This window comes from Papio anubis, chromosome 20, assembly GCF_008728515.1.
Source record: "Papio anubis isolate 15944 chromosome 20, Panubis1.0, whole genome shotgun sequence".
Classification (NCBI taxonomy): domain Eukaryota; kingdom Metazoa; phylum Chordata; class Mammalia; order Primates; family Cercopithecidae; genus Papio; species Papio anubis.
The window spans coordinates 16582784-16724523 of NC_044995.1; the positions used below are offsets into that span (position 1 = coordinate 16582784).

Genomic DNA, 141740 nt, shown 5'->3' on the forward strand with positions numbered 1-141740 from the left:
AAGCAGTCCTCCTGCCTTGGCCTCCCAAAGTGCTGGAATTACAAGCTGAGCCACTCTGCCTGACCTCACATAGAGAATTTTCACATCTTGGTTTGCAATTGCTGTTTCCTCCTAGGAATCCTGATGTCTCCTTTTCCCAGTCCTTATCTCTTTCAGGGACCCAACAGCCCCTTCCACCAACTTTTAGACCCCTCAGGGACCCCGGCATCCTTTTCCCAAAGCTTCCATTTCCTGTGGGTCCCCTGCCTCTGCTTGTTTCTTGTTATCTCTGGCTTTTAGTCTCCTATTTACTCACTTCATTTTCCTGGTTGACTGTATGTCCCAGTCAACTCTGAGCCTTTATCTTTCCCTCCGGGAATGTGCCTTGGGTGGGCCTGGGGATTGGTCGGAGCTCCAGGGAGAGAGAAGCCCCCACACCCACTCTGGCCTCCCAGAGGCCCAGGATCCTGTGATAAGAGAGGAGGAGCCCCAGAGGCAGCAGCTGCTAGGGTGTTGGTCCAAGAGGGCACCCAGGCTTTGCAGCTGTTGGTCCCAGGGGAGACTCCCCTAGCAAACAATGAGATCCTGGGTCAGGGAGAAGGCAGGCAGGGCATGGGTCAGGCCAGCTCCTCAGAGGAGCTGACTCCAGATGAGAAAGCCCAACTTTCACCTCATTCTTCTGGTCCTTGTGTGCAACCTAGACCTCCACCTCCCATCTCAGGCAAATTCTGGGGTGATGGAGCGGCACAGAGTCCCCTAAACCTGTTCAGCTAGCCCCTGCTAAGAGCAAACCCTCCCTACACACAAAGATACCCCCCCAAACCAACAGGTCCTGGCTCTTCCTTGGTCCCCACAGGCTAGGGAGTCCCTGGCCACCTATATCCTATTTCCAGGGGCAGGTGTCTGTAATCAGAAGTGGAATCTAGGTGTCTGTGTGGAACCGGGAAACAGAGGCCCTTGTCCCTTCTTCACATATCGCCTCAGCCCCAGTGCCCACCTGCATGCTGGCCTGCGCCCGCACCAGAAGAGGCTGCCCCCCAGCTCTACAGTCTTTGAAAATTTCTTTACATCTCTGGGACATAAAGATGCCCAGAAAGGCTGGTTTTGGTGTTCCCGTTTTGCAGATGAGAAACCGCAAAGGCCCCACTGGGCTGCGGTGGAGGTCTTGTGTCCCACTCCATAACCTCAGACTCCTGCCCATCCCAGACACCTGCCCCTAGTGGTGTCTGGAAGCAGGATGTGGGTGGCTAGGGACTCCCCAGCCTGTGGGGACTGAGGAGGAACCAGGACCCGGATATGGGTCCCTCATTGTTGTTCCTGGCAGGAGCCAAAGGAAGGAATCTAGCCACTAAACCAGCAGATATGATCACATGCCACCTCCCCCCTCGCTGCCCACACCCCCACCCCACCCTACCTCCACCCAGGGACCCAGGTGCTCAGCTTCCTGCTCCCCAGCTGTCTCCCTCAGAGACCCCACCCTTCCAGGACCAAACTTTCCAGAAGGCGTCCAGGGAGTGGCCAGGAGCCGTCTTCACTTCCTTCTTGGAACCCAGGCATCCAGAATCACCATCCCTCCTTCCCAGGCCTTCACGGTTTCTCATTTCATCTGCCTAAGGATGGCAGCCTCCTCCAGGAAGTTGACATCATCTGCCTGGCACGTGGCCCAGGGTGTGGCCTGAGGGGACCAGAAACTCCACTATATAGCCCTGCCACAGGGCTGGCCCTGCAGCTCCAGGGACCTGCAGGTGAGAAGGGCTGGGGTCCCCTTTGCAAGTGGAACAGCAGGTCCCCTACTCTTGCTCCTGGCTTTAGGCCTCCTCATCCTACCCCTAGACCCACAAGACAGCCAACTCCCCACCCCGTCCCTGGCTACTGCCCTCCCCACCCGACCTCCAGACCCACTGGACAGCCAGCCTCCCCTATACACACACTGGTCTTTGGATCCATACCCCCGGTCCAGTCTGCCTGACTTCTTTCCCCACCTCAGCCTTCATGGTCCCAGGTGGCCCTTGTCATGAGAGTGGGCCCTTCTGCCGAGGACAGTCTCCAACAGAGGCAGTGACTCAGCCTTCTATGATCCCTTCTCTTTTCCTACTGCAGCCATGGGTGCCCTGTGGAGCTGGTGGATACTCTGGGCTGGAGCAACCCTCCTGTGGGGTAAGTCAGACCAAGACCCTCTCCATGTCCTTGTTCCAATCTGGGGAACTCTGCCTGGGTCCACGCCTTCCATGTGTGCCTCCTCCACATGTCACCCCAGGCTAGCTGAGGCAGGAGAGAGGCCCTTAGGCTCTGCAGAGGGATGTGGTAGAATTCACCGATTCTCACCCTTTTCTGGATGGGAGCACTGGTGAAAACCTTAGTCCCCAAACTCAAGTGTGCACAAACTGTCTTGGTTTTCTGCAACTCAACTAAGGTTTTGACTCTGAACCTCATTCTGCTGAGTTGATGGAAAATTTCACGAAAGTTGTTTTTGGAGGGTGTCGTCCCCAATTCTCCCAGGGATGTGTCCGCAAGTAAAATTTTAGCCAAAGTACGCGGGGGAGGATGGGATATGAGGGCCCTCTAGTCACCAGTCAGCATCCATCTAGGCTACTTTTGAAATGTCCATTTTCCCTGATCCCCTGGCCCCCTGGGATATCTTTCAAGGTCCCCTTTATATGGAAGGTGGTCATTACATAGTCCCCGCCCCCCCACTCTCTTCAAGATTCCTTAGACCTCTCTCTCTCTCTTCTCAGCTCCAGGGATGCTCTTCCTAGTTGGGGGTGGTCAGAAGCCTTCACTACCATCTATTTCTAGGAGACAATTCATCCACCCTTCCATAATCCCCTTCTTCTCTTTATCCCCTTCTCACAAACCCCCAAGTCCCATTATTATTATTATTATTATTATTATTATTATGAGATGGAGTTTCGCTCTTGTTGCCTAGACTGGAGTGCGATGGTGCAATCTCAGCTAATTGTAACCTCCACCTCCTGGGTTGAAGTGATTCTCCTGCCTCAGCCTCCCTGGTTGCTGGGATTATAGGCGCCCCACGCCACCATGTCCGGCTCATTTTGTGTTTTTAGTAGAGATGGAAATTCACCATGTTGGTCAGTCTGGTCATGAACTCCTGACCTCAAGTGATCCACCCACCTTGGCCTCCCAAAGTGCTGGGATTACAGGCGAGAGCCACCACGTCTGGTCCCTACAAGTCCTATTAAGATAAAAATCAGTTGCAGTGGGTCACGCCTGTAATCCCAGCACTTCAGGAGGCTGAGGCAGGAGGATCACTTGAGCCCAGGAGTTCAAGACCAGCTTGGGCAACAAAGTGAGACCCTGCCTCTAGAAAAAATAAAAAAAAAAATGAGCCAGGCACATAGTGCGTGTCTGTGGTCCTAGCTCTACTGGAAGCTGAGACAGGAGGATCCCTTGAGCCCAGGAGGTTGAGGCTGCAGTGTGTTGTGTTTAAGCTGCTGCACTCTAGTTTGCAAAAAGATGAAAATCATGCATACACCAGCAGCAGAGTACATTCACCTTGAGCCCCAAAGTGCTTAAAACAATTGTGGGTTGGAGATTTCACATGAAAATTCAGATAGCCAGTTTCTCTTTAAAAACAGAAAGAACATCCAGGCGTGATGGCTCACGCCTGTAATCCCAGCACTCTGGGAGACTGAGGCAGGTGGATCACCTGAGGTCAGGAATTTGAGACCAGACTGGCCAACATGGTGAAACCGTGTCTTTACTAAAAATACAGAAATTAGCTGGGCATGGAAACCAGGAGGCGGAGGTTGCAGTGAGCCGAGATCGTGCCACTGCACTCCAGCCTGGGTGACAGAGTGAGACTCCATCTCAAAGGGGGGAAAAGAAAGAAAAAATACAAAAGTTAGCTGTGCATGGTGGTGCATGCCTGTAGTCCCAGTACTCAGGAGGCTGAGGCAGTAGAATCACTCGAACCTGAGAGGCAGAGGTTCTGGAGAGCTGAGATCACGCTACTGCACTCCAGCCTGGGTGACAGAGTGAGACTCCGTCTCAAAAGAAAAAGAAAAAAGAAAAACAGAAAGGTCTTACAATTTAAAAAAGCTCACATTCTTTCATTATAACAGTTGAAAGCTAGTCCCAACAACCCACTATATTTTTTTTTGCTAGTTTATATATTTTTAAAAGTTTTAATTTTTATGGGTACATAGTAGTTGTCTGCATTTATGGAGTACCTGTGATATTTTGATACAGGCATACAGTGTGTAATGATAAAATCAGGGTAACTAGGGCATCCATCACCTCAAGCATTTGTCATTTCTTTGTGTTAGGAATATTCCAATTCCACTCTCACTTATTTTAAAATATACCATAAATTATTCTCAATAATAGTCATCCTGTTCCGCTACCAAATATTGGATTTTATCCATTTTATCTAACTGTTTAACTGTATTTTTGTTTCCATTAACCATATCTGCTTATCCCCCACTCCCCACTATCCTTTCCAGCCTCTGGTAACCATCATTTTCACTCTCTATTTCTTTTTTCTTTTTCTTTTTTGTGAGCAACAGGGCTGTTTATTTCACCTGGGTGCAGGCGGGCTGAGTCCGAAAAGAGAGTCAACAAAGGGTGGTGGGATTATCATTGGTTCTTATAGGTTTTGGGATAGGTGGTGAAGTTAAGAGCAATGTTTTGGGGGCAGGGGGTGAAGCTCACCAAGTACATTCTCAAGGGTGGGGAGAATTACAAAGAAACTTCTTAAGGGTGGGGGAGATTATAAAGAACCTTCTTAAGGTTGGGGAAATTACAAAGTACATTGATCAGTTAGGGCAGGGCAGAAACAAATCACCATGGTGGAATGTCATGAGTTAAGCTATTTTCACTTCTGTGGATCTTCAGTTGCTTCAGGCCATCTGGATGTACACATACAGGTCGCTGGGGATATGATGGTTTAGCCTGGGCTCGGAGTCCTAACATTCTTGTCTTCTTACATTAATAAGAAAAATAAAACAAAATAGTGGTAAAGTGTTGTGGCAGCGAAAATTTTTGGGGGTGGTATGGAGAGATAATGGGCGATGTTTCTCAGGGCTGCTTCGAGCAGGATTAGGGGCAGCATGGGAACCTACAGTGGGAGAGATTCAACTGAAGAAAGATTTTGGGGTAAGGGGTGATATTGTGGGGTTGTTAGAAGGAGCATTTGTCATATAGAATTATTGGTGATGGCCTGGATGCGGTTTTGTATGAATTGAGAAACTAAATGAAAGATACAAGGTCCGAATAAAAGGAGAAAAACAGGTATTAAAGGACTAAGAATTGGGAGGACCCAGGATGTCCAATTAGAGAGTGTCCAAGGGGTTCAACGCTATTGTTTGCTTGGTTGGCGAGTTTTTGGGCTCTATCCTTGAGTTTTTTTATGTTGTCATATACCAGGTCAGATTGATTTAGGTAAAAACAACATTCTTCATTTAAAAATATACAGAGTCCCCCCGGCTTTCTTTTTAGCAATGAGTAAGTCCGGGCCTCCTCGAATTTGGAGGAAAGAGAAATGCAAAGCTAGCGATTGTTTGTTAAAGAAGGATTAGAGACGGCTAGGAGAGAGTGAGATTGATAGTGTGGTGGAGATAGCTGGGGAGAGATAGAGAGTAGCATAAGAATGGGAACGAGAATAAGAGTAAGTATAAAAGTAAAGAATAGGACTTCATCAGGGTGAAAGTATTGGAGTGTACTGAAGATCTTCTATCCACTTAAAGAGAGACTTAAGGGTGGAAGTTTGAGGTAAAACCAGGAGCCACTGAATACCAAGAGCCTGAGAAACTGCTTAGGTGATTTGACTAGTAAAGGCCGGTCCATTATCAGACTGTATAGAGGTGGGAAGGCCAAACTGAGGAATTATGTCTGACAGAAGGGAAGAAATGACCATGATGGACTTCTCAGACCCTGTGGGAAAGGGCTCTACCCATCCGGTGAAAGTGTCTACCTAGACCAAGAGGTATTTTAGTTTCCTGACTAAAATGGCATGTGAGTAAAGTCAATTTGCCAGTCCTGGGCAGGGTCAAGTCCCCGAGCTTGATGTGTAGGGAAGGGTGGGGGCCTGAACAATCCCTGAGGAGTAGTAGAATAGCAGATGGAACACTGAGAAGTGATTTCCTTAAGGATAGATTTCCACAATGGAAAGGAAATGAGAGGGTCTAAGAGGCGGGCTAGCAGCTTGTAACCTACATGGAAGAGGTTATGAAATGATGATAGAATAGAATGGGCCTGTGAGGCTGGAAGGAGATATTTTCCTTGGTCTAAGAACCATTTGCCTTGTGTGGGAAGAGATTGATAGGTGGAAGTTTCAGTCGGGGAGTAGGTAGGAGTGACGAGATGAGGAGGAGAAAAACTGGCTATGAGGGACAGAAGTTGGAAAGCTAGCTGCTTTTTTAGCTACCTTATCAGCATAAGTGTTGTCCTGAGTGACGGGATCTGATGCCTTTTGATGGCCCTTGCAGTGAATGACTCCAGCTTCCTTTGGAAGTAAAGCGGCCTTGAGAAGAGTTTTTATTAAAGAGGGATTAATGATGGAGGACCCTTGTGTAGTGAGGAAACCTTTCAGCTCATAAAACAGCATGGTGGTGCAGGATATGGGGTCAGTATAAATATTGACTCGTAGTCCCTTTACAAGAGTGAGGGCCCAAATTAAGGCAATGAGTTTGGCTTGCTGAGAGGTAGTGGAGGGGGTCAGAGCAGTAGCCTCAATGATAGATGTAGAAGATACTATAGCATAGCCTGCCTTTGCTGGTGAGTGGCGATTAGGCCTGGGGGAACTGCCATCAATAAACCAAGTGTGATCAGGGTGAGGAACAGGAAAGAAGGAACTATGGGGAAATGGAGTGAATGTCAGGTGGATCAGAGAGATACAGTCATGGGGGTCAGGTGTGGTATCCGGAATAATGTGGGAGGCCGGATTGAAGTCTGGGCCAGGAACAATGGTAATTGTGTGAGACTCAACAAAGAGTGAGTATAGCTGAAGGAGCCAGGGAGCAGAAAGTATATGCGTCAGGTGTGAGGAAGAAAATAGATTTTGGGAATTATGAGAGCTGTAGGGAATGAGTTGAGCATAGTTTGTGATTTTGAGGGCCTCTAAAACTATTAGGGCGGCGGCAGCCACTGCACAGAGACATGATGGCCAGCCTAAAACAGTAAGGTCAAGTTATTTGGACAAAAAGGCTACAGGGCGCGGTCCCAGTCCTTGTGTAAGAATTCCGACTGCACAGCCCTGCACTTCAGCTGTGTGTCATGAAAAGGGTTGGGATGAGTCAGGGAGAGCTAGTGTGGGGACAGTCTCTAAAGCTGTCTTCAAGGAACAGAAAGAGGAGTGGGGAAAGGCTTTAGGATCTATGGGGTCAGCTAGGTTTCCTTTTGTGAGTTTATATAATGGTTTCGTTAGGATTGCAAAACTAGGTATCCAAAGGCGGAAGTACCTAACCATGCCTAGGAAGGAAAGGAGTTGTTTTGTAGAAGGGGTTTGGGTTTGGGAGATTAGCCGTTCATGATCAGCAGGGAGAGCACGTGTGTTTTCATAAAGGATTATGCTGAGATAGGTAACAGATGAGGAAGAAATTTGGGCTTGACTGAAGTAATGGGGGCTGTCTGTGAAGCCTTGCGGCAGTACAGCCCAGGTAATTTGCTGAGCCTGATGGGTGTCAGAGTCAGTCTAAGTGAAAGCGAAGAGAGGCTGGGATGAAGGGTGCAAGGAATAGTAAAGAAAGCATGTTTGAGATCCAGAACAGAATAATGGGTTATGGAGGGGTTGCGGAGGGAGCTATCGAGGATAGGAGAGTATATGACTTTGGCACCATGGGGTGGATAGGTAAGACAATTTGGTTGATAAGGTACAGATCCTGAACTAACCTGTAAGCCTTGTCTGGTTTTTGGACAGGTAAAATGGGGGAATTGTAAGGAGAGTTCATAGGCTTTAAAAGGCCATGCTGTAACAGGCAAGTGATAACAGACTTTAATCCTTTTAAAGTGTGCTGTGGGATGGGATATTGGTGTTGAACAGGGTAAGGGTGATTAGCTTTTAATGGGATGGTAAGGGGTGCATCATTTGTCACCAAGGAGGGAGTAGAGGTATCCTATACTTGTGGATTAAGGTGGGGAGATACAAGGAGAGGATGTGAAGGAGGCTTTGAACTGGGGCAAAAGATGGCAATGAGGTGTGGCTGTAGCCCAGGAATAGTCAGGGAAGCAGATAATTTAGTTAAAATGTCTCAACCTAATAAGGGAACTGGGCAGGTGGGGATAACTAGAAAGGACTGAATAAAAGAACGTTGTCCTAGTTGGCACCAGAGAGGGGGAGTTTTAAGAGGTTTAGAAGCCTGGCCGTCAATACCCACAACAGTTATGGAGGCAAAGGAAACAGGCCCTTGAAAAGAAGGTAATGTGGAGTGGGTAGCCTCTGTATTAATTAAGAAGGGGACAGGCCGGGCGCGGTGGCTCAAGCCTGTAATCCCAGCACTTTGGGAGGCCGAGGCGGGTGGATCACGAGGTCAGGAGATTGAGACTATCCTGGCTAACATGGTGAAACCCCGTCTCTACTAAAAATACAAAAAATTAGCCGGGCACGGTGGCGGGCGCCTGTAGTCCCAGCTACTTGGGAGGCTGAGGCGGGAGAATGGCGTGAACCCGGGAGGCGGAGCTTGCAGTGAGCCGAGATCACGCCACTGCACTCCAGCCTGGGAGACACAGTGAGACTCCGTCTCAAAAAAAAAAAAAAAAAAAAAAAGAAGGGGACAGACTTACCCTCCACTGTAAGAGGTACCAAAAGCATCTGTGATGATCCTGTAGGCTTCCGAGGCAATCGGGCAGTGTCAGTCTTCAGCTGCTAAGCGGAGAAGATCTGAGGAGTCAGTCAGAGCCTTGGGCCAGTTGGACAGCCCAGTTTCCAATGGGGTCCTGCACAGATGGGACACGGCTTAGGAGGAATCCCGGGCTGCAGACATTCCTTGGCCCAGTGGCCAGATTTCTAGCACTTGAAGCAAGATCCTGGGGAAGGAGGTCCTGAAGGAACGCCTGACCGCTGTGGCTTAGGTGTTTTGAAGTTTTTGTGTGCTGGAGATATGGCTGGGGTTTCTCTCACAGCAGAGGCAAGTAATTGCAACTCTTCTCTACTATTGTACACCTTGAAGGCGAGGTTAATTAAGTCCTGTTGTGGGGTTTGAGGGCCAGAATTTAATTTTTGGAGCTTTTTCTAATGTCAGGAGCTGATTGGGTGATAAAATGCATATTAAGAATAAGGCAGCCTTCTGGCCCCTCTGGGTCTAGTGAGGTAAAGCTGCTAAGCGGGCCATGAACTGGGCTGGGTTCTTTACCTTGGGTAGTTTCTTTAAGTTTGTCATAATTAACAGCTTTGTAAAGCCCTTCAACTGCCTTTTTAAGCCCTTCAACTAGGCAGGAAACCACGTAATCTCGCGTAGCTATACCTGGGGAATTGGCCTGATAGTTCCACTGGGGATCTCCTCGGGGAACTGCTCTAATGCCTTCCTAGAGGTCTGGCTCATGAAGCTGGCAGTTGTCAGCATGAGACTGGGCTAGAGAAAAAGCTCTTTCCGGTTCATCTGGGGAGAGGGTAGAAGTTAGGATGACATTTAAGTCACTCCAGGTTAAACTGTAGGACAGAGTTAGATATCAGAATTCCTGTATATATTTAGTGGGGTCTGATGAGAAAGAGTCTAAACGCTAGCTGATTTGGGAAAGGTCTGATAGAGAAAAAGGCCCTGTACCCTGACTATGCCTTCAGCTCCAGCCACCTCTCTAAGAGGAAATTGTTGGGTAGGTGGAGGAGGGCTAGTCGCTGAACGAAACTGTAAACCAGACCGGGTGTGAGGAGGGGAGGTGATAGAAAGATTATAGGGTGGGGGAGCAGAGGCTGAGGAAGAATTGGGACCTGACTCGACCTGGCAAGGAGCAGCCTGGAGTAAAGGGAAGAGGTCAGATGAGTCTGTAGAAAAGAAGGATTCAAAGGACTCGGAGCTTGGGGTGGAGACTGAAGGAACAGACAGGAGAGAAAGAAGAAAGAAGAAATATTTGGGACAAGTTGCATTGGGAGCAGAGACTAGGGAGGAACCAATGTGTAAAAGAATGCCTGGACGTCAGGTACTTCAGACCATTTGCCCATTTTTCGACAAAAATTACCTAGATCTCGTAGGATGGAGAAATCAAAAGTGCCGTTTTCTGGCCATTTAAAACCATTGTTGAGTTTGTATTGGGGCAAAGCGGTGTTGTAGAAGAAAATAAGACGCTTAGATTTTAGGTCAGGCGAGAGTTGAAGAGGTTTTAAGTTCTTGAGAACACAGGCTAAGGGAGAAGAAGGAGGAATGGAGGGTGGGAGCTTGCCCATAGTGAAGGAGGCAAGTTTAAAGAGAAGGGTAGAGACACAGAGAAGGGGGTGGGGAAGCAGCCCTGGGCTGCAACGTGGGTGAGCAGCCAAAGCAGGTGTCCCCGCAGTTGACTTGCCACCAAGGGAACGTGGGTAAATGATCAAGGCAGGCATCCCCACGGAGATCAGACACCAATGGAAAGTGGGTGAATAATCAGAGAGGCGTCCCCGCAATGATTAAATACAAAGGGAAGGCTGCCTTCCGGAGTCCGTGACCGGCAGCGGAGTTTTGGGGCCACGGATAAAATGTGTCTCCTTTGTCTCTACCAGAAAATGAAAGGAATTGAAATTAAGAGAAGGAAGAGATTGAAGGGTGGCGCCAAGATTGAAGGGAGAAAGAGGTTGAGGGATAGTGAGAGAGGCTGGAGAAGAGAGTAAAAAGAGGCCACTTACCCGATTTAAAATCGGTGAGATGTTCCTTGAAATGGTTGGTCTGAGGACCCGAGGTCGTAGGTGGATCTCTTCACGGAGAGAGGATGAGGACAGCGGACTAGTCTCCCGAAGGAGTCCCGCTGACCGGGGTCTTCAGCACCAAATGTTTCACGTGTCCGTGTGAAGAGACCACCAAACAGGCTTTGTGTGAGCAACAAGGCTGTTTATTTCACCTGGGTGCAGGCGGGCTGAGTCAGAAAAGAGAGTCAGCCTTCACTCTCTATTTCTATGAGTTCATCAGTTAAAATTTTTAAACTCCCATACATGAGTGAGAACATGTGAAATTTGTCTTTCTGCACTGGCTTATTTCACTTAACATAATGTCCTCCAGTTCCATCCATGTTGTTGCAAATGACAGAATCTCATTCCTTTTTTTTTTTTTTTGTTTTTTTTTTTTTTTTTTTTTTGAGACCGAGTCTCACGCTGTCACCCAGGCTGGAGTACAGTGGTGCTTTCTCGGCTCACTGCAACCTCCGCCTCCCAGGTTCAAGCGATTCTCGTGCCTTAGCCTCCCGAGTAGCTGGGATTACAGGTACATGCCACCATTCCTGGCTAATTTTTGTATTTTTAGTAGAGACAGGGTTTCACCATGCTGGCCAGACTGCTCTCGAACTCCTTACCTCAAGTGATCCACCTGCCTCGGCCTCCCAAAGTGCTGGGATTACAGATGTGAGCCACTGTGCAGGGTGATCTCATTCTTTTTTTATGGCGGAGTGATTCTCCATTGTTTGTGTGTACTAAATTTCCTTTATCCTTTCATCTGTTGATGGACACTTAGGTTGATTCCATGTCTTGGCTATTATGAATAGTGCTGCAATAAACATGGGAAAGCAGATGTCTCTTGGATATACTGACTTCCTGTCTTGGAAGGAAAGGAACTGCTGGATCATGCAGTAGTTCTGGTTTTAGTTTTCTGAGAAACCTTCATACTATTATCGATAGTGACTGTAGTGATTTACAGTCCCACCAACAGCGTAAGAGGGTTCCCTATTCTCCACATGCTTACCAGCATTCATTATTGCCTTTCTTTAGGATAAAACCCATTTTAACACGAGTGAGATGGTATCTCATTGTAGCTTTAATTTGCATTCCTCTGATGATTAGTGATGTTGAGCATTTTTTGATATACCTGCTGGCCATGTGTATGTCTTCTTTGAGAAATGTCTGTTTAGATCTTTTGCCCATTTTTAAATCAGATTAATTCGGGCGTGGTGGCTCACACCTCTAATCCCATCACTTTGGGAGGCCGAGGCAGATGGATCACTTGAGGTCAGGAGTTTGAGAGCAACCTGGCCAACATGGTGAAACCCTGTCTCTACTAAAAGTATAAAAATTAGCCAGGCATGGTGGCACATGCCTGTAATCCCACCTACTTGGGAGGCTGAGGCAAGAGAATCACTTGAACTCAGGAGGCAGAGGTTGCAGTGAGCTGAGATCGTGCCAGCCTGGGTGACAGAGCAAGACCCCATCTCAGACACACACACACAGACACACACACCACACACACACACACACACACACCCCCCCCCAGATTATTTGATTTTTTTTCCTATTGAGTTGTTTGAGCTCCTTTTATATTCTGGTTATTAATCCCTTGTCAGTTCCATATAGAAAGGCTACTGATTTTTGTATGTTGATATTGTATCCTGCAAATTTAGTGAATTTATCAGTTCTAATAGCTTTTTGATGGAGTGTTTAGGTTTTTTTTTTTTAAATATAAGATTATATCATCTGCAAACAAGGATAATTTGACTTCTTTTTTGTTTGTTTTGTTTTTCCAATTTGGATGTCTTTATTTCTTTCTCTTGTCTGATTGCTTTAGCTCGATGGGTTGTAAATATTTTCTCCCATTCTGTCCGTTGTGTCTTCACTTTGTGGATTGTTTCCTTTGCTGAACAGAAGCTTTTTAGGTTGATGTGATCCCATTTGTCCATTTTTCTTTGGTTGCCTGTGCTTTTGATGTATTACTCAATAAATTTTTGCCCAGACCAATGAACTGGAGAGTTTCCCAAATGTCTTCTTGTAGTAGTTTCATAGTCTGAGGTCTTAGATTTAAGTCTTTAATCCATTCTGATTTGATTGTTGTATATGGTGAGAGATAGGGGTCTAGTTTCACTCTTCTGCATATGGATATACAGTTTTCCCAGCACCATTTATTAAAGATAAATCCTCAGCTTCCCGAGTAGCTGGGATTACAGGTATATGCCACCTTTATTTTATTGAAGATAAATGGTGCTGGGAAAACTGGATATCCCACAGTGTATGTTCTTGGGATCTTTGTCAAAAATGAATTCACTGTAGGTGGGTAGATTTGTTTCTGTGTTCTATATTCTTTTCCACTGGTCCATGTGTTTGTTCTTATGCCAGTACCACACTGTTTTGGTTACTATAGTTTTGTAGTATAATGTGAAGTCAGGTAATGTGATTGCTCCAGTTTTGTTCTTTATGCTCAGGATGGCGTTGGCTATTCTGGGTATTTCGTGTTTCCACATAAATTTTGGGATTAGTCTTCTAGTTCTGTGAAGAATGTCACTGGTATTTTTATAGGGATTGCACTGAATGTGTAGATTGCTTTGGGTAGTCTGGACATTTTAACAATATTGTGCCTTCCAATCCATGAACGTGGAATATCTTTCCATTTTTTTGGTGTGTGTCCTCTTCCATGTCTTTCATCACTGTTGTATAGTTTTCATTGTAGAGATATTTCATTTCTTTGGTTTATTCCTAAGTGTTTTATTTTAGTTGTGGCTATCATAAATGGGATTACTTTCCTTTTTTTTTTTTTTTCCAGATTGTTTGCTGTTAGCATATAGAAATGCTACTGATTTTTGTATGTTGATTTTGTATCCTGCAAGTTTAGTGAATTTGTTTATCAGTTCTAATAGCCTCTTGATGAATGTGTTTCTCTTTTCTTTTTCTTTTTTTTTTTTTTTGATACGGAGTTTTGCTCTTGTTGCCCAGGCTGGAGTGCCAGTGGTGCAATCTCGGCTCCCTGTCCTCCGCCTCCCAGGTTCAAGTGATTCTCCTGCCTCAACCTCCTGAGTAGCTGGGATTACAGGTGTCTGCCACCATGCCAGGCTAATTTTTAATAGAGACAGGTTTCACCATGTTGGCTAGGATGGTCTCAATCTCTTAACCTCTTGATCTGCCCACCTCGGCCTCCCAAAGTGCTGGGATTATAGGCTTGAGCCACTGCACCTGGACAAGGTTGTTTTTTGTTTTGTTTTGTTTTGTTTTGAGACAGAGTCTTGCTGTGTCATCCAGGCTGGAGTGCAGTGGCGTGATCTCAGCTCGCTGCCATCTCCGCCTCCCAGGTTCAAGCGATTCTCCTGCCTCAGCCTACCGAGTAGCTGGGACAATAGGCGCGTGCAACTACACCCAGCTAATTTTTGTATTTTTTTAGTACAGACTGGGTTTCACCATGTTGGCCAGGCTGGTCTTGAACTCCTGACCTCAGGTGATCCGCCCACCTCAGCCTCCTAAAGTGCTGGGATTATAGGCGTGAGCCACCAAGCCCAGCTGTCTTTAGGTTTTTCTAAATATAAGATTATATCATCTGCAAACAAAGATAATTTGACCTCTCTTTTTCCAGTTTGGATACCCTTTATTTTTTTCTATTGTCTAAGAGGTTTAGCTAGGACTAACAATAATATGTTGAAGAATAGTGGTGAAAGTGGACATCCTTGTTGTGTTCCAGATCTTGGAGCAAAGGCTTTCGGTTTTTCCCCATTCAGTATGATACCAGCTGTCGGTCTGTTGTACATGGCTTTCACCATGTTGGGGTGTGTTTCTTCCATATCCACTTTCTTGAGAATTTTTATCATGAAAGGATGTTAAATTTTATCAAATGCTTTTCTGGCTCAATTGAAGTGATCATATAGTTCTTGTCCTTTATTCTGTTGATAAGATGTATCACACTGATTGATTTGCATAAGCAACAACCCACTTTAGATGGTGTAGGAGTGCTCCAGTTCCACAGTCGCCCCTCCGGGACTGTTCCACACATTTATATTTTTTGCCTGGCCCCATCAGCATTTGAGTTTGAGGGCCCTGTCTAAGGTGTTTAGATTTTTGAAAAACAAAAGCCAGCAAGGCTTGTAGACGAATGCTGCATGAATCGGGAGAAAGGAAAGCAAAGCGGGGAAGAAAAGCCCAAGTTAATATTTCAACATGTTTCTGGGTGTAGAGCAAAAGGTGAGGAGGATTGGATAAGTGGACCCACAACTGTATTTTCTCAACCAGGATTGACCCAGGAGGCTTCAGTGGACCTCAAGAACACTGGCAGGAACGAATTCCTCACAGCCTTCCTGCAGAACTATCAGCTGGCCTACAGCAAGGCCTACCCCCGCCTCCTTATCTCCAGTCTGTCAGAGAGCCCTGCTTCTGTCTTCATCCTCAGCCAGGCAGACAAAACCTCACACAACGTCACAGTGAGGCCCGGGGAGTCAGTCATGGTCAACATTAGTGCCAAGGCTGAGATGATAGGCAGCAAGATCTTCCAGCACGCGGTGGTGATCCACTCTGACCATGCTATCTCTGTGCAGGCACTAAATGCCAAGCCCGACACAGCGGAGCTGACACTGCTGCGGCCCATCCAGGCCCTGGGCACCGAGTACTTTGTGCTCACACCGCCCGGCACCTCAGCCAGGAATGTCAAGGAGTTTGCCGTGGTGGCCGGTGCCACAGGTGCCTCGGTCAGTGTCACGCTGAAGGGGTCAGTGACATTCAATGGCAAGTTCTATCCAGCTGGCGATGTCCTAAGTGTGACTCTAGGGCCCTACAATGTGGCCCAGCTACAGAGCTCACTGGATCTCTCGGGGTCAAAGGTCACAGCTAGTAGCCCCGTGGCTGTCCTCTCTGGCCACAGCTGTGCCCAGAAACATACGACCTGTAACCATGTGGTCGAGCAGCTGCTACCCACATCTGCCTGGGGCACCCACTATGTAGTACCCACGCTGGCCTCCCAGTCCCGCTATGATTTGGCCTTCGTCGTGGCCAGCCAGACCACAAAGCTGACCTATAACCATGGGGGTATCACTGGCTCCCGTGGGCTCCAGGCAGGTGATGTGGTAGAGTTTGAGGTTCGGCCATCCCGGCCACTCTACCTGTCTGCAAATGTGGGCATCCAGGTCCTGCTGTTTGGCACAGGTGCCATAAGGAATGAAGTGACTTATGACCCCTACCTGGTCCTGATCCCAGATGTGGCGGCCTACTGCCCTGCCTATGTGGTCAAGAGTGTACCAGGCTCTGAGGGCGTGGCCCTGGTGGTGGCACAGACAAAGGCTATCAGCGGGCTGACCATAGATGGGCATGCAGTGGGGGCCAAGCTCACCTGGGCGGCTGTGCCAGGCAGTGAGTTCTCGTATGCTGAAGTGGAGCTCGGCACGGCTGACACGATCCACACGGCCGAGGCCACCACCAACTTCGGGCTGCTCACCTTCGGGCTGGCCAAAGCTACAGGCTACGCAACAGCAGCTGATTGCGGTCGGAGTGAGTGATGGGAAATATGCCCTGGTCCTGTCCACCTGGTGACCGTTTTCCACCCACCTGCTCCTCTGTGGCTTTCGGGATCCTGGTTGTCCTCCCCTCACTTCCCTTCTCCGCAACATCCTTCCATTTTCTGTCCTTAAAAAAATCCCTTAGCTCAGCCGGGGGCGGTGGCTCAGGCCTATAATCCCAGCACTTTGGGAGGCCGAGGCGGGCAGATCACGAGGTCAGGAGATCGAGACCATCTTGGCTAACACAGTGAAACCCCTTCTCTACTAAAAATACAAAACATACAAAAAAATTTGCTGGGCGTGGTAGCGGGCTCCTGTAGTCCCAGCTACTCCGGAGGCTGAGGCAAGAGAATGGCGTGAACCCGGGAGGCGGAGCTTGCAGTGAGCCGAGATTGGGCCACTGCACTCCAGCCTGGGAGACAGAGTGAGACTCCCTCTCAAAAAATATAAATAAATAAATAAATAAATAATCCCTTAGCTCTTTTTGACCCTGGAGGGAAGGTAGGGAAGAGGGGAAAAGGGGGAGAGAAAAACACAAAATAACATTTTAGGCCGGGCGCGGTGGCTCAAGCCTGTAATCCCAGCACTTTGGGAGGCCGAGACGGGCGGATCACGAGGTCAGGAGATCAAGACCATCCTGGCTAACCCGGTGAAACCCCGTCTCTAGTAAAAAATACAAAAAAATAGCCGGGCGAGGTGGCGAGCGTCTGTAGTCCCAGCTACTCGGGAGGCTGAGCCAGGAGAATGGGGTAAAAACGCGGGAGGTGGAGCTTGCAGTGAGCCGAGATCTGGCCACTGCACTCCAGTCTCGGCGACAGGCAGACTCCGTCTCAAAAACATTTTAATGACTGTTTCTGCCTTTTCTTACTTAACTGCCGTCCCTTCTTTAGGCTGCTCTGTGTTAAACTAGAGAATCAGAAAACCTGGGACTTTCCATTTCCAGACCTTGTTTCCCACCTTCCATTCCTCCATTTCCATTTCCGTTTCCTCCCTCTGTTCCTTCCTTCTTCCTTCCTCCTCCCTCCCCTTCTCCTTCCTCCCCTTCCTCCTCCTCCTTTCCCTTCTCCTTCCTCCACCTTCTCCTCCTCCTTCCCTCCTCTCCTCTCCTCCTCCCTCCCTCCTCCCTCTCCTCCCTCTCCTCCCTCCCCCCCTCCTACCCCCCTCCTCCTCCTCCTCCTCTCCTCCTCCTTCCCTCCTCCCCTCCTCCTCCCTCCTCCTCCCCTCCTCCTCCCTCTTCCTCCTTTCCTCCTCCTCCTCATCATCTTCCTTCCTCCGCCATCATCATCTTCCACATCATCATCACATCACTTCCTCCACCTCCTTCCTCTCTTCCTCCCTCTTCCTTCCCCTCCCTCCCAGGTCTATCCTTCCATTCTTGTCCCATCCTTCCATTCCAGCCTCCCCAAGCTTCCTTTTCCCTTCCAGCTAATTTATTTTAAAGGCAGGTTTCCATATTATAGAATAATTCGATCTCCATGTCCACCATCCATTCCCAAATTCCATTCCACCAACCCCCTCCCCTCTTCCCCCTCCCCTCCCCTCTTCCCCTCCCCTCTTTTCCCCCTCCCCTTCCCCTCCTCCCTCCCTTCCTCTTCCCTCGTCCTCCTCCTCCTTCTTCTTCTTCCTCCTTCTTTCTTCTTCTTTCTTCTTCTTCTTCCTCTTCTTCTTTCTTCTTCCTTCTTCCTTTTTTTGTGAGACAGAGTCTCCCTCTGTCACCCAGGCTGGAGTGCAGTGGTGCCATCTCAGCTCACTGCAGCCTCTGCCTCCTGGGTTCAAGCGATTCTCCTGCCTCGGTCTCTCAAGTAGCTGGGATTACAGGCATGTGCCACCACACTCTGCTAATTTTTGTATTTTTTATTTTTTACCATGTTGAGCAGGCTGGTCTGGAACCCCTGACCTCAAGTGATCCACCCGCTTCGGCTTCCCAAAGTGCTGGAATTTCCAACCCTGCAGACACTTCTGATTCTCTCTTTTCACTGTTCCCTACCCTCCCCAGCTGTGGTGTCCCCAGCGAAGCCCTCCTGCGAAGGCGTGCAGTGCGCAGCTGGGCAGCACTGCCAGGTGGCAGGCGGGAAGGCCAAGTGTGTGGCGGAGTCCACCGCTGTCTGTCGCGCCCAGGGCGACCCCCATTACACCACCTTCGACGGCCGTCGCTACGACATGATGGGCACCTGTTCGTACACGATGGCAGAGCTGTGTGGCGACGACGACACCCTGCCTGCCTTCAGCGTGGAGGCCAAGAACGAGCACCGGGGCAGCCGCCGCGTCTCCTACGTGGGCCTCGTCACTGTGCACGCCTACAGCCACTCCGTGTCGCTGACCCGCGGGGAAGTTGGCTTCGTCCTAGTGAGTACCCGGAGGCTTCTGGGGGTTAACATCCATGAGCTGCGGGTCCGAAAGCGGAGGCAAAGCCCAACTGGCCGACCTCAGCCCAGGGTGCAGAGAAATGGGCCATGGGGTTGGAGGGTGGAGAGGGGGATTTGAAAATCAGTAGCAGGACCTTAGAACCCTGCCCTCCAGTCATCCCACATCTGGAAATTTTAAGGATATTCAGAGACAGGATTCGGGGGAAAAATAACACCAACATGGTTTATAATAGCATAAAACAAAAGCAAATGAAGAAAAAATTCTGTCCTAGTTAGAAAGGAAATTAAATATCCAACAATGAGGGATTTATATTGACCAAATAACTAAATTTAATGAGCACCTGCTGTGGACCAGATATGTTTCTTAGCAATTTTCTCATCTTAATGCATTTAATGTTCACAAACTCTGTGCAGCAGGCGTTATTATTATGAGCATGTTCAGACTGGGAAACAGGTTGAGATAGGCTAGTGACTTCCCAAGGCCTCAGAGCTAGTAAGAATTGGAGCTAAGGGCACAGGCATGCAGGCTCTGGAGTCCCTGTTCTTAATCCCTCAGCTGTCCTGACTCTGGTAAATGCATTTCTACTCAGTTCATATGAATAACAGCAGCCTAGCGCAATTACTTCCTTTTTTCTCGCCATGTTATTATGAAAATGTTAAAATGTCCAAAGTTGAAATTCTTATACGGTGAATGCTCACATGCCAATCACCTAGATTTTTCTTTCCTTCTTCTTTAATTTTTTCTTTTTCTTTCTTTCTTTTTTTTCTTTTTTTTTTTGAGACAGAGTCTTGCTCTGTCACCCAGGATGGAGTGCAGTGTTAGGTTCAGGTTCAAGCGATTCTCCTGCCTCAGCCTCCCAAGTAGCTGGGATGACAGGCATGTGCCACCATGCCCAGCTAATTTTTGTATTTTTGTAGAGAAGGGTTTCACCATGTTGACCAGGCTGATCTGGAACTCCTGGCCTCAACTGATCCACCTGCCTCAGCCTCCCAAAGTGCTGGGATTACAGGTGCCAATCATCTAGATTCTAAACACTGTACTCTTCTTGATTGATCACACACTGATCCATCGGTTCCTCCCTCTGTCCATTCCACAATCTCTCTTATTTTTTATGCACTTCAAAGTTCCACACATCAGTACATATCACCCAAAAGACTTCACCATGTCATTAACTAGAATACAATATTTTCACAGTTCTTTTGGCTGATTTTGGAGATGAAATTTATATATAATAAAAATCACAAATCTTAACTATATAGTTCACCTTTGGCAAATGTGTAACCAAATTGCCCATTAAGATATATAATATTTTCATCACCTGGGAAATTCCCTCATGTGCCTTACCAAACAGTCCCCAACCTATCCCTAGAGATGATCACAGTTCTGATTTTTTTTTTTTCCCCAGCATAGATTAGTTTTGCTGTTCAATAACTTCAGGGCTGGGCGCAGTGGCTCATGCCTATAATACCAGCACTTTGGGAGGCCTAGGCAGGTGGATCACTTGAGATCAGGAGTTAGAGACCAACCTTGCCAACATGGCAAAACCCTATCTCTAGTAAGAGTACAAAAATTAGCTGGGAGTGGTGGCACATGCCTGTAATTCCAGCTACTTGGGAAGCTGAGGCAGGAGAATCGCTTGAACCTAGGAGGCGGAGGTTGTAGTGAGCCAAGATTGCGCCACTGCACTCAAGCCTGGGTGACAGAGTGAGACTCTGTCTCAAAAAATATATACATAGAGAGAGAGAGAGAGAGAAAGAGAGTATATATTTTTGCGTATATATACATATATACACACAAGTATACATAAGTATACATATATATGTGTATATATATGTTGTGTTCTCTACTTTGCTTTTTGCACTTAGCAATACATTCTGGAACAGTTTCTCTATCAATGCAGAGGGAGCCTTTTTGTGGGTTGATTTTTTTTTATTATCTTTTTATTTTTATTTATTTTTTTAAAATTATACTTTAAATTCTAGGGTACATGTGTGCAACGTGCAGGTTTGTTACATATGTATACATGTGCCATGTTGGTGTGCTTTTTTTAACATCTGCACAATTCTTTATATATATATGAACACCATAGTTCATTCAACCAGTCCCCTGTGGATGGACACATTGTTCACTATTACAAACAATATGGCAATGAATATTTTTTTGATATATATATATCAAAAAAAAAAAAAAAGAAAGTAGGTGTTCTTCAGTCCTGGAAGCGTTGAATGCAAGTTCAAGTGGACTTCAGATCCCTTGAAATTATATACAGAATTTTGTACCTCTCTCTGAAAAACTACTTTATATTTTATTTTATTTTATTTTTGAGACGGAGTCTCGTTCTGTTGCCCAGGCTGGAGTGCAGTGGCATGATCTCGGCTCACTGCAACCTCCGCCTCCCGGGTTCAAGTGATTCTCCTGCCTCAGCTTCCCGAGTAGCTGGGACTACAGGCACATGCCACCAAGCCCGGCTGATTTTTTTGTATTTTTAGTAGAGCCGGGGTTTCATTGTGTTAGCCAGGATGGTCTTGATCTCCTGACCTTGTGATCCGCCCACCTCGGCCTCCCAAAGTGTTGGGATTACAGGCAGGAGCCACCGCACCCGGCCTTACTTTTTTCTTTGTCAGATCCTCACAGACGTCACTGACTTGACAAAGCCGTCAGGTGTAGAGCTACTGTCAGAATCACGGTAGGATACTCACAAGACATTGTTAGGAGAGGGGTTAATGAAATAGTGACTTCAGCATGGTCCTTTTTTTTAAAGTGTAAATATATCTAAAGGTAGGAAAAAACTCAACAGGATCTATACATTTGTATGTGTGTGCCTACAGGGTGATTTTCCTTTTCTCATTTTTGCTCATGTGCATTTTCTGTTTTCTGTAATGAACGAATATTATTTGTTCATTTAAAAATGGGAGACCCTATCTCTACCAAAAAAAAAAATAATAATAATAACTGGATGTGGTGGCGCCTGTCTGTGGTCCCAGCTACTTGGGAGGCTGAGGCAGGAAGATGGCTTGAGCCCGGGAGGTCGAGGCTGCAGTGAGCTGTGATGTTGCTACTACACTCCAGGCTGGGTGACAGAGCAAAACTGTCTAAAAAAAATACATAAATAAAAAAATAGAAAAATTAAAATAGAGATCACTGGACTTAGGGGAGAGACAGATTTGAGCAGCCATTCTGGACTGAGAGCTCTGAGCATGGGTCCATGGCTGTCTCCATCACTGCAGTGTCTAAAGCACCAGCTGGCACAGAGCGGGCCATGCAGTGGGACTCACAGAGGCTTTGCTGGGAACCGGAATGAGTGAATGCTCTGTCTTCCCTCTGGGCCATTGCTCGTGCTGTCCTCTCTCCTGTGGCTCCTTTTTTCATATTCCATCCTCTTGGCTAAGACTTTCTCCACTTCAAGTCTCAGCTCTGGCACAGCTCAGAGAATGTGTAAGGAAAGAGTAAGATAGCGATGCCCAGGCTGGGTGCGGTGGCTCACACCTATAATCCCAGCACTTTGGGAGGCTGAGGTGGGAGGATTGCTTGAGCCGGGAGCTCCAGACCAGCCTGGACAACATAGTGAGACCCCATCTCTAATTTAAATTTTTAAAAATTAATTTAAAAAATTAAAGGCTGGGTACAGTGGCTCATGCCTGTAATCCCGCAGCACTTTGGAGAAGCTGGCGAGGGTGGGGGGTGCAGGGAACTGAATCCCTTGAGTCAGGAGTTCAAGACTAGTCTGGCCAACATGGTGAAACCCCACATCTCTACTAAAGAAATACAAAAGTGGCTAGCAAGTGGTGGCAGGCATCTATGACCAGGTGGGAGAATCCATGAACTTGGGAGGCAGAGTTGCAGTGAAACCAGATTACGTGCCACTGCAAGCCCAGTATGAAGTGACAGAGCAGATTCCATCTCAAAAAAAGATGCCCCAGGGCACAGAGAGACATAGTTCTTATCTCCTGGTTCTTAGTCAGACTTCAGGCTTCTATAACACCAGAGCCTGGGAGGCTTACAAACAGTACAACCTTGTCTCTCACAGTTCTGGAGGCTAGAAGTCCAAGATGAGGTCACCAGCACTGCCAGGTGAGGGTGAGGGTGCTCCTCCAGACTGCAAATGGCCTACTTCTCCCTGTATCCTCACACAGTGGAAAGAGGACCCGAGAGCTCTCTGAGGCCTCTGTCATAAGGGCACTAATCCCATTCGCGAGGGTGCCACCCTCATGACCTAATCACCTCCCAAAGGCCTCCCCCAACTCTTAATACCATCATGTTGGGTGTTAAGATTTCAACATATGGGCTTTGCAGGAGACACAGATACTGAGTCCATAACACCAAGCCAGATGGACTGGCCAGGATCTCTGTCCACTCAGGACATTTGAATGGGAATATCCTACTCCCTCCCGGTTTTCCTGGCACTCTCTCTCTTACTGGTCCTTTAAGACTCAGCACAATTATTCTTTCCTCTGGGAAGCCTTCCCTGACCAGCAAGGTTAAATCTGGCCATTTATCTAGGTTTTCACAGTCTCCTATCTCCCCACTATCACAGCTCTGAACCCTCAGCCTGTACCTTCCCTATCCCATCCCTGACCTGTCCGCCTGGGCCTTTCTGATCCTGGCCTTGACTTTTCTGCCTGTGCTTCTCCCACCTCTGCCCTGACCCCTCTGAGCTCCCACTGTCTGGTGATGAGTCTCTTTCTCCCAGTGGACTGGGAGACCCATGAGGGTAGGGCCTGGGGCTATCGCTGTTAACTTCGTATTCCCAGGATCTCCCAGCCCAAGGCCAGGCACAGAGTGAGTTCCCAGTTAATGTTTATTAAATGCAGCAGTGACTTAATTCACTTAGTGAGTGCCTGTGATTCCACCAGGCCCTGTTCTATGCATTGGGGATAAAGCAGTGATCAAAGCAGACCCAAACCCCTGTCTTTGTGGAGCTGCCATTCTGATGGAGTGAGACAGATGATAAACATGGTCAATTTGTGAAGTATATTTTAGAAGGCCAGATGCTATAGAAAAAAAAAGGAAAGCAGGGAAGGAGGTTATGGAGTAGGGAGAGGCTGCCATTTTTTTTTTTTTTTTTTGACAGAGTCTCACTCTGTTTGGCATGATCTTGGCTCATTGCAGCCTCCACCTCCTGAGTTAAATCAATTCTCTTGCCTCAGCCACCTGAGTAGCTGGGATTACAGGCATGCCCCACCACACCCAGCTAATTTTTGTACTTTTAGTAGAGACAGGGTTTCGCCATGTTGACCAGGCTGGTCTCGAACTCCTGACATCAAGTGATCCACCCACCTCAGCCTTCCAAAGTGCTGGGATTACAGACGTGAGTCACTGCACCTAGCCCAAGACTGCCATTTAAAATGGATTGTAGGCTGGGTCCCGTGGGTCATGCCTGTAATTCCAGCACTTTGGAAGGCTGAGGCAGGAGGATTGTTTGAGGCCAGGAGTTGACACCAGCCTGGGCAACATAGCAACATCTCATCTCTATAACTAACTAACTAACTAACTAACTAACTAAATAAATAAAATAAAATAAAATAAAATAAAATAAAATAATAAAATAGGGCAGTCAGGGAAGGCTTGAGTCAGTGACATTCGAGCAAATACATTTAAAATATATTCTCGAATTTAAAACTGTTAATTAAAAAGTAGACTTTAATGTTGAAAATGCAAACTTGGGGAGGGTAGAAAGATCACACACAAGGTTGTCACTTCACACTTGGAGGGTCACACAGCAGCCGGGCAGAGGCACACCTCACTTCCCAGACGGTGGGGCGACCAGGAAAAGGCGCTCCTCACTTCCCAGAGAGTGGGGCGGCTGGACAGAGGCACTCCCCACTTCCCAGATGAGGGGGGAGTGGCAGGGGCCAGGCAGAGGCCCTCCTCACCTCCCAGATGGTTCAGTGACCGGGCAGAGGTGCTGCTTACTTCCCAGACAGTGCAGTGACTGGGCAGAGGGGCACCTCACTGAGCAAATATTTTGTAGGAGGTACAGGAGTGAGTCACATGCACGGCTGCAGAAAGAACATTTCAGGCCACAGGTACTGCAAGAGGCAAGGTCTCTGATGGTGGCAGTAGGAGAAAGAATGAGTCCCAGTGCAGCCAGAGCAGGGGAGCAGGTGGGAGGCCCAGAGATGAGGGCTGGAGGCCAGATGGCACAGGGGCCTGACCACCGCCTCCTCACCCACTCTGCAGGTTGACAAACAGCGCTCGCGCCTGCCAGTCTCCCTGAGCGAGGGCCGCCTGCGTGTGTACCAGAGCGGACCACGGGCCGTGGTGGAGCTGGTCTTTGGGCTGGTGGTCACTTATGACTGGGACTGTCAGCTGGCACTCAGCCTGCCCGCGCGCTTCCAAGACCAGGTGTGCGGGCTGTGTGGCAACTATAATGGTGACCCAGCAGACGACTTCCTCCTACCTGAGGGGGATCTGGCTCCTGACGCCGTGGAGTTCGCAAGTAGCTGGAAGCTGGATGATGGGGACTACCTGTGTGAGGATGGCTGCCAGAACAACTGTCCCGCCTGCACCCCAGGCCAGGCCCAACACTATGAGGGCGACAGACTCTGTGGCATGCTGACCAAGCTTGATGGCCCCTTCACTGTCTGCCATGGCACCCTGGACCCCAGGTCCTTCCTGGAGCAGTGTGTATATGACCTGTGTGTGGTCGGTGGAGAGCGGCTCAGCCTGTGCCGTGGCCTCAGCGCCTATGCCCAGGCCTGTCTGGAGCTTGGCATCTCAGTTGGGAACTGGAGACCTCTAGCCAACTGCCGTAAGTGATGCCCTGGGGAGAGCTGGGAGCATACAGTGAGGGGCAGGAGATCCCTAGCATCTGCTCAATATCTGAGAAGTTATTGTGGTTCAGCCTGGTGCTGGGCAATGCCAGGGGCCTAGTGATGGCCAAGACAGCCAGCCACAATGAGCCTAAGGTTGGAGGAGATGTTTCACTAGACATTCATGGTATGGAGGGGTCCAGGCAGGATGGGGAGGCCCACTCGGAGGGGTTGGGGCCAGGATGAGAGAGAGACAGGCGGATGAGTCAGGGCTGGGATGGGGGGGACACAGGCAGAGGGGTCAGGGCCGGGATGGAGGAAGTCAGTGGGGGCGATGGGAAACCAGAGGAGGTTCCCGGCCCAGCCTGGGGAGCAGGGGTGGTCAGGGAGGGTTTTCTAGAGAAAGGGATGTCCAATTTGAAACCCATAAGAAAGTTGCCAAGAGAAAGAGGAGGAAGTGGGCTGGGCGCAGTGGCTCAAGCCTGTAATCCCAGCACTTTGGGAGGCTGAGATGGGCGGATCACGAGGTCAGGAGATCGAGACCATCCTGGCTAACATGGTGAAACCCAGTCTCTACTAAAAAATACAAAAAACTAGCCGGGCGAGGTGGCGGGCGCCTGTAGTCCCAGCTACTCGGGAGGCTAAGGCAGGAGAATGGCGTAAACCCAGGAGGCAGAGCTTGCAGTGAGCTGAGATCGCGCCACTGTCCTCCAGCCTGGGCGACAGAGCGAGACTCCGTCTCAAAAAAATAAAAATAAAAAAATAAAAGAAAGAGGAGGAAGTGAGCTGCAGGCCCAGAGAACAGCACGCTCAAAGGCTTGGCAGGGCAGGAATTCGTGTCTGCAGAATCCCAACACAGACATGTGATGTTTCTTCCTTTGCCTATAGTCCTCCCATGACTCCCATTGCCCTCTAGATGAGGCTCAGGCTCTTTAGCCGGGTGTCCATCTGCTTTATCATTCACTCATTCATTCCACAAGCATTCCTTGAACCCCTGCCTGCCCCCCTGTGCGTGCTGATGATATCGAAGGCACAGTGAGGACCAGCATAGATCTGTTCCTGCCCTTGTGAGTGAGGCTCCCAGAGACATGTCCCAGAGGCAGAAAGGACAGGTGGGAGGGAGGAAGAGGCATCCAGGCCCAGGCCCAGAGGGAGGGGAGTAAGCACAGGGGAGACATAGAGGCCACGAGGTGTTTGTCTTGGCTAGTGCTGTCTGTGTCCCCACTGCCCAGTAAGCACCGCCCGTCACCCAACTCCATGGCTGGCACAAAATGGGAACCAGAGAGTTCATTTATTCTCCCATTCATTTCTGCAGTATTTCCTGAGCACCTGCTGTGCACCAGGCCCTGTCCTTGGTGCTGGGGACTCAGCAGTGATTGAGACAGATCAGGTCCCCATTCCTGTAGAACTTATCTCTTAGAGGGAGGGGAGGGACACAGACAGTGAGCAGATAAACTAGGAAGTATCTTCAGAGAACCAAAGAAACAAGTTCATGCAATGACAGTGACTGTGAGGCTGGTGAAGAGGGTGACCAGGGAAGGCGTTTCTGGACAGGTAACATTGGAGCTGAGACCATGGTCAGGCAATGGAGTCAGCTAAGTCCTAACAGTGATGTCCACAGGACGTTTCCCCATAGATCAACTCATTTAATCCCCACAACAACCATGTGAGGTCTGGACTACATTATCCCATCTTACTGACGGGGAAACTGAGGCACGGGGAGATTGGAGTCAGTGGCTGAGAAGGAGAGATCTGGGATTTGAACCCAGGCCACCTGGGCCCCAGTGGCTTTCTGTGGAAAGGGAAGGCAGAGGGCACAGGCAGTGCAAAGGCCCTGAGGTGGAAGCATGAGGACCCGGGAGGAGAAGGCAGCTGGGGCTGGGACAGAGTGAGCCCGAGGGAAAGGGAGAGGAGCAGATGGCACAGGTCCTCCTGGGGCATGGGAAGGACTCTGGCGTTTACCCTGAGTGAGAGGAAGCCACGGGAGTGCTCTGAGACAGGGAGGGACCTGATCTGACCCAGACGTTCCCAGATCCCTCTGGCTGGTGTGAGGAACAGGCTGGCGGGGCAGGAGGGAGCCCAGGCAGGAGGCTGCTGCGGTGGATAGGACCAGAGGCAGATTCTGTAACTGGGTGGAATTTTTTTTTTTTTTTTTTTTTTGGAGACAAAGTCTTGCTCTGAGCCCAGGCTGGAGTGCAATGGTACGGTCTTGGCTCACTGCAACCTCCGCTTTCCTGGTACAAGCGATTATCCTGCCTCAGCCTCTCGAGTAGCTCGGATTACAGGCGTGCGCCACCACTTCTGGCCAGTCTGGGTAGATTTTGAATACGGAGCTCACAGGACTTGCTGACAGATTGGTTGTCCAGTAAGCGTTAGGGGGTTGGCGGGGTGGAGATTAACTGCATCGCTAGGGTGTGGCGCAGGAGCACCCAGAAGGATGGCAGTGCCATTATCTGAGATGGCGAGCTCTGAGAGAAAAGAAGGGTTTGGGGAGGGAATTCCTGGGCGCTGTCCCCGACAGGGCGCCCTTCCACGGCCCCTGCTGCGCGGGCCTGATCCACCCTCTCTGATCTCCCCACAGCCCTGTCCTGCCCAGCCAACAGCCGCTATGAGCTCTGCGGCCCTGCCTGCCCGGCCTCCTGCAACGAGGCTGCGGCGCCGTCCAACTGCTCTGGGCGCCCCTGCGTAGAGGGCTGCGTGTGCCTCCCGGGCTTCGTGGCCAGCGGCGGCGCCTGCGTGCCGGCCTCATCGTGTGGCTGCACCTTCCAGGGTCTCCAGCTCGCTCCAGGCCAGGAGGTGTGGGCGGACGAGTCGTGCCGAAGGCGCTGCACCTGCAACGGCGCCACCCATCAGGTGACCTGCCGCGACACACAGGGCTGCCCGGCGGGTGAGATCTGCAGCGACCAGAACGGCCTCCTGGGCTGCTACCCCAATCGCTTCGGGACCTGTCAGGGGTCCGGGGACCCACACTATGTGAGCTTCGACGGCCGGCGCTTCGACTTCATGGGCACCTGCACGTACCTGCTGGTCGGCTCATGCGGCCAGAACGCAGCGCTGCCCGCCTTCCGGGTGCTGGTGGAAAACGAGCATCGGGGCAGCCAGACTGTGAGCTACACGCGCGCCGTGCGGGTGGAGGCCCGCGGGGTGAAGGTGGTGGTGCGCCGGGAGTACCCCGGGCAAGTGCTGGTGAGCGACGCAGCGCCCAGGGCTGGGTGGCTGGGCAGGAAATACCCTGTGAAGACTTGGAGCTCTGGGTGGGTCTGGGGGTGGGGGAGGCCCGTTAGAAGATCTTATTTTTTTTCATTTTCCTTTTTCCTTTTTGTGGAGAACAGAGTCTCACTAAGTTGCCCAGGCTGGTCTCCAACTCCTGGGCTCAAGTGACACTCCCTGCCTCAGCTTCCCGAAGTGCTAGGAAGTGAGCAATGATCGCGCCATTGCACTCTGGCCTGGGTGACAGAGTGAGACCCCCGTCTCTATTTTTAAAAGGAAGCTAGTGACCGGGCACGGTGGCTCAAGCCTGTAATCCCAGCACTTTGGGAGGCCAAGGAGGGTGGATCATCTGAGGTTTGAGACCAGCCTGACCAACATGGTGAAACCCTCTCTCTACTAAAAATACAAAAAAAAGAAAAAAAAAATTATCCAGGCGCAGTGGTTCATACCTGTAATCCCAGCTACTAGGGAGACTGAGGGAGAATGACTTGAACCCAGGAGGCAGAGGTTGCAGTGAGCCAAGATTGCACCACTGCACTCCAGCCTGGGCAACAGAGTGAGACCCTGTCAAAAAAAAAAGGAAGCTAGTATGGTCGCAGCAGCCTGAGTGAGAGGGACAGTGAGAAGAGGTGAGGTAAGGGAGGTAATGGGGAGATAGACAGGTCATGTAGGTTTTGAAGGCCATGGGTGAGGGATTTAAATTTAAGCTGGTGCTTTAGGAATGAAGAGGGGTGAATGGTGAGCCAGGCAGAGGGAACAGCGAGTGCAAAGGCCTTGAGGTGGGACTGAGCATAGTATGTCCAAGAGAATAGCAAGGAGGTCAGGGTAGCTGGAGGTGAGTGAGTTGAAGGTTGGGCCACAGAGCCGTGAATACCCTGACCAGGTGGCCCTCTTGCATCTCCACCCAGGTGGATGACGTCCTTCAGTACCTGCCCTTCCAAGCAGCAGATGGGCAGGTGCAGGTGTTCCGCCAGGGCAGGGACGCCGTCGTGCGCACGGACTTTGGTCTGACTGTCACCTACAACTGGGATGCACGAGTGACTGCCAAGGTGCCCAGCAGCTATGCTGAGGCCCTGTGTGGACTCTGTGGGAACTTCAACGGGGACCCAGCTGACGACCTGGCTCTGCGGGGTGGGGGTCAAGCTGCCAATGCACTGGCTTTTGGGAACAGCTGGCAAGAAGAGACGAGGTCCGGCTGTGGAGCAACTGAACCGGGTGATTGTCCCAAGCTGGACTCCCTGGTGGCCCAGCAGCTGCAGAGCAAGAATGAGTGTGGAATCCTTGCAGACCCCCAGGGGCCCTTCCGAGAGTGCCACAGCAAGCTGGACCCTCAGGGTGCCGTGCGTGACTGTGTGTATGACCGCTGCCTGCTGCCAGGCCAGTCTGGGCCACTATGTGACGCATTGGCCACCTATGCTGCTGCATGCCAGGCTGCTGGAGCCACAGTGCACCCCTGGAGGAGTGAAAAACTTTGCCGTGAGTACCGGAAGTGGCAACTGGGGGACTCAGCCTTATATATATAGTCATTAATGTATAAATATCATTAATTCATTTAATCCTTGTAATAGCCCTCTGAGGTAGGGATTGTGGTTATACCCATTTAACAGACAAAGAAATTGAGGTTCAGAAAGGTTCAGTTACACACCTGGGATCATGATAGCTAGAAAGTCACAGATGGTGGGCATGCAATTGCTATTAGTTTTTTTTTTTAGATGGAGTCTTGCTCTGTCACCAGGCTGGAGTGCAGTGGCGTGATCTCAGCTCACTGCAACCTCTGACTCCCTGGTTTAAGCTATTCTCCTGCCTCAGCCTCCAGAGTAGCTGGGATTACAGGCACGCGCCACCACGCCCAGCTAATTTTTGTATATTTACTAGAGATGGGGTTTCACCATGTTGGCCAGGATGGTCTCAATCTCCTGACCTCGTGATCCGCCCACCTCAGCCCCCCGAAGTGCTGGGATTACAGGCGTGAGCCACCATGCCCGGTGGCAGTTGGTATTTGTAAAATGACTGAGTACACCTGGTGGCCCGGGGTCTGATTCCCGCATAACAGCTGTCATTGAGATATGAGCAACAGTATTGTCATTAGGAGTCTCATCCCCTGTCTGGTTCTTTTTGGTCCCCATCTATCCTACCTCACTTATTTACATCTACCTGACCCGTTGGACAGTCAGTTTGAGAGCCTTGTTTCACAGGTGGGTGCATGAATGGTTTTCCAGTGCCTTTGCTTGCCTATGAAAGAAGTTTGAAAAGCCATGTATCCTCTCACCTGATTTTTTTTTTTTTTTTTAAGATGGGGTCTTGCTCTGTTGCCTAGGCTGGAATGCAGTGGTGCAATCATAGCTTACTGCAGCCTGGAACTCCTGGGCTCAAGTGATTTTCCTGCCTTAGCCTCCTGAGTAGCTAAAATGGCAGGCATGTACCACCCCAGCTAATTTTTAAAATATTTTTTATAGAGGCGGGGTTTTGATTTTTTGCCCAGGCTGATCTCGAGCTCTTGGGCTCAAGCAATCCTCCTGCCTCGACCTCTCAAAATCCTGGGATTACAGGTGTGAGCCATCGTACCAGTTTCCTCTCACCTGATTTTTAATTTCTAAAATTCATTATTGAAATATAATACAGATATTTAAAAATACGTACATATCATAAGCTAACAGCTTGATCAGTTTTCACCAAGATAACAAAGCTGTGTGAACAGTCCCAAATTCAAGAAAAAAAACCCCAGGTTCCCAACCCCAAGAGGTAACCACTATTCTGACTTCTAAAGTTTTTGAATTTTGGAATTAATGCAAGCATACATGTCTAGTTTTTCACCTGAAATAATTATAAAATGTATAATTTCCAACAGATGGTAACTTTTGACTTTTAAGAACTTTTTTTTTTGAGATGGAGTCTCACTCTGTCATTCAGGCTAGAGTGCAGTGGCGTGAACTCAGCTCACTGCAACCTCCGCCTCCTGGGTTCAAGCAATTCTCCTGCCTCAGCCTCTCAAGCAGCTGGGACTACAGATGCCCGCCACCACGCTTGGCTAATTTTTTTGTATTTTTAGTAGAGACGGGGTTTCACCATGTTGGCCAGGCTGGTTTTGAACTCCTGACATCAAGTGATCCACCCAACTCGGTCTCCCAAAGTGCTAGAATTACAGGCGTGAGCCACTGCACCCAGCCTTAAGAAACTTTTTATTAGGAAAAAATTTAAACATACGCAAAGTAAACTAGGATAGTGAGCCCGAATATATCCATCATTTAGTTTTCACAATTATCAACATAGTATTGATATTTCAAAATGAAACTATTACTTGACTTATGCTCCTCTTTTAAATGTATTCACCAGATACATAGTCCTCATACATTACATAGTCCTCATAGTCATACATTACAGGCATGAGTCACCACGCCTGGCCAAGTATTTATTCTTTCTCATGATTCTGGGGGCTGCTGAGCTGTTCTCCCAGCCTAGGCCACCTTGGTTGACCTCTGCAGGCTGTTAGAGGCTCAGCCGAGGCTGGATAATCGAGGGTGATTTTACACATTGGCAGTTGTCAAGCTGGTTGGTTTGGAGGGCCCTCAGCTGGAACTTCTTGTCTCTGCTCTACTTGGTCTCATCTTCCAGCAGGTGAGCCCAGGCTTCTTCCCAAGGTGCCCGCCCTCAAGATTCCTAAGAGCAACAAGAGCACACAAGCCCCAGTGTGCAAGCACTTTCCAAGGCTCTACTTGGTATCATGGTTGCCAGTGTCCCATTGGCCAAAGCAAGCACCATGGTCATGCTCAGAGTCAAGACGTGACCCTTGGAAGCCTGTGTCACGATCCCCGTCACACTTCTCTACCACAAGCATACACATATATGACTAAGATTTCAGAATTTTTATCATCCTAGCTACTCAGCATGCTGAGGTGGGAGGATCCCTAGAGGCCTGGAGTTAGAGACCAGCCTGGGCAGCATAGCAAGAGCCTGTTTCTGAAAAACAGTGCAAGCTGGGTGCTGTGGCTCACGCCTGTAATCCCAGCAGTCTGGTAGGCTGAGGTGGCTGGATCATCTGAGGCCAGGAGTTTGAGACCAGGCTGGCCAACATGGTGAAACCCCGTCTCTACTAAAAATACTAAAAATTAGCAGGGTGTGGTGGTGGTTGCCTGTAATCCCAGCTACTCGGGAGGCTTAGGCAGAAGAATCGCTTGAACCAGGGAGGCGGAGGTTGCAGTGAGCCAAGATCACGCCACTGCACTCCAGCCTGGGCAACAGAGCAAGACTCTGTCTCAAAAAATTAAATTAAATTAAATTAAATAAATAAAGTAAAATAAAATAAGCAGTGCAGTCTCCACCCATCCCAAATCTTAACATGTGGCGTGTTGCCCTGGGGTGTGAAACTCCCTGGGACAAAACAGCCTTCTTATAAAAGATATAAGAAGTTTTAGAAATTCCTGAGACTATAAGACTCTAAGTGGTTTTTTTAATGGAGTAAGATATCATTGCAAGCATTGTTTGTGCACAATTGATAAAAATATTAAACAGAAGTAAATTGTAATGGCCATTGTAATGGCATCGTTCAGTGAGATGCATGGAGCTTACCCCCACCCAGTATTTCACATATATTATTAGAATGAGACAGGGTTCAGCATCAGTTCTAATCCTACCTTTTATTTTTGTATATATGATATTTATTTATTTTTGAGATAAGATATTATCCTGTCACCAAGGCTGGAGTCCAGTGACATGATCGCAGCTCACTGTAGCCTCAATCTTTGGGCTCGAGTGGTCCTCCTGTGTCAGCCTCCTGAGTAGCTGGGACTACAGGTGCACACTACCATGCCTGGCTATTTTTTAATTTTTTTGTAGACACAAGATCTCGCTATGTTGTCTAGGCTGGTCTCAAACTCCTGGGCTCAAGCCATCCTCCCGCCTTGGCCTCCCAAAGTGCTGAGATTACAGACTTGAGCCACAGCTCCTGGCTTACATGATATTGATAAGTGGGTGGGAATGGACGGAGTGCAGGTAGAGTAACATCACTCCGTACTCTGAACCCCTGCTGAGTCATAGGGAAGGTACACAGTGAGACAGCACAAAATTTATTTTTTATTATCTGTGAGCCGCCAATTCTATTAGGCCCTCCTTTTGATTTATTACTCAATAATGAGTGAGCATTTGTTATGTTCACAGTGATAGCAATATTTGAAATTGTCTATTTATGTCCTCAGAGGTTTCACACCCCAGGGCAGTGTGCCATGTGTTAAGATTCAGGATGGGGCCGGGCGCTGTGGCTCACACCTATAACCCCAGCACTTTGGGAGGCCGAGGCGGGTGGATCACTTGAGGTGAGGAGTTCAAGACCAGCCTGGCCAATATGGCAAAACCCTGTCTCTACAGAAAATACAAAAATTAGCTAGGCATGGTGGTGAGCGCCTGTAATCCCAGTAACTTGGGAGGTTGAGGCAGGACAATCTTTGCTTAAACCTGGAAGGCAGAGATTGCGGTGAGCCGAGATCGCACCACTGCATTCCAGCCTGGCCCATAGATCGAGACTCTGTCTCAAAAAAAAAAAAAAAAAAGATTCAGGATGGGTTGGGGACTACACTGTTCTCTTCTGTAAAGTGGAGAAAACACGCTTGTGAAGGGGACAGGTGGACAATGGGAAGAGGGAATGCTCCTCTAACAGAGCATTCTTGAGCTCTCCTTTTAGGGAGGACACGTATAATTCCAGCTGGCAGTTGTGTGACACGCATCCCACTGGGCAGGTCCTGTTCTAAGGGTTTCTCGTTGAATCCTCACAACCACCCCGTGAAGTGGAATTGCTCTTATTCCTATTTTACAAGATGAAGAAAGAGAACCACAGAGATGTTAAGGAACTAGCCTGAGGTCACACAGCTGGTGGGGTGATTTGAACAGGCTGGCTCCTGATTTTGTGCTGTTAATTATTAGACTCTGTGGCCTCTGTGAAAATTGAGAATCTCTTGTTTCCTCAAAATTCCTCTTGTCCTTCTACCCCTTGGAAGTTCTAGAAGACTGGATCATGAGGGCTTAGACATGCAGATGGAGGCCTGACCCAGCTTCAACAATTATTGGTATTTTGCCATTCTTAGTTCTTCTACATCTCACTCCACCCCCTCTTTTTTTTTTTATAGAATATTTTAGATCAAATTCTAGGCAGATGAGTTCTCCTCTAACTACTTCAGTAAGCATCTGTATTCAGCAACAAAAATGGACTTTTAAGGAACAGGACTTCCCTTTTCATGCCTGTAATCCCAGCACTTTGGGAGGCCTAGGTGGAAGGATCGCTGGAGGCCAGGAGTTCAAGACCAGCCTGGGCAACATAACAAAACCCTGTCTCTACAAAAATAAAAATAAAGAATAAGCTGGGTGTGGTGACTAGTGCCTATCATTTCAGCTACTCAGGAGGCTAAGGTGGGAGAATATCTTCAGCCCAGGAGGTGGAGGCGGCAGTGAGCCGAGACTGTGCCACTGCACTCCAGTGAGACCCTGTCTCTAAAAAAAAAAAAAAAAAAAAAAAAAAAGGAAGAAAGAGACATGAGGGCATGTGGTAATTAATTACCAGTAACAAAAATAATATCAATTCCCTAACATCATGTAAAGCCCAATCTGGGTTCAAATTTTCCCAATTGTCTAAAAAAAAAAAAAAAAAAAAGGTTTTTTTCTATTTTGTTTGGCTCTAGAACCAAACCAAATACACATACTGCATTGGATTGATCTACCTTGTTGCTTTTACTCTGTCAGAATTTCCTTCCTTTGTTCCTCCCAACATAGTATTATGAAAATTGTCAAATATACAAAAAAGTTGAAAGAATTTTACAGTGAAGACCCATAAACCTGCCACCTGGACTCTACACTCTAATTCTGTTTCTTTTCTTTTTCTTTCTTTTTTTTTTTTTTGAGACGGAGTCTCGCTCTGTCGCCCAATCTGGAGTGCAGTGGCGCGATCTCGGCTCACTGCAACCTCCGCCTCCCAGGTTCAAGCGATTCTCCCACCTCAGCCTCCCACGTAGCTGGGATTACAGATGTGCGCCACCATGCCCAGCTAATTTTTGTATTTTTGGTAGAAATGGGTTTTACCATGTTGGCTAGGCTGGTTTCAAACTCCTGACCTCAAGTGATCCTCCCGCCTCGGCTTCCCAAAGTGCCGTGATTACACGTGTGAGCTACCGCGCCCGGCCTCTACACTCTAATTCTAATTCACTCACTTGCCTTATCACGTATCTATCCCTCCATCCAGCTCTTCCTTTTGTTTATGTCACTTCATTATTGGGAAAGATAGGTCATTTATCCTGCAGAATTTTCTATTTTCAGGATCTGGCTAGTTGCTATTTTGGAGTGTTATTGAACTTGTCCCTATGTCCCCATGATTCTCCTGTAAACTGGATGTTAGCTTCAGAACAGCACCACCCAGCATAACTTCAATGATGACAGCTCCATATTTGAGCTGTTCAAATACATACCAGGTTGCCACAGGTCACACGTGGCTGCTGAGCGCTTGCAGTGAGGATGTTGTGACTGAAGGGTTAAAGCTTCAATTTTGTTACATTTTAATTAATTTACATCTAAATGGTCCCAAGTGGCTAGTGGCTACTGTATTAGACAGCACAGATAGAGATTTAATGTGGTTTAGTTTTAGCCACTTAGATTTGCTTTTTATAGACTGGAGTGACTGGAGTGACTGGAGTTTGGGGAGGGGAGAAGGGAGGTTTTTTTTTATAACACTGGCTAAATAATTTAATTACTGCTATAGAAGGAAGAAGCTAAAAGTATGGCATTCACAAATACACTGCATAGATTATACACACACAAATATATGCATATGCATGTTTAAAATATATACCACATATCAACACCATGTATCCAACTTGAATAAGGTCATTAAAGACATAATAGAAGGCTGGGTGTGGTGGCTTATTCCTGTAATCCCAGCACTTCGGGAGGCTGACGCAGGGGTACTGCTTGAGCCCAGCAGTTTGAGGCCAGCCTAGGCAACATAGCGAGACCCCATCTCTACACAAAATTTAAAAAGTTAGCCAGGCATGGTGGTGCACGTCTATAGTTCCGGCTACTCAGGAGGCCGAAGTGGGAGGATTGCTTGAGCCCAGGAGGTCAAAGCTGCAGTGAGCTGTGATAGCAAGCACCACCGAGCTCCATCCAGCCTGAGTAACAGAGTGACCCATTTCTCAAAAAAAAAAAAAAAAAGAAAAAAACCATAATAGACAACTCCAAAGTACAGTTAAATTGGGAAAGAATCTTAATTATCAGGATCAGATTAACTGCGATGTAATGTGTTCCCCAAGCTCCCTGCAATGGGACCGCTTGTGTGTGAGTGTCTTTGAGCATCTGTGTGTGCATACGAATGTGTTGGGGGACCGCTTGTGTGTGAGTGTGTTTGAGTGTGTGTGTGCATATGAATGTATTGGGGGCTGGGGGGTATCGAGTCCTGCTCCTGGGAGCAGGAATTCTTGATCTTGATGTCTCCTCTCCCTGCAGCACTGAGCTGTCCACCCAACAGCCACTATGAGGCGTGTTCCTACGGCTGCCCGCTGTCCTGTGGAGACCTCCCAGTGCACGGAGGCTGTGGCTCAGAATGCCATGAGGGCTGCGTGTGCGATGAGGGCTTTGCGCTCAGTGGTGAGTCCTGCCTGCCTCTGGCCTCCTGTGGCTGCGTACACCAGGGCACCTACTACCCACCAGGCCAGACCTTCTACCCTGGCCCCGGGTGTGATTCCCTTTGCCACTGCCAGGAGGGCTGACTAGTATCCTGTGAGCCCTCCAGCTGCGGCCCGCCGCGAGCCTGCCGACTATCCGGTGCTGTGGGCTGTGTGGCCCGTGGGCTCTGCCACCTGCCAGGCGTCGGGGAGACCCCACCACCACCTTCCGATGGCCGCGCTTAAAACCATGAGCACCTGGGTGTGTGCTGGCTCAGACCTGCGGCACCCGGCCTGGCCTGCATCGGTTTGCGTCCTGCAGGAGAACGTGGCTGGGGTAATGGGCGAGTCAGTGTGACCAGAGTGATCACGGTCCCAGGTGAGGAAGCTTCACCCTGAAGCTGGAGCAGGAGCAGTGGAAGAGTCGCAGTGAGAGCAGATGGGGAGCAGGGGTGAGGAGTCCTGTGGTGAGTGGGGAGCACAGGCGGTGCTCCAGCCCAGGAGTTGGGGGCACGAGATGAGAGTGCATGTGCAGGCCTGGGGTCCCTGAGGACGAAGCTGCCAATAAGAACCCAGCATGGGAAGTAATGAAGGAGGTATCATCAAGGGGACTTGGGGCTGCTCACAATCCTCTGTCCCTCAGTCTCCACCTCTCTTCACCTCATGCATATTGACTTTTCTTTTTCTTTCTTTCTTTCTTTCTTTTTTTTTTTTTCGGATGGAGTATCATTCTGTCACCCAGGCTACAATGCAATGGTGCAACCTGGGCTTACTACAACCTCCGCCTCCTGGGTTCAATCAATTCTCCTGCCTCAACTGCCTCAGCCTCCCAAGTAGCTGGGATTACAGGTGCCCACCACTACGACTGGCTAATTTTTGTATTTAGTAGAGACAGGATTTCGTCATGTTGTCCAGGCTGGTCTCAAATGTCTGACCTTGTGATCCTCCTGCCTCAGCCTCCCAAAGTGCTGGGATTACAGGGGTGAACTACTGTGCCTGGCCGCATGGACTTTTCCCTCCACATCTCTCCCACCCTCTCCTCCCTCCCACTCCATCCTCTCCCCACCTCAATCCTGGATTCTGTCCTACTCACCTCCCTATTCTGCCACTCATTGGCAGGACGTGGTGCCATCAGAGGTTGAGAAAGCCCAAAGCTTGAGAAGCTTCATGGGCAGGGGACAATCTGTGGGTGACATTATCACCCCCTTAACAATAACAACAGCAGCTACAGTTTCTATACAGCTGACTGCAGACCTTTTGGCTGCCAGGCACTTCATGTCCATGGTGTCTGTATGTGTGCACCAGGAGCTGCGGGTACTATGACTTGCTTTAGTTTTCAGAGTGGGGTGGCCCATCACTGGCCCATAGTCCCCCAGCAAAGGTGGAGCTTGTGCTGCTCTGCAGAGCTTTTCTTACCAAGAAGATCTGGTCTCCTATGGAGACTGGCATCTCAGTTACAGTGGAGGGGTTTCCCCTGAGATCCCACTGAAACACACACACGCAGCTGTTTCTTTGGTAGCAGTATTGGCGAAGGTGCTAATAAATTGCTGACTTAATCTGGTGAACTGGACAACCGCGACTTTTTTTTTTTTTTTTTGAGACAGAAACTCACTTTGTCACCCAGGCTAGAGTGCAGGACGCAATCTTGACTCGCTGCAACTTCTTCCTCTTGGTTTCAAGTGATTCTCCTGTCTCCTTCTGGCCTTGACCCTGCAGCCCAGCTACTTTTTTGTATTTTTAGTAGAGATGGGGGTTTTACCATGTTGCCCACGATGGTCTCAATCTCCTGACCTCGGGATCCACCCACCTTGGCCTCCCAAAATGCTGGCAGTACAGGTGTGAATCACCATGCCTGGCCAAATTATTTTTGTATAGAGAGGGGTCTTGCTATGCTGCCGAGGCTGGTCTTGAACTCCTGGGCTCAGGAGACCCTCCCACCTTGGCCTCCCAAAGTGCTGGAATTACAGCTGTGAACCACTGCTCCTGACCAATTTTTTTTTTTTTTTTTTATTTTGTAGGGACAGTATCTCCATATTTTGCTCAGGCTGCCCTTGAACTCCTGGGCTCCAGTGATCTTCCCACCTTGACCTCTCAAAGTGCTGAGATTATAGACACGAGCCACTATGCCCCATCCAGGGGTGGATTTATGAGGCTTTGTTGGTGCCTAGTAATCTTAAACTGAAACCACTGGTCCTCAGCTCGTAGGTTTGAGTTCATTTCCCCAAGAATTTAGTCTAACTTTTCCACCCAGCTGATGCTTTATTTTTTTTTTTTTTGTTTTTATTTTTTTGAGGCGGGTCACCATCTATGCAGGCTAGAGTGCAGTGGCAGATCTCAGCTCTGCAAGCTCAGATCTCCTGGAGTTCACGCCATTCTCCTCCTCAGCCTCGGTAGCTGGGACTACAGAGAGCCTGCCACCTGCGCCCGGCTAGTTTTTGTATTTTTAGTAGGGGTTTCGTGTTAGCTGGGATAGTCTCGATCTCGGCCTCGTGATCCGCCCGTCTCCGGCCTCCCAAAAGTGCTGGGATTACAGGCAGGCCACAGCCCGGCTAAGCTGATGCTTTAAAGCATAAACCTGTGGTGTCCGTTTACTCTGCAAAAGGAAAACCTCCATTCATAGCTGCTAGTGACAGCAGATGCTCCTGAAGCATGCATGCTATGCCAGCCTGTTTCTCAACACTTTACAGACATTAATTTATCAGATCCTGACAACAGTTCCATGGGGCAAACACCTTATTCCCACCTGAGAGATGAGGAAACAGAAACAGGGAGAGGTGACTCACTTGCCCAAGGTCACAAAGAGGGTAAGGGGGAAACTGTTTGAACTCGGGCAAGTGGCTCTGGGGGCGATCATTGCTTATTAATGCCTGCATCGAGTGATACATAAAGGATAGCTGGAGGCTTATTACTTCAGTGAGACCTGTGTTCATTTCCCATGGTGCCATAACAAATTACCACAAGCTTGGTGGCTTAAAACAGTACAATGTACTTTCACAGTCCTGGATGCTAGAAGTTCAACATCAGGGTGTCGGCAGAGCTGCACCGCCTCCAAAGGCACTGGTTGGGGGATCTTGCTTTCCGTTTCCAGCTCTGGAGGCTCCAGGTTCTCTGGGCTTGTGACAACACCATTCTAATCTGTGCCTTCATCTTCATGTGACCCTTTCTGTGTGTCTCTGTGTCTTTTTCTCTCTGGCTCTTATAAGGACACTTGTCATTGGATTTAGGGCCCAGCTTAATCCAGGACAATCTCATGTTGACGTTATTTCTCTGAATCCATCCGCAAAGAACTTTATTCCAAGTAAGCTCACATTATGGGATTCTGGGTGAATATGCATTATATGGACCACCATTCAATCCACTATGAGGCCCTATTATTCTACCAGTTTTAGAGATACAAAAAGTGAAGACCTAAGAGGTGAGGACACACAGATCTTCAGCATCAGGCATGGGCTTGAACTAGCGTCCGACCTCCACTCAAAGTTTATTTTCTGAAGCATGGCCTGCCTCTCTCGCCTCCCAGGTGAACGGTGTGGACATGAAGCTGCCCGTGGTGCTGGCCAACGGCCAGATCAAACCTCCAACTGGTTCGGGCAGTTGTGATTGGAGACCGACTTAGGCCTCGTGTAGCCTCTGACCTTGTGTGTGTACTATGTGCGGTCCTGTCGGAAACTACTACCAGCAGATGTGTGGCCTGTGTGGGAGCTACAACGGCGACCCCAAGGATGACTTCCAGAAGCCAGCTGGCTCACAGGCTGAGCAGCATGTGACCGGCAACTCCTGGGAGGCCCGGTGCCGGCTCTCCTGCCACGCCCATGCCGCCAGGGAGCGAGGGCTGCGACACCAGCAAGTGTCCTCCCGAGCAGGAGAAGAAGTATCAGAAGGAGGAGTTCTGTGGGCTCCTCTCCAGCGCCACAGGGCCGCTGGCCTCCTGCCACAAGCTGGTGGATCCCCAGGGTCCCTTGCAAGAGTGCGTCTTTGATCTCTGCCTGGGTGGTGGGAACCTGAGCATTCTCTGCAGCAACATCCATGCCTATGTGAGTGCTTGGCAGGCGGCTGGAGGCCACGTGAAGCCCTGGAGGACGGAAACTTTCTGTCGTGAGTGAGGGAGAGCCAGAGGGGCAGGGAGGGGAGAGGTTGAAGCACAGAAGGGTAGACCCTGGGCCTTGCAGCCCCTTCCTCCCCAGGGCTCTGACGGGCACCCCCTCCTTGCAGCCATAAAGGTACTTGTGAACCCAGTCTCCCCGAGCTCTCTTGGACACCTGCTCCCTAGACTCTTGCTTGGCTCTCCAGTGCCCCTCTGCAGTGCCCAGATGAGTGTGCTGAAGGCTGCCAGTGTGACGCCGGCTTCCTCTACAGTGGTGAAGCCTGCGTGCCCATCCAGCAGTGCGGCTGCTACCACAGTGGTGTCTACTATGAGGTAGGAACCTAGTCATCTGGGGCAGAATATGGGGCCTCACCCCTCCCACTCCTCATCAGCCCCACAGCCTACTTGGTCTACTTGGTCTCTTATTTATTTCTTTTAGAGTCAGGGTCTCACTCTGTCACCCAGGCTGGAGTGCAGTGGTACGGTCATAGCTTACTGCAGCCCTGCAGTAAGGCTCAAGCAATCCTTCACCTCACCTCCCAAGTATTTGGGACTACAGGCATGCACCACCAAGCCCAGCAAGTTTTTAATTTTCTTGTGGAGACATAGATATGGGGGCATCTCACTATGTTGCTCAGGCTGGTCTTGAACTCCAGGCCTCAAGCCATCTTCCCACCTTGCCCTCCCCAAGTGTTGGGATTAATGGCATGAGCCACCATGCCTGGGTGACTCAGCCTCTCTCTCTGTTTTTTGGGTTTTTTTGAGACTGAGTCTTACTCTGTCATCCAGGCTGGAGTGCAACCTCCGCCTCCTGGGTTCAAGCTCACTGCAACCTCAGCCTCCCAGGTTCAAGTAATTCTCCTGCCTCAGCCTCCTGAGAAGCTGGGACTACAGGCACGGGCCACCACACACAGTTAATTTGGTAGAGATGGGATTCTGCCATATTGGCCAGGCTGGTCTTGAACTCCTGACTTCAAGTGATCCTCCCGCCTTGGCCTCCCAAACTGCAGGAATTACAGGTGTGAGCCACTGCAGCTAGTCTACTCAGCCTCTTGAATGTCTCTTGTACCCACTCCTTTCCCCGTCCCCATGGTCCTCCTGTGGTCCAGCTGGTCCTCTCCCACCTGGGTCCCTCCCAGCTCCTACTTTTGCTCCCTCTGGTCCACCCTCCACATGGCAGTGGTAAAGATCTTCCTAAATATGACCATAGGCTCCAAAGCTTTAAACCCTTCCCTGACTCCCCAGGTCAAGTTGTGGCTTTGCCTTCCAGGTCTGGATGAAGGGAGCCTTTCTGACCACAAAGACCAGATTTCCATCTGTTATACCAGCTGCTAACACCCTCTGCTTCCCTCTCCCACTGTCTCCCTGTTGGTCCTTTTTCTTTGACTGGAGCACGTATTTGTCTAATGTCCGTCTCCCTTGCAGGACTGTGAGCTGCCCGAGGGGTGGGACCCTCTCTCTGTTGTTCTCTTCACATGAGTAATAGTACTAATAACAGAAAATATGTAGATAGTGCTTACTATGTATCTGGTAATGTTTTAAGTGCTATGTGTGCCTATTTTACATACACATTACATATCTAAAAACTTTTTATTCTGAAAATTTTCAAACATGCAAAAAGTAAGAGAACAGTGGAATGACTGTCCATGTACTTACCCATCACTTAGCTTAAAAATAAGCCACATCCTCCCAATCTTGTTTCATGTCTACCCCACTTATCTCTCCTATCTGAATGATTTAAGGGAAGCCTTTTTCCTTCCATCTGCACTTTACATGTGTTATTAACTGGGTTATAGTTCCATAGGCAAGTGCTACTATTATCTGCAATTTGCAAATCAGGAAACTGAGCCATAAAGAGGCGAAGTAACTTGCTCAGAGTCACACAGTTGGGAAACAGAAGAAACGGGCTTCAAGCCCAGGTGATCTGCCCTTAGTTACTATGTCACACTGTTTCTCCTACAGCAGATATTGAGCGGATATTTTGGAATGAATGAGTTAATGAATAAAAGTGAATGAACAAATATACTAATGAAGGACAGCCCCAAAGTCATGCTGTGCCTCAGCTTCACAGACAGGGGGCCATCCTGCTGAGAGATGTCCCTTGTCTGTGATGTCTGCAAACCCCTCTGTGCCCAGAATGCCAGAGATATGAGAGTCGGCTCCCACCCGTGATGTCTGACGGCCATGCCCTCTCTCCCCACAGCCGGAGCAGACACTCCTCATTGACGACTGTCGGCAGCAGTGTACATGCCATGCGGGTAAAGGCGTGGTGTGCCAGGAACACAGCTGCAAGCCGGGACAGGTGTGCCAGCCCTCCGGAGGCGTCCTGAGCTGCATCACCAAAGGTGCTGGGCTGGGCTGGGACTGGGGCTGATGTGACTACGGATGGAGTACAGGGACTCTGGGGCCGAGGGTGATGGGACTGGGCTGTCCATGGCGGGAGGTGCACAGGACTAATGATGGAGGTTGCAGTGACCTGGAGACCCCTGGGCTGGGATTCACAGGGCCAGGGCCACCTACTGGGGGAGGCAGGGACCCTTAGGGAAAATCCAGGCTGTGGGGACCCTCAGAGGTTTCTCAGGGTTGATGTCAGAGACCCTCGGTATAAGGCAGGACAGGCGCACCTTGCTGATACGGGCTACATGGTAAATGTTTCAGCTTGCAGGCTGTATGGTCTCGTTCCAACTACTCACTCTGCCATTGTGGCATGAAAGCAGCTGTAGACTATATAAGTGAAGAGGTGAGACTCCTACAATACTTTAGAATACAAGAGCAGCAGCCTAGGGGGCCATGGTGAGCTGACCGCTGGTGCGTGGAATTAGGCTTGGGGTTCAGACACTAGCACCAAAGGGCAAGGGAGAGACTGGGATCCCAGGGACAGGGACAGAGAGCAGAGTTCTGAGTTTGAGGCACAGAGACCCCACCCAAGGCAGGACGTTGGCTATGGGGACCCCTCTCAAGTGGGAGATCAGGATTTCTAGCGGTATAGTCTCTGATGTGGGAACCCCCCCAGACTAAATCTAGGACACAGAGCCACCCCCCAGGGCTCATTTCTTAGGTGAAGAGCAGAGAACCCTCCTCCCCGTATGGATAAGATAATAGGAGCTCCAGCACCAAGGGGTAGGGCTAAGACTCTCAGGGTGACGAGCAGGACAATGGGACTCCCAGGAACGGGAGGTATATCGCTCAGCATCCAGTGGAGAGACAGAAAGCACTCAGCCATTTGAATGAGGAAAGTTCAATTAAAGAATCATTTACTTATTAATAGGAGATTAACTCTTAAAAGGCAAAGAGGGCCTGGTGCGGTGGCTCACACCTGGTGCGTGACCCAGCACTTTGGGAAGATCGCTTGAGGCCAGGAGTTCGAAACCAGCCTGGACAACATAGGGAGACACCCGACTCCACAAAAAATTTAAACTCAGCCAGGCGTGGTGATATACGCCTGTGGTCCCAGCTATTCAGGAGGCTGAGTTGGGAAGATCACTTGAGCCCAGGAGTTCGAGGCTGCAGTGAGCTATGATTGTACCACTGCCCTCCAGCCTGGGCAAGGCAGCAAGACCTTTTCTCTTTACAAACATACAAACAAATAAATAGAAATAAGAAACGGTAAAGAGAACACTAAAGAATACCACCAAAGCAGACAGAGGACGTAGCCCCCACTTCTAGGGCTCAGGTAGAGGCCTCATGGAAGGGGAGAAATTGGCCCCTCCTCTTCAAGGAGGGGTGAATCAGCCCCACGGCTGAGTCCAGTCCCACTGCAGCTGTAGCCCACTGGGTGGCACAGAGGTTTCAGCAGGCTGGAGTTGGCAAGAAGAAAACCCCTCACTGGGAAGCCAGCTGGGATCAGTGGCACTTGCTGAGTGTGGCCACACACCCTGGCCAGAGCTGGAAGGGCCAAACCAGCTGGAAGCCAGACTAGGAGCCCCTCCCTGCTGCAGTGACTCCCCAGCGCCCTCTGTTGACAAAGCTTAACTCCGCGGGTGTATTTGAAGCTGAGAGGCGGTACACTGGTAACAGGCACAGGAGGAAGGAGACATTAGAAGACTGGCCTCTCCCACACAGGGGTTCCACAAGCTGGGGTCACAGATGTACTAACCGTGGGAACAGGGTCTTGGACACAGAAGCCCTCCAGGACAGGGCCTCAGGGCCTCAGCAGTCTTTAATAAAGCAACCCTCAGGGATGGAGTCTTGCACTGAGGGAGGCAGTTGGGGACTGCTTTGAGACTTCACTAGTTAGGGTCTCAAAACATTTCAAATCATGCTGAGACCCCTGGCACTGGGCTTTTGCCAGAAGATCATCCAGGGCCCTAGTCTAGGGCACAGAGACCGCCAGGACCTGGAGAAGTCCAGGGGGCTGAGATCTCAGGCATGGGGGACCTTAAGGCCAAGATCCTTTTTTTTTTTTTTTTTTTTTGAGATAAGGTCTCACTCTGTCGCCTAGGCTGGAGTGTAGTGATGCAGTGCGATCATAACTCACTGAAGCCTCCATCTCCTGGGCACAAGCAATCTTCCCGCCTCAGTCTCCCAAGTAGCTGGGGACTGCAGGCACACACCACCATGCCTGCCTAATTTATTAATTTCTTTTTTGTAGAAATGGGGTCTTCCTATGCTGCCCAGGCTGGTCTCCAACTCCAGGGCTCAAGCGATCCTCCCACCTCAGCCTCTTGAAGTGCTGGGATTACAGGCCTGAGCCACCACACCTGGCCTGAGGCCCAGGTCTTGAACACAGAGAACTGTGGTGCTGGGATCTCAGACATGAATGCTCTCAGGGCAGGCATCGCAGACACAAGGACCCCTGGGGCACAGATCTCAACTTGGGTCAAGTGCACCTTTTCTCTAAAGGGCTAGATGGTAAATGTTTAAGCTTGCAGGCTATACCTTCTCGATCACAGCTACTCACTCTGCCATGGTGGCGTGAAAGCAGCCGTAGACTATGTAAGTGAAGAGGGTGAGGTTCCTATAAAACTTAAAATAGAAGAACAGGCTGAAATCTCAAGCAAGGAACCCATGGAAACTGCATCTTAAACACAGACCCAGAGCCTTGGTCTTAGGTGCATGGACTCCACAACCTCAGTCTCACACAGCAAATGGCAGGCCCCGTCCTCAGAGGTAGGGACCTCTAGGCCGGGTCTTGGCTGTCAGGGACCTCTGGGACCCCGGTCTCAGGTATGGGATCTTTGACACCCGACACTTAGACACAGTCCGCCATGGGGCCTCAGTGTCAGACGTGCGGGACTCTCAGGGGCTGGTCTTGAAAACAGCAGGCTGGGCGTGGTGGCTCATGCCTGTCATCCCAGCACTCTGGGAGGCCAAGGTTGGCTGATTACTTGATGTCAGGAGCTTGAGACCAGCCTGGACAACATGGTCAAACTCTGTCTCTACTAAATACAAAAATCAGCCAAGCATGGTGGCAGGCACCTGTAATGCCAGCTACTCAGGAGGCTGAGTCAGGAGAATCACTTGAGCCCGGGAGGCAGAGGTTGCAGTGAGCCGAGATTGCACCACTGCACTCCAGCCTGGGTGAGCAGAAAGACTCCATCTCAAAAAACCAACAAAACAAAACCAAATACAAAAGCAAACTATAGGACCTGGGTCCTAGACATGAGGACTCTGGAATCTGGTCTTGCCTGGGTAACCCTCAGATCCCTGGCACAGACTGGGGTAGATGTGGAGGCAGCGGCCATCCTTTACAATGGGCAGCCTCTCAAGGTCCTCCCTCTTCTGTCCCCAGACCCGTGCGACGGTGTGACATGCCGGCCACAGGAGACGTGCAAGGAGCAGGGTGGCCAGGGCGTGTGCGTGCCCAACTATGAGGCCACGTGCTGGCTGTGGGCGACCCACACTACCACTCCTTCGACGGCCGGGCGTTTGACTTCCAGGGCACCTGTAACTATGCCGGGCAACTGGCTGCCCGGGGGTCAACACCCAGGGCCTGACGCCCTTCACCGTCACCACCAAGAACGAGAACCGGGGCAACCCTGCTGTGTCCTACGTGAGAGTCGTCACTGTGGCTGCCCTGGGCACCAACATCTCCATCCACAAGGGCGAGATCGGCAAAGTCCGGGTATGTGTGGCAGGATGGTCCCCTGAGGTCCCCGTGAGGACAGGAGGGATCCTGACGACCACAGTTAGCAGCTCAAGGCTCCTTGTCTTCACCTGGGCCTGAAATAAACTGTCAACAAAAAAGAATAATTCCAGCAAAAATATCACCCTGCCCCTGGAATTAAACAGTTTGGCCTCCTTTGTAAGGGCTTTAACCTAGGACCTCAGCATTTGCCTTTTTTAGAGATCTGGGTTTGAATCCAGCCTCTCCTCCTTATGAGCTAGGTGATGCTGGGCTGTTCACTGGTAGGCCTCAGTTTCCTCATCTGTGAAGTGGGCATCATATCAGGGCCTGTCCCACAGCAAGGTGGTGCATGTCACATGCTGAGGTCAGAGTCTAGTCCAGGTGAACACTCGTTTGAGTGTCTGTGAGGGAACAAGTGAGTGGCCCAGAGACCAGGACATGGAGAGAAATATAGGGAGATTGGGATGGGCACGGGGGCTCACACCTGTAATCCCAGTACTCAGGAGGCCGAGGTAGGTGGACCTGAGGTCAGTAAGTAGTTCAAGACCAGCCTGGCCAATATGGTGAAACCCTCATCTCTACTAAAAATACAAAAATTAGCTGAGTGTAGTGGCGCTACTGTAATTCAGCTACTCTGGAGGCCGAGGCAGGAGAATCATTTGAACCCTGGAGGCGGAGGTTGCAAGAGCCAAGATTTTGACACTGTACTTCAGCCTGGATGACAGAGCGAGTATCCATGCCGCCCCGAAAAAAAAAAAATATATATATATATATATAGTGAGATCAGGGTAGAGAGATGTAATAACCTTTCTGCCCAGGGAAATGGAGACAGAGTTTACTGTGGTAGCTCGCCAGACAGACAGGGAGGGAGGGAACAGAGTAGGCGGTAAATGAATGATGGTGAGTGAGTGGAAGAGACACACAGAGAATGAGGGAGGGAGGGAGGAAGGGAAGAGGAGGGAGAGACAGACAAATAGAGAGAGAGAGAGACTAATTACGTGATAGAGAGACTTAGGTGGAGCACAGGAGGGAGAGAGACAGAGACAGGGGAGGGAGAGATCAAGGGAGAAGATTAGAAAGAGTAAAGTCAGCCATTCCCCAAGACCTGGGCCAGAACAAATGTCCCCACTGTGTCCGACGACAATCCAACTATCAGAGGAAGGCCTTGGCCTCTCCCAGACCCCGGTAGGATGAGAGAGAGGGAGGCAGAGGGCCAGAGCTGGGGCCGTAACACCTCCAGTGACTCGTTTGACTTCTTCCTCCTTCCCCAAGGTGAACGGTGTGCTGACAGCGTTGCCTGTCTCCGAGGCCAACGGGCGGATTTCAGTGACCCACGGTGCATCCAAGGCACTGCTGGTGGCTGACTTTGGACTGCAAGTCAGCTATGACTGGAATTGGCGGGTTGACGTGATGCTGCCCAGTAGCTATCATGGCGCAGCGGGCTCTGTGGTAACATGGACCGTAACCCCAGCAATGACCAGGCCTTCCCTAATGGCACCCTGGCTCCCTCCATACCCACCTGGGGCCGCAGCTGGCGAGTCCCAGGCTGGGACCCACTGTGTTGGGACATATGTCCGGGGTCCTGCCCAACGTGCCCTGAGGACAAGTTGGAACAGTACGAGGGCCCTGGCTTTTGCGGACCCTGGTCCCTGGCGCAGGGGGCCCCTTCGACACCTGCCATGCTCATGTGCCACCTGAGAGCTTCTTCAAGGGCTGTGTTCTGGACGTCTGCATGGGTGGTGGGGCCCACGACATTCTTTGGCAAGGCGCTTGCTTCCTACGTGGACGCCTGCCAGGCCGCTGGGGTTGTCATCGAAGACTGGCGGGCACAGGTCGGCTGTGGTGAGTGTCGGGTAGCAGAGGCGGGGCTGGGGTCACGCCCCGTCTCAGCTGGGTTTGGTTTCACTCTGGTCCTCCTGGGTCTCTTTGTTTGATGTTCTTTGTTATCTTTAGTTTCGCGAGCGAGCTTTATTCTTCCCTTGCTTTGGTCTCTGTCTTTGTTCATTTGTTTCTGTTCTGTCTTGTTCAGTTTGTCTTCCTTTGTTCCTCCCACCTGTCCCAGGGATCTCTTAATCTTCTGTTTCTTCCTTCCTGTTCATCTGCCTGCCAGATCACCTGCCCAGGAAAACAGCCACTACTGTCTGCGCCCACCCTGTCTCGCCAGCTGTTGTCCGTCTCCCTGCCCTGGCACTCTTAGGCCGTATGGTCCCTGTAGGGCTGCCAGTGCGACGCGGGTTTCGTGCTAAGTGCTGACCGCTGTGTTCCCCTAAACAATGGCTGTGGCTGCTGGGCCAACGGCACCTACCACGAGGCGGGCAGTGAGTTTTGAGCTGATGGCACCTGCTCCCACAGGTGCCGCTGCGGGCCTGGGGGCGGCTCGCTGGTCTGCACACCTGCCAGCTGTGGGTTGGGTGAAGTGTGTGGCCTCCCTGCCATCCGGCCAGTACGGCTGCTGCCCCAGCACAGCTGAGTGCCAGGCCTGGGGTGACCCCCATTATGTCACTCTGGATGGGCACCGATTCGATTTCCAAGGCAACTGCGAGTGCCTGCTGAGTGCACCCTGCCACGGACCACCCTCCGGGGCTGCGAACTTCACTGTCACTGTAGCCAATGAGCACCGGGGCAGCCAGGCTGTCAGCTACACCCGCAGTGTCACCCTGCAAATCTACAACCACAGCCTGACACTGAGTGCCCGCTGGCCCCGGCAGCTACAGGTGAGGAGGGCTGTGGGCCAGACAGGAGCGGGTGCCAGCTCTGGGGTTGCCTGAGATGGTAAGGGCTTCACCATTCCCCTGGGCACCTTTCACAGCTTAGCTGGGGCATGATGGAAGGGTCAGAGGATAGGCCTGGGAGCCTGATGGCTTGGCACCGCGGCTTCTTCCTCTCTGAGCCTACTGTATTCCTCCGAAAACTGGTCTAAGAAAAGTACCTGTTTTAGAGAAGGATGGGGAGTCAGTGACATGTGCCTATAGAGGCTCTTTGATTTTCTTTTCTTTTTCTTTCTTTTTTTTCTTAGCCTGACTCTGTTGCCCAGGCTGGAGTGTAGTGACAGGATTAGGGCTCACTGCAGCCTGGAACTCCTGGGTTCAATCGATCCTCCCACCTTGGCCCCTGCCTCCCGAGTGGCCGGAACTAAAGGCGCAGGCAACCACCTGGCTAATTTTTCATTTTTTTTTGTAGAGATGCAGGTCTCACTATGTTGCCCAAGCTGGTCTGAACTTCTGGCCTCAAGCCATCCTCCCATCTGGGCCTTCCAAAGTACTGGGATTGTAGGCTGCGCCACCAGGCCCGGCCTATAGATGCTCATTATTATTTTCAGAGGGGAGGTGATATGCTCAGGGTCCCACAGCTAGTAGGTGGTGGGGCCAGGATTCAAACCCGTGTTCGCTCTGCTTACCGCTCCCCAACCCCCGCCCACAGGTGGACGGTGTGTTCGTGGCTCTGCCCTTCCAGCTGGATTCCCTGCTGCACGCACACCTGAGCGGCGCCGACGTGGTGGTGACCACAACCTCAGGGCTCTCCCTGACTTTCGATGGGGACAGCTTCGTGCGCCTGCGCGTGCCGGCGGCGTACGCGGGCGCTCTCTGTGGCTTATGCGGGAACTACAACCAGGACCCCGCAGACGACCTGAAGGCTGTGGACGGGAAGCCTGCTGGATGGCAGGTGGGCGGCGCCCCGGGCTGCGGAGAATGTGGGCCGCCCGTCGCAGTGCACCCCAGAGCAGCAGAAGTCCTTCGCCGGCCCGGACGCCTGCGGCGTGATCTCCGCCACCGACGGCCCGCTGGCGCCCTGCCACGGCCTCGTGCCGCCCGCGCAGTACTTCCAGGGCTGCTTGCTGGACGCCTGCCAGGTTCAGGGTCATCCTGGAGGCCTCTGTCCTGCAGTGGCCGCCTACGTGGCAGCTTGTCAGGCCGCTGGGGCCCAGCTCGGCGAGTGGAGGCGGCCGGACTTCTGTCGTAAGTACTGCTCCATGCATGGTCCCCATAGTAGGGTCTCTCCCTGCCCTTCCTTTCCAGGACTGTAAGACAGCAGCCCCTTCCTCCTCCATGGGGCTCAGGGACCACCTTCCTTCCTCTGAACTGGGTATCTCCTGTCAGGAAACACCTTGGCTCTCACACACTGAAATGCCCCCAAGTCAGGTACTGCAGTGAGAGAGAGTCAGTTAGAAACAGGTATTGAGAGTCTGGCCGCGGTGGCTCACGCCTATAATCCCAGCACTTTGGGAGGCCGAGGCAGGCAGATCACCTGAGGTCAGCAATTCGAGACTAGCCCAGTCAACATAGTGATACCGGCATCCCTACTAAAAGTACAAAATTCATCCAGGTGTGGTGGTGGGCACCTGTAATCCCAGCTAATAGGGAAGCTGAGGCAGGAGAATCACTGGAACCCAGGAGGCAGAGGTTGCAGTGAGCCGAGATCGTGCCAGTGCACTCCAGCCTGGGTAACAGAGACGCCATCTCAAAAAAAAAAAAAAAAAAAACCAGAAAGAAACAAACACCTAGTCAGAAACCCGGGGTCTAGGATACTCTTGGGGATTGGTGATCCATGTTCTCAGACATCCAAGGCATGTAGATTGGGATGACTGACCCTGCCTCAATCACATAGCAGGGTACCCTTGGTTAGGAAGACCTAGTGAGTTACAACTGGTCACAGGGCCCTGGTCTGTTGCACACACTGAAATACACCTAGCCACACAGAATTAGTCGCATGCCTTCAGTGGTATCTGCTTAGATTTTATACTAACTGGTCAGATACACTCAGAAAGAATCAGGATCCTGACATAGCCCTGGGCAGATCCACACAGATGCATAGTTGGATAGTCCTAGGCGGTTCCCTTCAAGCAGGTCTCCTGGTCACAGGTATCCTGCCAACTTCACCCAGGCACAGCCTTAGACAGACCATGTCACACGGACTCTGGGAGATGCTCCAGGTCAGACACCCACAGCTGGGTGCCCTCGGGCAGAGTCATACCTTGAGATACATGTGGCCCCATACCCCAGTCACATTCACATCCTGAGATACCCATAGTCGGTTCTGATCTTGCATAACCCGAATAGATAAGAGTGATCCATTTAACCCAGGTAATCCTGGCTGACATAGTGAGACCCCATCTCTACAAAAAATCATAATAAATAGCCGGATGTGGTGGCTCACCCCTGTAGTCCCAGCCAATCGGGAGGCTGAGGCCAGAGGATGGCTTGAGGCGGAGGTGGAGGCTGCAGCAAGCTGTGACTGGGGCTCTGCACTCCAGCCTGGGTGAGATAGAGTGAGAGCCTGTCTCAAAAAAAAATCAGGCAAGCAGAGTCATTTGATCTTTAGAAATATTTGGTCAGAGAGACGTGGGCATGTCCCCTCCCATTGCAGGTCCCACACTGAGTCCCCTAGTTAGATGTCCTGGATCACATGTGCATACCCAGAGACAGCCAGGTTGACCTGAGGAGTTTTCCCACTCAGGGCCTCCCCAGACCCCGACTCGAATGCCTACATGGCTCATGCCCACCTTGTCTCCACAGCCTTCCAGTGTCCTGCCCACAGCCACTACGAGCTCTGTGGTGACTCCTGCCCCGTGAGCTGCCCGAGCGTCTCGGCCCCCGAGGGCTGTGAGTCGGCCTGCCGTGAAGGCTGTGTCTGCGATGCTGGCTTCGTGCTCAGTGGTGACACCTGTGTACCTGTGGGCCAGTGTGGCTGCCTCCACGATGACCGCTACTACCCGCTGGGCCAGACCTTCTACCCTGGCCCCGGGTGTGATTCCCTTTGCCACTGCCGGGAGGGCGGCCTGGTTTCCTGTCAACCCTCCAGCTGCGGCCCGCACGAGGCCTGCCGGCCATCTGGTGGCACCTTGGGCTGTGTGGCCGTGGGCTCTGCCACCTGCCAGGCGTCGGGAGACCCCCACTACACCACCTTCGATGGCCGCCGCTTCGACTTCATGGGCACCTGCGTGTATGTGCTGGCTCAGACCTGCGGCACCCGGCCTGGCCTGCATCGGTTTGCCGTCCTGCAGGAGAACGTGGCCTGGGGTAATGGGCGAGTCAGTGTGACCAGGGTGATCACGGTCCAGGTGGGAAACTTCACCCTGCGGCTGGAGCAGAGACAGTGGAAGGTCACGGTGAGAGCAGATGGGGAGCAGGGGGTGAGGGTCCTGTGGGTGGGTGGGGCACAGGCAGTGCTCAGCCCAGAAGTTGGGGGCACAGAGATGAGAGTGCATGTGTGAGGCCTGGGGTCCCTGAGGACAGAAGCTGCCAATCAGAACCCAGAGTGGGAAGCCAATGAGGGAGGTGTCCTCAGGGACTTGGGAGCTGCTTCCCGATCTCTGTCCCTCAGTCTCCACCCTCTCTTCACCTCCATGCATTGACTTTTCTCTCCAAATCTCTCCCACCCTCTCCTCCCTTCCTCCCCATCCTCTCCCCACCTCAATCCTGAATTCTGTCCTACTCACCTCCCTGTTCTGCCACTCATTGGCAGGACGTGGTGCCATCAGAGGTTGAGAAAGCCCCAGGCTGGAGAAGCTTCATGGACAGGGACAATCTGTGGGTGACACTATCACCCCCTTAACAATAACAACAGCAGCTACAGTTTCTATACAGCTGACTGCAGACCTTTTGGCCGCCAGGCACTTCATGTCCATGGTGTCTGTATGTGTGCACCAGGAGCTGCAGGCACTGTGACTTGCTTTATTTTTCAGAGTGGGGTGGCCCATCACTGGCCATAGTCCCCCAGCAAAGGTGGAGCTTGAACCCCGGTGCTGCTCTGCAGAACTTTTCTTACCAAGAAGATCTGGTCTCCTATGGAGACTGGCATCTCAGTTACGGTGGAGGGGTTTCCCCCGATATCCCACTGGAAACACACACGCAGCTGTTTCTCTGGTAGCAGTATTGGCGAAGGTGCTGATACATTACTGACTCAATCTGGTGAACTGGATAGGCGACTTTTCTCTTCTTCTTTCTTCTTTCTCCTGACACCACGATGTTCAGATCACACGGAGCGCTGGGATCACACGTGTGCAACACTACACTCAGCAAATTTTTGTATTTTTAGTGGAGACGGGGTTTCGCCGTGTTGGCCAGACTGGTCTCAAACTCCTGACCTCAGTGGTCTTCGGCCCAGCTCTGCAAAGCAAGCGCTGGGATTAGTGGCATAAGCCACTGTGCCCAGCCGACACGCATGACTTAATTGAGTATATTGCCTAATGTTTTCCAAACTCCTAGAATAGCCCCTGACATACAGTGCCTAAACACATAAGAATTGTTGGTGTTCTTGTTAGCTGCTTCTTACTGAATTCCCCAGCTTCCCTACACATGTGGGAGCTCTTATTACCCCCAGTTTACAGCTGAGGAAACTGAGGCAAGGGTAAGTCAGTAGCCCTTACCCGCCCCCCAGCCCTGCTTGGGAAGTGTGGCAGTTGACCATCTTTTTAGGAGACTGAGCCAGGAGCATATCTTTCTCCTGCCTTCTCCTCTGATTCTTTGCATTTCCAAAAGAATCCAGTGTGCACTGTCTGTGATAAGGAAGGGTGAGCAAATGTGTTAATCAGCTGGGGTTGATTTATTTATTTATATTTTTAGAGACAGGGTCTTGCTCTCTCATCGAGGCTGGAGTGCAGTGGTGTGATCCTAGCTCCCTATAGCCTCGAACTCCTGATCTCAAGCAATCCTACCACTTCTGCCTCCTGAGTGGCTGGGACTACAGGCATGCACCACCATGCCCAGTTAATTTGTTTTATTTTGTGGAGACAGGATCTCGATATGTTGCCCAGACTGACCTTGAACTCCTGGGCTCCAGTGATCTTCCCGCCTTAGAGTCTCAAAGTGCTGGGATCATAGACATGAGCCACTGTGCCCCGTCCAGGGGTGCATTTACGAGGCTTTGTTGGTGCCTAGTAATCTTAAACTGAAAACACTGGTCCTCAGCTCATAGGTTTGAGTTCATTTCCCCAAGAATTTAGCCTAACTTTCCACCCACTGATGCTTTAAAGCAAAAACCTGTGGTGTCCGTTTACTCTTCAGAAGAAAAACCTCCATTCATAGCTGCTAGTAACGGCAGATGCTCCTGAAGCGTGCATGCTATGCCAGCCATGTTTCTCAGCACTTTACAGACATTAATTTATCTGAGGCTGACAATTCCGTGGGGCAAACACCTCATTTTCGCCTGAAAGATGAGGAAAGAGAAACAGGGAGAGGTGACTCTCTTGCCCAAGGTCACAAAGAGGGTAAGGGAGAAACTGTTTGAACTCGGGCAAGTGGCTCTGGGGGCCATTATTGCTTATTAATGCCTGCATCGAGTGATAGATAAAGGATAGCTGGAGGCTCGTTACTTCATTGAGACACATGTATTCGTTTCCCGTGGCTGCCATGACAACTATCACAAGCTTCGTGGCTTAAAACAGTACAATGTACTTTCCCACAGTCCTGGATGCCAGAAGTTCAACATCAGGGTGTCGGCAGAGCTGCACCGCCTCCAAAGGCACTGGTTGGGGGATCTTGCTTTCCGTTTCCAGCTCTGGAGGCTCCAGGTTCTCTGGGCTTGTGACAACACCATTCTAATCTGTGCCTTCATCTTCATGTGACCCTTTCTGTGTGTCTCTGTGTCTTTTTCTCTCTGGCTCTTATAAGGACACTTGTCATTGGATTTAGGGCCCAGCTTAATCCAGGACAATCTCATGTTGAGATTATTATCCTATTACATCTGCAAGAACTTTATTCCAAGTAAGCTCACATTATGGGATTCTGGGTGAATATGTCTTTTGGGGACCACCATTCAATGCAATATCAGACCCTATTGTTATATCCATTTCATAAATACGAAACTGAGGGCCTAAGTGGTGAGGACACACAGATCTTCAGCATCAGGCATGGGCTTGAACTAGGGTCCGACCCCCACTCAAAGTTTATTTTCTGAAGCGTGGCCTGCCTCTCTAGCCTCCCAGGTGAACGGCGTGGACATGAAGCTGCCCGTGGTGCTGGCCAACGGCCAGATCCGAGCCTCCCAGCATGGTTCAGACGTTGTGGATTGAGACCGACTTCGGCCTGCGTGTGGCCTACGACCTTGTGTACTATGTGCGGGTCACCATCCCCGGAAACTACTACCAGCAGATGTGTGGCCTGTGTGGGAACTACAACGGCGACCCCAAGATGACTTCCAGAAGCCCAACGGCTCACAGGCAGGCAACGCCAATGACTTCGGCAACTCCTGGGAGGAGGCGGTGCCCGCTCTCCTGCCTGTCACACTCCACCCAGTTCAGCCAGGGGAGCCAGGGCTGCTGGCCACCAGCCGGCCGCGTCCTCCCCGGTGCAGGAGAAGAAGTATCAGAAGGAGGAGTTCTGTGGGCTCCTCTCCAGCGCCACAGGGCCGCTGGCCTCCTGCCACAAGCTGGTGGATCCCCAGGGTCCCTCGCAAGATTGCGTCTTTGATCTCTGCCTGGGTGGTGGGAACCTGAGCATTCTCTGCAGCAACATCCATGCCTATGTGAGTGCTTGCCAGGCTGCCGCAGCCCTGAGGACGGAAACTTTCTGTCGTGAGTGAGGGAGAGCCAGAGGGGCAGGGAGGGGAGAGGTTGAAGCACAGAAGGGTAGACCCTGGGCCTTGCAGCCCCTCCCTCCCCAGGCTCTGGACGGCACCCCTCCTGTTTCATGAAGTGCCCTCCAGCAAACAGTCACCACGGTGCCTGCTGACACCTGCTCCCTGGGCTGCGCGGCTCTCAGTGCCCCTCTGCAGTGCCCAGATGAGTGTGCTGAAGGCTGCCAGTGTGACGCCGGCTTCCTCTACAATGGTGAAGCCTGCGTGCCCATCCAGCAGTGCGGCTGCTACCACAGTGGTGTCTACTATGAGGTAGGAACCTAGTCATCTGGGGCAGAATATGGGGCCTCACCCCTCCCACTCCTCATCAGCCCCACAGCCTACTTGGTCTACTTGGTCTCTTATTTATTCTTTTAGAGTCAGGGTCTTGCTTTGTCACCCAGTATAGAGTGTAGTGGTACCGTCATAGCTCACTGCAGCCCCGAGTTCCTTGGCTCAAGCAATCCTTCACCTGGCCTTCCAACTACCTGGACTATAGGCGTGCACCACCAAGCCCAGCAAGTTTTTAATTTTCTTGTGGAGACACAGACATGGGGGTGTCTCATTATGTTGCTCAGGCTGGTTGAGAACTCCAGGCCTCAAGCCATACTCCCGCCTTGGACACCCAAAGTGCTGGGATTAATGGCATGAGCCACCATGCCCGACCCATTCAGCCAACTTTTTTTTTTTTTTTTAAGACATAGTCTTGCTCTGTTGCCCAGGCTGGAGTGCAACCTCCAACTCTTGGGTTCAAGCTCACTGCAACCTCGGCATCCCAAGTTGAAGCAATTTTCTTGTCTCAGCCTCCTGAGTAGCTAGGAGTGCAGGCGTGTGCCACCACACCCGGCTAATTTTTTGCTTTTTTGGTAGAGATGGGGTTTCTCCATATTGGCCAGGCTGCTCTCAAACTCCTGACTTCAAGTGATCCTCCTGCCTTGGCCTCCCAAAGTGCAAGCATTACAGGCTAGTCCATTCAGTCTCTTGAATGTCTCTTGTACCTACTCATTTCCCTGTCCCCATGGCCCTCCCTTGGTCCAGCTGGTCCTCTCCCACCTGGGTCCCTCCAGGCTCCTACCTTTACTCCCTCTGGTCCACCCTCCACATGGCAGTGGTAGCATCTTTCAAATATGACCATGGACTCTGAAGTTTAAACCTCCCCTGACTTCCAGGTGGAGTTAGGCTTTGCCTTCCAGGTCTGGAAAGGGGAGCCCTCTGACCACAAAGACCATGATTTCCATCTGTTATACCAGCTGCTAACACCCTCTGCTCTGCTCCCACTGTCCCCCTGTTGGTCCTTTTTTCTCTTTGACTGAAGATGTATTTGTCTAATGTCCGTCTCCCTCGCAGGACTGTGAGCTCTCCGCGGGGTGGGACCCTCTCTCTGTTGTTCTCCTCACGTAAATAATAGTAATAATAATAGAAAATATGTAGATAGTGCTTTCTATGTATCTCGTAATGTTTTATGCTATGTGTGCATATTTTTATATATACATTACATATCTAAAACTTTTTATTCTGAAAATTTTCAAACATGCGAAAATTAAGAGAATAGTGAAATGACTGGTTCATGTATCTCTACCCATCACTTAGCTTCAAAACTAAGCCACATACTCCCAATCTTGTTTGATGTCTACCCCACGTATCTCTCCTGTCTGAATGTTTTAAAGGAAGCCTTTTTTTTTTCCTTGGATGGAGTTTCGCTCTGTCACTCAGGCTAGAGGCTGGTGGTGAGGTTTCAGCCACTACAAGCTCCTCGGGCCCCGAGTTCACTCCATTCTCCTGCCTCAGCTTCCTCGAGCTGCTGGGACTACAGCACACCACCACACCTGCTTAATTTTTTGTATTTTTTAGTAGAGACGTTTCACTGCAGTTAGCCAGGATGGTCTCATTCTCTGACCTCGTAATCCACCCGCCAGCTTCCCAAAGTGCTGGGATTACGAGCATGAGCCACCGCGTCCGCCTACCCTTTTCATTTTATCTGAATTTTACATTTTATCTGAATTTTACTTCCATAGCAGGTGCTACTATTTTCTGCAATGTGCCACATCAGGAAACTGAGCCATAAAGCGGTGAAGTAACTTGCTCAGAGTCACAGAGTTTGGAAACAGCAGACACTGACTTCAAGCCTGTACATCTGCCCTTAGTTACTATGTCACACCATTTCTCCTACAGCAGAGATTGAGCGGATATTTTGGAATGAATGAGTTGATGAATAAAAGTGAATGAACAAATGTACAAAGGAATGACGGCCCCAAACCCAGGCTGTGCCTCAGCTTCACAGACAGGGGCCATCCTGCTGAGACGTCCCTTGTCTGTGATGCCTGCAAACCCCCTGTGCCCAGAATGCCAGAGATGAGAGTCGGCTCCCACCCGTGATGTCTGGATGGCCATGCCCCTCTCCCCACAGCCGAGCAGACACTCCTCATTGATGACTGTCGGCAGCAGTGTACGTGCCATGCGGGTAAAGCTGTGCTGTGCCAGGAACACAGCTGTCAGCCGGACAGGTGTGCTGTAGCCTCGAGGCGTCCTGAGCTGCATCACCAAAGGTGCTGCTGGGCTGGGCTGGGACTGGGGCTGATGTGACCATGGATGGAGTACAGGGACTCTGGGGCCGAGGGTCATGTGACTGGGCTGTCCATGGCGGGAGGTGCACAGGACTAATGATGGAGGTCGCAGACCTGGAGACCCCTGGGCTGGGTTTCACAGGGCCAGGGCCACCTACTGGGGGAGGCAGGACCCTTAGGGAAAATCCAGGCTGTGGGGACCCTAGAGGTTTCTCAGGGTTGACAGTCAGAGACCTCAGTATAAGCAGTGGTGGCCAGGCTACTTTGCTGGGATAATGGCTACAGGGTAAATGTCGTTTCAGCTTGCAGGCTGTATGAGCCCTGCTCCAGCTCACCACCCCTGCCATTGTGGCATGAAAGCAGCTGTAGACTATATAAGCGAAGAGGTGAGGCTGCTATAAGACTTTAGAATACAAGAGCAGCAGCCTAGGGGGCCATGGTGAGCTGACCGCTGGTGCGTGGAATTAGGCTTGGGGTTCAGACACTAGCACTAAAGGGCAGGGGAGAGACTGGGATCCCAGGGACAGGGACAGAGAGCAGAGTTCTGAGTCTCAGGCACAGAGACCCCACCAAGGCAGGACGTTGGCTATGGGGACCCCTCTCAAGTGGGAGATCAGGATTTCTAGGGGTACAGTCTCTGATGTGGGAACCCCCCCAGACTAAATCCAGGACAGAGAGCCACCCCCAGGGCTCATTTCTTAGGGTGAAGAGCAGAGAACCCTCCTCCCCGCATGGATAAGAGAATAAGAGCTCCAGCACCAAGGGGTAGGCTAAGAATCTCAGGGTGACGAGCAGGATAATGGGACTCCCAGGAACGGGGGGTACATCGCTCAGCATCCAGTGGAGAGACAGAAAGCACCCAGCCATTTGAATGAGGGAAGTTTAATTAAAGAATCATTTACTTATTAATAGGAGATTAACTATTAAAGGGTAAAGAGGGCCTGGTGTGGTGGCTCACACACCCAGCACTTTGGGAGGATTGCTTGAGGCCAGGAGTTCGAGACCAGTCTGGACAACATAGCGAGACACCCGTCTCCACAAAAAATTTAAACTCAGCCAGGCGTGGTGATATACGCCTGTGGTCCAAGCTATTCAGGAGGCTGAGCTGGGAGGATCACTTGAGCCCAGGAGTTCGAGGCTGCAGTGAGCTATGATTGTACCACTGCCCTCCAGCCTGGGCAAGGCAGCAAGACCTTTTCTCTTTACAAACAAAAACAAACAAATAAATAGAAATAAGAAACAGCAAAGAGAAGGCTAAAGAATACCACCAAAGCAGACAGAGGAAGTAGCCCCCACTTCTAGGGCTAAGGTGAGGCCTCATGGAAGGGAGAAATTGGCCCCTCCTCTTCATGGAGGGGAGAATCAGCCCCACGGCTGAGTCCAGTCCCACTGCAGCTGTAGCCCACTGGGTGGCACAGAGGTTTCAGCAGGCTGGAGTTGGCAAGAAGGAAACCCCTCACTGGGAAGCCAGCTGGGACCAGTGGCACTCACTGACTGTGGCCACACACCCTGGCCAGAGCTGGAAGGGCCAAAGTGGCTGGAAGCCAGAACAGGAGCCCCTCCCTGCTGCAGTGACTCCCCAGCGCCCTCTGTTGACAAAGCTTAACTCCCCGGGTGCATCTGAAGCTGAGAGGCGGTACACTGGTAACAGGACAGGAGGAAGGAGACATTTGAAGACTGGCTTCTCCCACACAGGGATTCCACAAGCTGGCTCACAGATGTAGTAACTGCAGGAACAGGGTCTTGGACACAGAAGCCCTCCAGGACAGGGCCTCAGCAGTGAGACACCCTCAAGGCTACTGGCTTGAATATAGCAACCCTCCGGGATGGAGTTTTGCACTGAGGGAGGCCCAGGCCATGAGACTTAGCTAGTTAGGGCCTCAGACGTTTCAAATCATGCTGAGACCCCTGGCACTGAGCACTTGCCAGAAGATCACCCAGGGCCCTAGTCTAGGGCACAGAGGCCGCCAGGACCTAGAGAAATTGGAGACCAATTGCTATCAAATGTGGAGACGTCCAGAGGGCTGAGGTCTCAGGCATGGGGGACCCTGAGGCCTACATCTTTTTTTTTTTTTTTGAGATAAAGTCTTACTCTGTCACCCAGGCTGGAATGTAGTGTAGGTTACTGCGCCTCGATTTCCTGGGCTCACACAATCCTCCTGCCTCAGCCTCCTGGTGAGTAGCGGGGGACTACAGGCACACACCACCATGCCTGCCTAATTTTATTAATTGTTCTGTAGAAACGGGGTCTTGCTATGTTGTCCAGGCTGCTCTCAAACTCCAGGGCTCAAGCGATCCTCCCACCTCAGCCTCTTAAAGTGCTGGGATTACAGGCCTGAGCCACCACACCTGGCCTGGGGCCCAGGCCTTGAACAGAGAGAACCCCTGGACTGGGATCTCAGACATGAGTGCTCTCAGGGCAGACATTGCAGACAGAACGACCCCTGGGGCACAGATCTCAACTTGGATCAAGTGTACCTTTTCTCTAAAGGGCTAGATGGTAAATGTTTCTAAGCTTGCAGGCCATGCCTCTGGACACAGCTATCTTCTCACTCTGCCATGGTGGCGTGAAAGCAGCCGTAGACTATGTAAGTGAAGAGGGTGAGGTTCCTATAAAACTTAAAATAGAAGAACAGGCTGAAGTCTCAAGCAAGGACACCATGGAAACTGCATCTTAAACACAGACCCAAAGCCTTGGTCTTAGGTGCATGGACTCCAAGACCTCAGTCTCAAATAGCAAATGACAGGGCCTCAGTCTCAGAGGTAGGGGGACTCTAGGGCCGGGGTCTTGGCTGTAGGGACCTCTGGGACCCCGGTCTCAGGTATGGGATCTTTGACACCTGACACTTAGACATGTCCCGCCATGTAAATTTCAGTATGTCAGACGCAAGGGACTCCCAGGGGCTGGTCTTGAAAATAGCAGGCTGGGCGTGGTGGCTCATGCCTGTAATCCCAGCACTCTGGGAGGCCAAGGTTGGCTGATTACTTGATGTCAGGAGCTTGAGACCAGCCTGGACAACATGGTCAAACCCTGTTTCTACTAAAAATACAAAAATCAGCCAAGCATGGTGGCGGGCACCTGTAATCCCAACTACTTGGGAGGCTGAGTCAGGAGAATCGCTTGAGCCGGGAAGCAGAGGTTGCAGTGAGCCCAGATTGCACCATTGCTCTCCAGCCTGGGCGACAAAGACTCCATCTCAAAAAACCAACAAAACAAAACCAAATACAAAAGCAAACTATAGGACCTGGGTCCTAGACATGAGGACTCTGGAATCTGGTCTTGCCTGCGGTAACCCTCAGATCCCTGGCACAGACTGGGGTAGATGTGGAGGCAGCGGCCATCCTTTACAACGGGCAGCCTCTCAAGGTCCTCCCTCTTCTGTCCCCAGACCCGTGCGACGGTGTGACATGCCGGCCACAGGAGACGTGCAAGGAGCAGGGTGGCCAGGGCGTGTGCGTGCCCAACTATGAGGCCACGTGCTGGCTGTGGGGCGACCCACACTACCACTCCTTCGACGGCCGGGCGTCTGACTTCCAGGGCACCTGTCACTATGTGCTGGCAACAACTGGCTGCCCGGGGGTCAACACCCAGGGCCTGACGCCCTTCACCGTCACCACCAAGAACGAGAACCGGGGCAACCCTGCTGTGTCTCTATGTGAGAGTCGTCACTGTGTCTGCCCTGGGCACCAACATCTCCATCCACAAGGGCGAGATCGGCAAAGTCCGGGTATGTGTGGGTGGTGATGGTCCCTTCAGGTCCCTCCCCGGGAGGGCAGGAGGGATCCTGACGACCACAGTTAGCAGCTCAAGGCTCCTTGTCTTCACCTGGGCCTGAAATAAACTGTCAACAAAAAGAATAATTCCAGCAAAAATATCACCCCGTTCCTGGGAATTAAACAAGCCTAGCCCTTTTGTAAGGGCTTTAACCTAGGACCTCGGCATTTGCCTTTTTTAGAGATCTGGGTTTGAATCCAGCCTCTCCTCCTTATGAGCTAGGTGATGCTGGGCAGTTCACTTGGTAGGCCTCAGTTTCCTCATCTGTGAAGTGGGCATCATATCAGGGCCTGTCCCACAGCAAGGTGGTGCATGTCACATGCTGAGCCAGAGTCTAGTCCAGGTGAACACTCATTTGAGTGTCTGTGAGGGAACAAGTGAGAGGCCCAGAGACCAGGACATGGAGAGAAATATAGGGAGATTGGGATGGGCACGGGGGCTCACACCTGTAATCCCAGTACTCAGGGAGGCCGAGGTAGGTGGATCACCTGAGGTCAGTAGTTCAAGACCAGCCTGGCCAATATGGTGAAACCCTCATCTCTACTAAAAATACAAAAATTAGCTGGGTGTAGTGGCGTTACTGTAATCCCAGCTACTCTGGAGGCCGAGGCAGGAGAATCACTTGAACCTGGGAGGCGGAGGTAGCAAGAGCCAAAATTTTGACACTGTACTTCAGCCTGGATGACAGAGCGAGTATCCATCCCCTCCCAAAATAAAATATATATATATATATAGTGAGATCAGGGTAGAGAGATGGGCTGTCCTTTCTGCCCAGGGAAATGGAGACAGAGCTTAATGGTAGCTCACAGACAGACAGGGAGGGAGGGAGGGAACAGAGTAGGGCAGTGAATGAATGATGGTGAGTGAGTGGAAGAGACATACAGAGAATGAGGGAGGGAGGGAGGAAGGGAAGAGGAGGGAGAGACAGAGAGAGAGAGAGAGAGAGACGACAACGCGACAGAGACTTAGGTGAAGACAGAGGGAGAGACAGACAGACAGAGAGACAGAGACAGAGGAGGGAGAGATCAAGGGAGAAGATTAGAAAGAGTAAAGTCAGATTCCATTCCCCAAGACCTGGGCCAGAACAAATGTCCACACTGTGTCTGATGACAATCCAACTATCAGAGGGAGGCCTTGGCCTCTCCCAGCCCCCGGTAGGGTGAGAGAGGGAGGCAGAGGGCCAGAGCTGGGGCCGTAACACCTCCAGTGACCCGTTTGACTTCTTCCTCCTTCCCCAAGGTGAACGGTGTGCTGACAGCGTTGCCTGTCTCCGGGCCAACGGGCGGATTTCAGTGACCCACGGTGCATCCAAGGCACTGCTGGTGGCTGACTTTGGACTGCAAGTCAGCTATGACTGGAATTGGCGGGTAGATGTGACGCTGCCCAGCAGCTATCATGGCGCAGTGTGCGGGCTCTGTGGTAACATGGACCGCAACCCCAGCACACAGCCTTCCTAATGGCACCCTTCTGGTTCTCCATACCCAATTCCAAGTGCATGAAGTCCCAGTTGGGACCCACTGTGTTGGGACATATGTCCGGGTCCCGCCCAACGTGTCTCTGGCGGACAAGTTGGAACAGTACCAGGCCCTGGCTTTGCGACCCCTGGTCTCCCCGCCAGGGGCCTTCGGGCCACCCGCCATGCCTATGTGCCACCTGAGCTTCATATTGGTTCTGACGTCTGCAGGGCCCACGACATTCTTTGCAGCGCACTGGTTCCACGGCCGCTTCGCCAGCCTTTAGCGTCATCGGCTGACTGGCGGGCACAGGTCGCTGTGGTGAGGCCGGACAGCAGAGGCAGGCTGGTCACGTTCCCATCTCTTTGGGGCTAGTTTGGTTTCACTCTGGTCCCTGGTCTCTTTTGTTTCTCTGTTTGTGTCTCTGTCTCTTGGTGCTCGTCTCTGTGCCTCGCTTTGCTTGTCTCTGTCTTGTTTACTTTCTCCCTTTCTAGTTTCTTTTCTCTTTGTCTCCTTGGTCTCTTTCTTTCTCCTGTTTGTTTCTTCAGGTTCTCTGTCTCTAGGTCTCTCAGGTTTGTCTCCTTTTCTAGGTTCTCCTCCCACCTATCCCAGGACCCCACCCTAACACCCTTCTCTCTGTTTCTCTCCTTCCTGCTCCTTCATCTGCCCACAGAGATCACCTGCCCAGAAAACAGCCACTACGAGGTCTGCGGCCCACCCTGCCCGGCCAGCTGTCCGTCCCTCATGCTTCCCCAAGCACCCCCAGTCAGACAGGGTCCCTGTGTGGAGGGCTGCCAGTGCGACGCGGGTTTCGTGCTAAGTGCTGACCGCTGTGTTCCCCTAAACAACGGCTGTGGCTGCTGGGCCAACGGCACCTACCACGAGGCGGGCAGTGAGTTTTGGGCTGATGGCACCTGCTCCCACAGGTGCCGCTGCGGGCCTGGGGTCAGCTGCTGGGGGCGGCTCGCTGGTCTGCACACCTGCCAGCTGTGGGCTGGGTGAAGTGTGTGGCCTCCTGCCATCCGGCCAGCACGGCTGCCAGCCCGTCAGCACAGCTGAGTGCCAGGCCTGGGGTGACCCCCCATTGCGTCACTCTGGCTGGCACCGACCGAGCCCAAGGCAACTGGCGAAAATTCCGCTGAGTGCACCCTGCCACGGACCACCCTCCGGGGCTGCGAACTTCACTGTCACTGCAGCCAATGAGCACCGGGGCAGCCAGGCTGTCAGCTACACCCGCAGTGTCACCCTGCAAATCTACAACCACAGCCTGACACTGAGTGCCCGCTGGCCCCGGCGGCTACAGGTGAGGAGGGCTGTGGGCCAGAGCAGGAGCTGGTGCCAGCTCTGGGTTGCCTGCAGGCAATTTCTACCATTCCCTGGGCACCTTTCACAGCTTAGCTGGGGCATGATGGAAGGGTCAGAGGATAGGCCTGGGAGCCTGATGGCTTGGCACCATGGGCTTCCTCTCTGAGCTCACTGTATTCAAAACTGGTATAAGAAAAGTAAATCTGCCTAGAAAAGGATGGGGAGTCAAAGACACAGCCTATAGAGGCTCTTTGATTTTCTTTTCTTTTTCTTTTCTTTTTTTTTCAGGCCTGACTCTGTTGCCCAGGCTGGAGTGCAGTGACAGGATTAGGGCTCACTGCAGCCTGGAACTCCTGGGTTCAATCGATCCTCCCACCTTGGCCCCTGCCTCCCAGTGGCCGGGACTAAAGCGCAGGCCACCACCTGGCTAATTTTTCATTTATTTTGAGATGGGGTTCACTATGCCCAAGTTGGTTCGGCTTGGCCTCAAGCCATTCCATCTGGGCCTTCCAGCATTGGATTGTAGCTGTTTCACCAGGCCCGCCTATAGATGCTCATTAATATTTTCAGAGGGGAGGTGACATACCAAGGTCCCACAGCTAGTAGGTGGTGGGGCCAGACTAAAACCCGTTCGCTCTGCTTATCGATCCCCCAACCCCCGCCCACAGGTGGACGGCATGTTAGGCTCTGCCCTTCCAGCTGGATTCGCTGCTGCACGCACACCTGAGCGGCGCCGACGTGGTGGTGACCACAACCTCAGGGCTCTCGCTGACTTTCGATGGGGACAGCTTCGTGCGCCTGCGCGTGCCGGCGGCGTACGCGGGCGCTCTCTCTGTGGCTTGCGTGGAACTACAACTAGGACCCCGCAGACGACCTGAAGGCTGTGGACGGGAAGCCTGCTGGATGGCAGGTGGGCGGCGCCCCGGGCTGCGGAGAATGTGTGTCTGGGCCATGCCCGTCGCCTGCACCCTGTGAGCAGCAGGGAGTCCTTTGCAGGTCTGGACGCTGGGCGGCGCGGATCTCCGGGCCAATCGACGGGCCCACTGGCTTCTGCCACTGCCTCGCACGCTCAAGAGTACTTCCAGGGCTGCTTGCTGGACGCCTGCCAAGTTCAGGGTCATCCTGGAGGCTCCTGTCCCAGTGGTCAGCCACGCAGGCAGCTTGTCAGGTCAGCTGGGGCCCAGCTCGGCGAAAGTGGAGGCGGGCCGACTTCTGTCTAGTACTGCCCATGCGTGGTCCCCATAGTAGGGTCTCTCCCTGCCCTTCTTTCAGGACTGAAGACAAAGCAGCCCCTTCCTCCCTCCATGGGGCTCATAGGGCCACCTTCCTTCCTTCCTCTGAGCTGGGTATCTCCTGTCAGGAAACACCTTGGCTCTCACACACTGAAATGCCCCAAGTCAGGTACTGCAGTGAGAGAGAGTCAGTTAGAAACAGGTATTGAGAGTCTGGCCGCGGTGGCTCACGCCTGTAATCCCAGCACTTTGGGAGGCCGAGGCAGGCAGATCACCTGAGGTCAGGAATTCGAGACTAGCCCAGTCAACATGGTGATACCCCCGTCCCTACTAAAAATGAAAAATTCATCCAGGTGTGGTGGCAGGCACCTGTAATCCCAGCTAATGGGAGGCTGAATCAGGAGAATCACTTGAACCCAGGAGGCAGAGGTTGCAGTGAGCCAAGATGCGACACTGCACACCAGCCTGTGCAACAGAGTGAGACATCAGATCAAAAAAAAAAAGAAAAGAAAAGAAAAAAGAAAGAAAAAGAACAAGAAAAGAAACACCCAGTCAGAAACCTGGGGTCCAGGACACTCTTGGGGATTGGTGATCCATGTTCTCAGACATCCAAGGCATGTAGATTGGGATGACTGACCCTGCCTCAATCACATAGCAGGGTACCCTTGGTTAGGAAGACCTAGTGAGTTACAGCTGGTCACAGGGCCCTGGTCTGTTGCACACACTGAAATACACCTAGTCATGTAGAATTAGTCGCATGCCTTCAGTGGTATCTGCTCAGATTTTACACTGAGACTAACTGGTTAGATACACTCAGATAGAATCAGGATCCTGACATAGCCCTGGGCAGATCCACACAGATGCATAGTTAGATAGTCTTAGGCGGTTCCCTTCAGGCAGGTCTCCTAGTCACAGGTATCCTGCCAACTTCACCCAGGCACAGCCTGAGACAGACCATGTCACAAGGACTCTGGGAGATGCTCCAGGTCAGACACCCACAGCTGGGTGCCCTCGGGCAGAGGCATACCCTGAGATACATGTGGCCCCATACCCCAGTCACATTCACACCCTGAGATACCCGTAGTCAGTTCTGATCTTGCATAACCCGAATAGATAATAGTGATCCATTTCACCCAGGTAATCCTGGCTGACATAGTGAGACCCCATCTCTACAAAAAACTACCAATGAATTAGCCAGATGTGGTCGCTCCTGCCTGTAGTCCCAGATACTCGGAACTGTATCTGGGAGGCTGAGGCAGGATGATTGCTTGAGCCCAGGAGGTGGAGACTGCCGTAAGCGTGCCTCTGCACTCCAGCCTGAGTGAGATAGAGTGAGACCCTGTCTCAAAATAATAATAATAATAATAATAATAAATAACAGAAATAAAAATCAGGCAAGCAGAGTCATTTGATCTTTAGAAATACTTGGTCAGGCTAACACATAACCTGGTCAGAGAGACCTGGGCATGTCCCCTCCCATTCCAGGTCCCACGCTGAGACCCCCAGTTAGGTGTCCTGGATCACATGTGCATACCCGGAGACACCCAAGTTGACATGAGCAGTTTTCCCACTCAGGGCCTCCCCAGACCCCAACTCAAACACCTACCTGACTCATGCCCACCTTGTCCCCACAGCCTTCCAGTGCCCTGCCCACAGCCACTACGAGCTCTGCGGTGACTCCTGCCCCGTGAGCTGCCCGAGCCTCTCAGCCCCCGAGGGCTGTGAGTCGGCCTGCCGTGAAGGCTGTGTCTGCGATGCTGGCTTTGTGCTCAGTGGTGACACCTGTGTACCTGTGGGCCAGTGTGGCTGCCTCTATGATGGCCGCTACTACCCACTGGGTGAGGCCTTCTACCCGGGCCCTGAGTGTGAGCGGCGCTGTGAGTGTGGGCCAGGTGGCCATGTCAGCTGCCAGGAGGGTGCAGCCTGTGGGTCCCATGAGGAGTGCCGGTTAGAGGATGGTGTCCGGGCCTGTCATGCCACAGGCTGTGGCCGCTGCCTGGCCAATGGAGGCATCCACTACGTCACCCTTGACGGCCGTGTCTTCGACCTGCATGGCTCCTGCTCCTATGTCTTGGCCCAAGTCTGCCAGCCAAAGCCTGGGGATGAGGACTTTTCCATCGTGCTTGAAAAGAACGCAGCTGGAGATCCCCAGCGCCTCCTGGTTACTGTGTCTGGCCAGGTTGTCAGCCTAGCTCAGGGGCAGCAGGTGAGTCCATGGGAGCCTGCCCTGGGGGTCTGAAGGCAACACAGCCCCATCTAGGGGGTTCTGAAGGACACATGACCCCACCCTGTAGGTATGAGAGGGACATTCCTCCAACCTGGGAACTCTGAGCCTACCCTGGAAGGTGTGGTGAATGGTCCCACCCAGGGAGATTTTTGTTTGGTTTTGTGACAGGGTCTCGTTCTGTCACCCAGGCTGGAGCGTATTGGCGTGATCACAGCTCACTGCAGGCTCAACCTGCTGGGCTCAAGCGATCCCCCCACCTCAGCCCCCCATGCCTAGCTAATTTGTTTGGTAGAGATGAGGTCTTGCTGTGATGGCCAGGCTGGTCTTGAACTCCTGGGGTCAAGTGATCCACCTGTCTTGGCCTCCCAAAGTGTTGGGATTACAGGTGTGAATCACCACACAAGACCTGGGGCCCAAGAAGTTTAAGGGAAACATGACCTGACATTAATGGGACTGAGGGAGATGCAGCTCTGCCTTGGGAGTGGGACAGGACAGCCTTGCCTGTGGTTCTGTGAGTTCCTGACGTACCTGACCCTTCCACTCAGGTCACCGTGGACGGCGAGGCTGTGGCCCTGCCTGTGGCTGTGGGCCGTGTGCGGGTGACCGCCGAAGGCCGAAACGTGGTTCTGCAGACGACCAAGGGGCTGCGGCTTCTCTTTGATGGCGATGCCCAAGTCCTCATGTCCATCCCCAGTTCCTTCCGTGGAAGGCTCTGTGGCCTCTGTGGGAACTTCAATGGCAACTGGAGTGATGACTTTGTCCTGCCCAATGGCTTGGCAGCGTCCAGTGTGGAGACCTTCGGGGCTGCATGGCGGGCGCCCAGCTCCTCCAAGGGCTGTGGCGAGGGCTGCGGGCCCCAAGGCTGCCCCGTGTGCTCGGCAGAGGAGACTGCACCCTATGAGAGCAACAAGGCCTGCGGGCAGCTCCGGAACCCCCAGGGACCCTTCGCGACCTGCCAGGCTGTGCTGAGTCCCTCTGAGTACTTCCGCCAATGCGTATACGACCTGTGCGCGCAAAAGGGCGACACAGCCTTCCTGTGCCGCAGCCTGGCAGCCTATACGGCGGCCTGTCAGGCAGCCGGCGTGGCCGTGAAGCCCTGGAGGACAGACAGCTTCTGCCGTGAGTGTCCATGGGTCCCTCAGAGAACTCTAGACCAGATGTAGGGCCCCTCCTGGCCCATTCCTTCTATTCGCATGTCGAAGTGGTTTCTCCCCACCCCCTCCCACCCCACCCCCTCCCACCCCACGCCCACATACCTCCTTCTCTCACAGCGTAGTCCACTGGCTTCCCTGCTACCCCTCTGACTGTTCCTTCTCAGCCTCCTGTCCGGGCCCCTCTCCTCAAACCTCAAGTTCACTTCTTCCTTAGTGCTCTGTTCTGGACTCTCTGCAGGGACCTGAAAGGGATAATTGGATGGGTTGGGAGATCTGTGGCTCACACAGACCCTCCTTCTCCCCCCTGACAAGATCATATCCCCTCAGATCCCCCCAAGACAAGGTTGCAGCCTAGTAGACACCCCCCTAAACTAGGACTGTACCTCTCATTCAAATCCCCAGGGGAGGGACATCACCTGAGACTCTCAGGACAAAGCAATGGCCCCTCTGGCCCCAGGTCAGAGCCAGGTCTCCCCTGGGCAGGACCTATACCCAGGGCCGTCGTCCACACCCGCGGCCTTAGATTTGTTCTCAGTGTTGACTGTGGACCTGGTCTGTCTGTCTCAAGCCCTGAACCCTCTCCTGACTGTCAGTCCAATGATCCTAATTTCTGACTTCTGGCCTTTAAAACTGTGGGAGAATGAATTTCTCCTGTTTAAGCTACCAAGTCTGCGGTAATTGTGAGGGTGTCCAGGACACCTTCCCCTGGGTGTCCTCAGGGTTCCTGTCACCTGATGCGTTCCCACATAAAATCAGCATATCACCCCCAGCCTGATGCTCCTTCCCCAATCCCGGTGGGCATTACAGAACAGCCATACCATCCACCAATTGCTTAGCCAGAGACCAGGGACTTACCACAGATATTTCCCTTGGCTCCGTACAGCCTCTGTCCTAACCCTGACCCCTCTGCCTGTGCCCCCCTATCCCAGCCCTGACCCCTTTGCCTGTGCCCCCCCGACCCTGGCCCTGACCCCTCTGCCTGTGCCCCGGCCCTGACCCCTTTGCCTGTGCCCCCCCACCCTGGTCCCAACCCCTGTGCCTATGCCCCCAACCCTGGTCCTGACCCCTCTGGCTGTGCCCCCTACCCTGGCCCTCAACTCTCTGTCTGTGCCCTCCCCATCCTGGCCCTGACTCTTCTGCCTGTAGCCCCCCACCCTGGCGCTGACCCCTCTGTCTGTGCCCCCCAATGCCTGCCCTGATCCCTCTGCCTGTGCCCCCCATCCCTGTCCTGACCTCTGCCTGTACCCCCTTATCCCTGCCCTGACCTCTCTGCCTGTGCCTCCCCATCCCTGCCCTGACCCCTCTGTCTATACTCCCTGAGGCAGCATGTTCACTTTTGGCTGTTCCTGTCTGTCCCACTGAACGTGAGCTCTGTAGGACTGGGGTTGAGGCTTTTCTCAATACTTGTGTCTTCAGTGCTACCTAAAACAGGGCTGGGTGTCCATTGGTTATCCAGGACCCTTTGGAGGTGTGACGCAGCCCTGCCTCCTCTTTCTGCAGCGCTCCAGTGCCCCGCCCACAGCCACTACTCCGTCTGCACACACACCTGCCAGGGCTCCTGTGCAGCTCTCTCTGGCCTCACGGGCTGCACCACCCGCTGTTTTGAGGGCTGCGAGTGTGACGACCGCTTCCTGCTTTCCCAGGGTGTCTGCATCCCTGTCCAAGATTGTGGCTGCACCCATAATGGCCGATACTTGCCGGTGAGGAGGGGTTGGGGTGGGCAGAGAGGGTAGAAGAGCTTGAGAAAGACCCAGAGCTTCCGTGCTGACCTCTTCAAGGCTGGGGACAGAGGAGCCACCGCCATCTCCCAGCTGTGTGACTTGATGCAGGCAACCTCCCCGTATTAGTTTCGTGTAGCTTCTGTAACCAATTACCACAGACGTGGCAGCTTAAACAGGAGAAATTCATTCTCCCACAGTTCCAAAGGCCAAAAGTCAGAAATCAGGATCACTGGACTGACATCAAGGTGTTGGCAAGGTGGCATTCTCTGCAGAGAAATCTAGGGGAGGCCATGCCCAGTGGCTCATGCTTGCAGTCCCAGCCCTTTGGGAGGCCAAGGCGGGAGGATCACTTGAGCCCAGGAATTCAAAACCAGCTTGGGCAACATAATGAGACCCCATCTCTACAATTTTTTTTTTTTTTTTTAAATTAGCTGGGCATGGTGGTGCACACCTTTAGTCCCAGCTACTCAAGAGGCTGAGGTGGGACAATTGCATGAGCCCAGGAGTTGGAGGCTGCAGTGAGTTATGATCACACTGCTGCACTCCAGCCTGGATGACAGAGCAAGACCTTATCTCTAAAGTAAAAAGGAAAAGAATCGGGCGCGGTGGCTCACGCCTGTAATTCCAACACTTTGGGAGGCCGAGGCAGGTGGATCACGAGGTCAGAAGTTCAAGACCAGCTGAAACCCTGTCTCCACTAAAAATACAAAAATTAGCCGGGTGTGGTGGTGCGTGCCTGTAATCCCAGCTACTCGGGAGGCTGAGGCAGGAGAATCACTTGAACCTGGGAGGCGGAGGTGGCAGTAAGCCGAGATCACGCCACTGCGCTCCAGCCTGGGCAACAGACCAAGACTCCATGTCCAAAAAAAAAAAAAGAGAGACAAAAGAAATCTAGGGGAAAATCAGTTCCTTGTCTCTTCCAGTTGCTGGTTGCTGCAGGTTTTCCTTGGTTGTGGCCACATCACGCCAACCTCTGCCTCTTCTGAGTGTGTCATAACATCTCCCTCTGCTTCCCTCTTATAAGGATACACGTGATTGCATTTAAGGCTCACTCAGATAATCCAGGAGAAATTTTCCATCTTAAGATCCTTAATTCAATCACATCTGCAAACACCCTTTTCCCATATAAGGTAACACTTACTCATTACAGGGATTAGGACCTGATATCTTGGGGCAGGGGCATCATTTGGCCCCTCCTTGAACTTCATTTTCTTCCCCTGCAAAATGGGGCTAATTACCATCTTTATACCATACGTGTCTGAGGATCAGGCACGATTATACAGGAAAGATACCCACTGAGCACTGGGCCTTGCCCTGCATGTTCATCACACTCAGTAAAAAGAAAGAGCAGTTTACAGCATGGTGCAGTGGCTCATGCCTGTAATCCCAGCACTTTAGGAGGCCAAGGGGTGGGGCAGATCAAAAGATCAGGAGTTCAAGACCAGCCTGGCCAATGTGGTGAAACCCCATCTCTACTAAAAATACAAAAATTAGCTGGGCATTGTGGCGGGTGCCTGTAGTCCTAGCTACTCGGGAGGCTGAGGCAGGAGAATCGCTTGAACCTGGGAGGCGGAAGTTGCAGTGAGCTGAGATTGCACCACTTCATTCTAGCATGAGCAACAGACTGAGACTCCATGTCAAAAAGAAAAAAAAGCAAAAAAAAGAAATAGCAGTTTACAACAATGCAAATAGGTAGCCCAGCTAATAATTGTTCAATAATATGAATTAAATTGAATAATTGATTTTTTCTTGTTAATGATTTTTTTGAGCTCTTACTATGCACCATGTTTGTTATAGGTGTTATTTTTTTTATTTATTTATTGAGATAGGAGCGCACTCTGTCTCCCAAGGAGAAATGCAGTGGCGTGATCATGGCTCACTACAGCCTCAAACTCCTGGGCTCAAGAGATCTTCCTGCTTCAGCTTCCTGAGTAGCTGGGACCACAGGCTCACACTGCCATGCCTGGCTAACTATCTAATTTTTTTGTAGAGATGGGGTCTCACTATGTTGCCCAGGCTGGTCTCAAACCCCTGTGTTCAAGCGATCCTCCTGCCTTGGCCTCCTAAAGTGCTGGGATTACAGGGATGAGCCACCTCTCCTGGCCATGTTATGGATGTTAATCCATTTAATAATCACAACAATCCTCTGCAATAGATACTATGGCTATTTTTCCCATTATACAGATGAAGAAATTGTGACGTAGAGAAGTCAGCCCGAGGCTATCCATTAACATGCGGTGCTGACTTGCATTGCTTGCAAATGGAGTCAAATTTTGCTCTTTCCAGTAGGCTCTCACTGCTTACTGGAAGCCATCCTTGATCCCCTAGGCTGGGTTAGGTACCTCCTCTGAACCCCTCAGCTCCCTATGCTTCCCCATTCCTGCTCTGACCCCTCTGCCTATGCCGGAAGTCTTCTTGGATTTGTGAGTCTGGCCTTCATGGTAGAGGTCTGGCCTAGAGATGTGGAAATCATTAGTGTAGAGATGGCATTTATTTTGTTAATTACATTTCTTCATTTCTTACCTGTATCAGTTAGCTTTTGCTGGGTTACAGATCACTCCAAAACGTGGTGGCTTAAAACAATTATTCATTTAGTTTGCAATTTTGTGACTGCAGTTTAGGCTGGACTTGGCTGGGCGGTTCTTCTGCTATGCTCTGGGGTTGCTCATGTATAATATCTGTAGTCACCTGGTGGGTCAGCTGAAGGCTGCCTGGTCTAGGGTGGCCTGAGCTGGAAGAGTTATCTATGTTCCATGGGGTCACTCATCTTCTAGGGAGCTAGCCCAGGCTTGTTCTCATGGTGTCTGGGCAGGATTCTGTGTATGAGAGAGAGAGAGAGAGAAAAGAGAAGCTGTAAGGTCTCTTGAGGTCTAGGCTTAAACCTGTCACAATATTGCTTCTTCTATGTTTCATTCACCTAAATATAGTCTTATGGCCAACCCAGATTCACAGGGAGGGGGAAATAAACTCTATTTCTTAATGGGAGTCTGTAAAGTGACTCTGCATGGATACAGAGGGTTCAAGGAGTGTGGCCATTTTTGCAATCCATCCCACACCATAACCTGGCCCCTTTCTGTGCACAGGTGAACTCCTCCCTGCTGACCTCAGACTGCAGCAAGCGCTGTTCCTGTTCCTCAAGCTCCGGCCTGACATGCCAGGCAGCTGGCTGCCCACCAGGCCGCGTATGCGAGGTCAAGGCTGAAGCCCGGCAGTGCTGGGCCGCCCGTGGTCTCTGTGTCCTGTCTGTGGGTGCCAACCTCACCACCTTTGATGGGGCCCGTGGTGCCACGACCTCTCCTGGTGTCTATGAGCTCTCTTCCCGCTGTCCAGGACTACAGAAGACCATCCCCTGGTACCGTGTGGTTGCTGAAGTCCAGACCTGCCATGGCAAAACTGAGGCTGTGGGCCAGATCCACATCTTCTTCGAGGATGGGATGGTGACGGTGACCCCAAACAAGGGTGTGTGGGTAAGTTTGTGAGCAGGGGGTGGGGAATGTCTCCCCTGGGCTTTTGCTCTTCCGATTACAATGTCCCCACATTCCTGGCTTCCTTTCTGTCTTGCGATCTGTTTTCTTTATCCAGGTCTCTGCGGTTTAGTCTCTGGATTTGTATTTATCTCAATATTTCAAACTTGGTCCCTCTGTTCTGGCTGAGTTCTAGAGGAGCAAAAACATACTCGAGTAACTTAATAGTTTTGACACTAGTATGAATCGAGACTCTATGGGTTGCAAGTGACTTAAAACCAAATTCAAACTGCCGTAAGCAAAATTGAATTTATTAGTCCATTAGCTAGAAAATCCAAGGATAGAGCTTCAGGAATGGCTGACTCTAGGTGCCCTGGCAATATTATCAGAAATTTGTACTTTCATCTTTGAGACTTGCTATTTGCCAAATCAGCTTTATTCTCAAACAGGCTTTCCACTTGCAGGGGTAAAGACAACCCCCTCAGCTGCCCAGGCCTATGTCCCACCAGCTTGACTACCTTAACAGAAAATGGTTCAATAAAATATCCCAGGATTATATCTCACTGGGCCAGTTTGGGTCACATGCCCCCCCCCCGGAGCCAATCACTGTGACTTTAGGGAGGAAGTTCTGTGATTGGTCAAGGCTGGGGGGGGTCACATAATGTGTCACGGTTTCCCATAACCACCCCCAGGTTCAGTGATTCGGTAGGACTCACAGGACTCAGCATATAGTTGTACTTAGGGCTAAGACGTGTCATAGGGAAAAGATACAAAGTGAAATCGACACAGGGAAAAGGTGCATCACACAAAGTCCAGGGGAAATCAGGTGCAAGCTTCCGAGAGTCCTTTCTCGGTAGAATCACACAGGATGTGCTTCATTCCTCCAGCAACAAAGTTATAATGAAACATGAAATGTCGTCTACCAGGGAAGTTCATTAGAGTCTCAGTGCCTGGGGTTTTGGTATCCACCTACCAAAATTCCAGACTCCTAGAAGGAAACTCCCAGAAGATGCTCAGCATCTTTGTTCATCACTGGACTATAAGCCGCAGGTAGGCAGGGATCCTGTCCATCTTGGTCACCAGTTCGTTCCCAGTACCCAGATCAAGGCGTGGCACCTAGAGGGTACTCAGGAAAAGGTTGGTTTTGTGAATAAACTCAACCCTGCTCCTTTTGTGCCAGGCCATGTGCTGGGTAACAGAGATGACGTGGACTCAGTCGTTATACTTGCAAAGTTCACACCCTACCGAGACTTTCCATCCACTAGTCTTCATCTATCCTTCACTATGCCCATCCTCCCTTTTCCCCTCCTTCCTTCCAGCATCTATTCTATACCTCTTTCTCTTTTTCCTATTTCCTTCCTTTTTGTCTTCTTCCCTTCCTTCTTTCTTCCATCCAGCCACCCATCCGTCCATCCATCCATCCACCCACAAATCCACCTATCCACCCATCCATTCATCCATCCATCCATCCATCCATCCATCCATCCATCCATTCATCCATCCATCCATCCATCCATTCATCCACCCACCCACCCATCTGTCTTTTCAGATCTATCTACCTATCTCTCCAATCATCTGGCAGAGGAAAACTCAGATACAAAAGCATTTAGAGGGCTGGGCATGGTGGCTCATGCCTGTAATGCCAGCACTTTGGGAGGCCAAGGTGGGCAGCCGATCACTTGAAGTCAGGAGTTAGAGACCAGCCTGGCCAACATGGCGAAACCCAGTCACTACTAAAAATACAAAAATTAGCCGAGCATGGCGGCAAATGCCTGTAGTCCCAGCTGAGGCAGGAGGACTGCTTGAACCCGGGAGGCGGAGGTTGCAGTGAATCGAGATCGCACTATTGCACTCTAGCCTGGGCGACAGAGCAAGATTCTATCTCAAAAACAACAACAAAACCAAAAATAAACAAACAATAAAAGGATTTACAAAAAAAAAAGAGATAGAGAAGTCTTTCAAGGAAGTTTCTCTAGAGAATCTAACTTTAGAAGGGCTAATTTACCAACTAATGTAGACAACAGTTAAAGGAAAAAAATTCACAAAGTTACTGGATCTGCAGCCTATGATAAAGAAAACGTAATTTTCTCACATGATTATTATATTTGCTAAAGTCATTACTTATCTTCAGATATCAGCATTGCAAAAATAAAGGATAATGTTGTTTTGGTTAGGGAACCAATAACTTACAGAATGTGCTCAAAGTTTGTTTTATTTTGCAAACTAGAACCAGGCTGAGGTAGGCAGATCACCTGAATCCAGGGGTTCAAAACCAACCTAGACAACATAGTGAGACTCCATCTTTACAAAAAAATACAAAAATTAGCCGGGTGTGGTGGCGCACACCTGTAATCCTGTAGTCTCAGCTACTCGGAAGGCTGAGGTGGGAGGATTGATTGAGCCTAGGAGGTCAGGGCTGCAGTGAGCTGTGATTGCACCACTGCACTCCAGCTAGGATGACAAAGCAAAACCCTATCTTAAAAAAAAAAAAAAAAAAAAAAAAGGAAGAAAGAAAAAGAAAGTTAGAACTGTAAAGATGACCCTGGGGTTTGATTGTTTGTCTGTTTGTTTGCTTATCTGTCTGGTACAAAGTGCTTCCCCCACTGACTTTGGGGTATTGTGTAGATCCACAGGTCGATCTCTCCATCCCTCCACTCTCCATCCTTCTATCCCTCTATCCAGATCTCCAGCTATCTTCTCATGTATCCATTACTCCAAATAGTGCAAACACCCAGGTCTTCATCTCTTTCAGCACCCGCCTCTTTGATTTAGCTCCATGAACTTATCTTGCTTGGGGTCTCCATCCTGGTAACACCCAGCTATTCTATGGCTGTGGCCTCACCTCTGTGTTTGCTGGGCACCCCCCACCAGGTGAATGGTCTCCGAGTGGATCTTCCAGCTGAGAAGTTAGCATCTGTGTCCGTGAGTCGTACACCTGATGGCTCCCTGCTAGTCCGCCAGAAGGCAGGGGTCCAGGTGTGGCTTGGAGCCAGTGGGAAGCTGGCTGTGATGGTCAGCGAAGACCATGCTGGGAAACTGTGTGGGGCCTGTGGAAACTTTGACGGAGACCAGACCAATGATTGGCGTGACTCCGAGGGGAAGTCAGTGATGGAGAAATGGAGAGCACAGGACTTCTCCCCATGGTGAGGAATGTAGTATGGAAACCAGACTTCTTGGGGCAAAGGCACCTGGATCCTCATGGGATGAAGGCAGTCAGGGTGGGTGTTTAGTCTGCAAGCGGGGGTGCTAAGTGTCTGTCTCTTGCAGTTATGACTGATCAGTTGTCCACCGGGAGTGAAGACTTCCTGAAGAAGACCTGATCCTCCTGGAGGTTGCAGGGGCTGAAGGATGCATCATGTGCTCCTACCCTGCTCTACCAGTCTTCTGGGTCGCAGAGGCCAAATGTGAGAGCATTGAATAAATCTCTTAAGCTAAGCTGAATGTCACTGTGTCTGTCTCATGCCTTCTCATCCCTGACTTTCCTCCTGCACAGCAGGTATCAGGTGCCTGGGGAATCTAGCACATGATGAATGTTTATCGGGGGCTGGGAGGATGGATGGATGATTGCATGGGTAGATGAAGAGATGGATGGAGGAATTGAGAAAATGGTGTGTGGGGAACTAGGAAGATGAGGCAACAATAGGTGATTAGAAGAATGGATGGATGAGAAGATAAATGGCCAGGCGCAGTGGCTCACGCTTGTAATCCCAGCACTTTGGGAGGCTGGGGCAGGAGGTTTGCTTGAGCCTAGGGGTTTGAGACCAGCCTGGGAAACATAGTGAGACCCCATCTCTACAAAAAATATAAAAATTAGCTGGGCATGGTGGCACGTGCCTGTATTCCCAGCTACTCGGGAGGCTGAGGTGGGAGGATCACTGGAGCCTAAGAGGTTGAGGCTGCAGTGAGCCATGATCATTCCACTGTGCTTCAGCCTGGGCAACAGAGTGAGACCCTGTCTCAATAAAAAGAGAAGATAAATGATTGGATGGAGGGAAGGAGTGGAAAATGGAGAGAGATAATAGATTCTGGCTTTATCATTTATAACCCTAGCAAGTTACTTAATTTCTCTCTAGATCAGTCTTCTCATCTTTAAAGTAGAGTTAATGATAGTACTTACAGAGCTGGAGTGAAGATTTCATGTGTTAATCCAATCAACAAGTAAAAAACTGAAGTCTTGGTTTTCTTTCAAATCTGTCCCCTTCCCATGATGGTCTTGCCTACCTCCTTAAATAGCACAATTAGCACCCAGTGAGTTCAGCAGCAAGAAAATAGGGGAATTATTCTTCATTTCTTCCTCTCCTTTGTCCTCCACTCAGTTCCTTAACAGATCATCTTGAACTGTTTCAAAACACACCCAAGGCCCCACGGTGGCTTACGCCTATAATCCCAGCATTTTGGGAGGCTCAGGTGGTCGGATCACAAGGTCAGGAGTTCAAGACCAGCCTGGCCAACATGCTGAAACCCTGTCTCTACTAAAAATATAAAAATTAGCCAGGCGTGGTGGCATGTGCCTGTAATCCCAGCTACTTGGGAGGATGAAGCTGGATAATTGCTTGAACCTGAACCTGGGAGGTGGAGGTTGCAGTGAGCCAAGATTGTGCCACTGCACTCCAGCCTGGGCAACAGAGCAAGATTCTATCTCGAAAAAACAAACAAACAAAGAAAAAACATACCTGAAATCTACCTTTCTTATTATGCCCACTGTCACTACCTGGTACAAGTCATTATCCTAACTTCTGTCAACAACACAGTAACCTACTGTCTGCTCTTTCTCTTCTGTAATCTACTGTCACAGCTGTCATGAGAATCTTCCTTAAAATACAAACAGGTCACTTGGGGCCAGGAGTTCAAGACCAGTCTGGGTAACATAGCAAGACCGACCTTGTCTCTACAAAAAATTTAAAAATTAGCCAAGCATGGTGGTGCAGGCCTGTAGTCTCAGCTACTGAGGAGGCTGAGGTGGGAGGATTGTTTAAGCCCAGGAGTTTGAGGTTACAGGGAGCTATGATTGCGCCATGCATTCCAGCTTGGGCGACAGAGCATGATCCTGTCATTTAAAATAATAATAATAATGGTTATATATAAAAATATATATTATATAATATATATAATTATATACATTTATAATAAAATCAAATTTCTTCACCTTGTCCTATGAGGCCCCTGCCAACCTCTTCTGACTCATCTCCTATCACTATCTTCCTTGCCAATTATGATTTGGGAATGTGATCTTTCAATTTATTGAATGTGCCAAATTTTGCCACTTCAGTCCTTTATAACATGCTTGTCCCTCCACTCATGACATGACTGGCTTTTTCTCATCCTTCAATGTAATCTTCAATGTTAATTAACTTAGAGAGGACTTTCATGACCACCCCACTGGGCAACATAGTGAGACCCCATTTCTACAAAAAATGTAAAAATTAGCTGGGCATGATGGCACGTGCCTGTATTCCCAGCTACTCGGGAGGCTGAGATGGCAGGATCACTGGAGCCTAGAGGTCAAGGCTGCAGTGAGCCATGATCATTCCACTGCACTTCAGCCTGGGCAATAGAGACCCTGTCTCAATATAAAGAGAAGATAAATGATTGGATGGATCCACTTTCATGGATCCCCTTCTGTCCCACCCTTTTGCTAAATTCCTTCTTAGCCTTTGTCACACTTTATAATTAATTTTGTTTGACTTTCTCTCCAATTAGAAATAACTTAAGGGCAGAGATGGTATCTGCTTCATTCACTACTTTATTTGCAACTCCTAGCACAGTCTGTCACATCGTAGGTGCTCAGTACATATTGGATGAATGAATAAATAACTAAAAACAAACTTGCAGGAAAGCTTTGCAATAAACCTAACAAAGAATATTCACAATATGCTGCACACCAACAGGGCACATGTATACATATGTAACAAACCTGCACGTTGTGTACCCTAGAACTTAAAGTATAATAAAAAATTAAAAAAGAAAAAGAAAAAAGAAAAGAAAAGAAGGCTTCTAAGAAAAAAATATATATATATATCCACAATATGCAGAGATCCTTCAATAAGAAAGACAATAACCTAACCCAATCAGAAAAAAACTGGGTTGGCCAGGTGCGGTGGCTCATGCCTGTAATCCCAGCACTTTGGGTGGCCAAGGAAGGCAGATTACCTGAGGTCAGGAGTTCTAGATTAACCTTGCCAACATGGTGAAACCCCCATCTCTACTAAAAAATACAAAAATTAGTGGGGCATGGTGGTATGTGCCTGTAATTCCAGCTACTCCGGAGGCTGAGGCAGGAGAATCGCTTGACCCTCGGGAGGCAGAGGTTGCAGTGAGCCGAGATCACACCACTGTACTCCAGCCTGGGCAATAGAGCAAGACTCCATCTCAAAAAAAAATAAAAATAAAAATAAAAAAATGGGTTGAGGATATAAACAGGCAATTGGGAGAAATCCAAACATGTTGAATGCATACAGTATGTCATGTTCTTTGTGTACATTATTTCTGAACTTCATAATTACTCTGTGAAATGGGAATAGACAAAGAAATAGGCTCAGTGAAGTTAAATAACTTGTCCAAGGGCGAACAGTTTGTAAATAATGGAGCCCAGATGTGAATCCGGATGTGTCCTCTACCATAGCCAGTGCTTTCTATTGAATTTTGCTGTCAACCATTGCCTGGGATCCATTTCCCTTCGAGAAAAAGAATTAAGAGGTCCTAAAAAATAATGAATAAAAAGCAACATTCCAATAGAAAAATATGCAAATGATTGGAATAGTTCATAGAAAAAGAAATACATTGCCTTAAAACCTGGCCGGGCGCGGTGGCTCAAGCCTGTAATCCCAGCACTTTGGGAGGCCGAGACGGGTGGATCACGAGGTCAGCAGATCGAGACCATCCTGGCTAACACGGTGAAACTCTGTCTCTACTAAAAATACAATTAAACTAGCCGGGCGAGGTGGTGGGCGCCTGTAGTCCCAGCTACTCGGGAGGCTGAGGCAGGAGAATGGCGTAAACCTGGGAGGCAGAGCTTGCAGTGAGCTGGCCACTGCACTCCAGCCTGGGCGACAGAGCGAGACTCCATCTCAAAAAAAAAACCTAAGGAGGTGGCTGGGTGCCGTGACTCACGCCCGTAATCCCAGCACTTTGGAAGGCTGAGGTGGGCAGATTACCTGAGGTCAGGAGTTCGAGACCAGCCTGGCCAACGTGGTAAAACCTTGTCTCTATTAAAAATACAAAAATTAGCTGAGTGTGCTGGCACACGCCTGTAATCTCAGCTACTTGGGAGGCTGAGGCAGGAGAACTGCTTGAGCCGGAGAGACAGAGGTTGCAGTGAGCCGAGATCGTGCCACCGCACTCCAGCCTGGGCGACAGAGCAAGACTCTGTCTCAACAACAAAAAACAAACAAAACCTAAGGAGTGTCTGATTCTGCTCATATGAAAAGAAGTGCAAATTAAATTACCCTGCAATACTACTTCTCACCCATTAGCAAAGTCACAAAAATTAGACAATATAATTTGTTGACTAGACTATGAGAAAAAGAACACTCTTCTGTGTTACCAGTGGGAATGCACAACGTGTAAGTCCAGCGCATAAGGGATATTTGGTAGTGTCTAACCAGATTGCAGGTGCATTAAAAAAAAATTTTTTTTTTTTTTTTGAGATGGAGTCTTGTTTTGTTACCCAGGCTCGAGTGTGGTAGCGGGATCTCAGCTCACCGCAACCTCCACCTCCCGGGTTCAAGCGATTCTCCTGCCTCAGCCTGCCAAATACCTGGGATTACAGATGTGCACCACCGTGCCCAGCTAATTTTGTATTTTTAGTGGAGACGGGGTTTCACCGTGTTGGCCAGGCTAGTCTTGAACTTCTGATCACAAGTGATCCACCCACCTCAGCCTCCCAAAGTGCCGGGATTACAGGCGTGAGCAGTACCCCACCCCCCTTGGCTGCATTTATCTTTTGATCCAGTGATCCCACTGCTAGGAATCCAACTTAAAGATACATTAGCAACAAAAGGATGTAAGCCTGAGGCAGGAGAATAGGGTCTGGAGGCAGAAAACCTAAGGCTGATTTGCACTGACTTCCTAGAACTGAAGCAAAAGGAAAATCCCAATTTTCCACACCCAAGTAACAAAAGGATCAGAGGCTACTCCCTTTGCAACCCCCAACCCCAGCGGACTTCCCCTCCCCTTTCTGTGTGGCCAATGAAAAATGGAAAGTACCTCTGATTGGTAGTCTCCCACTACCAATCAGACTGGTCATGGGCCTAGTGTTCATTTGCATAGGGGTGTAAACCTATAACTTCACTTCAGCCTCTGATTGGCCCCCCACCCATCCCGACTCGTTAGACGTTTGCATAGGGTGTAACTTTGTACCTTCACTTTAGCCTCTGATTGGTTGCTTCCTGGTTTGTTGAGTGTGTCTGTTCAGCCTGCCCCCACCCTGTGGAGTGTACTTTTCATTTCAATAATTTATGCTTTCTTTGCATCATTCTTTTGTTGGCTGCTTCGTTGGTGCGTTTTGTCCAATTCTTTGTTCAAAACGCCCAGAACCTGGACACCTTCCACCAGTAGTGAGCCCAGGTTGCTCACTGCAACACTCTTTGTAAGGAAAAAAGACTGGGAACAACTAAGTCAATTTTCTGTTAGTGGACTGGTTGACTAAACGACGTTTCATCTACATAGCAGACTGTAATCCAGATAAATGAAATATAAGAAAGATCTCTATAAACTGTTCTGGGGTGATCTTCATAGTATATTATGAAGTGAAGGAAGCAAGGTTAGAACAGTGTACACATGAAAAGACCTCTAAGAGTAGAACCAAAAGGGGAATTTGGGGGTACTGGTCACGTTCTCTTTATTGACCTGAGTGGCAGTTATGTGGTTTCTTCCCTTTGTGATACTTCATAAAACCACAGTTACATGTACTTTTCTCTTAGCATGTTGTACTCCCCCCAAAAAAGATCTAAAGAAAATAAATTATAGCCTGGCATTTCTCATGCCTGTCTGTATTCCCAATGCTTTGGGAGGCCACGTTGGATTGCCTGAGGCCAGGAGTTCAAGATCAGCCTAGGCAACATAGTGAGACCCTGACTCTATGTAACAAATAAATTATAGTCTCTGAAGACTCTTGGCTAAAAAGTTTATATGTATGTGTGCGTGTGTGTGTGAGAGAGAGAGAGAGAGAGAACACACCAAATGAAGGGACCTTGTTTGGATCCTGATTTAAATAAGCAGTATTTATTTATTTATTTATTTATTTTTGAGATGGAGTCTCACTCTGTCGTCCAGGCTAGAGTGCAATGGTGTGATCTCGGCTCACTGCAACCTCTGCCTCCCAGGTTAAACTGATTATCATGCCTCAGCCTCCAGAGTAGCTGGGACTATAGGTGTGCACCACCAAGCCTGGCTAATTTTTGTGTTTTTCGTGGAGACAGGATTTCACCATGTTGGCCAGCCTGGTCTCAAACTCCTGGTCTCAAGTGATCTACCCGCCTTGGCCTCCCAAAGTGCTGGGATTATAGGCATGACAGCCACCATACCTAGCAAGCAGTAATTTTTTAAATCACTTTTTCTTTCTTTCTTTTTTTTTTTTTTTTGAGACAGAATTTTGCTCTTTTCGCCCAGGCTGGAGTGCAATGGTGCAATCTCGGCTCACTGAAACCTCCGCCTCCCGAGTTCAAGTGATTTTCCTGCCTCAGTCTCCCGAGTAGCTGGGATTACAAGTGCCTACCACCATGCCCGGCTTATTTTTGTATTTTTAGTAGAGACGGGATTTAACCACGTTGGCTCGGTTGGTCTCGAACTCCTGACCTCAGGTGATCCATTCCCCTCTTGGCCTCCAAAAGTGCTGGGATTACAGGTGTGAGCCATGGTGCCCAGCCTAAATCACATACTTTAAACCATTGAGGGAATATGGATATAGACTGGCTACTAGATTATAAAAAGGACTTCTTGTTAATTGTGTTAGGTGTGATAATGGAAGAAAATGTTCTCTTCTCTTTCTTAAGAGATGCATACTTAAGTACCTGGAAGTGAAATGCATATTATCGAGATTTGCTCTAAAATACCCCAGAAAAAGGCCGGGAGCGGTGGCTCAAGCCTGTAATCCCAGCACTTTGGGAGGCCGAGACGGGTGGATCACGAGGTCAGGAGATCGAGACCATCCTGGCTAACACACTGAAACCCCGTCTCTACTAAAAAATACAAAAAACTAGCCGGGCGAGGTGGTGGGCGCCTGTAGTCCCAGCTACTCGGGAGGCTGAGGCAGGAGAATGGCGTAAACCCGGGAGGCGGAGCTTGCAGTGAGCCGAGATCGCGCCACTGCACTCCAGCCTGGGCGACAGAGCGAGACTCCGTCTCAAAAAAAAAAAAAAAAAAAAAAATACTCCAGAAAAAAATAAAAAGATGTAGGGGCAATAGATAAAACAAGGCTCTTTTACATGTTAATAGTTGTTGAGGCCAGGTGTCACATAAATGGGGACTTCTCATATTGTCTACTTTTTGTGAAAGGTTTAAAATTTTGTTATGTAAATTAAAAAGAAAATTCATCAGGTCATCAAGGTCCTAGTCATAACAGCTTCTGCAAAGTTTTGCACACTTGGTCCTAATTTGATTTTTCGCTGAGAGGTATATTCAATGCTAGCCCTTATGACCCTACTGTGGACCTTCCTTCATTCATTCAATACATGTGTTTTTGCCAGGCACGATGGCTCACACCATAATCCCAGCACTTTGGGAGGATGAGGTGGGAGGATCGCTTGAGTCAAGGAGTTTGAGACCAGCCTGGGCCACATCTGTACAAAATAAAAAATAAAATAAATCGATGAATAAATAAATGTGTCTGAGCACCTACTATGTGTTAAATTTGAGATGTTTTGTGGTAGGTTGAAAAATGCCCCCACCCCCGCAAAGATATCAGATCCTAATCTCGTGAACCTGCAAATATTGCCTTATGTGGGTAAGTGGTTTTTGCAGGTGTGATTAAGTTAAGGCTCTTGAGACAAGGAGATTATCCTGGATTGGATTATCTGGGTGAGCCCTAAATGTAATTACATGTATCCTTTTTCTTTTTTTCTTTTCTTTTCTTTTTTTTTTTTTGGTAGGTGGAGTTTAGCTCTTGTCACCCAGGCTGGAGTACAATGGCGTGTGATGGCACATGCCTGTAGTCCCAGCTACTTGGGAGGCTGAGGCAGGAGAATCGCTTGAACCTGGGAGGCAGAAGTTGCAGTGAGCCGAGATCACACCACTGCATTCCAGCCTGAGCAACAGAGTAAGACTCCATCTCAAAAAAAGAAAAAAGAAAAGAAAAGAAAACCGATCTATCAGGTACTATGCCTATTGCCTGGGTGACAAAATACTCTGTATATCAAACCCATGACACACAGTTTATCTATGTAAGGGGTACGTGTGCAGATTTACCTATATAACAGACCTGCACACAGCTAGGCACTGCGATGGGTAACAGGGAGTCATCCACAGTCACACATGGGAAGGCAGCATACATGGTATCAGGTGCAGGGCGGCTGATAAGTATTGGGATAGAAGGATGTTGGTGTTCTCTTGTCATTGCTTCTATCTTCTCGGAAGCAAGGTCAACAACAAAGAGTGAGAAGCGGGGAGAAAGTTCTAAGGTTTGAAGAAAGAGGAGAAAGTGTAAAATAATTCTTCAAAAAAATGGGTCTGGGCTAGGTGCATTGGTGCACGTCTGTAATCCCAGCACTTTGGGAGGCCGAGGCAGACAGATTGCTTGAGCTCAGGAGTTTGAGACCAGCTGGGCAACATAGTGAGACACCTGTCTCTAGAAAACATACAAAAATTAGCCAGGCCTGGTGGCAAGCACCTGGAGTCCTAGCTATACGGGAAGCTGAGACAGGAGGATTGCTTGAGCCTTGGACATTAAGGCTGCAGTGAGCTATGATCATGCTGCTACACTCCAGCCTGGGTGACAGACCAAGACCCTGTCTCGAAAAATAAAAAAAAGAAACTAAAAGAAATAAAATAGGTCCAATCACTTTGAAAAAAAGTGTTCCTATTTCTTCAAAAGGTAAACATGCTCAGCATATGACTCAGCCATTTCACTCCTAGGACTTCTCCCAAGAAAAATTAGAGTAAATCTGCACAAATATTTGTACATGAATGTTTATGGCAGCATTATTCATAATAACCCAAACTAGAAACAACTCAAAAGCCCATCAACAGGTGAACAGATCAATGAAATTCCAGAGAATGAAATACTCAGCCATAAAAAAGAAATTTGCAACAATGTGGAACATTAGGCTAAGTGAAAAAAAAAAAGGCTACATATTGTATGATTCCATTTGTATGAAATGGGGTGTTGGCAGTTTTCTGAAACTGGATTGTGGTGATGGGTGCACAACTGTAAATTTACCTGAATTAAATGAACAATAGACTTAAAATGGGTGAATTTTTTTTTTTTTTTTTTTTTTTGAGACGGAGTCTCACTCTGCACCAGGCTAGAGTGTGGTGGCACGCAGTAGGCTCACTGCAACCTCTGCCTCCTAGGTTCAAACGATTCTCCTGCCTCAGCCTCCCGAGTAGCTGGGACTACAGGCATGCGCCATCACACTTGGCTAATTTTTGTATTTTTAGTAGAGATGGGGTTTCACCATGTTGGCCAGGATGGTCTCTATCTCTGGATCTCATGATCCACCCGCCTCGGCCTCCCAAAATGCTAGGATTACAGGCGTGAGTCACTACACCCGGCCAAAATGGGCAAATTTTATGGTATGTAAATTAAAACTTAATAAAGTTGAAAAAAAAATTAATACATGTGTATTTGTTTGTGTGGGCTGTCTTAACAAAATACCATAGACTGAGCGGTTTCAACAACAGAGATTTATTTCTCACAGTTCTGGAGACTTGAAAGCCCAAGATCGAGGTGCTGATTGATGTGATTCTCTTCGAGGGCCCTCTTCCTAGCTTGCATATCCCCTCTCTTCCTCTTATAAAATCACTAACCCTGGCCGAGCACAGGGGCTCACGCCAGTAATCCCAGCACTTTGGGAGGCCAAGGCGGGGGAATCATCTGAGGTCAGGAGTTCGAGACCAGCCTGATCAAAATGGAGAAACCCCGTCTCTACTAAAAATACAAAATTAGCCAGGCGTGGTGGCACATGCCTGTAATCCCAGCTACTCCAGAGGCTGAGGCAGGAGAATCGCTTGAACCTGGGAGGCAGAGGTTGCCGTGAGACGAGATCATGTCACTGCACTCCAGCCTGGGCAACAAGAGCAAAACTCTGTCTCAAAAACAAAAACAAAAACAAACAAAAAAACCAATAATAATAATAAAGTCACTAATCCCATAATGAGGGTTCTACACTCATGACCTCCTCCAACCCTAATTCCTCCCAATGCTGTCACCTCCAAATACTATAACATTGGGGGTGAGAACTTCAACATGTGAGTTTGTGGGGAGACACAATTCAGCCCAGGGCAATGTGTTATCTATATCATTAACAGGGTGGGAAAAAATGGAGAATGAATAGACTAGGGGCAAGTGATAGGACTGCTGGTCAGCATTAAGCATTTGGGTTTGTAGTCATGAATCAAAAGTGAGACCAGCCAGGGTGATTGTGTATTTTTCTCCACCCACATTGAGCTGCCAGGGGTGCAGGTGCAGAGTATGTGGAGGGTTGAATTCAATTCATAGTTTGGAGGTGCGCAAAGGGGTGCAGATAATGATGGTGGGGAATCTGGCTGGGTAGTGAGAGTGGCGTGGCCATGATCGGGGGAGGGATAGCAAAGAGTCAGACAGCTTAATGGATGGTTAAGGCTGAAGGTTCACTGGTGCAATCTTTAGGAGTGAGCTGGAGAGAGAGGAGGTGATAGGCAGAGCGGGAGATGCATGGAGCTGAGATTCTGTAGGGGCTGTGGTTGTGGGGCTGTTGCATCTAGAATGAGTCTTTCTTCCCCAACCAGGCTGGGACCTCTGGAGCTGTCACAGTTATGCATTGTTGCGTGTTCCCAGCACAAGGTCTAGGTGTGATCATGGGAAAGAGGGGTTGGGTGGAGGACAAGCTCAGTGGGGGAAAGGAGGTCAAGGCACCAAGAGGCCAGAGTGGTAAAAGGATCATTTACCTGAATTCGAAAATCACCAAGAATAAGGATGGGAGTGGTGTGGGTGACAGTGAGCCTGGAGCTAAATGACAAGGTGAGCAGAGGTGACTTGGGAGTCAATGGGTCTAGCAGCACAAAGGGGAGCAGGTGCTACAGTGTGACTGTGTAAGCTTCAGAGCTAGGGGTTCAGGGAAGAGGCAGAGAGAATGGTTTAGAAGTGGAAGTGAGGAGCAAGGACGCTCTTCTCCCATCTACAGATCCAGTGGACATGAGGGCCGAGAAGGAGAAAACAGCCCTGCTTGGAAAAGGAGGTCTTCAGGGCAGAGTCAGGTTGTGCTTACAGCAGGAAGGTCATAGGAAGGTTCAGAGGGAGTTGAGGAAATGGGGAATATTGGGAAAAGCCCTCAAGAGCTTCGCTATCCCTGCTCTGCCCTGTCTGCCAGTGTCTCCTCCATCCCCCTCCCACCTCTCTGCCTGGGCCTTCCCCATCCTGGCCCTGACCCTTCTGCCTGGGGCTTCCCAATCCCATTTCTGCGGTGCCTCCCCCATCGCCCTCCTACCCCTCTGCCTGTCTCAGCCCTGACCCCTCTGGGCCTACACTGTCTGGGAACCTGTCTGTCTCTGCTATTGGACTGGCAGCTCCAGGAGGACAGGACTTGGGGCTGTTTTAGTCACCATTGTGCCCCAGCACAAGACCAGCAGGCACCTCCACCACTAATTACTCACCAACAGAGTCAATTTCAGGTCTTCAGAGCAAGCAGGCAGAAAGTATCTCAGAAGCAGGAGATGGTGCCAGGATTCCAAGAAATAGGGCTGGAATCCCCTAAATTTGCACTGCACTCCGAGTACTCTTATCCTTTAGAAAAAAAAAAAAAATTAACTAGAAGGCAAACAGTAAAATCCATGCGAAATAGGTAACATTATCCGGAATTGGACCCACTGGAATCATTGCACATCTCCTAGAAATCCAGAATAGACTCAACTATCTCATCTCATAGTTTTAAAAACTTTTATTTGTTTTTTATTTTTGTTTTGAGACAGAGGTGTTGCTCTGTGACCTAGGCTGGAGTGCAGTGGTGTGATCACGGCTCACTGCAGCCTTGACCTCCGGGGCTCGAAGGATCCACCTGCCTCAGCATCTTGAGTAGCTGGGACTACAGGTGCAAGGAATCATGCCGAGCTAATTTTTTTTTTTTTTTTTTTTTTTTTTTTTTTGAGACGGAGTCTCGCTCTGTCACCCAGGCTAGACTGCAGTGGCGTGATCTCAGCTCACTGCCACCTCTGCCTCCCGGGTTCACGCCATTCTCCTGCCTCAGCCTCACGAGTAGCTGGGACTACAGGCGCCCGCCACCTCGCTGGCTAATTTTTTTGTATTTTTAGTAGAGACGGGGTTTCACCATGTTAGATAGGATGGTCTCAATCTCCTGACCTCGTGATCCACCTGCCTCGGCCACCCAAAGTGCTGGGATTACAGGCATGAGCCACTGCGCCCGGCCAATGCCCAGTTAATTTTTTATTTTTTGTAAAGATGAGGTCTCACTCTGTAGCCCAGGCTGGGGGCTTAAGCTTCTGGGCTCAAGTGATCCTCCTGCCTCGGCCTCCCAAAGTGCCTGGATTACAGGCGTGAGCCACTGCCCCGACCGGTTCTGAAAAGTTTAAGCAGATTTTCCATCATAATATCTAAACAATTTTTCAGGAATGTTTCTGTGCAAATTGGTGGCATTCCACAACTGGAACACTGTACACAGAGAACTCACAGCAGTATGAGGCCATCCATTCATTCAACAGACATTTACTGGGCACCCACAGGTCTGTCCTAGGCCTAGAGTGATAGGGCACTGAATGGAACAGTTAACATCTAGGCTCTGGACGGGTAGGTTGTTTTGGAAGTTTTCAGTAACTTCTTATCACAGCAGTTGTCTTGCTTTGCAGAATGAATATAGGGATGGATATTGATATTATACAATTACAAAGCACAAAATTCTTTTTTTTTTCTTTTTTTCTTGAGACGGAGTCTTGCTCTGTCGCCCAGGCTGGAGTGCAGTGGCGCCATCTCGGCTCACTGCAACCTCCGCCTTCTGGGTTCACGCCATTCTTCTGCCTCAGCCTCCTTAGTAGCTGGGACTATAGGCGCTCGCCATTATGCCCGGCTAATTTTTTGTATTCTTTAGTAGAGACGGGGTTTCACTGTGTTAGCCAGGATGGTCTCGATCTCCTGACCTCATGATCCGCCCGTCTCGGCCTCCCAAAGTGCTGGGATTACAGGCTTGAGCCACCGCGCCTGGCCGAGAGTGGAGATTCTTATGTCTCGTACACCGATGTATTCCCAGCTCCTAGAACAGCGCCTGGTACACATGAGGGGCACGGTAAATGTTTTTCGGATGTATGAATGGAAGCCCAGAGTCGGTCACTGTTCTTGACGCTGGAAATGTGTCAGGGAAGCCGTTTTGGGTGTACAGGGACCTCAGGGAGTTAGAAATACAAAAGAGGGGGCAGAGGGCACAGCCCGTGCGAAGGCCTCGCTATGAGCCCTGATTATTGGGGTGCTCGCACTGGGGAAAAGGAAACCGGAAGCGAGTTTAGGGAGACCGCTGCACAAGCAAAGGCTGGGAAGGCAGAGAGTGAGGGTAACCGGCGTAGTTTCGATAGGCTCGAGAACCCACGCCCACTGTGCGTGCGCCGAGCTCCGGGCGGGGCAGGGGCCCGGGGCGGGGCTACGTGGTTGCGTCACGCGCTGCACGTCGCCGCGCGCCTGCGCTCTTTTCCACGTGCGAAAGCCCCGGACTCGTGGAGTTGTGAACGCCGCGGGCTCCGGAGCCGCACAAACCCGGGCTCACCATGAAGCCAGGTCAGGCTGGGGTGGGGTCCGGGATCAGGGACGGAGGCCGGGCGGGAATCCGGGTGCCAGGCCAGAATCGGAGGGGTGGGGCCTTGGCCTGGGGGCAGAGGTTCTGAGCACGGATCCGGTCTCATGTGGGAAGGGGAATCCTGATTCCAGGAGGTCTAAGGGTTTGTGACTGGCTTCGGAGGTCACGGTCGTGAGTCGAAGAAGGCCTTGGGCCTGGCATTGGGGGTCTTGACCTGGGGTTCGTCTCATTGAGGCCGTCTAATAGGGATTTTGGATATTGGGCAGGAGGCGGCACTCAGGAGTCTTGGACTAGAGTCTGGATCCCGGCATCTGGAGTCTTGGATCGCTGGGCGTGTTTTGGGAATCAGCCTTGGGTCGGAGATGGAGAGTTCCTGACCTTGGGTCCTGGAGATGTGTGTGGGAAGCCCCTATTTGCCTTCCCTGTCGCTGCCACCACCACCATCCCCTTATCCCCCAACCCAGCTTTTCCGAGTGGGCCGGAGCGGAGGACTCCTCGGTTGGCCGTGTGCGGCACTCTGGCTCACTTTCCCGCCTTCTGCACTTACAGGGGGGCGGATCCCCAGGGATGGAGTGGAGATTTGGGGACTAAGATTTCCACCTCCGGGGCGAGACTTAACAAGCTCGGCATTAGATTGGGGTAGGGGGGTGGGTGGTTGTCACAGGACGTAAGTGGTTTTATTCTTTCGATTTTCCATTAGATTCTGCTGAACCCACTGCCTTCATGGTGGAATGATGAGGGTCCTGGCTTTGACAGCAGAAGGGCCTCAGTTTAGTATTTCAGTTCTGGCTCAGCTTCTTAGCCTGCTGTGTGACCTTGGGCAAGTGGCTTTACCTCTCTGAGCCTCTGTTTTCTCATCAATAAAAAGGCGCCAGTTAGGATTAAGCGACGTTTAAAAAAAAAAATAGCACAGTGCTTGACATAATAGTATTGGCTCTAGTTGTTGTCTTTATCTTTCTCAAAGAGAACAAAATTAGAATCCTCCTCCGTGGTGTCTGAGCACTTCCTCCATCTGGCCTGCCCAACCCCCACTCGTCTGTGTGAGAACTTGCTTCATTGAGTTTGGAGAATTTTCCACCATGGCCCAAAGGGTCTGTTTTCCTGGAACAGGCTTTATTTTTCTTTTTTGTGTGTGTTTGTGTGGAGAGATTGGGGTCACCTGGCAGGAGATTTGTGGATCCGTGCCCTTCTCCCAAGCTCCCTTTCTCTTCCGTGTTTGGGGGATCTCCTGATGAAGTGGGCTGAGGGATTGTAGGCCAGGTATCTCTCCTATTGAGATCCTGACTTGCCTGCAGGCATCCTGGTCTATGATTCCCTCAGAAATGGAGGATACCCCTTCTTCCAACCTTCCTCCGTTGTGTGGTAGAATGTGAAGTTGTAAAAGTTGTCAGGTGTTAGCTCTTTAGTAAGGATTTTAGTCTGAGTGAGAGAACCCTTTGGGAGCTTTTGAGCAGGGGTGTGGTGCAGTCTGACATTTTTTAAAGGGATTCTTCTTGCTTCCATGTGTGAAAGACCTCAGGGTGGCAAATGTGGAAGCAGGCAAATCGGTGGGAAGCTTGTTGCTGTAATCTAGGAGGTGGTGTGGTGGACCAGGATGGAAGCAGTGGACATGCTGACGGTTTTACATGCTTTTGAAGACAGAACCAACAGATTGTATGTGGGTGTGTGAGCAGAGTCAAGGATAACCAAGGGTTTGGGGGTGTGTAGCTGGAAGGATGGAATTGCCATTTTTGAGATGGAGAAGGCTGTGGAAGGAAAGCAGATTTTAAATCAGGGAGTTTGTGGAACCCCCCTTCCCCCAAAAAAAGAACTTACTGGAAAAGTTTGTGTGAACATGTGTTTTTTCTGAGGAGTGGGTACTTTTGGTACATTTTCCCCCAAAAAGCTCCAGGACCTGAAATGAGATGTTTTGAGTATCTGGGATTGAAAGTTTACACTCCTGCCCACACCGCCCCATGCACATGCCAATACTTCCTTTTTATTAGGCCTGGGTTGAGACTTTCATAAACCTAGCTGTGGCATCTCACCTAAATGAAGGTCCTGGCTTTGGAAAACTGTTGGAGGGTTTGGGCAAGAAAATAATGAGATCTGAGTGCTGTTAGGTACATGGATGCAGCTGGAAACCATCATTCTCAGCAAACTATTGCAAGAACAAAAAACCAAACACCGCATGTTCTCACTCATAGGTGGGAATTGAACAATGAGAACACTTGGGCACAGGAAGGGGAACATCACATACCGGGTGCTGTTGTGGGGAGGGGGGAGGGGGGAGGGATAGCATTAGGAGATATACCTGATGTAAATGACGAGTTGATGGCTGCAGCACACCAACATGGCACATGTATACCTATGTAACAAACCTGCATGTTGTGCACATGTACCCTAGAACTTAAAGTATAATAAAACAAAACAAAACAAAAACAGCACTTATTAGTTGCTGTGTGGAAAGTGGACTGAAGGGGGATAGAAGATAAAAAGTGAACAACTCTTGGTTATGTTCTGGAGTTTTGAAAAGGAAACTGTTCATTTTAAAAGATCAAATTAGGAGTAGCTATTAAAAGTTACATTTTCGGCCGGGCGCGGTGGCTCAAGCCTGTAATCCCAGCACTTTGGGAGGCCGAGATGGGCGGATCACGAGGTCAGGAGATCGAGACCATCCTGGCTAACACGGTGAAACCCCGTCTCTACTAAGAAATACAAAAAATAGCCGGGCGAGGTGGCGGGCGCCTGTAGTCCCAGCTACTCGGGAGGCTGAGGCCGGAGAATGGCGTGAACCCGGGAGGCGGAGCTTGCAGTGAGCTGAGATCCGGCCACTGCACTCCAGCCTGGGCTACAGAGCGAGACTCCGTCTCAAAAAAAAAAAAAAAAAGTTACATTTTCATCGTTAATACCATTAAGGTACATGAGGAGGGAAGAGGAGACTCGTTCCCCTGAGTCTGAATGATGATGTTCAAAGTAGGTGCCAGGTAGTGTATATGTGAAGTGCTCTGTGTGTACAAGGCATTAAATCTTTACAGCCCTATAGGATGGGCACTGCATTTTTTTATTTTTATTTTTTTTTGATACTGAATCTCTGTCTGTCACCCAGGCTGGAGTGCAGTGGCACCATCTCAACTCACTGCAACCTCCACCTCCTGTGTTCAATTGATTCTTGTGCCTCAGCCTTCCAAGTAGCTGGGATTACAGGCACGTGCCACCACGCCTAGCTAATTTGTTTGTAGAGACAGGGTTTCACTGTGTTGGCCAGGCTGGTCGTCAACTTCTGGCTTCAAACTATCCACCTGCCTGGGTCTCCCAAAGTGCTGCCATTACAGGCATGAGCCACGGCACCTGGCCTGGCACTATATTGCTCCATGTCTTACAGATGAAGTTTTCAAGACCCCTATGAACCTTCCTTACTCACTAGGGTGGAGAGTGGCAACAACATTGCCAGTCTCTCCATAAGGGATACTGGAGGGGAGTGACCAGCGCTTCCCTGGTCACCAGCTGATGGATCATGTGCTTTCTAAACAAATAAAGGGTGCTTTCTCCTTGAGGCAGGGCCCAGTGCTCATTTAACATTTATTGAGCCCATACGTCGTGCCAGATGTTGTGCAGGGTTTTGGGGATGCGGTGGTGACCAAAACAATTAAAAATGCCTGCCCATTTGGAGCTTGATCTTAGCGGGGGAGGCAGGCGGTAATAATATTAAAAATGCCATGTGTGATCATTGATTTGAAGGGAAATAAAGCAGGGTAAGGGTACGGTGGCCAAAGTAGGCCCTTCTGAGGAACTAACATTTTATCATAGACCAGAATGCAGTGAAGGAGCAAGTGAGCCGTGCACATGTCTGCAGGAGCCCGGCAGTGGGAACAGCACGTGGTAAAGATTTAGAAGCTGGACTATGTATGCTTGGTGGGGAAGAGCATGGAACCCAGCATAGAATGAAGTCAGGGAAGTCAGCACAGGCCAGATCCTTACGATGATGATTCTCAATGTGGGCTGCACCTTGGAGTCACCTGGAGAGCTTTATTTAGGGGAAGACCTTGCGCTCAGAACAATGAAATCAGAATTTAAAGCCTAAAGATTTTAGGCTTTGATTTCAGGCTTTGTAAGCCAGGGAAAGGAATTTTTATTTCATTTTGGATGTGGTGGAAACCCATTGGAGGGATTTGGGCAAGGGCATGATGAGATCTTACTTGCTGCTTTAAACACAGCATGTATTAGCTGCTGTGTGAAGAGTGGACTGTAGAGGGAGTAGAAGATTAAAAGTAAACAACTTTTCCTTAAGTTTGGGAGTTTTGAAAGTGAAACCATTCATTTTTAAAGATTAAATTAGGTTAAAAGATACATTTTTTATCTGTAATACCATTAAGGTGCATGAAGGGTGCGTAGGATAAGATCATAGTGTATCTTTACAAAAAATATGAGCAAACTTATTATTGAATAGATTACATCATGTGAGATAATTTTATTTTATTTTATTTTATTTTTTTTTTTTTTTGAGACGGAGTCTCGCTCTATCCCCTGGCTAGAGTGCAGTGGCCGGATCTCAGCTCACTGCAAGCTCCGCCTCCTGGGTTTACGCCATTCTCCTGCCTCAGCCTCCCGAGTAGCTGGGACTACAGGCGCCTGCCACCTCACCTGGCTAGTTTTTTGTATTTTTTAGTAGAGACGGGGTTTCACCGGGTTAGCCAGGATGGTCTCGATCTCCTGACCTCGTGATCCGCCCGTCTCGGCCTCCCAAAGTGCTGGGATTACAGGCTTGAGCCACCGCGCCCAGCCCATGTGAGATAATTTTAAACCACTGGTTTTCCAACTATTTTTTTTAACTTGTGTGATTTAGTACTTCTGAGTTTTTGAAACCAAATCGCAGAAAATATTGAATCTGTTAGCACCAGAGTTCTGTTTTAAACATTGTTTTGTACTAATGGTGTTTGCTGTCCTGAACTGGTAAGAATAAAGCCTATCTGAATCTATTACTTCTTTAACATATTATTTCCTACTGACACGCTGCAAACTACTTGTAAAGTGTAGCCCATTCTTTAATGGCAGTTTGTTATACTTTTTCTTGTTTTTCCCCTGAGCTGACAGGGACGTCTTTAAGCTTGGAAGCAGGGCGATGAATTAGGGATGACATCGTGCTGTACTCCCCTCTGTTGTGGGGCTGGGGTTGACACTTTTCTTCCAGCTCCAAGGTCAGGAGTGGGAGGGTATGAAGACGTTTCCAGAGTCTAGGGGACCCTGTTGTCCCAGCATGTGCTCATATGCAGGGCTTACTCCTCACAGTAATTAATATTGACATGGAATGAATTCTGTGAATCTGCTATGCAACCAAGGAAACGAGGATATTAACAGTAACCTACATCTACTCATGTACCCCTCCCCTATCCCAACCCCATATTAGTATCTCCTTCCCATTCGCCAATATCATGAGTTTTGCATTTCTCATTCCCTTGCCCCTTTTCTTGGGCAACATTATTGTGGCTGGGTATGGTGCCTGACACCTGTCATCCCAGCACTTCAGGAGGCCGAGGCAGGAGGATCACTTGAGCCAGGAGCTGGAGACTCGCCTGGGCAACGTAGTGAGACCTCCATCTCTACAAAAAAAAAAAAAGTTAGCCAGGAGTTGTGGCACATACCTGTAATTTAGCTATTTCAGAGACTGAGGCAGCAGAAGTGCTTGAGCCCAGGAGTTCAAGGCTGCAGTGAGCTATGATTGCGCCACTGTTCTCCCACTTGGGGGGCAGAGCGAGACCCCATCTCAAAAAAAGCACTAAGCACAAAAAGATATGATTTTAACATTAGTCTGTTGTGTATAACTGAAGGTCATTTTCGTGATCTTGATTATGAATATCTTCTATTTTATTTGTCCATTCCATTGATGGACATTTGGGTTAGTCTTCGCTTTTCTTTTGTTGTGGACATTCTTGGAAATGTGTCCTGCTGTACACGGGCACACGGATTTCAGGTTTCTCTCCTGAGAGGTATAGCTGGGTACAAGGTGGCTTCACCTTTTAAGCTTCATTGCCCTGATTCCTATTTTTGTTTCCACCACAGGTTTCAGTCCCCGTGGGGGTGGCTTTGGCGGCCGAGGGGGCTTTGGTGACCGTGGTGGTCGTGGAGGCCGAGGGGGCTTTGGCGGGGGCCGAGGTCGAGGCGGAGGCTTTAGAGGTCGTGGACGAGGAGGTGGCGGCGGTGGCGGCGGCGGTGGTGGAGGAGGAGGAAGAGGTGAGTAAGGTTGGCTAGGGGTTATGGAGGAGGCCTTCCTGAGGCGGGGAGTAGGGAGGGCAGAGATTCAGGATCTTTCTTGCCTGTTGTACCTCTCCTTTATAGGTGGAGGCTTCCATTCTGGCGGCAACCGGGGTCGTGGTCGGGGAGGAAAAAGAGGAAACCAGTCGGGGAAGAATGTGATGGTGGAGCCGCATCGGCATGAGGGTGAGTGAGGAAGGCAGGGAGCCGGCTGGGCTTCAGGGGCAGGGAGAGGCGAGGGGTCCTCACCACTGCTCTGATCCCCTCACCTAGGTGTCTTCATTTGTCGAGGAAAGGAAGATGCACTGGTCACCAAAAACCTGGTCCCTGGGGAATCAGTTTATGGGGAGAAGAGAGTCTCTATTTCGGTGAGAACTGGGCCCCTGTCCAAGCCACGAGGGTCGCAGCTGAGGGTGTAGCCAGTAGTCTGTCTACCCTCACCCTGTGTCCTGCACAGGACAGCTGCAGGATTGTCATCATATGCAAACCACACTGTCTATTCCCTTCCTAATCCGCCTTCTGTGACTCCCCACTGCCTTCAGGTTAGACCCCTGAGTCTTCACTGTGGCCTCCAAGACCCTGCGCATTCTAGTTCCCCCTGCCTGCCCCCCGGCCTTGTCTCCTCACTAACCATCTGACCAAGTGTCCTCCAGCCACCCTGGCCTTGCTCTTCCCACTCCCAGCTCTGTGGGAGGCTGCGTCCTTATCATCTGCTTCTCCAGGCTGCCTCACACCGCTCTGCCTGTCAAGGCCTTGGGGCCTTCCTAATCGCTTTCTCTCTCCTGGGAATGTCCTTCCTCAGATAACTTGATAACTTGAATGGCCCCTCGCCTCCTTCAGGTCTGATTTGGAATCTGCCTTTCAGCCCCTCCCTGGCCCCCTTTCTCATTTTCACCTACTCCTTTCCCTGCTTCCCAAACTTCATGTCTTCTTTCCTGACTTTGTCTTCTCTCCTTAACACCTGTCACCATCTCATATGCCATGTTATATTTAGCTAGTTCAGTGAATACTTACGCCTTCTGGGCAGGGATCCTTGTCTTGTATCCCCAGCGCCTAGAGCAGCGTCTGGCACACTGTAGGTGCTGGCACAGTGCATGTTTGTTGAACGAGTGCTGGTTTTACTGTTACTCTTTGTGTTTATTCTCTGTTGCTGCCCCTTGAGTCAGTAACCTCCATGAGAGGGCAGCGACGGCATGTGCATGGTCACTGCTCTGTACTCACGTTGAGTTCTTGTGCAGTGATAGGACGGCCCAGTTCCTTTCAAGGGTCCTAGGGTTAAGGGCAGTGAGGTCCTGCAGAAGAGCCTAGCACTGACTTCTGTCCCCATCTATCATCTAGGAAGGAGATGACAAAATCGAGTACCGAGCCTGGAACCCTTTCCGCTCCAAGCTGGCTGCAGCAATCCTGGGTGGTGTGGACCAGATCCACATCAAACCGGGGGCTAAGGTGCTCTACCTCGGGGCTGCCTCGGGCACCACCGTCTCCCATGTCTCTGACATCGTCGGTCCGGTGAGTGAGTGGATGGAGAGTCAGGCAGGAGGCAAAGGCTCCCTCCCCTCTGCCAACCTGGAATAGCAGGGTTTGACGGCTTGCCTTCACTGTGTGACTTAGGGCCAGGCCTTTTTCTGTCACAGTGCCTGTGAGTAAAAGGAGCGGCTTGAACCAGATAACGTCATTCAACCTCGCTCCTGGGTTCTTGGCCTCAAGGGAAGAGACGTGGGTGTGGGGTGACCAACCTTAGAGAGACAGCTGGGAGTATAGATACCAGACTGTTTGATTTGATGGGCCTCTTTAAAATTTTATGCTGCTAAAACCTGCTCTTCTGGTTTCTTTAGAAAGAACCAGGAGATCTCATGGTTTCTGAGCCTGTATAGGCTTCCCGTTTAGAGGACCCCGGCACCCACATGTCCCACTCCATTACCCTTTGTTACTTTACGTGTTTATAAGCTATTAAATGTAGTGTCTTAAAGCCTCAGGCTTTGGCCAGACGAGGTGGCTCATGCGTTTAATCCCAACACGTTGGGAGGCCGAGGCAGGTGGATCACCTGAGGTCAGGAGCTCGAGACCAGCCTGACCAATATGGTAAAACCCTGTCTCTACTAAAAATAACAAAAATTAGCTGGGTGTGGTGGCATGTGCCTGTAGTCCCAGCTACTCGGGAGGCTGAGACAGGAGAATTGCTTGAACCTGGGAGGTGGACGTTGCACTAAGCTGAGATTGCACCACTGCACTCCAGCCTGAGCAACAGCGAGACTCCATCTCAAAAACAAAACAAAACAAACAAACAAGAAAACAAACCCTCAGGCTTTAATCAGGCAAGTTACCTAATCCATCCAAGCCTCAGTTTACCTCTCTGGAACATAGACTTGTGAAGATTAAATGAGTTAATTTCTGAAAGGTGCTCACAGCAGTGATTGGCCCATGGTTACATCATCTGTGTGCCTTGGCTTCCTGGCTTTAAGCCTCTGTTGGGAGCCTGGGCTCTCAGGCAGATGGGATTGGGTACTTTTGCTACTTGCTGAATAACCCTTGACCTGTGACTTTATGTCTGGACCTCAGTGTATTCATGTATAAAATGGGCATGATAACAATAGTCATTATATGGTAGGGTTTTGATTTGGGGGTTGGAAGAGATGCTGTGTAGAGTGTATGGGCCTAAAGTAGGCACTCCATGCCTGAGAACTAGCATCATTGTTGATTCCTTTTTAATTTATTTTAGGATGGTCTAGTCTATGCAGTCGAGTTCTCCCACCGCTCTGGCCGTGACCTCATTAACTTGGCCAAGAAGAGGACCAACATCATTCCTGTGATCGAGGATGCTCGGCACCCACACAAATACCGCATGCTCATCGGTGAGGGGTCTGGGGGTGGCCCCGGTGGGGTAGGACAGGCCACTGCAGGCTTCCTGGAAGAAGCCAGTGGACCCCTGATTTAGATGGAGTTGGAGTGGATGTGCAGACCTCTTGAGTCTGCAGGAATAGAAAGGGGTAAGGGGAGCTAGGTGAAGCTGTAGAGGTGGCAGCTTGACTTCAGAATCTTGGAAGCCACCCTTGGAGGGCCAAGCTCCTCTCCTTCAGTCTCCTCCCCATCTCCTAGGTCTCCTGTACTTCCTGCCTCCTGTATTTATTACACTGCCCCTGCATTAAAAGCCTCCTTTTGGGGGTCCTTATCATTGGCTGGTGAGAGCATAGCCCAGAAAACAAACTGAGCTATGGCTTGACCTAGAGGGGTCCATTGTGACTATTAATGACTTTGTTTTAAAAAACATTCAAAGGTATAATATAAAAGTTGAAAAGCCTTATAAACCACCCCCAGAGGTAACTGATGAGAACAATTTGATGTCTGCTTTTCCCAGGTTTTAAGTAATCAGTTTTCATTATACCACCTTTTCATTTTTGAAAAGTCACACTGCCTTAAATACATTATTTTTCATTCTGCTCATTTTTCTTTCTGTGTTTTTTTCCCCCGTGCACTCATACTATCCCCTTTGTTCTGCGACTTGTTTTCATTTCACGGTCCTGCAGACACTCTTGCCTATAAGTGCTCACTCACTCTTACTTGTCTTTTTGATGACGTGTCTGTCTCCCCACCAGACCCGGGAGCGTCTCGAGGGCAGGGTCCGGGTCTGACTCGTCTCTATGTCCCCCACGCCCAGCCCAGGGCTGGCCACAGAGTAGGTGGCAACCATGGTTTCCAAGAAGAGTGGATGAATGATGTGACTGTGGGTTTTGGACTCATCTTGGGATACTGGAGGGAGGGGGACCAGTGGAGGTGGGGAGTGAAACTGGAGGCAGGGACAATCTCCCAGGAACCTGCTGGTGATGGGCATAGGCCCCTGGGAGGGTCTGGGATGATCCCTGTGACTCCAACTTGTAACTGCTGCCCCTTTCTCCTTAGCAATGGTGGATGTGATCTTTGCTGATGTGGCCCAGCCAGACCAGACCCGGATTGTGGCCCTGAATGCCCACACCTTCCTGCGTAATGGAGGACACTTTGTGATTTCCATTAAGGTGCGGGGTTTGGAGGAGTCTAAGATGGGGTGGCAGTGTTCTAGGGAGGTATCTTCTCTATCTGTATCTGTCAAATAGCCACCCAAAAGGAGGGACCAAGTCTGCAAAACTATAGCTTTGGATTTAAAGAGGCAGGAGGGTGCAGTGGTCAAGTGCAAGATTGAGTCTGACCATCTCATTCCAGCCTGCCGTGTAAACTGAGCAAGTTACTTAACCTATATGCCTCAGTTTCCTCACTTGTAAAATAGAAATATTAGTCTAATCTTTTTCAGGGTGGATGACAGGATCAAATTAGTCAATATATATGAAGTGTTTAGAAAAGATCCTGGCCTAGGATACTAGATAAAAGCTAGGTGCATCTTTCACAACGTTTTATTTAGAAATAATGGAGAACTCCCCCATGCACCCTTCACAGGGTTCACCATTTGTTAGCCTTTTACTACATTTGTTTTATTATTCTCAACTGCATTATTACTATTATTAAAGAAGAGGAATTAGAAATAAACCAAACAATTCCTGGGTATAAAACTTAAGCACTGGCTTTTAGATAAATAGGACTGTTTGAGGCTTCCTGCTTCAAATCCAAAGCAAACTAAAAACTTTTTTTTTTTTTTTTTTTAAATTTGAGACACAGTCTCGCTCTGTCACAAGGCTGGCGTGAAGTGGTGCAATCTCAGCTCACTGCAACCTCCGCCTCCCAGGTTCAAGCAATTCTTATGCCTCAGTCTCCCAAGTAGCTGGGACTATAGATGTGTGCCACCACACCTGGCACTTTTATATTTTTAGTGGAGATGGGGTTTTGCCATGTTGCTCAGGCTGGTCTGGAGCTCCTGAGCTCAGGCAATCTCACTGCCTCAGCCTCCCAAAGTGCTAGGATTACAGGCATGAACCCAGCCAGAAACTTCTTTAATTAAGCCGTTTATCACATTTCCTAAACCCAAGTGTCTTAGCCCTTTTTATGCAGCTATCACAGAATGCTATAGACTGGGTAATTTATTTTTTTTATTTTTATTTTTTGAGATGGAGTCTCACTCTGTTGCCAGGTTGGAGTGCAGTGTTGTGATCTCAGCTCACTGCAACCTCCACTTCCCGGGTTCAAGGGATTCTCCTGCCTCAGCCTCCCGAGTAGCTGGGACTACAGGTGTGTGCCACCACAGCCGGCTAATTTTTGTATTTTTAGTGAAGACAGGGTTTCACCATGTTGGCCAGGATGGTCTCAATCTCCTGATTTCGTGATTCACCCGCCTTGGCTTCCCAAAGTGCTGGGATTACAGGCGTGAGCCACAACGCCCAGCCTTAGACTGGGTAATTTATAATGAACAGAAATTTATTTGGCTACCAGTTCCGAAGGCTGGAAAGTCCAAGATTGGGGGTCTGAATCTGGCGAGGGCCAAATTGCTGTCATCCATTGGCAGAATGGTGAGAGCAAGACGGAAAGGGGGCATAATCATGCTTTTAATCAGGAACCCACTCTTGTGATAATAGCATTAGTCTATTCAGGAAGGCAGAGCCCTCATGACCTAAATCATCTCTCAAAGGCCCATCTCAATTCTGTTGCATTTAAGCGTTAAGGTTCCAACACATGAACTTTGGGGGACACATTAGAACCACAGCACTGAGTTTTACTTGAATTAATAATGAAAACATCTGGTTTAAAGAGCACACAAGAGGAAAACAGCCCAAAGCCCTGTTGTGGACATCAGTCAGTCCTTTCTCCTCTTTAGGCCAACTGCATTGACTCCACAGCCTCAGCCGAGGCTGTGTTTGCCTCCGAAGTGAAAAAGATGCAGCAGGAGAATATGAAGCCGCAGGAGCAGTTGACCCTTGAGCCATATGAAAGAGACCATGCCGTGGTCGTGGGAGTGTACAGGTGAGCAGGGGCCCAGCAGTACACCAAGACAGACATCTCTGTCCCTTGCACCCCGAGTGCCATGATCCTGGGGATCCTTCTTCATCACGTATCTTCCTCTCACAGGCCACCCCCCAAGGTGAAGAACTGAAGTTCAGCGCTGTCTGGATTGCTAGAGATGTGTGTTGATACTGTTGCACGTGTGTTTTTCTATTAAAAGACTCATCCGTCTCCCATGTCTGCTGCTCATTCCTCCCCTTGACCTGCTGACACAGGGCGCATGCACCCTTGGTTAACTTTGCGGGGTCGTGGGGTAAATTCTCACCCGGTCACAGAGCCCATGCTCCGTTTGTAGCTGCCTCTCGCGCAGTCGCAGCCCGGATTTCGGTTCTTGGGTGTGATTGGTAGCTCACTGCGCATGCGTACAGGTAAGCGGCCGTCTCGCGCAGGCGGAGTGGCAGTCTGGGTCACGTGGGGGGAGCGGAGAGGGCGGGATGGGGGCGGAGTCCAGGGCGTGGGGGGGCCGGTTTGTTGTGGTCGCCATTTTGCTGGTTGCATTACTGGGTAATCGGGGCCCTGGCTTGCCGCGTCCGCCGGATACCCTCAGCCAGTGGGCAGGTCTGAGCTCGGGCTCCCCGAGCAGTTTGAGTCCCCTTGCCCGCTCCCTCAGGTAACGGCGCAGGGATGGTGGGGCGGCACGCGGTCGCAGGGAGGTGGGCAGGACGGGATCCGCCCTGCCCGCGTCGCCGCGAGACTTAGCGCGAGGCCAAGGGAGGAGAGGAGGGGGGTGGCGGGCAGGTGCGGGCCCTGCCTGGCTATTCATAGTTGAATTCCTGGAACCGGCCAAGCCCGAGGGAGCAGTTGCAGGAGGGAGGCTGGGAGGGGGTAGCCGGGCCCCACTCCCGCCCTTTGTTTGGGCTCGGCTCCGCGGGCCGCTTCTTCGTTGCCTAGCAACAGCTGCCCTAGGCTGTGATTGGCTGAGCTCTTGGCACCAGCGACCAATGGCACAGTTGTTGCCATGGCAGGTGCCGATTGCCAAGCTCAGTCGGGCCCCGCCTGCCGGTCTCGGCAGGCCCAGGAGGGCCTCCTGGGTGGGGGGCGGGACGCCGGGTCCCTAGGGGCTGGTGGCCACTCAGGGTGGGGCGTGTCGCCCCTCCCCCGTCCACCTGCTCTACTCTTCCCCCTCGTGCCCCGGGCTGACCCTTGTCCCCTCCTCTCCCCGCCCCCGGTGGCAGCGGCGGCTGCTGTTGTCACCCACCGGGCCGCCCGTCCCGCTTGCCCTCCCTGCCGCGGGGCCGGCCGGGCCAGGGACAGGCGGTCGCCTTTTTAGCGCTGCCACCGCCGCCATGCTGGCCGCTCGACCACCCGTCTGGGGGCCCCACCGCGCCCCAGCCCCCCGTGGGCCCCGCGCCAGCCCTGACCCGGGTAGGGGGTGGGGGCTGGGAGAGATGGTCCTGGTGTGGGAGGGCCCCGGAAAAGAGGTTGTTTTGAGGGGAAGCTCCAAGGGTGGAAGAGTCGTGGAGTGGCGAGGCATGGAATAGGAGAAAAGGATTTGACATGGGGGAGAAAATGGCCCATTGGGGAGATTTTTGCTGTGACTGACAACTCTGGGAGGAGAGAACCCTATGTGATACTTGGGCATTTGGCTCTGAGGCCCTGTAGGAGTGGACACAGTTGTGGAATGACCCTGGTATAAAGAGGGGTGCGTGGAGAAAGGTGTCTGGTAGGAATATTAGGCAGTGTGTGTGTGTGTATGTAGGGGGGCAGGGAAGCAGTGTAGGGGAGAAAAGATCACTCTGAACTGTGGGAAGAGACACCTCCCATCAGGAGGAGTGGGCCTTGATTGGGATGGGGTCTTGGAGTAATGTGGGGAAGAGCCCTGTTGTGGCAGGGGGAATTGGGATATGGTACAGGGAGACTGCCTGGAAGGCTGGTTCCTAATATGGAGGACCTGATATAGGGAAGCGGTCTTGGCATGATATGGAGAGGATCCCCTAGGAAAGTTGTGCCCTGGTAGATGAGAATGCCGTAGAGATAGGACTCTGTTCTGTAGAGGTTCTCAGATAACTTTGGTGTGGTTGGGAGGTCCCTAAGGACGCTGATGTGGTTTTAGGGCTGCAGAGGATTCTGCTGTGGTTTGGGAGGGGAACACTCATGTGGTTTGGAAATCCTAGAGTTCTCTGGGCTGAGGGAATCTACTGAGAAGGATAGATCTTGAAGTAGTGGCCCTTGCTGTACTACGGGCTGAGATCCTAATGTTCAGGGAAGACTTTAGAAGGGTGGGATCTTGTGTTAGGGGCCCTGGGGAGGGCCACGAGTAGTAATGAGAAAAGAATGAAGCCTACTCCTCTGCATACCGTCTGTGGTTTCTATCTTTTTTCTTTCCCTCCTCCGAATTATTGGTGTCTTCCTGTCCTCCTTTCCCTGTGATGGCTCATATCAACCCCTGCCTGGCCCCTAATCATTGTCTTTTCTGTGTTCTCTTTGTGCTGCCTTAATCATTTACTTGGTCATTATTTGTCAAGGGACTGCTGTGCCACCCCCCACCTGGCTGCCACTTCTCTGCCTCTTTTCTTCATTGCTACCTGTTGCTCCGTTGTGCCCTTTTCCTCTTCTCTCTGTTCCCTGCCTTTCTCATGCCCACCTCTTCCGCGCCTGGCACTATTCACATATCCCTTGTTCCATGTTGTTTTCCTACCGCCTGTCTGCTCTCAGGTCTCAGCGGCGGTGGCAGCCGAGGTGCAGGATGCAAGAAGGCGCCCCCCGGCCGGGCTCCCGCTCCAGGCCTCGCTCCCCTGCGGCCCTCTGAGCCCACCATGGCCGTCCCACCGGGCCATGGTCCCTTCTCTGGCTTCCCAGGGCCCCAGGAGCACACGCAGGTACGCGTTCAGCTGGCTCCTCACCTGCCTGGTGGTAGGGGGAGGCTGGGGATAGAAGGGTCTCCAGACCAAAATGTAGTGTGGTTGCCCAAGACAGTCTCCTGGGCACATAATGGGTCCCATGGGATTGGAAAATAACAGAGGAGTTTTCAGGCAGAGTCAGGGTTTGGAGAGGTTGGGTTCAAATGCTTACCCAGTGGTTAAATTACTTAGATTCTCCATACTCGAGTTTTCTATTCTGTGAAATGGGGCCAATAATGATACCTGCCTCACACGGTTGTTGTGAGGATTAAATGAGTTAATGGTATGCATGTAGAATGCTTAGAATGGTGCCTGGCGCATAGTAAATACCCAATAAATGCTCACTAAGAAAAGTTCAGAGTGAAAGATCTGGAGGGGGTGAATGGGGAGGGGGGTTGAGTCTAAACAGTCTTGAGGCCAAGAGGCGTGGGTGGTGCAGGGCAAAGCTCTCCAAGGCTGGAGGCAGTGAAGGCAGTGACATGCAGAGCTTGAAGCAGGATGGAGTGGGAGGTCCAGGGGCCAGATCAGATCCAAGAGTCTTGGAGTGAAAGAACTATGCAAAGAGTTGGTGGGGGTATGGGTTGGGGCCCAAGGGATGAGGGTAAATTGAGATAGAGGAACTTCAGAGGATACCCAGAATGGCTGGCTTCACAGTGAAGAATGGGGAGGAACAGAGCCCAGATTTGCCATATAATCTCTCCCACTGAGGTTCAGAAAGGAGTAAAGGTGAGGGGTGAAAGGTCAGGGTTCACTCATTCACATCACAGGTCTGAAAGAGTATCCATTGTGTGCCAGGCCCTGCTTTAGGCACTGGAGGTACAGTAAGAACAAGAGAAAGTCTCAGCCCTGGGGGAGTTTCTTTCCTAAATGGGTGGAACAAATACAGACAGCAACCAAATACATGATGCGCCAGCAGCCCTTATAGTTCTTCCTCTTGAGGTTGGAGGTAAAGGCCCGCCCTCAGTGCCCACCCCTCACCCTGCCCTGCAGGTATTGCCTGATGTGCGGCTACTGCCTCGGAGGCTGCCCCTGGCCTTCCGAGATGCAGCCTCAGCCCCGCTGCGTAAGCTCTCTGTGGACCTCATCAAGACCTACAAGCACATCAATGAGGTGGGCAGGGGCTGGGGGATCCTGGGCTGGGTGCCGAGGGTCTTGGCTGCTGGCATGAGTCACTCACCAGTCCCCATCTCCTGGCTGGCTGGCTGGGCAGGTATACTATGCGAAGAAGAAGCGGCGGGCCCAGCAGGTGCCACCCCAGGATTCGAGCACCAAGAAGGAGAAGAAGGTCCTGAACCATGGTTATGATGACGACAACCATGACTACATCGTGCGCAGTGGCGAGCGCTGGCTGGAGCGCTATGAGATTGACTCGCTCATTGGCAAAGGCTCCTTTGGCCAGGTGTGGGACACCCCCCTCTCCCACCCTGATCCAAGGCCCCACTAACATTGACCACATACCCAGTGGTTCAGTGGCTTCAAATCCCATGCTGGGCCACTCACCCTAGCCCACTTAGTTTCCCTGTGCCTCAGTTGCCTTTTCTGTAAAACAGTTTAAATAACAAGACTCAACATAAGGTGGTATGTTATTTCACGTCCAGCGTTTCCACCAGTGCCTGACTAATGGTGTGCACTCAACTGCGAAGTATGCATAGTGTTCTCGGTGGGCCTCCTTGCCTGGAGGGAGGAGAATGGTGCCTGGCTCTGCCCTGCTCCCACCCCTTTCTTCTTGACATGCCCTGCCCCAACAGGTGGTGAAAGCCTATGACCATCAGACCCAGGAGCTTGTGGCCATCAAGATCATCAAGAACAAAAAGGCCTTCCTGAACCAGGCCCAGATTGAGCTGCGGCTGCTGGAGCTGATGAACCAGCATGACACCGAGATGAAGTACTACATAGGTGAGGCCCGGGACTGGCAGGGCTGTGGGCACCTGGGATAGCGGGAGCTGGAGCCAGTAGGGATGGGTCACACCCCTGCCCCACCCTCAGGAGGAGGCTGACATCTTCAGAGCAGGGTTTGATCTGTGCTTCACTGACATCAGTGATTCTCCTGCTGCTTTTATGGTTTTTGTCCTATTTACTTGGTAGTGGTCAGAGGTTACTGAGTGCTCACCAACGGCCAGGCTGGCTTGGAAGCACTTTATGTAAGTTAACTCACCACAGCCCATAAGGGGAAGGGCATTATTACCAACATCTTGAAGAAACGAAACCCAGGCTTCCATCCTAGTTTCTTCTTCAATAAAACAAACAAAAACAAACAAAAAAATGGGCTGGGTGCGTGGCTCACGCCTGTAATCCCAGCACTTTGGGAGGCCGAGGTGGGTGGATCATGAGGTCAAGAGATGGAGACCATCCTGGCCAACATGGTGAAACCCCGTCCCTACTAAAAATATGAAAAAATTAGCTTGATGTGGTGGCACACGCCTGTAGTCCCAGCTACTCAGGAGGCTGAGGCAGGAGAATCGCTTGAACCTTAGAGGCGGAGGTTGCAATGAGCCAAGACCATGCCACTGCACTCCAGCCTGGTGACAGAGCGAGACTCTATCTTAAAAAACAAACAAACAAAAAGCCAAACAATAATAACAACAAAAACGAAGAAAGTAAAAAAGAAACCCAGGGATTCAAGTGCTGTCACTTGCATGAGGGGGCAGTTTGTACTAATTGAGCTATAATTTGATGAGGCCGTGGACTCCAGAGCTGTTACTCTTAACATCTGTGCCAGTCTTTCTCCTCCCTTAAACTGATTCCTCTTAATGGACATAAACATCACAACATAATCATAAACAGCAAGTGGATTTTAAAATGGTTTCATTTGAAAGGAAAACGTACATCCTTAAAGTAGATGGAAAACTAGTGTCCTTTGCCACAAAAATGAATACAAGGGAGATGAAAGCAGTGTTACGAAATTAAAGGAGGAAGTGTAGAATGTGTTAGAGCTAGTAGTAACTGATGAAACTTTCTCGTTTGTTTAATTGGAGGGTTTGACAGAGACTTGGAAAGAGCGTTAACTTCCTGTGTGAACCTAGTTGTTCGTTAGATAAAAAGATCTTGACTAGCAGATGGTACCCGTGGGCACAGCACATGTGGCTAGTGATCAAAGAGTGTTGTATGACCCCAGGCCACCACCTGCCCTCTCTGAGCCATTTCTTCTCTGGCCCATTTTCTCCCCTCCCTCGCAGTGCACCTGAAGCGGCACTTCATGTTCCGGAACCACCTGTGCCTGGTGTTCGAGCTGCTGTCCTACAACCTGTACGACCTCCTGCGCAACACCCACTTCCGCGGCGTCTCGCTGAACCTGACCCGGAAGCTGGCGCAGCAGCTCTGCACGGCACTGCTCTTTTTGGCCACGCCTGAGCTCAGCATCATTCACTGCGACCTCAAGCCCGAAAACATCTTGCTCTGCAACCCCAAGCGCAGCGCCATCAAGATCGTGGACTTCGGCAGTTCCTGCCAGCTTGGCCAGAGGGTACGGGGCAGCCCGGTCCTGGGAGCAGGGCTAGTGGTTTGGGTGAGGCAGGGCCAACAGGAGGCTTAGGGGCGGGGCTTGGCTGGGATGGGATTATTAGGAACTGCTGGAAGTGAAGGATAGTGCTTGGGGTGGGGGTGTGGATGTACTGCCCACTAGGATGGGGAGGGTGAAGCCTGAGGGGGCAGGGCTCGTTTTGAAGCTGCCAGATGTGAACAGGGTAAAGTTGGGTTGGGTTTGAGCCCTGGGTGCTGCTTTACTAAGTTTTTGTATTCTGTGTTTTTAAAGCTGGGGATGGAGGTGGAAGGCTTCAACTTTGCAACTCTGTGTGAGCTGCCACTAAAAATGACAATAGTATAGGGCTTGTGGAATGTCAGCTTCTGCCTGGTGACCCAGAAAGGCCCAGGATCGGGGTTGGGGGTGGAGATCAGGGTCTCTTTAGGCCAGCAGGCTCCCCAGATTGATAAACAAGATGGCACCAGTGGCTCCCAGAAAACTGGTGCTGATAATGGCAGGATTTGGAGCCTCAGTCCCCATTTTGTCAGCAAGAGGCTTGTCCTTAGTTGGGTCCTCTTAGCTTTGGGGGTGTCAGTGGGACCAGTAGGGGAGGCTGGGACCCTTGACGATGACCCTTTTCCCAGATCTACCAGTATATCCAGAGCCGCTTCTACCGCTCGCCTGAGGTGCTCCTGGGCACACCCTACGACCTGGCCATTGACATGTGGTCCCTGGGCTGCATCCTTGTGGAGATGCACACCGGAGAGCCCCTCTTCAGTGGCTCCAATGAGGTGTGCCCCCAGGAAGGGGTGTGCTGGAGGTGGAGGGGGTGGAGCCTGGCTGGCCTGATGACCCTGACTCCCGGCTGCTCACAGGTGGACCAGATGAACCGCATTGTGGAGGTGCTGGGCATCCCGCCGGCTGCCATGCTGGACCAGGCGCCCAAGGCTCGCAAGTACTTTGAACGGCTGCCTGGGGGTGGCTGGACCCTACGAAGGACAAAAGAACTCAGGAAGGTGCGGCCCCTGCCCCACGCCACTCCTCCCACCCCGTGGCCCCTCACTCACACTTGGGGCTCTCTCCCCCTGCTCCCTCTCCCTTGTGTCTTTCCCTTCCTTCCTGTCCCCCTTGTCTGTCTTTTCCTTCCTTCCCTGCCCACCCCATCTCCCATCTCTCCTTCCCACCCCACAACTCTTCTTAGCTTTTCTTTCCACTTTCTCTCCTGTGCCTCTGTTTCCCCATGTGTGTCTCCCTGCCCCTCCTGCCCACTGACGGCCACTCTCTTGCCCCCCCTCCCACCCCCTCCCTGCCAGGATTACCAGGGCCCCGGGACACGGCGGCTGCAGGAGGTGCTGGGCGTGCAGACGGGCGGGCCCGGGGGCCGGCGGGCGGGGGAGCCGGGCCACAGCCCCGCCGACTACCTCCGCTTCCAGGACCTGGTGCTGCGCATGCTGGAGTATGAGCCCGCCGCCCGCATCAGCCCCCTGGGGGCTCTGCAGCACGGCTTCTTCCGCCGCACGGCCGACGAGGCCACCAACACGGGCCCGGCAGGCAGCAGTGCCTCCACCTCGCCCGCGCCTCTCGACACCTGCCCCTCTTCCAGCACCGCCAGCTCCATCTCCAGTTCTGGTGGGTGCCCAGGTGCCCAAATGGGGTACAACAGGGGTGGGGGCTGCTCAGGTTTGGCCTGTCCTAGGGGACCTCGTTACTGGGTCTTCACACAAGAGCTCTGAAACTGTTTGATCCTGAACTCTAAGATGATGTGTGGGATGGGAGAGCTCCAGCTGGCCCTGACACAATCTCTGAAATTGGACTTGGGCTCAGATCCCTGAAACTGGTTCTGACTCTAAAACCCAAAACTGAATTCCAATCTAAAATCTCAAAATTGGGCCTGGTTCTTCAGATGGGCTCTGATCTTGAAGCCTGAACCTGAGCCTGGGCCATGAACTTCACTCAGCCATCCCAAAACCCACTTGCCACCTTCTCTCACCTTATGCCCCTTCACCTCTCCTCCCTGGCACTTCCAGGAGGCTCCAGTGGCTCCTCCAGTGACAACCGGACCTATCGCTACAGCAACCGATATTGTGGGGGCCCTGGGCCCCCTATCACAGACTGTGAGATGAACAGCCCCCAGGTAATGAAGCTTTGGGGGCTTTGGAGGTGGGTGGTGGTGCCTGGGGCTTAAGGACTGGGGTCTCCATCATCCATTGCTCCTTTGCTTTTTTAGGTCCCACCCTCCCAGCCGCTGCGGCCCTGGGCAGGGGGTGATGTGCCCCACAAGACACATCAAGCCCCGGCCTCTGCCTCATCACTGCCTGGGACCGGGGCCCAGTTACCCCCCCAGCCCCGATACCTTGGTCGTCCCCCATCACCAACCTCACCACCGCCTCCGGAGCTGATGGATGTGAGCCTGGTGGGCGGGCCTGCTGACTGCTCCCCACCTCACCCAGCGCCTGCCCCCCAGCACCCGGCTGCCTCAGCCCTCCGGACTCGGATGACGGGAGGTCGTCCACCCCTCCCGCCTCCTGATGACCCTGCCACTCTGGGGCCTCACCTGGGCCTCCGTGGTGTACCCCAGAGCACGGCAGCCAGCTCATGACCCTGCCCCCTCCCTGGGGCCCCTCCTGAAGCCATACCCCCCCCATCTGGGGGCCCTGGGCTCCCATCCTCATCTCTCTCCTTGACTGGAATTGCTGCTACCCAGCTGGGGTGGGTGAGGCCTGCACTGATTGGGGCCTGGGGCAGGGGGGTCAAGGAGAGGGGTTTGGCCACTCCCTCCCCACTAAGGACTGGACCCTTGGGCCCCTCTCCCCCTTTTTTTCTATTTATTGTACCAAAGACAGTGGTGGTCCGGTGGAGGGAAGACCCCCCTCACCCCAGGACCCTAGGAGGGGGTGGGGGCAGGTAGGGGGAGATGGCCTTGCTCCTCCTCGCTGTACCCCCAGTAAAGAGCTTTCTCACATGCCTGCCTGAGCGTTTGCAGGGCCTCGGCTCCCCTCACCTGACCCTCAGAAGCGTGGTGGGGAAGGGGGTTTGCGGAGGGGGTGCTGGAGGAGCTCTGTGGTGTGGAGACGTCTCTTGTGGGGAGGCTGTCGCTCTTGTTGCAGGCATGGGGCTGCAGGTCTGGGGCACCAGCATTCTAGAGAGATCGTGGATGGGATCCTGATGGTGGATGGGATCCTGATCGTGGATGGGATCCTGGCCTACATTTGCCTTTTCTTGGGTAAACAGACTCTGAAAGGGTAAAGGCTCAGCTCTGGCCTGTCTCTGGGAAACAGGTGCCCTAATAAGCCCGGGCGTCGCCGGGCGCGGTGGCTCAAGCCTGTAATCCCAGCACTTTGGGAGGCCGAGGCGGGTGGATCACGAGGTCAGGAGATCGAGACTATCCTGGCTAACATGGTGAAACCCCGTCTCTACTAAAAATACAAAAAACTAGCCGGGCGTGGTGGCGGGCGCCTGTAGTCTCAGCTACTTGGGAGGCTGAGGCGGGAGAATGGCGTGAACCCGGGAGGCGGAGCTTGCAGTGAGGCGAGATCAGGCCACTGCACTCCAGCCTGGGAGCACAGCGAGACTCCGTCTCAAAAAAAAAAAAAAAAAAAAATAAGCCCGGGCGTCCGCAGAGCCAGCACAGGAGTGGCTCCTCAGGCCAAGCAGGCGTCCAGTAGCCGCTGAGTGCACTTAGCAGGCTTTGTTGGCGCCAACTGGGGAATAGGCAGACAATAGGTACAGACTCTGCCCCTACATGTGTACTGTCCAACCCTTTGGAATCATCGCGAAACAAAGTGTTTTGAGATTCTAAGGAAAAAAGATTTTCCCGGGGTTCCAGGTAAGTGGTCCTGTTTCCACGGTAATTTGGAAATGTACGTCTCCCAACCGGCCAATCAAGAACTGCCCAGTTCAAAGGGTACCGTCTCCCACCACTGGGGCGCGGCGCTTTCTGGGAAATGGAGTTCTACTTAGTTGCTTTCTGCGGTGTCGGGGAACTACAGCAACCAGAGTTCTTTTCGCTCAGGCTTGGGGGCGGGTTTTCAGGCAGCCAATGAGCAGTCTGAGGTATCCGAGTCCTGGATGTTCGTGGTGGTTAGGAGGTGGAGAGAAGACCGTGATTGGGTGGCTTTGGCGCAGGTGTTGAGGTCTTCGAGGTGTGCCGAAGGTGGGCGCGGCGCCGTGCCGGGAGAGCGTGCCGGTTGTCGCTCACAGTTCCGGAGTGGGCGGTAGACGCCGAGGCCTGAAGGGGCCCCAGCACGGGGACGTTACTGGCTGCTGTGCCTGGCCCGGCTTGCGGGAAGCCCCGCTCAGTGGGAGAGACAGGCAAGGACCCCGTCGTGGACCTATGTATGTTCACTAATGGAGGCAGCGTGGAACGCGGTGGGAACCCGAGGAGGCCCTGGTAGGAAGACCATCCCGGAAGACCAGGAGCTGTCTGAGCTGAGACCTGAAGACGGAAGGATGTTTTGGAGGTCGGGGGCGGTGTGGTGGAATGGCTTGAGCAAAGGCAGAAACAGCTTGATGTGTGAACATGGACTGCAGGTGATCTGATATTGGTGATCATACTGAAAATTCTGTATGAATGAGATGTGGAAGATTTTCTTGGCCATTTAGGGAACTTGGATTTTGTCCTGAGGGCAATGAAGAGCCATGGGAGGATTTTTAGTGGGGAAGGGGTACGGCCCAGTTTGCTGTGACATGAGAATAGATTAGCAGGAAAGTGACTGGGATCGGGCAACCCAGGGTGGCAGATGTGATAGATTCCTAGGCAAGAGATGTTGGGAATGGATCAGGGCACGGGTCACTGTCGGGAGGGCAAGAGGGGATGGAGAGAGGTCCAGAAGGTTGACAGGCTGTGTGGGAGGGGGGGGCAGGGAGGAGTGGGGAAGGGATATCTCCAGCACATAGAGCAGATGCTCAGTAACTAATGTCTTGAATGAACAATCCTAGGAGGCAAGTGCTGATGAGATCTCCCATTTGTAAATGATACCTAGGACAGAGAAGGTTAGGTAACTTGACCAGTATCGATAGCTAGGAAGGGGAGGGCCCAGGATGTGTGTGTGTGTACCATTAACTTACCAAGGAGGTATCAGCAGGGCAAGATCATGTAGGTCTTGTGAGGAATTTGGGAGAGCCATGGAAATGTATATGTCACTTTTTTTTTTTTTTTTTTGGAGACGGAGTCTTACTCTGTCGCCAGGCTGTAGTGCAGTGGCACGATCTTGGCTCACTGCAAAATCTGCCTCCTGGGTTCAAGCGATTCTCCTGCCTCAGCCTCCCGAGTAGCTGGGACTACAGGGACGCGCCACTATACCCAGCTAATTTTTGTATTTTTAGTAGAGACAGGATTTCACCATGTTGGCCAGGATGGTCTTGATCTCTTGACCTTGTGAATCGCCTACCTCGGCCTCCCATTATATGTCACATTTCTATGTCCATCCCAGAATCTCTCCTCTGAGCTCCTGACCAGATGCCTACCTGATACCTGTTGGTAATCTAGAGGTATCTCCAGAGTAATTTTGATCAAATTGAGCTCCTCCTCCTTTCCCCAAAATTTATTCCCCCCATGTTCATCTCAATAAATGCTCCCTCCTCTCCAGGCCCAAACCACTGGAATTGTTCTTTACTCCTCTCTCTGTCTTATATCCATGTCTGTCAGCTAATATACCTGACCACTTTTCCCCACCTTCACTCCTGTCCACCCTTATCTCCTTCCCAGACCATTATGGCAGGCCCCTCAGTGATCTCTCTGCTCTCACCCCTGCCCCCCAGAGTGTTCCTCACATGCAGCTAGAGGGATGCTGGGAGCACCTGTATCAGGTCATATCCCTCGCCTGCTCAGAACACTTCCAAGGCTCCATCTCACTCGGGGTAAAAGCCAGAGTCCTCTGCAAGGCCCTTCATTGTCTGCCCTTATCACCTCTCTGACATCATCTACTCATTACTCCCTGTGCTCCAGCCACACTGGCCCCAGGGCCTTTGTGCTTGCTCTTCTCTTTGCCTAAAGAACTCATCTACCAAATAGCCCAGACTCATTCGTTCCTCTCTAGGTCTCCCCTGTGATGTCACTGCCTTCCTGAGATCTTCCCTCACCACCCTTCTAAAATTGTACCACTAATAGTCACATCTATCTTTGCTTCTTGAACTTTATCCTTAACATTAATCATATTACTGTTTAACACTCTATAGAATTTATCTGTGTTTGTGGTCTGCCTCCCCTGACCCTTACCTCTAGGAGACTGTTGACTTCATGAGGGAAGGGGCTTTTGTCTACTTCCTCCGTTATCTCCAACACATGGAAAAGTTCTTGGCACATAGTTAGTGCTCAGTAACTTCTTACCAAATAAACTATTGAAGAGCACACATCTGGATCCCAGCATGCTGGGGACTCTGCTGAGCCCCTTTCTACAGAACTTGAAGGGGCTGCCTTTTCTGAGGGCTCAAGACATTCAACAATTATTTCACCTTACCTCTTCTTTCTGCTCAGCATTGGGAACACAGCAGAGAACAAAATATTTCCCTACCCCCATAGAAGCTACAGCAATAAGGATGGTAATTTAGACTATCAATCACACGTGTGAAATTACAAAGAAAGGTAGAGAGTGTTACAAGAACACTTAATAGGATATCAAATCCGGATCCTAGGAAATGAGGTTTGAGGTGATGAAGGAGTAGGCATTAACTCCTTTAAGAGTTAAGAGTTTATGGGCCGGGCGCGGTGGCTCAAGCCTGTAATCCCAGCACTTTGGGAGGCCGAGACGGGCGGATCACGAGGTCAGGAGATCGAGACCATCCTGGCTAACACAATGAAACCCCGTCTCTACTAAAAAATACAAAAAAACTAGCCGGGCGAGGTGGCGGGCGCCTGTAGTCCCAGCTACTCGGGAGGCTGAGGCAGGAGAATGGCGGGAACCCGGGAGGCGGAGCTTGCAGTGAGCTGAGATCCGGCCACTGCACTCCAGCCTGGGTGACAGAGCGAGACTCGGCCTCAAAAAAAAAAAAAAAAAAGAGTTAAGAGTTTGTGATGGTTGGAGCCTAGAGGCTGATGCAGAGCAAGAGGTCAGACCTTGTGTATGCCGTAAGGAGTTTGGGTGTTTACCCCACAGGCTAGTGGGAAGTTGTAGAATTTTAAGCTGGGGATGGGAGCGTGGTCGGGGTGTGTGTGTGTGTGTGTGTGTGTGTGTGTGTGTGTGTGTGTTTCCCTCTAAAATTCTTCATACCAAGGTGTACTTAGAAGATTCCTCTGGCTTCTCTATGGGGAATTGACTGTAAGGCATTAAGGATTGAAGTGGGGAGACCAGTGACAAGGCTGTTACTGTGAGATTAAAATAGCCGTGATTAAAGACAGCCACACATTCTTTGCTGTTTTTCCTATGAAGAGGTGGAGCCTCCTTCCTTCCCCTTATATCTGAGCTGGCGCTGAGATTTGCTTTGACCAATAGAATACAGTGAAAGCAGGCTGGGCGCGGTGGCTCATGCCTGTAATCCCAGCACTTTGGGAGGCTGAAGCAGGTGAATCACATGAGGTCAGGAGTTCGAGACCAGCCTGACCAACATGGAGAAACCCCATCTCTACTAAAACTACAAAAAAAAAAAAAAAAATTAGCCAGGTGTGGTGGTACACTCCTGTAGTCCCAGCTACTCTGGAGGCTGAGGCAGGTGAATTACTTGAACCCGGGAGGTGGAGGTTGCAGTGAACCAAGATCATACCACTGCACTCCAGCCTGGGTGACAGAGTAAGACTCTGTCTTAAAAAAAAAAAAAAAAAAAAGAATACAGTGAAAGTGATGCTGTACTAAATGGAGTCCTAGGCCTTAAGAGACCTGGCAGATTCTGCTTCTACTCTTGGAGCCCTGCACTTTCTATAGATCTGCCCCAGCCCGCGGCTGTTCCAACTTTTAGCTGCTGTGCCAGGCATGCGAGTGATGCCTTCTTGGGATGGCCTAACCCCCATTCCAGTTGACACCATGTGGAGTAGGGATGAACCATCCCAAATCCCGTCACCCTTTGAGCCTTATCCAAATTGCAGAATCATGAGCAAAGAAATGGTTGCTATTTTATGCCCCTGTGACTTAGGATGCTTTGTTACACAGCAGTAGCTAACTGAAGCTAATATTTTTTTGAGATCTTACCATTTTATGTATTAGCTCGTTTAATCCTCAGTCACTGTATGTGGTGCTATTACTGTTCTCATTTTACAAATGAGGAAATGAAGGCACACAGAAGCTAATAAAGTACTAGTAAGGTGCCTGGCACAAAACACTGAATATGTGATAGCTGTTATTATCAGCATCATGTTCATCAGCGTTACAGTTTTCACAATTGTGAAGAAGTGGCGGTCAGATGAATAAACATGTTAGTAACCCACTTCCACTTCTTTTTTTTTTATTTTTTATTTTAACAGGGCCTGACTCTATCACCCTGGCTGGAGTCACTGCAGCCTTGACCTCTCAGGCTCAGGTGATCCTCCTGTCTCAGTCTCCTGAGTACTTGGGACCACAGGCATGCATCACCACACCTGGCTAATTTTTGTATTTTTTGTAGAGATGGGGTTTCACCATGTTTCCCAGAGTGCTCTTGAACTCCTGGGCTCAGGTGGTCCACCTACCTTGGCCTCCCAAAGTGCTGAGATTACAGGCGTGAGCCACTGCGTCCAGCCAACCCACTTCTTAGTGATGTGATTTTAGCCATTTTCTTGGAAGGACTAGTAGAGAGATGGAAAGACATCGAGTCCTTGGTGATGTTGTTGAAGTGCTGGATCAGGCCTCACTTGGAGTGAGTCACCTCCAGAGTTTCTTCATTAGGGAATTCAACATATCTCTATTGTTTAAGCCAACTATATTGTTGAATTGAGCTTTCTATTACTTAGAACCAACAATATCCTAACTGATTCCAGGGTCTTCTTTACTTATTTGTTGAGTCATCAGATGCTGGCTACTTACTACATGCCAAGCATTTTCAGGTGCTGGTGTTATTAACAGTAGCAAACAAGACGCCCGAAAGCCCTGTCCTCCTGGAGCCTGCATTCCAGTGGGCAAGATGAATGCTAATATTAGCGAACAGAGCTGTGGAAGTTGAGTGTTGGAGGACTAGAGGGTGGAAAGAGGTGCTATTTTGGATAGAGGGGTTAAAGAAAACCTCTTTGAGAAAAACGTTAATGGACCTCACAGAAGGGGAGGACGCCAGCTGGGTGTATATTTTGGGAAGAAGGACGTTCCAGGTAGAAAAACCCAGCAAATTCAAAGGCCCCGAGGCACGCTTGGTGTGCTGGAGGAGCAGAGAAGAGTGAACTGGACCAGACCGGACAGGGTGGGAGGGAAGGAGACCAAGACAAGGTCAGGTGGGACTGGGAGGCCGTGGGAAGGACTTGAATTTGATGCTGATGAGATGTGCGGCAGTGAGAGCATAGTGAGCTGAGGCGATGTGATCTACCATGGTAAGAGGGTCCCTCTGGCTCCCACATGGCTACTAGGGTAGAAGCAGGACGCCAGTGAGAAGGCCACTGTGTAGTCCAGCAGAGATGACGGTGGCTTGGCCAGGGTGCTAATGGGGAGGTGGGGAGATGTGGTCAGATTTTGCATATAATTTGAAGGGAGAATCAGGTATGTAGGGTGAGAAAGAAGAGTCAAGGACCATGCTATGGCGTTTAGCCTGCAGAGAGGAAGGAGGGAGTGCCGTAAACTGTATGGAGAAGACTGGGAGAGAATGTGGGGATGTTTAGCCTCCGAGTGGACTCACTGGCCAAGCAGGAGCTTCTACGAGACTGGCATTGAAGGGTGAGATCTGGGCTGGGAGTAGTTGGCATGTTTATGCTATTAAAACCCAGGATGGGATCACTAAGGAAGGGTGTATAGATGGAAGTGTGGTCTCACAGTGAGAGCAGGGAGGCCCATGAGGAGGTTGCTGCAGTAATCTAGGTGAGATGACAGTGGCCTGTCCCAGGGCAGGGGCAGGAACGAGTCGTCATTGGAGTCTGGGTGCATTTTGAAGGCAGCACTCACTGTGATTAGCTGTGGGTGGTGATGGCAAGAACTGGACAGGGGCCTCATGAGAACAGAAGAGGAGCAGAAGTGGGACAGCGGCTTGCCATTCTTCCTTCCACTGGGCCCTGTGGTCTCTGCTTCTCTTTGCATTGGCTGCTTCCTGTTCTCAGGCAGCTGGGTTGACCCTGGGTGGACTCTTGCGCCTGCTCTATGTGACCGTCCAGCTCAGTTACCCACAGCCCCTCAGTCTTCATTCCAAATTTCCCAGATAGGAATGGGATTTCCAGAGTTGGGTATCCAACCCTGCTCAAGTCACTGTCGCTGGAGGGTTCCTACAGTGATGACTGTCTGCTGGCAAGGGCTGTGGACTGGGCAGGCACCCCAGACATTCACAGTGACCATGTGTTTCTGACACTTGGTGTACAGGGGGGACATGTAGGCGAGTGGGTGTGGCAGGGGTTGGAGATGGTTTGACCCTCTTTTGGTAGATGGGTGGGACAGACCATTTATATTGCTTCAGATGTGTCCTGGATGGGCAAACAGGAAGAGGGATACCAGGAAGGTGGATCTGGCGGACCTTGGGCTGTGAAGGGTTCAGGGTCAGTTTGGGAGGATTCAGGTGCAGCTTCTGCCTGTTCAAGGGTATTCCCAGAGGAGTCAGGGAGACACGCATTACTCCAGACTCGAGAGAGACACAGCGATGGCTGAGACAGACTCCACCTTGCCCTCGCAAAGCTCACAGTCCAGTGGGGAAGACAACCCCAACAGCAGACAGTGACCAGGGCTGGGATGGGGAGGCAGAGGGGTTGGGGCCAGGATAGGCGAGCCACAGCGGGGCGGTGGGAGCCAGAGGCAGCTCCTGACCCAATCTGCAGTGTCAGATGGGACTTTCTGGTGTGGGGAGCACGTAAGATGAGATCTGAAGGAATTTGTCAAACAAGGGGCGCTTCGGAACTCCGCTGGGGACCACCTCGAGCCATATGGCAGAGGAGACTTAAAGTTTTGTGAACGTTTTAAAATTTAACAATTTTAGATTTACAGACAAGTTGCAAAGATGATACAGGGACTTCGCCTATAGCTACACCCAACTTCCCCCTAGTGTTAGCATCTTACATAATTATTGTATATTTGTCAAAACTGAGAAATTAACATGGATTCGTATTCTGTTAAACTCCAGACTTGAATCCTGTTTCTCCTGTTTTCCCACGAATGTTCTTTTTCCGTTCCAGGATCCGATCCAGGATATGCCGCGTTGCCTTTATTGGCCATTTCTCGTTGGCCTCCTCCAATCTGTGGCAGTTTCTCAGTCCTTCCTTGTTTTTCATGGCCGCGACAGTTCTGAGGAGTACTGGTGAGGTGTTTCTGTAGGATGGCCTCAGTCTGGGGTCGTCTGACATTTTGCTCATGGTTAGACCGGGATTTTAGGCTTTGGGAAGAATGCTCACTGAGGTGAGGTTAACTTCATGAAAGTGGTGTCTGCAAATTTCCTAACTATAATCCTACTGTTTTCCCTTTATTCATTTGTTAGAAGCAAGTCACTAAATCCAGCCTACACTCAAAGGAAAGCTAAGCTCTGATTCCTGGAGGGAAATAGGAAGATATTTGGAGGCTGCACAGATATCCCATTTCTCCTTCAAGTCCACCTATGCATTTTAGCATTCATCAGTGGACCTGGCCTGTAGCAGTTATTACCGTGGTATTAAAACGATGACTTTCTGTTTCCCTCATTTCTTTACATTTACTATTTAGAATTCCATATGGAAGATTTGTCCCTTCTGTTATACTTCATTTATTGTATTTATACAATCATTAGTTTATTTCCATGTGGACTCATGAATATTTATCCGTTGGGCATAACCCAACATTATTATAATGCTCAAGTTGTTCTAGCCTTGGCCATCAGCGTTCATCTTGCAGGTTGGCTCCTATGTTCTTTACTCTTTTTCTTTTTCTCCAACGCCTTCTTACTTTCTGACACTGCAGGATATTCCAGGCTCATGTATTTTCCCTGCACCAGCCCTAGAATTGGCTGTTCCTCCAGAGTCACTGGTTCTTTTCATCGGAGAATGGTGTGTAAAAATAAGCATGGGTTCATACTGATACCTCTGACACTCGTCTAGTACCAGATGGTTCATTCTCACCTTCCCCCCTTGCTTTCTTTATAACTCCTTCCTCTGCCAGTGAGAAGCCTGGCTCAGTGGGCTCTTTTTGGTGCTTATCTTATTGGTCATCTTGGCAAAAATCAGCCTTGCCTGCCTTCTGTGAGTACACCCTCCCCTTGGTTTCTGTGAGTCTGCTATCCCCTGACATTTCCTCTATGTTTTGCTTCCTTGTGGGCTCCTCTGTTTTCACCAGTCTTTTAAGTGTGGTGGGGCTGTGTTCTCTCTTCTCACTTTGGGGCCACCTGACCCTCTTTTATGGTCTGTTTCCTGTCTCTGTGCAGATGACACACTCTGTCCTTAGCCCCGACCTCTACTCTGAGCCCTAGACCTGGAGGATCCGGAGGCCTCATGGACAATCCCCCAACTCCAACTGGGCAATCCTTGGCCCCCTAACACTCACCACGTCCCAGATTCCAAATCTGCTCTCTCAGCCTTTGTCTCCGGGGTGGCCCCTCCAGGCTCCAGGTTCTCAGAGCCCTGGGCCTCATTCTGAAAGCCTCCCTCCCATCCCTGGCCCCCGTCCAGCCCATCAGCTTCCAGAGCTTGTCCTCTGGGACTCCTGGACATCTCTCATTTCTTCTCCCTTCTCCCATTTTCCACTCTGCCATGGTCCAACCCGGGCCTCCCCCACCTTGTCTCTGCCTGGCCTCCTCCCTGGGCTCCTGGCCTCCCATCTCACCATTTAGCCCAATTAAAACTGTTTTTTGAGGAAACATAAACAGGAAAATAAATCACATTGGGTGTCAGCTTAAGATGAAAACAACTTCTTTCAGCAATCACTTTATTACTTATTTATTTATTTATTTATTTTTTGAGACGAGTCTCGCCTGTCGCTTCAGGGCTGGAGTGCAGTGGCCGGATCTCGCTCACTGCAAGCTCCACCTCCCAGGTTCACTTATTCTCCTTCAGCCTCCCAGTAGCTGGGACTACAGGCACCCGCCACCTCGGCCCGGGCTAGTTTTTGTAATTTTAGTAGAGACGGGGTTTCACTGCATAGGCCAGGATGGTCTCTCGATCTCCCTGACCCTGGATCTGTCTGGCCTCGGCCTCCCAAAGTGCTGATTACAGGCTTGAGCCACCAGCTACCGCCACTTTATTACCTTTTAAAAAAGTCTACAGCAGTAGGAGGAAAACTGAGGCCCATTTCTCTTTACACTGTGGTTGTCACACCAGAATGAAATTTTAAGGAGCACTTATAAGCTTCCTTTTGAGTCACATTGATTAAGGGAATTTTCTATATTAATTTTCACAATTATCCTTATAAACATGACTTACAAGGTATCCAAACAATATCTCACAAGCATTTAGAACAACTGAATTATATAAAAGGATTTTGTATGTGCAAGAGGGAAGTTAAGTAGATTATTAATATTGGCATTGGGAGAATCCTTCCAGTCTGATATCAGTGGCTGTTGGGACAGTGAGTTCAGTAAAGAGACTATTAGTGGGCCGGGCGTGGTGGCTCATGCCTGTAATCCTAGCACTTTGGGAGGCCGAGGCAGGCGGATTGCCTGAGCTCAGGAGTTTGAGACCAGCCTGGGCAACGTGGTGAAACCCCATCTCTACTAAAATACAAAAGAAATTAGCCGGGCGTGACGGCGTGCACCTGTAGTCCCAGCTACTTGGGAGGCTGAGGCAGGAGAATTGCTTGAACTTGGGAGGTGGAGGTTGCAGTGAGCCGAGATCGCACCACTGCATTCCAGCACTCCAGCCTGGGTGACAGAGAGACTCTGTCTCTACAAAAAAAAAAAAAGAGAGAGAGAGAGACTATTATTGGATGTGCTTTGGGACATTTTGCAGTTTTAAGCCTGGCTAGCATAGGCTTTCACAATAACTGCCCACATTTGTATGGTGCCTTCCTCATGCCAGGCACTGTTCTAAACCCCAAACATGCATACATCCAGTAATCCTCACATACCCCTTAGGAGGTAGCTACTGTTATTAGCCCAGGTTTTCAATGAGGCATTTAGAGTTTAAATCAGTTACTTCAGGTTCCATAGCTAGTAAGTGCCTGCACCAGGATTTGAACCTAGGAGTCTCAGTTCTATGATGCGTACCTTTAACTACCTTCCTCCTTGACTCTATTCTGAAAGGAGAAACTCATATTTCTGATCTTACAGTTTCTTCCTTTGGAAGAGGGGCTTAAATTACTTTCTTCTCCAGCGACTAGAAACCTTTCAACATCACCAATTATTTGTAAAGAAAAGCATTTTTAAAATTCTGGGCACTGTGACTCATTCCTGGAATCCCAGCACTTTGGGAGGCCAGGGCAGCAGGATTGCTTGGGGCCGGGAGTTAAGACTGGCCTGGGCAGCATAGTGAGACCCCTTTCTCTACAATAACTTAAAAAATTGCTGGGCATGGTGGTGCAAGCCTGTTGTCCCAGCTACTTGGGAGGCTGAGGCAGGAGGATCGCTTAAGCCCAGGAGGTCAGAGCTGCAGTGAACTAGGCAACAATTGTGCCACTGCATTCCAGCCTGGATGACAGAGCAAGACTCTACCTCTAAAAAGAAGAAGAAGAAGAAGAAAAAGTAAAACACTTTTAACTTATTTTAAGGGAAAATTTTAAACATAAAAGCGTAGAGAAGAGGCTGATGAACTCCCACGTTCTCATCACTAGCTTCTACAGTTACCAGCATATGGCCACTGTTGCTTAATCCGTACCTTGCACATCTTTTTCTGCTGCTCAGTTTTATTTATTTATTTATTTATTTATTTATTGACAGAGTCTCACACTGTTGCCAGGGCTGGAGTGCGATGGCGCGATTGGCTCACTGCAACCTCCGCCTCCCAGGTTCATGCAATTCTCCTGCCTCCTGAGTAGCTGGGATTACAGGCGCACACCACCAAACCTGGCTAATTTTTTGTATTTTTAATAGAGATGGAGTTTCACTATGTTGGCCAGACTAGCCTCGAACTCCTGACCTTGTGATCTGCCCACCTTAGCTTCCCAAAGTGCTGGGGTTACAGGCATGAGCCACCACGCCTGGCCTCAGTTATTTTTAAAGCACATCTAGATATGTTTTGGTAAGGGAATTTTTAATTTTCTTTAAAGAAAAGATAACCTGCCATTTACTGCCCCAAGTCATTCCCTACTGACAAATTGCCCACCTTCCTGATTCTCTGATCCCCTCCTTTCTCCTCATTTTCCAAATTCAGACAAGTCTGTGCATGGGGTGATATTACCGCACCAGCTCTGTCCCTGGCTCATTTTCTGTAACCCTATACTCCAGGCGTTTCTCCACATTTCTCTCAAGCCTGAAAACGATCCTTAATGACCATGAATGGGCTGGAGTTGCTTGGCAATCCAGTCCTCTGCAACAGGACATTTAATCTGCTTGTGGCCTTTTGCCATGATGGTGGCCTCTTCCCTTATTTGGGTTATTTTTCTGGATCCCTTTCCACTCAAATCAGGTCAGACCTCCCCTGACACTCCTTGTACACTGCAAATTCACATTAAGCATATTATGTTTCACACAGTCCAAATGAAACAAGTGATTTGGCTACTCATTTATTAACTGTCTGGGAATTCCAGCAGGGCCAGAATCAGGTCTGTCTGTACCATTGGTAAGTCCCCAGCATCACCCAGCACAGGGCCTGGCACTCAGTAGGTGCTCAGTAACCATGTGCTGAATGAATGAGTAAATGAAGGAGTGAATGAACGATTGCCAAGTTCAATAGCTGGACATTGATCATGAGGGCAGTAGGAAGCCACAGAAGTATTTTAGGCAGAACTGGGCCCATTTCTCTCAAACTCTGATGTGCATCTGGGATTTCGAATGTAGATTCCGCTTCAGTGGGTTGAGGAAGGGGCCTGAGATTCTGCATTTCAAGCTCCCAAATGATGCCAAGGCTTTGAGTAGCAAAGGCATTGCCCTGATGTTCAGTACAGGAGACACGAGCCACATGTGGCTCCTGGGCACTTGAAATGTGGCTCGTGTGACTTGAGATATATTTTAAGCATAAAATACACACCAGATTTAAAGACTTCTTACAAAAAAAAATTTATATTGATCACATACCGATATGGTAATATTTTGGATATATTGAGTTAAATAAAATATATTATTAAAATTAAAATTAATTTTATGTGTTTTTTTTAATTGGGCTACTAGAAAATTTTTAATTACATTTGCAGCTCACATGTATGGTTCGCGTGACGTTTCTGTTGGATCATGCTGGTCTAGAACACTCCAGACCCCCTGTCACCTGTGAGCATTTGTACATGCTTCTCCCTCTTTTTGGAGCACCCCTCTTTCACCCACCTCCCCACAACTAATTCCATATACTGTTCAGGTCTCAGAAAAGATGTCTCCTCTAGGACGTCCCCTTGGTCCCCCAGGGTGAGTCAGGGGCCCGTTCTGGGCTTCCACAACTCATGGGGTTTCTCCCATCCCAGCCTTGACGCCTCTGTCTGCCTCTCCCCTATCCCACCTTGACCAGCTGTGATGTCAGCATCTCTGCATCTGCCTCATCTTTGGACTGATAAATCCATGAGCGTGGGGGCAGAGCCTCTCTTGGTCGCCACATTATCTCCAGAGCCTGGCACATAGTCAGTGAATATACTGCATTAATAAATGACATGTGAGATGTGGGTCATGCACGTTTTGCAACTGGACTGTGAAGCCAGTCTCAGAGGCCTCATTTATTTTGATGGCCCTGCCACCAGCGCAGCATCTCCTGCTGCTTCGACTCCTGCTGGGCGTGCAGTAGCCATGCCATGGATCGCACCTGCCCCCTGTAAAATTGCTCTGCCCACCTGTCTCTGAGCTACCCTGTAGCTCCTCTCAGGATTTGCCCTTTACCAGTGGCACATTTCTGAATGGGGGCTTGGTCTTTATTAATTTATATCAGTTTTGGGTGCAACATAGATTGTGATAAAGAGATTTTTTTTTTTCTCCAGAGATTTCCCTTATTTAAATTGCATAGAAACATCGCTTTAAATAAAGTAATTTTTAAAATAGTCTGTCGGTCTTTTCCTTTGAGATTCTTTGGTTTCTTCAGTAGTTTTGTAATTGACATGAAAAGGTGTTCCAACTCATCACTAATCAGGGCAAGACAAAGATCAGGAAACTGAAATCCACTTCCTCTCATTCCAGCTTGCTTGTTCAAGTCGCCTCTGCTTCCAGCGCAACCTCCAGGCCACGTTCCCGCACATTCCCTGTCCATCATGGCTCTCCTTTTTCCATCCCACCCCGCCCATTGTCCCCTACCAATTATAGATTCATCATTACAGTCACCCTCTAAATTCCTTTCCTCCTCAATCTTTTGGTCCCACCCACCTGACTGAAAGCCAGCCCCTAATTATATGAACATCTAAATAAAAAGCCACACTGAAATTCTGTTTCACACCCTCAAATTGACAAAAGATGGCAATTCACAAGACATCGTGTATGTTACTGATGGGAGTTCAAATTAGTACAACCCTCTGGGAAGTAGTTTGTTGTTATTTTGAAAAATTGAAACAAATTGAATCCCATATGCTCAGCATTCCTAGGTCCTTACTGAAGAAGAAATATTTAACCACATGCATCAGTTGAGATGTTAAAGTTCATAGTATCTCTTCTCAGCCTTTGGCTAAGATCAAGTATACAAAGTTCATTTGTCTACTTTTGTATGCTTTTGAAAAGCATTTATCTGATAGCAAAAAGAAACACGCCTGATGTCCATTTAAAGGAAAATTGATACATTTTAGTATATCCCACATGACGGACGATTACACAGCAGTGAAAAGGAACAACAGATGTACAAGAAAAAGATGAATTTAGTCTGGGCATGGTGGCTCGAGCTTGTAATCCCAGCACTTTGGGAGGCTGAGATGGGAGGATTGCTTGAGGCCAGAAGTTCAAGACCAGCCTAGGGAACATGGTGAAACCCCTATTTCTACAAAAAATGCAAAAATTAGCTGGGCTTGGTGGTGCGTGCCTGCAGTCCCAACTACTTGGGAGGCTAAAGTGGGAGGATCGCTTGAGCCCAGGAGGTCAAGGATGCAGTGAGCTGGATGCTGCACTCCAGCCTGGGCAACAGAGTGAGAGTCTGTCTCAAAAAAAACAAAAACAAAAAAAAAAAAAACAAAGATTCATAGAAACATAATGTGAATAAAACAAAAGACTCCATATAAGATGATACTATTTATAAAGCTCAAAGCCAAGCGAAAGGAAAACATTCTTTAAGCATACAAAAATACGTGATAAAACTATATCTTAAAATCACAAGGGATGAGGGAAACTTTTGGGATTTATTGCATTTTATACTTAAAGTGGATATATTTTATTGCATGTAAGTTATATCTCAATAAAGTTGAATCACAAAAGGAGAGATAAGCTAGAGCAGACTCCCTGTTCTGCCCCTGGAAATGCCGTGTAAGGAGCGGATACTGGTTTGGTTGCCACCATCTGGTGATGCAACTGTCATGATGAAGATGACAGTGCAGAAAAGACAAAGGACCTAAGTTCTTGATAATGTCACTGAACCACCCAAGGGACTTTGCTTTCTTCTATGTTGTGTCTCCAGATCCTGGAACAGTGCCTGACAATCAGTTGGTACTCATGTATTTTTAAATAAAATTTTTACTGAAGTAGAACTAAAATGCTTGAATAGATAAATGAGTGAATTTAACAACCCTGGAACCCACCTCTGCATTTCTTGCTATGTGAAACAATGCAGTTCCTTTGTTTCACCCCCCTTTTTCCTTTTTGAGTTTTTTTTTTTTTTTTTCCCATTTGTTTTGTTTTTGAGATGGAGTTTTGCTTTTGTTGCCCAGGCTGGAGCGCAGTGGCGTGATCTCATCTCACTGCAACCTCCGCCTCCTGGGTTCAAGCGATTCTCCTGCCTCAGCCTTCCAAGTAGCTGGGATTACAGGCGTGCACCACCATGCCTAGTTGATTTTTTGTATTTTTTTTTTTTTAGTAGAGACAGGGTTTTATCATGTTGGCCAGGCTGATCTTGAACTCCTGACCTCAGGTGATCCACACACCTCAGTCTCCCAAAGTGCTGGGATAGAAGGCGTGAGCCACTGCACCAGGCCGATTTGGAGCCATTTATCTGTAATCAAACACATGTTAACTAGTGGCCCACATGACACATGCGTTAAAACTAACATTTTAGGAAGCACCTACTATGCATCAGGTCCTGTGTTGCAGGCTTTAACTGCATGAATCCTTACAACATCCCTGTGAGGTTGGTTCCAGGTCCCCCATTTTGCCAACTGGGCTCTAAAAGAGACCATAGATTATCATGCTTGGTCTTGCCATCCATTGGAAGCCTTCTGGGCCTAGACACACTGCTGTGTCCACCCATCACTTTTAAGAGATTTCCAACATTGCAGTCACATATTTAAGATCAGGAGAAAGTTTTCTATATTTACAGAAGCTGTTGGAGGCAGCCCACAGTTTAAGTTATCTACTGCTACACCAAATTTTGCTATTGAAAACAATTATTATCACTCATGGTTCTCTGGGTTGACTAGGCTCAGCTGGGCGGTTCTCCTGCCACTGCAGTTGGGTGTTGGCTGGGACCACAGTCTTCTTTTCTTTTTTTTTTTTTTTTTTCTTTGAGACGGAGTCTCGCTCTGTCGCCCAGGCTGGAGTGCAGTGGTGCAATCTTGGCTCACTGCAAGCTCCACCTCCCAGGTTCACGCCATTCTCCTGCGTCAGCCTCCCAAGTAGCTGAGACTACAGGTGCCCGCCACCTCGCCTGGCTAATTTTTTGTATTTTTAGTAGAGGCGGGGTTTCACCGTGTTAGCCAGGATGGTCTCGATCTCCTGACCTTGTGATCCACCCGCCTCAGCCTCCCAAAGTGCTGGGATTACAGGCTTGAGCCACTGCGCCCGGCCAGGACCACACTCTTCTAAAGACCCTACTCTGAAGGTCAAGATGGCTTGCTCACGTGGCTGGAAGTTGATGCTGGCTGTGGCCTTGGGCTGTGGCCTGGAATGCCAGACATAACCTCTCCAGGTGACTTTGGCTTCTCACAGTATGATGACTGGGTTCTGAGAGGGAGCATTCCAAGACTGAGCTTTCCAAAAAGCCCGATCAGAAGCCACACATCTTAGGCTGTAGCCTCAGAAGTCCCAGAATGCCACTTCCTCTGAATTCTATTGGTCAAGTAAGTCACTAAGGGCCACCTGGATTCAAGCCAAGGTATGCCAACCATCCCTTGATGGAAGGAGCAATATGTGTGGCTCCCACCAGGGCCTTTTTTTGAGACAGTCACTGCAACCTCCATCTCTCGGGTTCAAGTGTGATTCTCCTGCCTAGCCTCCTGGGTAGTTGGGATTACAGGTGCACACCACCACACCCACTATTAATTTTTGTATTTTTAGTAGAGACAGGGTTTCACCATGTTGGCCAGGCTGGCCTCGAACTCCTGACCTTAGGTGATCCACCTGCCTCGGTCTCCCAAAGTGCTGGGATTACAGGCGTGCGCCACCACGCCTGCCCTTCACCAGGTGTCTATTTACATTGACTTTTTATGGTCAATTATGACTCATCACCAAGAACTACTTAGCACCAACCCCTTTTTTTCTTGCTCTTTCTCTCCAAAGTGCCACCCCTTCTCCAGGGATCTTGGCTGCATTCTTCATCTGGCATCAAGCTCTCTGGTGGGAGGGCCAGAGGTGGCTTAAGTTTCATGTTTTTCCACTATATCCTGACTTTTTCTCTGATGTCCTCCAGCTTTGAACATTTTACCTGTTTTTTCTTAAGCTTTTAAAAATATTTTTAATTTTTCAATTTTTGGGGTACATACTATGTGTACATATTTATAGGATCCAGGAGATATTTTGATACAGGTGTATGTGTAATAATCGCATCAGGGTACATGGGGCATCCATCACCTCAAGCATTCATCGTTTCTTTGTATTACGAACACTCCGGTTGTACTCCCTTAGTTATTCTAAAATGTACAACAAATCAGTTCTGATTGTAGTGACCCTGTTGAGTTATCAAATACTAGATATTCATTTTGTTGAACTGTATTTTTGTACCCATTAACTATCTCCACTTGCTCTCCCCTCCACTACCCTTCCCAGCCTGTGGTAACTATCATTCTACTCTCTCTCTCCGTGAGTTCGGTTGTTACATTTTAGCTCCCACAAATGAGTGAAAATATGTCAAGTTTGCCTTTCTGTGCTTGGCTTATGTCACTTAATATAATATCCTCCAGTTCTATCCATGTTGTTGCAAATGACAGGATCTCATTCTTGTTTATGGCTGAATAATACTCCATTGTGTATATGCAGCACGTTTTCTTTATCCATTCATGGGTTATGGACACTTAGGTTGATTCCAAATCTGGGCGCTTGTAAACAATGATGCAACAAACATGGGAGTGGAGATGTCTCTTCCATATACTGATTTCCTTTCTTGTGGATATCTACCTAGCAGTGGGATTCCTGGATCATGTGGTAGTTCTATTTTCAGTTTTTCTTTTTCTTTCTTTCCTTTTCTTTTCTTTTCTTTCTTTCTTTCTCTCTCTCTCTTCCTTCCTTCCTTCCTTCCTTCCTTCCTTCTTTCTTTCTTTCTTTCTTTCTTTCTTTTTCTTCTTTTTTCTTTCTTTCTTTTTTTTTTTTGACGGAGTCTTGCTCTGTTGCCCAGGCTGTAGTGCAGTGCTGCAATCTCTGCTCACTGCAACCTCCATCTCCATGGTTCAAGCAATTTCCCTGCCTCAGCTTCCAAAGTAGCTGGGGTTACAGGCACACACCACCACGCCCAGCTAATTTTTTTGTATTTTTAGTAGAGACGGGGGTTTCACCATGTTGGCCAGACTGGTCTCGAACTCCTGACCTCAGGCAACCCGCCTGCCTCAGCATCCCAAAGTGCTGGGATTATAGGCATGAGCCACCACGCCTGGCTATTTTCAGGTTTTCTGAGGAACCTCTATACTGTTCTCCATAGCGGTTGTACTGATTTACATTCCCGCCAACTATGTACGAGGGTTCCTTTTTCTCCACCTCCTCACTAGCACTTGTTATTGCCTGTCTTTTGGATCAAAGCAATTTTATCTGGTGAGATGATATTGTCATTTTATTTGCATTTCTCTGATGAGCAATTATGTTGGGCGCCTTTTCCTGTGCCTGCCGTTTGTATGTCTTCTTTTGAGAAATGTCTATTCAGATCTTTTGCCCATTTTTAAATCAGATTTTAAGTTTTTGTTTTTTTTTTTTCTTATTGAGTTGTTTGAGCTCCTTCTATATTCTGGTTATTAATCCCTTGTCAGATGGATAGTTTGCAAATATTTTCTGCCATTCTGTAATACATGTTTGGAATACAATTGAATACATTTTCACATCTCATTCAGTGGCTGGGGATACTGAGGTGAGTAAGACAGATTGTTACCTGTCCTCGTGGAATTTGTGGTCATGGTAATAGTCTCTGAAGATAGTCCTGGTTCTCTGGGGGTTTTCAAGACAAACATTTTAGGTGTAAGAAAATATTAGAAAGTCTATTTACAACCACTTTTTTTTTTTTTTTTTTTGTGAGATGGAGTCTTACTCTGTTGCCCAGGCTGGAGTGCAGTGGCACCATCTTGGCTCACTGCAACCTCCACTTCCTGGGTTCAAGAGATTCTCCTACGTCAGCCTCCCAAGTAGCTGGGACTACAGGAGCGCACCACCACAACCCAGCTAATTTTTTTGTATTGTTAGTAAAGACAAGGTTTCACCATGTTGGTCAGGCTGGTCTCAAACTCCTGACCTCGTGATCTGCCCACCTCGGCCTCCTGAAGTGCTGGGATTACAGGCATGAGTACAACCACTTTTGTCTCATCCTCTAAGCATTTCTTTCTCAGTGCATGTTTTATATTGTGCCTATTAATACAGTACAGTTTGTAAATTACCACTGTATCCGTATATACGTATATGCACACATACATTTGGTGGAGATGCAGCTCATAAATGTTTTACTAATGGGGAATGTGGTCAAAAAATATTTGAAGACGGCCAGGCACGGTGACTCACGCCTGTAATCCCAGCACTTTGGGAGGCCGAGGCAGGCAGATCACCCGAGGTTAGGAGTTAGAGACCAGCCATGGTCAACATGGTGAAACCCCGTCTCTACTAAAAATACAATAAATTGGCCGGGTGTGGTGGCGGGCACCTGTAATCCCAGCTACTTGGGAAGGCTGAGGCAGGAGAATTGCTTGAGCCTGGGAGGTGGAGGTTGCAGTGAGCCGAGATCCGCCATTGCACTTCAGCCTGGGCAACAAGAGCAAAGCTCCGTCTAAAAAAAAAAAAATTGAGGACCTCTGGCCTAGGGTGGAGGGCAGACACATAACCTGGACAATTTAAGGTAAGGTAATATTTACTAGAATAGAGGTATCACTAGGCCTCAAGGAGCTGAGAGAGCAAAGGTTATTGAGGTAGTGTAGGATGTCATTAGTGGTTTTGTGAAGGAGAGGACAGTAAAGCTAAGATTTGAAGTAATTAATGGAAGTCTGGAACTCTGGAAATGACACTGTGGTCTAGCTTAAAAATTAGGCAACTGGGTTGGGCACAGTGGCTCATGCTTGTAATCCCAACACTTTGGGAGGCCGAGGTGAGCAGATCACTTGAGGCCAGGAATTCGAGACCAGCTTGAGCAATATGGTGAAACCCCCTCTCTACTAAAAATACAAAAGTTAGCCAGACATGGTGGCAGGTGCCTATAGTCCCAGCGACTCGGGAGGCTGAGGCACGAGAATGGCTTGAACCTGAGAGGCAGATGTTGCAGTGAGCTGAGATTGTACCACTGCATTCCAGCCTGGGCAACAGAGCAAGACCCTGTCTCAAAAAAAAAAAAAAAAAAAATTATGCAACTGGCTGTAAGCAGCATGCAGATTTAAAAAACACAGCACTAATAGCCCCCCAGAATCCCCCTCATGCCTTCCTTCCAGTCATTGCCTCCCTGTGGCATATTATTTTACAAAAATGATGGTGACAATGTCTCCCATTCCCCCGGCTCCTCTGATCATGTACCACTCCCATTCCAAGAGCTGGCGTCTGTAACCACTCTTTTTGATCCTGAGCATCAAGACAACCAAGAGAGTATGGTGGAAATGACACTATGTGACTTCTGAGGCTAGGTCATAAAAAGGCAACACAGCTTCTGCCTAGTTCTCTTTCTCGGAATGCTCACCCTTGGAACCCAACTGGTATGGAAGGAAGCCCAGGCCGCATGGATAGTTCACACTGGCCAGCAGCCAGCATCAACTGCCAGACATGTGAGTGAGGAAGCCTTTAAGATGACCGCAGCTCCAGTCACCATCTGTCTATAGCCACGCGAGAGACCCCAAGAGAAAACCTGAAGTGCAGTGACACTATCATAGCTCACTGCAGCCCCAAATTCCTTGACTCAAGCAATCCTCCCACCTAAGCCTCCCCAGCAACTGGGACTACAGGCATGTGCCACCACACCCGGCTAAGTAAAAAAAATTTTTTTTTTTGAGACAGAGTTTCCCTCTTGTGACCCAGGCTGGAGTGCAATGGCATGATCTCAGCTCACTATAACCTTTGTCTCCCGGGTTCAAGCGATTCTCCTGCCTTAGCCTCCTGAGTAGCTGGGATTACAGGCACCCGCCACCACACCCAGGTAGTTTTTTATATTTTTAGTAGAAATGGGATTTCACCATGTTGGCTAGGCTGGTCTCGAACTCTGACCTCAAATGAACCACCTGCCTCGGCCTCCCAAAGTGCTGGATTACAGGTGTGAGCCACCGTGCCTGGCCTTTTTTTTTTTTTTTTTGTAGAGATGGGGTCTCGCTATGTTGCCCAGGCTGGTCTTGAACTTCTGGCCTCAAGGGATCCTCCCACCTTGGGCTCCCAAAGTGCTGGGATTACAGGTGTGAGCCACAGCGCCTGGCCTGGGCTTTCCCTTTGATCACGATCTCTGTGCTTGGGCCCATCCTATGAGAGTTTAATGTTGAACACATTTTGTCCTTTGAGGATGGTGAAGTGGATAGTGGTTATATTTGCCTGTTCAACATTCATTTCCTTTTTTGGCCCCAGCACCCGATTCTTCTACCCTACTCTTGATCTGTGTGCTTTTGGTGCAGCTCAGCCCACTTTCTGGCTCTTTAGAGGTGAGCCCATAACCCAGGCCTGGCTAATAAGAACATTGCATCTCCTTGACCACAATGATTGTTCAGAAATGGGCCTGTGACCCACGTCTGGCCAATGACAGCCAGCATGTGCTTCTGATGGGATAATGGGAAGGGGTCCTCCTTTTCTAATGTGGGTTTCTAGCTGGTGGAGTCTAAGGCCAGAGTTGCTGGGGGTCATTGTGGGGGGAGAATGAAGGCAGAGAGGAAAGCTAAGCTGAGAGATGGAGAGCAAAAGAGGGAATCCTAACTATTAAGACCTCCTGGATCCCTGGGTCCAGCTGTGCCTAGAGGCAGACTTACCCTGTTTCAAGTAGTCTATAGATACCCTTTTGGCTTAAGATAATTAGAACAGGGTTTTCTGTCATTTGTAGCCAAAAGAGCCCCTGCAAGGGGCTCTGCACATGGATTTTTTCAGAAAGCCTCAGTCAACATTTCCATTTGCTGGACCAAATCCTTAGGTGGGGAAGGCAGTAAAACATGGCACAGTGGTTCTCATAGCGTGAAACTGGACCAGGAGCCTCTGCGTCATCTGGCCTTGTGAGAAATGCCAGTTCTCAGCCCCAATTCTAGTGAATCACAGACTCTACCAAGGGGTTCCAGTAGGAGGGTTTTGAGAAGCCCTCCGGCAGCCGTGTGCTAAGGTCTGAGCAACACTGCAGTAGAGCCCAGTGGTGAAGGAAGAGCACATGCTCTTGAATTCAAATTGCATCTCTCCCTCTGTCTGGCTCTCCGATTTTAGGTAAGTTACATAGATTATCCTGCCTCACAGCTCCCATCTGTAAAATGGTTCACCTTCTATTTGATAGTGCCATTCTGTGGACTATTGAGTTAATAGAGGCACTCAGAATAGCGCCTGGTACATAGTTCACACTCAATTAAAGTTAGATTTCTGGCTCTCAGAATTTATCCAACATTGGAAAAGCCACCTTAGAGGGCTTGTTAAAACATGGATTACTGGTCCCTCCCTGTCCCTTAGAGTTTCTGATTCTCACCAAGGGAAGCCTGAGAATGCGCACTTCTAACGAGCTCCCTGGTCAAGCTGATGCTGCTGGTCTGGGGATCTGGCTTGGAGAACCACTGGGTTAGATATTTCTGTTATTGATCTCCAACTCCTTTCTGGTGGTTCATCAGTTACCTCAGGTGCTCTGGAATCGCTCTTTCCGCTGAGTCAGGGCTCTGTCTCCTCCTGTCCCTTCCCTCTGGCATCAGTTTTGATAGTTGGACTCTCCATGGCTGGTAATTGGAGCTCTGAGCCTGGCTTTCCGCTGAGAGTAGCCCCAGCCTCCACCTGTTCAGGGCACCTGATTGATGTTTCCTTCAATTGCGAGTGTTCCTTTTTTGGCAGCCTTCAGAACTGTCTCCAGCTTTCTTATATAAGCAGATGTCTTTCCTTCTAAACTCTGGGAGGCTGCAGCTGCCACATCACTTCTGACACTGTGGCTGCCCACTCCAGTCCTCATGCAACCCCCATCGCAGGCATTTCTTTGCTTTGCTAATACAAATGGTTTTAAATGCAGGGCCAATTAAACCTCCTCCAACAAACAGCTCTGTAACTTGGCACTGCTGGCTGAAGCAAAAAGGTCAGTGTGATTAGAGGTGACAGTGAGAGGGGGAGCATGGCAGGAGATCAGGTCCAAGATAGGCAGAAGATGGTTTGTACAAGGCTTTATATATCACAGAACGAGCTAGGGCTTTATCCTAAGAGTGGTAAAAAATTTTTAATCATTTTAAAGAATTGTGAAATGTAGCATATATGTGTATACTTATATACATACACACGTGCACATTTGTACATATAATAGAGTCAAAAAAATTATACAGTGAACACACATGTAGCCATCACATAGCTAATAAATGGGACATTACCCGTCAAAGACATCTCTAACGTTTGTGAATCCTGGACAAAGAGTATGAATGGAGGCACCCTATCTATAGCCTATACCCTTCTTTTGCCTTCCTTGTTGATGTCCTGTACCCTTAAGGAGTTATTCCTGCATGTATATGGACACCAAGCCTGCACATTGGAGCTTGGTGCATGTAGCCCACATCACCTCTTGCCTACCCCTTGGGTTTGGGGTGTGCATACCAGCACAATCTGTTTTGGGTGTTAGGTGGAGGATGGACTAGGAAGAGGCCCAAACAGTTGCTGAAAGCAGTTTGGGGAACATTTGAGTAGGGAATTCTAAGGAATTGGTATTCTGAGCATGGTCTACACTTGCATTGTTCAAGAAGATAGCCACTTATCTTCTTGAAATTAAATATGGCTATTTAAGCTTAATCAAAATGAAATAAAATTTAAAATGCACTTTCTTAGTTACACTAGCCACATTGCAAGTACTCAGTAGCCACGAGTGGCTAGTGGCTATTACATTGGACAGGGCAGATATAGACATTTCTATCACTATAGGTGTTTTACCGGACAATGCTGATTAGGAAAGAGAAGTAGTATGGGTTCTGGAAGAAACGAAAGTATTACCCTTACACTGGAAAAACAGCGGGCAACAGAAACGTCTAGTGAAAGCGATCAGATGTCAGATTTAGCACACAAAGCCTTCAAAGTAGCCATTATAAATCTGTTCAATTAACTAAAGGAAACCCATTTTTTCAAAAATAGAGGAAAGGTATGGTCAAATAAAAATATTGCTAAAAGGTTAGACATTATAAAATAGAACCAAATGGAAATCTAGAGCTAAAAGTATAATAACTGAAATGAAAAAATATACTAGAAAAGCTGAATAGTAGATTTGAATTGACAGAAGAAAGAATTAGCAAACTTGAAAATAGAAATAAGGCTGGGTGCGGTGGCTCACGCCTGTAATGGCAGCACTTTGGGAGGCCGAAGCAGGAGGATCATGAGGTCAGGAGATCGAGGCCATCCCGGCTAACATAGTGAAACCCCGTCTACTAAAAATACAAAACTTAGCCTGGCATGGTGGCATGCACGTGTAGTCCCAGCTACTCAGGTGGCTGAGGCAGGAGAATCGCTTGAACCCAGGAGGCGGAGGTTGCAGTGAGCCAAGATTGTGTCACTGCACTCTAGCCTGGGTGACAGAGCGAGATTCCATCTCAAAAAGAAAGAAAGAAAGAAAGAAAGAATGCAATACAATGAATGGGGGAAAAGAACAAAGATTAAAAAAATAAATAGAGCCCTAGAGAAATGTGGAACACCATTCAGCAAAACAATAGGAATGGCAGAAGGAGAGGAAAGAGAAAGAAGCAGAAAAATTATTCTAAAAAATAGTGGCTTAAAACTTCCTAAGTTTATTGAAAAACAATAAAATACCTATCCAAGAAGTTCAATGAACTTCAATTAGGATGAACACAAAGAGACACACACACAGACACATCTTAGTAAGAATACTGAAAGTCAAGGACAAGGAAAAAAAAATTGAAAGCAGAAAAAAGAAAATGCCTTGTGACTTACAAAGGAACCCCCAGTAAGACTAACAGCTTCTTCTCACAGTAAAATTAACAGCTTCTTCTAGGGGTAAACAATGGAGGCCAGTAGGCAGTGGGATAAAATATTCAATTGTACTCACAGAAAAAATATCAAAGAAGAATCCTATACCTAGCAAAGCTGTCTTTCAAAAATGAAGGCAAAATTGAGACTTACCAGATTAAAACTGAGAGAATTTGTTGTTTCTAGACCTATCTACCTTGCAAAAAATGCTGAAGGAAGTTCTCCAAGCTGTAAGCAAGTGATTACCCAAATGGTAATTTTAGTCCACACCAAAATACAAAGAGCACTGCTAAAGGTAATCATATAATTATAAAAGTGTATACATGCATATTTTTCTCCTTTCTTCTCAACTGATTTTAAAAATATTTGTTAGGTCTATAACACACAGAAATGTAATATAATTGCCAATAACAGCACAAAGGAAGTGCATTCGAGCCAAGTTGTATTGGGCTAAATAAATGACTCCAGATGGTAACTTGCAATGAAGAATAACAAATGTAGAGAGAACCAGAAATAAGAAGGTTAATATAACAAATGCCGTAAATGTATACTTACTCTCCTTTTTTTCTCTCAGCCCCCCGCTTTTTTTTTTTTTTTTTTTTTTTTTTGAGACCGAGTTTCGCTGTTGTTGCCCAGACTGTTGGGATTACAGGCGTGAGCCGCTGTGCCCAGCCTCTCGCAGCCTCTTTAACAGATGTAAAATTGTATAAAATAGGCCGGGTGTGGTGGTTCACGCCTGTAATCTTGGCACTTTGGGAGGCTGAGGCAGGCAGACCACCTGAGGTCAGGAGTTAGAGACCAACCTGACCAACATGGAGAATCCCCGTCTCTACTGAAAATACAAAATTAGCCAGGCGTGGTGGCGCATACCTGTAATCCCAGCTACTCGGGAAGCTGAGGCAGGAATATCGCTTGAACTCAAGAGGCAGAGGTTGCAGTGAGCTGAGATTGTGCCATTGCACTCCAGCCTGGGCAACAAGAGCAAAACTTGGTCTCAAAAAAAAAAAAAATGTATAAAATAATAATTGTAACAGTGCATTCCTGGGTTTATAATGTTTAAGACAATATGTATAACATCTAACAAAAAGTGGGAAAAGGCAATAGAGCTTCATAGGAACAATGTTTCTATACCTCACTAGGATTAAGTTAGTATAAATCTGAAGCTCATTTTGATAAGATGTATATGATAAGCCCTAGAGCAACCACTGAGGAAATAATTCAAAAATTAGTGAAAAAAAATCAGTAAAGAAATTAAAATGCTGTATTACAAAATATGCACTTAATATAAAAGAAAACGTAAAGGAGGAATAGAAGAGCAAAAAAGACATAAGATGTAGAAAAGAAAAAGTGAAATGGCAGATGTTAATCTAACTATATCATTAGTAACATTAAAAGTGAATGGATTGAATAACTCAATCAAAAGGCAGAGACTTTCAGACTGTATTAAAAAACAATATCCAGTGATATTCTGTCTACAGAAGACAAACTTTAGATTCAAGGATACAAAAAGATTGAAAGTAATCGAAAGAAAAAAGATGTATCATGCAAACAGCAACCACAAGGAAGCTGGAACAGCTATACTAATAATGCAAAATGGACTTTAAAAAACGTTACCAGACATGAGGAACATTTCATGATCTACAGGTCACTGTACCAGGAAGATGTAACAATTATAAACACATAGGCATCCAACAACAGAGCCCAAACATATATTAAATAAATACTGACAGAAATGAAGAAATACACAATAAGCAATAATATTTGGAGATTTTGATATCCAACTTTTAAAAAAAGTTGTAACTATACGAGATGATGAATATGTTAATTAGCTTAGTTGCGGTAA

At 49.7% G+C, this 141740-nt stretch overlaps 3 protein-coding genes across 9 annotated transcripts; all 3 read left to right on the plus strand.

Moving 5' to 3' along the window:
* The first annotated feature begins 1445 nt into the window (after positions 1-1445).
* FCGBP (Fc fragment of IgG binding protein) lies at positions 1446-79289 on the plus strand. The gene is given in 58 exon segments (XM_031659034.1): positions 1446-1724; positions 2080-2136; positions 15029-16276; positions 18281-18630; positions 24832-25402; positions 27985-28589; positions 29522-30089; positions 37092-37429; positions 37431-37513; positions 37515-37577; positions 37579-37624; positions 37627-37672; positions 38704-38708; positions 40770-40821; positions 40824-40911; positions 40913-41032; positions 41034-41344; positions 41496-41536; positions 41538-41666; positions 43537-43678; positions 47065-47163; positions 47166-47228; positions 47231-47397; positions 48673-48835; positions 48838-49041; positions 49044-49162; positions 49164-49253; positions 49524-49611; positions 49614-49828; positions 49830-50114; positions 50821-51098; positions 51100-51356; positions 52914-53506; positions 56324-56404; positions 56406-56523; positions 56526-56603; positions 56606-56911; positions 56986-57064; positions 57066-57236; positions 57991-58063; positions 59468-59498; positions 62906-63168; positions 63170-63244; positions 64531-64561; positions 64564-64744; positions 64910-65066; positions 65358-65687; positions 65689-66060; positions 66735-66893; positions 66895-67115; positions 67117-67243; positions 67246-67282; positions 68917-69488; positions 70055-70628; positions 72164-72363; positions 75468-75851; positions 78720-78991; positions 79116-79289. Coding segments are annotated over 57 exon segments (12384 nt in total). The 5' UTR covers positions 1446-1724; positions 2080-2081; the 3' UTR covers positions 79126-79289.
* A 13354-nt stretch (positions 79290-92643) lies between these two features.
* Positions 92644-105099, plus strand: FBL (fibrillarin). The gene is made up of 9 exons (XM_009194471.4): positions 92644-92757; positions 98816-98986; positions 99092-99193; positions 99281-99375; positions 100346-100516; positions 101727-101859; positions 102905-103017; positions 104742-104887; positions 104993-105099. Exons 1-9 carry the CDS (start codon positions 92748-92750, stop codon positions 105015-105017), a joined length of 966 nt encoding a protein of 321 aa, XP_009192735.1. The 5' UTR covers positions 92644-92747; the 3' UTR covers positions 105018-105099.
* Positions 105100-105218: 119 nt separating this feature from the next.
* Positions 105219-114188, plus strand: DYRK1B (dual specificity tyrosine phosphorylation regulated kinase 1B). 7 transcript variants are annotated; one of them, XM_009194475.3, is made up of 12 exons: positions 105219-105536; positions 107582-107745; positions 108757-108876; positions 108977-109165; positions 109515-109662; positions 110943-111229; positions 111871-112017; positions 112102-112242; positions 112540-112575; positions 112660-112855; positions 113254-113360; positions 113454-114188. In XM_009194475.3, exons 2-12 carry the CDS (start codon positions 107683-107685, stop codon positions 113823-113825), a joined length of 1806 nt encoding a protein of 601 aa, XP_009192739.1. In that variant the 5' UTR covers positions 105219-105536; positions 107582-107682; the 3' UTR covers positions 113826-114188. The 7 variants fall into 7 exon arrangements, with proteins under 7 accessions (XP_009192739.1, XP_003915574.1, XP_003915575.1 ...); XM_003915525.4 differs by having other exon boundaries at positions 112540-112855; XM_003915526.4 differs by lacking the exon at positions 112540-112575.
* Positions 114189-141740: the final 27552 nt, after the last annotated feature.

What these genes read in the sequence shown, in the direction of transcription:
- DYRK1B (XM_003915527.2), top strand. Translation starts at nt 106,213, where the DNA reads ATGCTGGCCGCTCGACCACCCGTCTGGGGGCCCCACCGCGCCCCAGCC. An exon ending in CCTGCCAGCTTGGCCAGAGG is followed by an intron (nt 111,230 to 111,870) that starts GTACGGGGCAGC and finishes CCCTTTTCCCAG; the next exon opens with ATCTACCAGTATATCCAGAG. An exon ending in CAGCTCCATCTCCAGTTCTG is followed by an intron (nt 112,856 to 113,253) that starts GTGGGTGCCCAG and finishes TGGCACTTCCAG; the next exon opens with GAGGCTCCAGTGGCTCCTCC.
- FBL (XM_009194471.4), top strand. An exon ending in CAAATACCGCATGCTCATCG is followed by an intron (nt 101,860 to 102,904) that starts GTGAGGGGTCTG and finishes CTTTCTCCTTAG; the next exon opens with CAATGGTGGATGTGATCTTT. An exon ending in GTGGTCGTGGGAGTGTACAG is followed by an intron (nt 104,888 to 104,992) that starts GTGAGCAGGGGC and finishes TTCCTCTCACAG; the next exon opens with GCCACCCCCCAAGGTGAAGA.